This window comes from Myxocyprinus asiaticus, chromosome 22 (genome assembly GCF_019703515.2).
Source record: "Myxocyprinus asiaticus isolate MX2 ecotype Aquarium Trade chromosome 22, UBuf_Myxa_2, whole genome shotgun sequence".
Lineage (NCBI taxonomy): Eukaryota > Metazoa > Chordata > Actinopteri > Cypriniformes > Catostomidae > Myxocyprinus > Myxocyprinus asiaticus.
Window position 1 is genome coordinate 5,063,342 of NC_059365.1, and position 144,179 is coordinate 5,207,520.

The window sequence follows — 144,179 nt, forward strand, 5'->3', positions numbered from 1 at the left end:
CCTCAAATAATGCAAAGAAAACAAGTTCATATTCATTTTTAAACAACACAATCCTAATGTTTTAACTTCAGTTCAGAAATCAATATTTGGTGGAATAACCCTGATTTTCAATCATAGCTTTCATGCATCTTGGCATGCTCTCCACCAGTCTTTCACGTTGCTGTTGGGTGACTTTATGGCACTCCTGCTGCATAAATTCAAGCAGCTCGGCTTTGTTTGATGGCTTGTGGCCATCCATCTTCCTCTTGATCACATTCCAGAGGTTTTCAATGGGGTTCAGGTTTGGAGATAGGGCTGGTCATGACAGGGTCTTGATTGACCTGGCTGTGTGGCATGGAGCATTGTCCTGCAGGAAAAACCAATCCTCAGAGTTGGGGAACATTGTCAGAGCAGAAGCAAGCAAGTGTTCTTCCAGGATAACCTTGTACGTGGCTTGATTCATGCATCCTTCAGAAAGACGAATCTGACCGATTCCAGCCTTGCTGAAGCACCCTCAGATCATCACAGATTCTCCACCTGGTCGTCTTAGTGTCTCGCACCCACTGTGAACCTTGGTGGAGGATCGGTGACGATCTGGGGGTGCTGAACAAGGTTGGGGATAAGCCAAAAAACATCCCCGTGATGCAAGACAAAGAAACATACACTTAAAAATAAAGATACATTCAGAAAAAAAGCCTACTGTATAATGACACAGTAAAAGCTGGTGTCAGATATTCAATTTTATTTACACCTGTGATGGGCAAAAATGCTGCATGTGTCTATGATTCGCTGAGCATTGACCATCCGTCAATCAATCAATCTGCTGTCAAGCAGTGTGTGTTTGTGTGTTGCATGCAGATAAACTCTGTTCATTTGGAAAATTCCCACCTTATGGGAATGTGTAATAGAAACGTCACTTGAAAGTTACGAACAAATGTGTTCTAATGCTTCATTTGTCAGTTTCGGTTGTCATCGCTTTTCTTTCATATTGCAATTGCATGCAAGTGCAAGACATAACTTGCATGCATAACTTGGGCAGAATTCATAGGTGATTATCGCACAGGGATGTAGATCTGAATGAGTGGGGCACAACAAACTTTCTTCGCAATATTGACAATTTTATGTTTTCCTGAAATTGGGGCCCCTGCACTACGTACGGTGACCCCAAAAATAGGTTATTAGATTTTAATCATTTTGAAAACTAGAAGTATTTGGACACTTTGTGTTTGCCCAACGTTAGTGGAACATGGTTAATGTGCTGAACTACACCTGTGTGAAGCTGAGATAAACTGACTTCATACATCCACTAAAAATCATCTTGAAACCAGTTGTCGAAAAGTCATGCCAAAATGGCTCAGAAAAATGAAGTTAGTTCTGAGAAAAGCTCTTGCAGCATTTGTTTGCAGATGCCACTTGCTTTGATATTTTATCGTCCATTGTGATGACATTCAGACATTTTTAGTGTGGCTTAAGTGTCCAAAGTGTGCTTTTTGTGGCAGTAGTAACAGATCTCTCAGTCTCACACTTGAATTGCCCTCGGCAGGGTCACAGGTGCCCCTCTGCAGCAGAAAGCAAGCTCACAGCGTGAGGCTGTTTTTCTCTAAAAATGTGTTCAAAGGACCCCGACCGATGCAGGCACAGACACTACTAATTACAGCGCTAATAAATCAGTCAAGGAGTTCTTGGTATTACAATGATAAACAAATGATAGCAGAGCCCAGACATGAGCATTTTTTGCATGGCTCTGATCCGTAATCATTGTGCAGGTGCAGCCCTTGCTTTGGAGACAGGAATAGCTCTAAATTAAAGCATGACCACTGTGGAATCCAGCGGTAATGCTTGTTTTTAGGCCGAGACAAGCTGCTTTACTGGATTGGGTGGTCTGCGGTCATGTTTCTGGCATCCTCAAGGCAAATGCGAGGCGTTTGTCGGTAATGTTGCGAGTTGGCAGTGTCTTTGATTAAACGCATATGAAACATGCTTCTGCTTAACTGCATCAGAGAGATTGCAGTGTCGTCGTTTGGCATCCAAATCACAACATACTCAGTCCAGGTGGTGGTAGAAGACCACAAAGGTGTAGTTATTTGTCTTAGTCTTAATCAAAAGAGTGCGGACAGCTGGTTTCGGCCAAGATTGGGCTCATGTGCATCGTGATGCTGATACCTTAAAGGGACAATTCACTCAAAAATGAAAACCGTCATCATTTACTCACCATCCACTTTGACTGTACAGATGAAAAGATGCTATGAATGTGAATGGTGACTAAGACCAACATTCTGCCTAAAATCTCCTTTTGTTTTCCACAAAGGAAAGAAAGTCATACAGGTTAGGAACAACATGAGGGTGAGTAAATGCTCACAAAATGTAAATACTTTTGGGTAAACTAGCCCTTTACACATTATTAATATAAAATATTATTCCACAGTCAGCAAATTTTAGTGAGATGTCAACGTTTCAATGAATATCCTGGTCTGTCAATGCAATACACTAGGAGTGGATAGTACCATACGTTAAAGTGTAAAGGACCCAAAAGTATCATAAAAGTAGTCCATGTGACTTTTTTTACTATCAATCTCCACTTTCACTTTCTTTTGTTTTTGGCGATTCACATTATTTGTGCATATCGCCACCTACTGGGCAAAGAGTAGAATTTATAGTAAAAAAGGACTTGGATATTGATCTGTTTCTCACCCACACATATCATATCGCTTCAGAAGGCATGGATTAAACCTCTGGAGTCTTATGAATTACTTTTATGCTGCCTTTATGTGCTTTTGGAGCTTCAAAGTTTTGGTACCCATTGACTTGCATTATATGGACCTACAGAGCTGATATATAAAAGTAATGGAAATTTGGAAACTGACTCAAGTAAAAGTTGAAGTTGCACATGAGAAAAATACTCAAATGTCTAAAGTAACATATTAAATGTACTTAAGCATCAACATTACAAGTAAATGGCATAAATAATGGCACAGCTGTTCATTGTTGGTTCATACACACTGTACCTTTGTGTAGAAATGGTAACCACACTTTATTCACTTACGAACTGATAAATATTACATGTAACTTTATCAGTAGTAGTGGCTGACCGATATGGGTTTTTTAATGGTCGATGCCGATACCGATATCCAGAGAGCAGAATGGCCGATATAAATGCCGATAAACAAAATACAATTTAACAACAGCAAATCAGATGTACACAAAATTTCTAAAGTGAAACAAACACTTATTTTATGCAACATTTACTCATTTGCATAAAATTGAAAAGAAAAATGCAGAGTTCGGAATGGCATACTACCATACTACTCTAAAGTAGTTCTGCCACAGACAGATATGGCAGTAGTAGTAAGGGTAGTATGGGTAGGATGCCATTCCGAACTCAGCCAAAATATTGAAAACACAAAGTGTTGACTATCCTATTTTTTTTTTATGTAGTGAAGTAAAGGTTAATGTTATCAGAAATATTTATACTCTAGTAAAGTACATATATTAAAAAAATATTCTGAAGTACAGTGAAGTATTTGTACTTTGTTACTATAGGCCTCTGCTTGGAATGACATGAGGATGAGTAAATTATGAATTTTTTAAGGCTTGCTAACCCTGCTGGAAAAATAAAAACAGAACAGCTGGTCAACATCATATGTTGCGTTATGGATGCCGGTGTCCCAAACAGGCCCCTTAAGTAGCTTGTTCAACAAGTGACCAACCATCTTCAGCCGCTAAGTTTTTGCCACCAACCACTCTGGTCGAGCAAGAAACATTGTACCTAAGAGGCAGTGATATTTAAATCGACTGCTGGCTACATCTCCCTGACACTCATATACTCAGCTGACGCACAGCTGTGCTGCAGTTGTAAGGTGTCTGTACAATGTCTGACACATGTAATTCTGTGGCAGGTATTCTGGAGTTTATCAGTCTGGCCGTCGGACTGGTGAGCATACGAGGCGTGGATGCTGGCCTCTATCTGGGGATGAACGAGAAAGGTGAACTCTATGGGTCGGTAAGTCAAGCCTCTGTTGCGCTCGCACACACTCCAAACACATTGCACCAACACACGGTTCCGCTCTATGAAGTGTACCAATAGGAATGTAGTCGGTGCTGAAATGGGGAGCGGACGGCAACCCATCCACCAGCCCATAGTCTGTTTCCCATATGATGCAGATGTACAACATTAAACCAGACAAAACAAGCCATGTTTCCACTGCCGCGAGCCCTGACCTCTGATCAGTGGGGTCTGATCGCAGCTCTGTCCATCTGGCTCACCTTGTTTCTGTCTTCATACATTTTCACACAAGAAGGACCCCTAAGCAAGAGCATTCAATCTCAGCGAAGAAAAACTGCCTCTTCATTTCGCTCCATACTTAAAATATTTACATATCTTCCAGGGACACATGAAGTGTGTACAATATACACACCCACATATCGTGGATATACGAACTGAGAGCGTGCCTGGCTTTGTGCATATCTCCATACAGTCGCGTGAGGACTGAGCGGGAGTGTGCAAATTGTAAGCAAGAGACCTGGAGATAAAAGTGTGCTGCAGGATTGAACTTACTTTTTGTATTCTAGCAGAGAACCATATATAGGAAAATGCAGCTGGCCTCCCCCTCCGCAGACTTTGCCATGCTTGTGGGAAAAACATGCTATCAGATTTCGGCAGACAATAAGCGGGGGCCCCAGCAAGTTTCTGTGGATCTTGAGTTAAAACAAACCTATTTAAAGCAAGAAGAGAGATGACTTCACGTGTAACGTGATAGCATCCTATTAAAATCAAGACTGTAAGCGCTGGTCAGCATGCACTCTTACTACAAATCACCTGGAGGTTCAGGCCTGGGTTCAACACACACATTTGATTGCAGATGCATTTCTGTTGCGTAGAATTCAAGGAACCAGTAACCATTCAACCAAAAAAGAAAATTATGCCATCATTTACTCACACTCATGATGTTCCAAACAAGTATGACTGACTTTCTTGCATAGAACAAAAACGGAGAAAGAAGGTTAGACAGTCTCAGTCACCATTTACTTTAATTGTATGGAAAGAAGTTGCAAAGCAAAAATCTCCTTTAGTGTTCAACGGAAGAAAAAAAAGTCATACACGTTTTGAATGTCATAAGGTTGAGAAAATGAAATCGGATAAACTATCCATTTAAAGGAATGTTCTGAGTTCATTAAAGTTGAGCTGAATCAACAGCAGTTGTAGCATAATGTTATTTGCCACAGAAAATATTTTCAACTCGTTCCTCGTTAATTAAAAAGAGCAAAAGTTGTGGTTACAGTGAGGCACTTATAATGGAAGTGAATGGGGCCAGTCCATAAACGTTAAAATAATTACTGTTTCAAATGTATAGCTAAAAGATGTAAACATTATACATTAGTAACTTACTAACCTTTTCAGTGTAAAGTTGTGTCCCATATTACAACTTTGTTGTCATGATGACACAATGCCGGTAAACTTTATAACCCAGGGATTTTCAAACTTTGATGCCAAGGACCCCCAAATATGATGATACCCTTGCATTGGACCCCCGTTTCCAAGGCCTCCGCTCCCTGAGTAGGGCACCAACACCCTAGGGAGACACCAATACTTTGTGAGAAAAACAGTAAGTGCTATATATAAAGATAATACGTTAGCAAAATTAAATAATTGGCTTTTATAGTGGCATAGACAGAAAATAACTTTTAGATGGGCCACACTAAAAATGGTTGGGCAAATATACATTTTTATATGGCATTTCTGGAGGAGTTGATTGACAGCGATGCAACCAATTGGGTCACATTGTCATTTATTTAGTCGTTTATTTATTTATTCTCAGTTTCACAAATTTGTTATGATTCGTTTGAGAACAGAATAAAAAAAAAACGTAGAATTTACAGCTATTTTTTACATTATATACACTCACCGGCCACTTTATTAGGTTCACCTGTACATCTGCTTATTCATGTGATTATCTAATCAGCCAGTCGTGTGGCAGCAGTGTAATGTATAAAATCATGCAGATATGGGTCAGGAGCTTCAGTTAATGTTCACATCAACCATCAGAATGGGGAAAAATGTGATCTCAGTGATTTCGACCGTGGCATGATTGTTGGTGCCAGACGGGCTGGTTTGAGTATTTCTGTAACTGCTGAACTCCTGGGATTTTCACACACAACAGTCTCTAGAGTGTAAAGAGAATGGTGCGAAAAACAAAAAACATCCAGCGAGCAGCAGTTCTGTGGTTCGAGTTGGCAGAAAGGCTACGGTAACTCAGATAACCACTCTGTACAATTGTAGTGAGCAGAATAGCATCTCAGAAGGCACAGCATGTTGAACCTTGAGGCAGATGGGCTACAACAGCAGAAGACCACGTTGGGCTCCACTTCTGTCAGCCAAGAACAGAAAACTGAGGCCGCAGTGGGCCTACCATTTGTGTACCTCAGCAGAAATCCAGATTTGTCAGACCAGGCGATGTTTTCCAATCATCTACTGTCCAGTTTTGGTGAGCCTGTGCCCACTGCAGCCTCAGTTTCCTGTTCTAAGCTGACAGTAGTGGTACCCGGAGGGGTCTTCTGCTGCTGTAGCCCATCAGCCTTAATGTTCGACATGTTGTGTGTTCAGAAATGCTTTTCTGCTTAGCACTGTTCTAACATGCGTTTATTTGGGTTACTGTCACCTTCCTGTCAGCTTGGATCAGTCTGGCCATTCTCCTCTGACCTCTGTCATTAACAAGCCGTTTTTGTCCACAGAACTGCTGCTCACTAGAGACTGTTGTGTGTGAAAATCCCAGGAGATTAGCAGTTACAGAAATACTCAAACCAGACCGTCTGGCACCAACAATCATGCCACGGTCTAAATCACTGAGATCACATTTTTGATGTGAACATTAACTGAAGCTCCTGACCCATATCTGCATGATTTTATACATTACAAAGCTGCTAAACGATTAGCTTATTAGATAATCACATAAATGAGTAGATGTACAGGTGTACCTAATAAAGTGGCCGGTGAGTGTATACAGTTGATTTGAAGTCAAAGAATGATCTCTAACTGTGGCTACGCCCTTGCTTTAATTTTGACATTGTACTAAAACCAAATGCTTAAAACATTCCAAAAGTATTTTGTATTACATTTAGCACATTTTTTCTTATGTTATTTTCACTATTATCATATGTTTGTATATAAACCTAAAGAGAAACATTTTCAATTACATGCATATGTACTTGTATAGCAATTTCACAATATTGTTCCATAGCAGATTTTCTGAGAATATGGCGCAGTGAGCAAGCAAATGACAGGTAAAGGTTCAAGAAATATACCTAACATTTATATTTCCTATTGGCACACTAAAGTAGCAGATATAAATAACCATCTTAAGACAAATGCTTTTGTGAAACATCTTATGTGACATACTAACATATTAAGACTTTTGCACAGTACTGTGTAATATATATATATATATATATATATATATATATTCCTAAAGGTATTTTGTACTAAGTCATACTGCAATACTTTACTACAAGGCTATAGAAACTATTAGTTCATGGACAGATGGGATGCCCCTGGGTAGATACTCCAAATGTTTGAGTAAACAGATGAGCTCAAATCTTTTAGTGATTGCTAGATCTAATTAAACAGCCATATATTAATTATTTGCACCTTTAACATTATTTTTCCTGGCTTATTTTTGGTAAAACTGTTTAAAACATTTCTTAACAGAACTTTCAAGGCTGACTTTATCTTAAACACTCATTTTATTTGTACTGCCTTGACCCCAAGACTTGAGCCTGGCCCATTGCACGACTGTTTTTTGGCAGGAAACATGATGTAGCCCCAGTGTCCTCCATTGTTCTCAGCGGTGTAGTCAGCCAGCGAAAGTTCACCTGCTTAACCCGAAGCCATTGCTCATGGAGTTCTGTCAGCGCTGTAGTAGTAGCAGCCCACACAGACTCTCTCAGGCTGCCGTGTTTGTGTGAGACTGCCTCGTTGCATCATGGGGGAAGCAGACAAAAAAGGTTAACAGATTTAAAGAATGATTTTGGGTGTAAACTGCAACGCTTGCCCGTAATGACTTTCCCTTCTCTGGTGCAGCGAGCACCTGCTGTCTGGCCCGAGATAGTTTCCACTCTACTCATTTTGCAGTGGTGACAAGGGTAAACTGTGCGCTGTGAGAACGAAACAGCAACACGTCTTCACACCCATATGCTTTCCAATGCATCTGGAGCTCTGTAAATGGGAGGCGCATGCTAGCACTAAAACATGCAGTCACACGCTTACACAAGCTGGGTGCTCTTGATACACAGAGCATGGATCATCAACTGAAGACATCACTCTACAGGATGTTTGGCTTAGGATGTTTCTGATTGGGTTAGGGCAGGAACAGTGTCACACTTTGATTTATCATCTTAGACCTTTAATGGTTTGTCTTGGTGAGGGAGTATATTGTGGCAGGATACAAGATGTTTCCAGTTTCGCTACTGTAATTAAAAATAATAATGCAGTGCACATTAAATCTCCAAATCAGAAGCTGCATCTAAAATCACATACTTATCTACTTTTCTACACCGTTCTTTAGTGTATTGCTGCATTCACATCTTGCTGGAATTACAGGCTGACAATTCAGAGCTTCTAACTGGAGTGGTTCTTGGACTGAGAAATGATTTGTTTCATTGGCAACATTTGTAACGCCAAAACAAATCCTTACGTGCCTTTGTTGTTGATGACAGCAACACTTAATTACTACATTAATTCATCTCTAAATGCTCTTGCTAAATGTTGAAGAACAAAGAAAGTGCTCCAGGTAACACTTGCTATTATATAGAGGCAGCAGCCACATTGTATCCTTTTACAGGTTTCATAATAATTACAAGTTGTAAACTCCGAATTCGAGTTCTACGAATACATGAGTCTTGTAATTATGGTAATTCCAACATGATGTGAAAGCACCATTAGTAGCGCTAGTAGAGTGTTCACACTGAAAATGCATGAAAAGAAGAGTACTACGAGTACAGAGATGACAAAACAATTGTAATTAATGGTGAATGGGGCAAATAGCAAAACTTCTGTGAAGACAGCATCTTGCAAATGAGTGAATAAACAGTACATCATTTGGGACACAGTTAGAATGTAAATTTAAACAGTAGTGGAGTCCCAAATCGTATACTTCTGCACTATTCAACAGCATTTTTGGCATAATGTTGATTACAGATTTATTTCGACTCGTCCCTCCTTAAAAAAAGGAAAAATTGAGGTAACAGTGAGGCACTTACAGTGGAAGTGAATGGGGCCAATTTTGAATGGTTTAAGGCAGATATTTGAGGCTTATATTTTTTATAAAAGAGCTGAGATTAATTCGTTTGTTAAAACTTGTGTATAATGTGAGCTGCTAAATTGTTTAAATCAGCATTTTGCAGGATTACAGGGTTTATGGGCATTACTTCGTCATGGCAATGAACACACATATTGTTTACGTCTTGTGGCTATACTTTTAAAACTGTATCTTAACGTTTACAGATTGGCCCTATTCACTTCCAATGCAAGTGCCTCACTGTAACACAGATTTTGTTTGCCTTTTTTCAAAGGAGAGACAAGTCAAAATACATTTTTGTGGTAATCATCATTATGCCACAAATGCTTCCGATTGAGCTTAACATGTATTAAACCTTGAGTAGTACTTTAATGGTGAATGTGGCTACTAGAGAAACTTTTATGAAGACAGCACGTTCTAAATGTGAGCTGAACACTATCATCACACCACGCTGTGTAAATATGTACGTTATTTGCGATAAGCCTTGAACTGAGGTTGGCTAACATTTTAAGCTAATGGCAACACATGTGCACTTGAAACATCACCTCTGTATGCTAAAAAAAACAGCGAATACTTGTGTACAAAAAAAAAAAAAAAAAAAAAACTTAGGCCGAAACATACTCTACGCAAATACGTGAACTCGGGCACTTCTAGCTATGCAAGCTCAATTTTGTGCATAGTAGCATTTTAAAATGTGTCACTGCAATTCATAACACAACGCAAGTATGCGTTGCATTCTCAACGTTGCCACAAGGGGTGTTATAGCAAACCTTAATGTGAACTGTCCGCTTCTACAGTGAGTTTTCTCTTTCAAATCAACTATACTGAAAAAATGCGTTGAATTTACATGATTTAATCATGTACATCGGTTTCACATACAGTGCATCCGGAAAGTATTCACAGCGCTTCACTTTTTCCACATTTTGTTATGTTACAGCCTTATTCCAAAATGGATTAAATTCATTATTTTCCTCAAAATTCTACAAACAATACCCCATAATGACAACGTGAAAGAAGTTTGTTTGAAATATTTGCAAATTTATTAAAAAAAAAAATTACAAAATTAAAAAAAATCACGTACATAAGTGTTCACAGCCTTTGCCATGACACTCAAAATTGAGCTCAGGTGCATCCTGTTTCCACTGATCATCCTTGAGATGTTTCTACAACTTGATTGGAGTCCACCTGTGGTAAATTCAGTTGATTGGACATGATTTGGAAAGGCACACACCTGTCTATATAAGGTCCCACAGTTAACAGTGCATGTCAGAGCACAAACCAAGCCATGAAGTCCAAGGAATTGTCTGTTGACCTCCGAGACAGGATTGTATCGAGGCACAGATCTGGGGAAGGGTACAGAAAAACTTCTGCAGCATTGAAGGTCCCAATGAGCACAGTGGCCTCCATCAACCGTAAATGGAAGAAGTTTGGAACCACCAGGACTCTTCCTAGAGCTGGCCGCCTGGCCAAAGTGAGCGATCGGGGGAGAAGGGCCTTAGTCAGGGAGGTGACCAAGAACCCGTTGGTCACTCTGACAGAGCTCCAGCATTTCTCTGTGGAGAGAGGAGAACCTTCCAGAAGAACAACCATCTCTGCAGCACTCCACCAATCAGGCCTGTATGGTAGAGTGGCCAGACGGAAGCCACTCCTCAGTAAAAGGCACATGACAGCCCACCTGGAGTTTGCCAAAAGGCACCTGAAGGACTCTCAGACCATGAGAAACAATGATTGAACTCTTTGCCTGAATGGCAAGCATCATGTCTAGAGGAAACCAGGCACCGCTCATCACCTGGCCAATACCATCCCTACAGTGAAGCATGGTGGTGGCAGCATCATGCTGTGGGGATGTTTTTCAGTGGCAGGAACTGGGAGACTAGTCAGGGTCGAGGGAAAGATGAATGCAGCAATGTACAGAGACATCCTTGATGAAAACCTGCTCCAGAGTGCGCTGGACCTCAGACTGGGGCAAAGGTTCATCTTCCAACAGGACAACGACCCTAAGCACACAGCCAAGATAACAAAGGAGTGGCTCCGGGACAACTCTGTGAATGTCCTTGAGTGGTCCAGCCAGAGCCCAGACTTGAACCCGATTGAACATCTCTGGAGAGATCTGAAAATGGCTGTGCACCGACGCTCCCCATCCAACCTGATGGAGCTTGAGAGGTCTTGCAAAGAAGAATGGGAGAAACTGCCCAAAAATAGGTGGGCCAAGCTTGTAGCATCATACTCAAAAAGACTTGAGACTGTAATTGGTGCCAAAGGTGCTTCAACAAAGTATTGAGCAAAGGCTGTGAATACTTATGTACGTGTAATTTCTTTCGTTTTTTATTTTTAATAAATTTGCAAAGATTTCAAACAAACTTCTTTCACATTGTCATTATGGGGTATTGTTTGTAGAATTTTGAGGAAAATTATGAATTTAATCCATTTTGGAATAAGGCTGTAACATAACAAAATGTGGAAAAAGTGAAGCGCTGTGAATACTTTCCGGATGCACTGTAAATCAATTAAGCTGCATCAACATATCTTGTCCTCTTGATTTAGCTAATTAATTATTTGTCAGGAAACAAATTGTTCAAGTAATTTCTACAATGAAAATAAGTTCTTTTTATATTACCTATTGTCACAAATATTTGTCACATTTATGTTGAAAGGTTATGCTTTTTAGCTAACTTTTTGCTAGCAATGCTTAACATTAACATGCTAATGCTAAATAGTAATTGCTCCTGGAGTAAAGCAACATCCAGCATTTTGTGTGCCCATCCTCAACCTAAGCAAAAGCTCCACTCTTCAGCACAATGGTAACTCAGCATAACAGAATCGGTTCTAAATCCCAAAAATAAACACTATTAAGTCTCCCCTCTCTCATCTCTCTCATTTGTTGTGTAGATCACAAATAATATGATTAAGTAAATCAGACAACCTTTCTTTTTTTTGTGTGTGTACTGTAAAGGCACAGAAACAGTTAGATAATATAGCTGAGCAAGTTAGGTGAAGTCTATATATTTATAGAAACTTACCTGAATCATAAATCCAGTTTAATGGCACAGACTTTACTATAACTATAGTACATTAATGCAATAAGTTGTGTGTTCAACCGGGCCATGTGTTGGCAAAGCGCTCGCATCGGCGTACGCGTACTTTCATAAAGTACGTTTCTGGCTTTAGTGTTTCATTTGAGATGATACTACACTTTGAAAATTCGTACACTAGATGGCCGAGTGCATAGAGTATAGTGCAAGTGCACAGTGTATAGTGTGTTTTTTGAGACAGTTAGAATCTACACCTAAACAATGATCTCTTTCTGGTTCTCTTGCAGAAGAAGTTGACAGCAGAATGCGTTTTCCGTGAGCAATTCGAAGAGAACTGGTACAACACATACGCATCCACGCTCTACAAGCACGCAGACACTGAGAGATACTATTACGTGGCCCTAAACAAAGATGGCTCGCCTCGAGAAGGCGGTAGGACTAAAAAGCATCAGAAGTTGACTCACTTCCTTCCCAGGCCAGTTGAGATTGAGAAGATACCCCAGGCCTACAGAGACTTGTTCCAGCATAGGTGACCAGAACATCACCCAGAGTTGCTGGGTTGGAGGCTCAGATGGGGAAGACGGACTCTGAGGAACATTAAGAAACACAAGACCTTCCTTCTCTCGCCTCGCAACTGTTTATATTTGGGTTCTGATCCAAAATGAGGAGCCCCTCTCCAACGGTGACTGAGATAAACAGTACGTGTGTGTCCTGGATGGATCTGTTTCCTCTCCTTAATGGGTTTCAAACCACAGAGGAGAGGGAACATTCCTGCATCCAAAGCTGGTGCCAAAAGATGTCTTGAAAAAGAGGTGTTGACTTCAGAGTCACATGACATGCATGTCATGCAAACACCCTTTCTTCTGACAGTCATTTGTTGGATTCACACATCTCTGCAAAGTGGACCACATTGTCTCTCTGGAAACAACTAGTGTCAAAACTAAATAAGCACATAAATGTCTTAATGTCAAAAAGATGCCTTTGCCCAACAACTGCCTTAAAGGGTCATGTTGAAAGGTCATAAAAGGTGGACACGGCACTTACCAAGAAGATGGACATGGGAATATACCCCAACCTTCCTGTAGGATGTATGCAAAGCAAAAGCTTTTCAGATAAACATAACTTTAAGGACACTTGGTGTGAAGAAAAATGACCAGCTTCTACTGGAAAAAAACATATATATATCTATTTTGAACGAAAAAGCAGCACTTGTAAGTTGGGGAAAAAGACTTACATTGTTCCCCACTTAAAATGTTACAGAATCAGATTATCTTTGATATATTGGCGTCTACTACTTTTAAAAGGTTTAATCTGATAATTACAAAAGGCAACACATTCCAATTGGTAGAAAAAGCGAATATAGCTAAGGATATCACTTTTTATTTAAGATGTAAAAATGTATGGTGCTTGCAGAAGGGTTTGGTAGAGGCTTCGGTCATTTGACTAAGAGTGACTTATAATGTTCAGGCTGTCAGGAACATTATTAAAAATGTAAGTGAAAGACATGTAAATATGGATGAACCTATTTATAAGATGTACAATATATTTATTTTCTACATATGAAGTATAATTATAAATCTCTATATAAATATATTTATTTATTTCAAAGACTCTATTTTGTAATGAACTTGAAGTTATCGGAACTGTAGATTCTACTGAGATTGTACGGAAGGGCTAAACCATTTGACCTGAATGATCGACAATAAAATTGTCCTGCTATCAAGTATTTGTCAGTGACCATATTTGCAAGAATTTCCTGTACAAATGAAAGGAAACACTGAATTAGGTTTGATTGCAAACACAATTTATATCACAGTGTAGACATTAGCATTATTAATCGAGTACTTTTTAGCATGGTAAGCTATAGGCAGGCCCATATGGAATCTGCTGGAATTATTTATTTATTTTTTGCATTTCCTTAACTGATTTTCTGGAAAATCTGTGGAAATCTAGCCAATTGATTTAAACAGTAAAATGTTTTAAATTGTGTTGAGAGTACTACACTTAAAGGAATATTTTGGGTTCAATACGAGTTAAACTCAATAGACAGCATTTGTGGCATAATGTTGATTACCATAACATTTATTTCTACTTGTCCCTCCTTTTTAAAAAAAAGCACAAATCTGGGTTACAGTGAGGCACTTGCAATCAGGGTTATGGAGTAACTGAATACATGTAATGGGATTACGTATTTAAAATACAAAATATAAGTAACTGTATTCCACTACAGTTACAATTTAAATCATTCGAAAAGTATTTAGATTACTGAAGAGATTACTTTGCATTTTATTGTCATTTGTTTCATTTAATATTTAGTCCTTTCAGATGGAAAACATTTATACATATAAATGATGTGATCCAAAGTGCATTTGAACAGCGGTGAAACACTTTCTTATGATGTGTTACATTCATATGAGCAGACAGAGAAGTACGTTTGAAGTAAGTTTGAAGTAAGTTTGGAGCAGAAGAAATAAATATAAACCTTGTGTAAATTGTCAGCTTTACGCTAAGATAAAATGCTATTTCTAGCCATTTTATATGCACATGTTACCAGGCATGATCATACTTTATCAAAAAATCCACATTAGAAAATTAATTATTTTTTCTCTAGTAAGACCTTTGATATTAGGGCAAAAATCATATTCTTCATCAGATTTGTTTTTTTTTTTTTTTCTGTAAAAATATCTAAAAATCCTTAAAACAAGATCAGTTTGCTTTAGCTTGTTTTAGAAACAACACTGCATAAGATATTTAGGTTTTTCAGAGAATGTATTTTTAACGTGTATTCTGTCTTACTGTACTGGCAGAGTTTTTATAGTCAAAACAAGTGAAAAAATCTACCGGTGCTGAAGAAGTAATCCAAAGTATTTAGAATACGTTACAAATTACATTTTACAGCATGTATTCTGTAATCTGTAGTGGAATACATTTCAAAAGTAACCGTCCCAACCCTGCTTACAATGGAAGTGAATAGAGCAAATACGTAAACGTTAAAATACTCACTGTTTCAAAGCGACAAGATGTAAACAATACTTCCAAACATGATTTAAGTGCAATAAAATCTTTACTTAAAGTTTACTGCTCATATAATACAGACGTTTTAACAGAAGAATTAATGTAAGTGCTTTTATAAAATTTCTAATTTTATTAGAAATTTCTAAAAGTGCCTTTAAACCCCACATATAAATGACCCTATTCAACTAAATTGTAAGTACCTCACTGTAACCTCTATTTTCTTTTTCTTTACGAGTTTAAAGTATTTAATTTGTGGTTACCAATATTATGCCACAAATGCTGTCAAATGAGCTTTACTTGTATTGAACCCGGAATATTCCTTTAAACATACTCCAATTAGCTAAAATATTTACCAAACATGCGTATTTAACAAACGAACATGCATGTGTAGAACTTAAAAAGCCCTTCAAATTCTGCAGGCAGATTCTATGTGAGCCTGGCTATATAGGTTGAGGCATTGTCCACTAAGTTCTCATTTGAAAACAGCGTTTTCCTCCACCAAACATTTCGAAAACGCTCGATTCACGTATAATTTGGAAAACAATGTCACTGGGAAACTGAAAACAAAGTTTTCAAATGAAAATGGATTAGTGTGTAAGTGGCCTAATGGTGCATTCAGGTCGAGTCGAAATATACCGTAATTACGAGATTCTGACTTGTAAAAAAAAGTGTTCATGCCTTCGTAATTATAAGTTGTAAACTCTGAAATTCTTGGAAAAATTCTGACTTGAGAGTCATGACGTCATGTGGAACCAATATGTAAGCAGCCTCAAAAGTTAACGGTAGTGAACAATTTGGTTTGATATGCAATTTTATTATGCCATTACTTAGAGCACTTTTTGTTCTTACACATTTTGCAAGAACATATAGAGGTGAATTAATGAAGTGACAAATGTTTTGCTGTTATCAACATCAAAGCTGTTTTGCCACGGAAACAAATAACTTTCAAGGTCGTTAATAGCTCCAGTTGCCATTTCATAGTTACAGTAATTCCGACAAGACACGAACGCAGCATAAGTCTTTTTGCAGTTAGGTTTGCCTTAAAACACAAACACTAATACATAGTCATTTTAAGATTCACAAGGTGGTCTGTCAAAACGCTGGTCATTAATCTAAAATGAAACGTATCCAAGACTCCAAGACCCTCTTCCAGAGAAAAGAGGGTGGTCGGCACCCAAACTGGACTCAAGTCAATCTGTGAAATGTTGTTTCTCAAAAACATCTTAAAGTCCAGAACATCACAGCAACATTCACAGAATAATCCAGCTCCCGAGAGATGTGGATGTTAGCTGATGATGTAAAAAGACAGCTCTTGGCTCAGGGAACCTGTGGGAAAGTTCTTCCTAAACAGCATGTAGAGGCATAAATCAACGGCCCACAGAAGGCGAAACAATAAAAGGGAATGTGGTGCGCTGGTGGGCGTCAAACCTGTTGAAAAGTCGGCAGCACAACAATATTATCTATATAGTATTGATAACATGTAGAGTTTCTCAGAAATCCAATGTATAGTAAATCATAGCAACACAAAACTCCCATGTGAAGATTAGGACCAGCATTGACTTTGCCCACGGACCCTATAGGTTTTCAGTCTGCTTACATCATCAGACGAACAATTTGGCTTCATAGAACAATCCAGATTTATAAACATTAGCAACCCCACCCATCGCCAACGCCTGACAACTTCCTTGGCTCGGCTGCGCTCAGATGATCAATTGTTAGAGTCGCAGCCAACAGGCTTGAATTCTTTCAGAGCGTAAACACATATAATGTGTATTATAAAGTGTAACGCATATTCTTGGGGCATGTGAACGGAAGCAGGTTTAACATTGGGGGGATAGATGAGGGAACAGCTGTCTTGTGGCCTGCAGGGATGTGCTGCAAAGTTAGCTGATGGTAATCTGGGCATACGAAGGATGGGATCAACATTTCAACATCTGCAATAGTTGTAATGTTTCTCTTTTGGCAGCTTTATGCAAGCTGTGAATGCCTCGGGAGGGGGACGCAGGATGGGGCGAATGGAAAAGAGGGGGAGAAACCCTGGCAGCTAAAGAAATGAAAATAATAGCAAGGACAAGAAAACATAGTGGATGAAAGATTGAAGGGGTAGAGTGGGGTGTGAAGATGGCGATGAGACTCTCAGGGTGTGACAGTTGAGAGCTGTCCCAACAAGTCGCTTCTTTGTGTCCTATCCGACGATGTTGGTCTCATTCATTTATTCAAAGAATTGTATTAAAAAATCATTTTGTGCAAGAACGGGTAAGATCCAGTAACAGAAGTCATTATACTAGTACTCCACCTCTAGAACTGTTAAAGTCAACATGAAACATCATCCGCAACCGATTTTACCTCCGTAATGTGATGCATTTCTGAGCGAAAAAACTAAAATGTAGAGTGGAACTTGACTGCACCGTGAAGAGTGCCCCCATACTGCTGACCCCCATTTTTGAGGTTGCTTTTTGACCAGATATGGGGGTATAGGTCAAGTTAACCCTCAAGAGCATCTTACTGTCCCAGTGGAACTTATTCAGAGTAGTGCCATCTTTAATTTTTGACGGAATGAAAACGAGGCTGTGACGGAAAGACTTGTGGTCTCTTTAATGGGTTGCACTGTTGTTTGAAGTGTTTTGGATCATTCTGAAAAAACCTTTCCCAAAAATTTCAATGGACAAAAGAACTCCAGAAAACACAGGTTTTGTAAAATGAGATGTGATCTAGGAGCTTAATTCAGTGCATACCACTGTATAGACTTCGTCAATCCGTCATACTCGTTTTCATTAAGGTCATAAAACAAATATGGAGCTACTGTGAATAAGGTCTAAGGTAAGGCTTCCCCCTGCCCAAAATGCATCGCTATTTGCTTTTATATTGCTGTAGACTTTATTACATAAACCTGCATTAAATTACTGTGAATTAACAGAATTTTAGAAAGGCTGCATTAACTACAACAGTAGTCTGTTGGACAGGGTATCTGCAGATACAAAGGAATTAAATGTAAGACTTTTTAAGGCCAAATAAAAGAAAAATGTATGACCACTTTCGCAATAATAATAATAATAATAATAAAAAATTTTTTAAAAAAATTAAAAAAACAAATAATTCGCACAAAACCACTGAGGCTACTTGGATGTCTCTGGACATGTGTTTTTTTTTTTATATATATATTTTATTGTGCATTTATGTACTTTCTTTTTTAAATAATATTATACAACATTAAAACTCTAAATAAATTATGAATGCATGTAGCCTAAAGTATGTAGCCTACATTGTGACCGTTCTCTTTAGTCACTTGTTTTCCAGCAAGACGTGACGCAATAGACCTTATTCATAGTAGCGCCATGTTTGATTTTTAATGGGAATGAAGCTGTGAGGGATAGACTTACAGTCTCTTCAATGGCACGCATGGTATAAATCTGTAAAATCTCCAAGATCACATCACTCATGTTGTCTGGAGTTTTTTTTGTCTACCGAATGTGCTTGAAAATATATTTTTTCAATGTTTTGTCTGAGGAACGATCCAAAAACACTATAAACTGCAGTGCAACCCATTGAAGAGACTGTACGTCTGTCCCTCAGAGCCTCGTTGTCATTCTCATCAAAAATGTAATATAGCGCTGCTGTGAATAAGGTCTAGCATGTGCTGAATAACATTTATATATTTTGGTCTTGGCAGATACATTTAACAAATACGTTAACATGTAGTTAAAGGGCAGTTCATTTAAAAATGAAATTTCTGTCATCACTGGTCACCCTGGAGTCTGTATGAATTTTTCTCTGCCGTGCAACAGGAGATGTTAAGCAAAACGTTTAGTCTCAGTCACCATTCACTGTCACTGCATATTTTTTTCATTCAATGAAAGTGAATGGTGACTGGAACTCCCTAATATCTCCTCTTGATATCCACTGAAATAAGAAAGTCATACAGGAGTGATGACAACTTTCATTTTTGTGTGAAATATCTCAAGTAAAAATCAAAACTCGTCAGTTACCTTAAAAATGGCTGTTTAAAGTTGACAAGCTGTATTGTAAAAGTTAACAGATTAAATTATGAAAGAAGTGTGCTGCATAATTAGTTATGATGTATATTTGTGACGAGGAGGAGGAAGTTTACAATTTTAGTACAATCCCTTCTCTCATTTAGATAGTGGCAGAACGGACCCAGGCCTTAGCAACATCGTCGGATGTTGTAAGCAACTTTTTGACAGATAAAAACCATCTTTATGTGGCTTCACACCTTCTGCTGTATGCGTTGCATGTACGAGAGAGAGGGAGAGCTCTGTGACCAAACAGGCACTTTTCAATGGAGAAATAATGCAAAAGAAACTAATGATGGATAAAAATAACAAAGACATAATTTTTAATTTTACAACTCCATCCGAGTGACAGATGTTTATTTGCCGCGCCACCTCTAACTTGAATGTACATTCTGTACTATGTGCCAACGTTTTGCATAACTGACATAAACGATACCCAAACATTTGTACAGGCTGACAAATTTTTACAGGTGTATCATTTTAACAGGTATATTGATGTATGAGTTACACAAACATTCTGACCAATGAGTGAACAGTTTGCTCATATGTGACTTTTATTTACAAAAATTTGGTCCTTTTGAAATGTTGCCCTGTGAAAGTGAACCAAACCAAGAAAGTGCAACATTGTTACAATTTTAACCCCTGTTTCGGAACAAATAAAACAAATCTACAGGTCTGAAAACGCTTAAAAATAATGCCTAAATAGCTATTTGGCTATTGGTTAAAGCCGAAGTGCGTAACTTTTACTGTGCTAAAATGCTCTCTCTTTACCCAGCTTAATATAAACAACTGTAAGCCATTTGTAGGTCAGTTTTCTTGAAAATTGTAACCACTGTCTCTGTGGTGCTATAAAAATTTCTGTTTGAGCGACACGTCCATACGGACACAATAACATTGACTCAACCAATGGTGTGAGTTGGGGGCGGAACTATCTGTTCAATCAACAGCAGACGGGTGTGTATTCAGGAAGCTGGGTTTTTTTTTTCTCTCCTTTTCTCCCCAATTTGGAATGCCCAATTCCCAATGCGCTCTTAGTCCTCATGGTGGTGTAGTGACTCGCCTCAATCCGGGTGGCGGATGGCAAATCTCTGTTGCCTCCGCAACTTATCACGTGGCTTATTGAGCGCATTACCGTGGAGACGTAGCACATGCGAAGGCTTCACACTATTCTATTCGGCATTCACACACAACTCAACACGCGCCCCACCGAGAGCGAGAACCACATTATAGTGACCACAAGGAGGTTAACCCAACGTGACTCTACCCACCCTAGCAACTGGGCTGATTTGGTTGCTTAGGAGACCTGGCTGGAGTCACTCAGCACGCCCTGGATTCGAACTCACGACTCCAGGTGTGGTAGTCAACATCAATACTCGCTGAGCTACCCAGGCCCCCAAGGAAGATGTTTGTAAACAAAAGTTTAGTTTTTCAGAAATTACACTTCAGCTTTAAATGTTTTACATTTTAAACTATTAAAAAGAGTTCAGCGATCTGATTGAAATGAGACTGAGGCTGAACAGCTGTAAACTGGGCCTAAAATGGTTTGAGATTTGTCCACTTCAACCACATTCGGAGGTGGTCAAAAAAAAGCATGCGACCACATTGGGATCAAAATGTAAATTGCTTAAACGTTTGAACAAGAGCTTCAAAAATAATAAATCACACACCCTCCCCTCAAATCACAAGTGGTCAAAAGTGACATATTATGACCAGGTTTAAAAGGTGAAGTCTCTCGCCTTTCTACTTGAGATCGGATCACCCACGCATCTTAACAGGGCCTAGGTGACTGTCATTTTAGAGGTTACCAAGACAAGCATTTTCCTTCTTAGGAATAACATGCACTAATGAGTTGCGGAACATGGGACCTGAAACATTTATTAAAAGCAAGAAGTATACAATATGATTTCTAACTGAATTAACTTACTAGTATCAGTATTTGAATCAAGTCAGCATAGGAGAAATTAATAATTTTGGTTCATTCGGAGACCTCAGAGTGTACACTGCACTGCTGCATCATGGGATGGGTGTGGCACATCTTAACATGTACAAGAAAAGATCCAAATATCCTAATACAAAGCCAAAAAGTAGCTTTTTCCCCCATGAAATACAAAAACCAAAAAAAAAACAACAAAAAAAAACATACTTGGATACCTTGAGAAAACACCAACAAACAAGTACTGCATGTAGCTGATCTTTTGGTCACTTTATTTAAATGTAATATTAAATACTAAGTAGCAGAATTTATTAATGGCAGAAGTTTATATACTAACTTAAGAACATTTTCAGAAGGGAAAAAAGTTCCTATACATTTCCGAATGACCTCCTGTGTATATCAAAGAGCTTATGGCTGCCAATGAAAAACATCAAGTTTAGCATTCGAAGCGGAGATGTGCCCAAAAAAAAAAAAAAAAAAAAAAAAAAAAAAAGATACAACCCGAGCACCAACCTGATAGGGAAAGGTGAGCACTATCAGATTAGAACAGGCTGAACCCCAGTTAAACTGCACAAACATGTACCAAACTCCCGTTGCCAGACACCGGCTCAGGCGTGAACCCAACGTGAGTGGGGAAACGAACCAAAGCAAAAAGAACAGGAAAAAAAAAAAAAAACAGTACTCACAACAATATGCTAGGCAACAATACAACGAGAAATTTGATGTTACAAAAGTCCAGAGGAATTCAGCAAGCAGTTTAAACAACACAGACATTCCATAGCATGAAAAGCAACGACGAGTTTAAATACCTAAAAGAAGAATAGAAAAGGGGTTTTAAAACGTCAGAGGAGATCTAGCTGCATGATATAAGGCCATTTAACTTGACGTTACGTTTTTAAGGTGTCTGTCGCAGTGTCTCTGGAGCACTGGCTAATCACAACACCGATGACAATCCACTACTATTAACACAGAGAGTGTTTACTGGGGCGAAATCTTCTCGACAGTTATAGAACAGAAATCTCTACGGTGTAACACTATGGTCCCTCTTCAATCACGCTGTTTTCCTTGCAATATAATTATTTATATATGCACAGCCCTTATTCAAGGGGAAAAAAACCTGCAATGCCTAAAAGCATTTGGGGATTCATCTTCTTTAATCTTAAATAAAATACGTCAGAAAAAAGAAGAATTAAACTTGAATAACATTAAGGCTATATACATAAACTGCACTGCTAAAAACCCCTTTTCACAAAGTCCCAGGATCCCCTCTTGCAGGTGTTCTGGCCATCTCAGTCCAGCCTTGGGAACACCGAGGGGCAGTAGGTCAAACAGAGGCATCTAAAGGCCCTTAGATGGGCCGGGGTTCTTGCCCATCTGAGAGGAGGGAAGGCCTTGGAGTGCCCCGAGCTGCTGGTACAACCCGAGCAGATCCATTTGATTCATGGGACCTCCGAGGCTGTTCTGCATGGCCAGCTGGTTCAACAGTAGACCCTGTCTAGCCATGGCCATCTGCTGCTCCTGGACCTTACGGTTGGTGATCACCTTCTGCACGTACATCATCAGCTGGAGTAAAGATAGAGATGAGACAATATTTTTCAGTTTTTAGATCTCACACACTTTTTGTCCAAAGAATTTCCATGACTTTTACAATTGTTTGCGATAACTAGATCAGTATTTGTAAAAATTATTCAAAATTCAAATCCATTTGTGATCCAGTTCAACCATTTCATTAAAAAGAACTGACTCAAAGAATGATTCGCTCCATGAATTGGACATCACTATAGATGAGGTTATGGTTTACAATCAAACGCTGCCAGAAAAGAAAGGTTTTCAATGGGTGCTTCATTCAAATTATGCCCAAAAAGTGCTGGTTTTGAGGGGTTGAAACACCCAGTTTCTTTAAAAGATTACTGGAGCTTTGAGCTTTAAATTTCCATTAGGATCAGTGAATCAGAACAACCTCAGGATTAGTCTTTAATTGTGATATTTCACAGATTACTGTCATTGTTATTATTGCTTCTCTCTTATAAAGACTCATTTTCCCCGTAGCTGCTTTTGGTAGATTCAAACTTTTCATGTAGCAATCGCACAAATTACTATTGTGAATCTACATTTTTCTGTAACTTTTCTAGGCCTGGAAAAACCAGAAAGAAAAAAATACTTGATCCAGAAAAAAAAAAAAAAGCGTGGTTAGTACACAATATAGTCTATTTAAAAAAAAATATATTAAACAGAAAATACAGATATCTTAAGAACTTCTAAACAGTGGAATTCACCAATATACTTTCTAGGGTTGGGTACTGATACAGATTTCCCAACTCTATTCGATTCCAATTCACAAGCTCTCTTTTCGATTCCGATATAGGAATATCACAAGGGTATATTTCAGCTATAATGTCCATTTTGCTTACATATGATGGTAATTCTCTCCCAGCTAATGCTGTTAATTATACAGCAGACCTTCCAACTAGGTACAGTATGAAAATATTAATTTTACATCATTTTGGTCACATTTTAGCTTTTTAAAAATGAACAAATCCATGTATTCTCTAAATAAATGTTTATTACTTACATGCATCATTTGTACTATTTACAAGTATTTATATTGATTTGTTGAACATGTGGTAAAAACTGTCTCACAAGTTCTGTAAAGAGCATCAGTAAATGTTGTGTGTGCTTAGAATTATGTTTATTTTTTGTTGTTTTTGACAAATGCATTGTGTGGATCTCGCTGGACACTCGTTGGAATGAATCAAACCAAACATTTACTCTCAACACACACTGAAAGGATCTCTGTGCTGAACTTCTTCCCCTCTATACTACACAATCACTGGTGAGTGAAATCATAATCATAGACATTTTTAGTCGTATAGTGCAAAATTTGGATGCAAATGCGAGTGATTTCCTTTCATTGTAGTGGACGGTTGCGCATAAGAGTAAAAGATCAATCTTGGGATTAGAATCGAGATCATTCAAATGAAGATTGTGATGCAGCAGAAAATCAATATTTTTACCCAGTCCTAATTCTTTTACATTCTTTCATCATTTCCTTACCCTCATGTTGTTCCAAACCCTGACTTTCTTAAATGGAACACAAATGTACTTTTATTGCATCTTTCTACAATAAAAGTGAATGGTGACTGAAGCTGTCATTCTGCGTAACATCTCCCCTTTGTGTTCCCCAAACACAAGAGTCATACAGGGTTTGGAATGACATGAAGGTGAGTAAATGATGACAGTATTTTCACAACACAGAGAGAAAGTGAGTGATGAGCAAACGTACAGTTTGTTGTTTGCTGAGGACATCACGGTAAATGGCCTCCCTGCGACTGATTTCCATCTCTTGGCCGGCCTGCCTCCCAAGAGCCATGGACTGAATCTGCGCCTCCAGTAGACTCGGGTTCTCCTTCCACTGCCAAAAACAACACACCTGTTACACCAGGTAGACCTCAACAAACAAATGCTTAAACACTCATTACACGCACACATATTTCGTAGTCAAGGACTCAGTCCAATATCTCAAGCTTAATACTGCTGAAACGGCAAACTATACATTCCCAGAACAAATGTATACTAATAAGTGTGAGCTTAAATACATTACACTAGAACTTTACATTTTCTGAAGAAAATGTGAGTGGTGCTTGCAGATGCCAAAATCAGCACCACAATGCAAGGGTGTTCTAGGTGGTTGTCGGGGTGTTCTGAGTGATTGCTTAAGTTAAAAGAGCCTATCCTCAAGTCTCTATGATCTTCTGTACAAGTCTATGGGAATTGTAAGGCAAAAAAGGCATAGTGCATCACTCCTCAACCACTTGCATGATTTGAGATATCATTTATTTCTGCCACATAAATGCTGTGGGCCAAGGTTTAATACTTGGGGTTAGGGATTTGAACAAACTCCAAGTATTAGCAACAGTAATAGTGATACTTGTCACTAGAGCTGCAACTAATGATTACTTTGATAATCAATTAATCGGCTAAAAAAAGAAGCTTATTTCCTATATTTTATCAATTAACAATTAATCAAAAAATAAATGTTTGTATGCTATACACTGTGTACATAAAATGTTTAAAATATAATTGTTACAATATACATTTGCAAGACTTCAGGTGCTTAACATGTAGGCTATAGTATGTGAAACTGTATATTTCATATCTTGTAATTTGTCACATTTTAGCTTTTTAAAAACTTACAAAATTCTGTTCTATTTTACCAAACTTCTGCATAGATGCTGTAGGAACCTATTTGTTAAGGTGTTTACATTGATACGTATAACAGACGCTTAAACTGTACTGTCTCTTTAAGAGCATCTCACAGAAGTGCTGGAGAGGAGTTGCACGGTTTCTTCAACCCATCCATGCTTTGTGTGATTAGAATTAATTTCTTTTTACTCTGCGCTAAACTACTTTGCCACACACAGCAGACAGCCCACATTAAACTGAATGCTTATGATCTTTGAATTGGGCTCTCGTTCTGTGCGTTAGACAAATTAGGTCGTTTTTTTTCCAGCTTCAGCTCGTCCCAAACAAGTTTAATCACGCAAACCCATTTTTCACTACTGTTAAATGATGTCACCGACAGAATTTCTCAGTGCATGCCAAACGTATCTGACTAATCGATAATAAAATTTGCTGTTGATTACTTTCATTACCGATTAGTTGTTACAGCACTACTTGTCACTATAAAAAATAAACAAAAAAGTTCTGTGAACATCGGCTATTCATGACGGCTCACGCAAGCAACACTAAATCTGTAACAGTACAGTCCTTAGCCTGAACAATGGAACAGTGCATGTTCAGTCATTCTGGTTAAGTGCCTCACTGTAGGGATCACCGTGACCCCTCACGCCCCCTTCTCTCCCATCACTCACCACCTGCCCGAGGATGTCCTCCAGAGACTCCCTGGGCACCGACTTCAGAGCGCTCGTGGCCTCCAACACCTTCTGCCTGCCCTGATTGATCAAATCCTTGAACGGAGGAGGAAAGAAAATGTGTTAGGGGGGAAAGACACTAGGGCTCTATTATTGGCCGTTCACACAGAACGTGTTTTTGCAACCATCTGCACTGTTTTTAAGTTTAAACCCTTTATAAACAATTTTAATTTTTTTGTCACCGTCTCATGCGAGAGCGCAATGTTTTAGGATGCCATGTCAATTTTAAAAGGACTTCAAGTTTTGAAAATGCATCTCAAGACACGTGCATTTTATTACATTTGCTGCGCAGCTTCTAGCTTTTTTTAATGCAAGAATGTGTTCGGTCTGAACGACCTCTAAGGAACAGGGCTCCAGACTGCGACTAAAATGGTCGCAAATGTGACCGAAAATAATTGATTGCGACAATCATTTAAAATCTAGTCGCCATTGGCGACAGTCGGGTTGTGTGCGTTCATATGCGGTTTCATCAGATATCATCTTGTGAGTTATTGAATACATCTTCAGAGCGCACACCAGTGTGTCTCGTGCCGCTTTTCAGGGTGTGAACTCAGAAGCTCAGGTTAGCAGTTTGAATCAGAGTCACTTTCTCAGCGAATCATCCATCAGTGAGCTCATAACTGGGAGCGCAGACATTTCAAAATAGGAGTCCCATGTGTATTTCAGGCTTCTTTTTAATTAAAAGTCCCGCACACACACACACACACACACACACACACACACACACACTATATGTATGTGCGTATGTATATATGAATGCAAACTTACGAATCTCTAACTCTATATACTGTTTATTAAACCTCAGATTAATGGGTTCAGTCATCTTTTCTTCTGCTTTCTATCTGGTTTCTGAACAACAATCTAAATCGAGCAACTATATGATTTGGCGACTAAAATCAGCCATTTGGCTCCTTAATGTTTCAGTTAAGTCATTTTTTTGGTCTGGAGCCCTGAGAAATGATTTTTTCAGCATCACAGACTCAAAAGTTAGGCAGTATAGTTATGATGTCTTCTAATATACTTCATTTTGGCCAAAGGTAGCATCACATATATCCAGAATTAATTGCTAAGCTCAGTGAAACAATTACTACATGGCCAACAATACATATTTCATTCAATACTGATGGACAAACTCAATTAAAATAAATTGTGAGTTGCGCAGAGAGACTCCTATAGAGTGTTCCAAATCAGTCACTTATGAGGTTTGATTTCAGTTAAGATGTTGCCTATGTAGGTAGTAGACAGCGAGGCAGCTCACTTACTTGATTAATCAAATCCAAAAAGAAAACAACATCCCTGAATTTAATCTAACAGCATTCTGGGCACAAAAAGGATAGCTCAACTGCCTTGGAAAAGCGCCAAGCCAAATGTCGGTGCCTCAGGACACATGTCACAATTAGCTGATGGCTTGAGGAATGTGAAAATTGCATGTGGTGCTCATTACTGACCTCCAGCTGTTGGTTGGACATTGAGGCCAAGGCAGCCACGTTGAAGGGGAAGTAGTTGCTCGGTGCCATTCCCATGCCCATTTGAGAATACGACGGCTGGTTGACACGCATGGTCAGACCCTGAAACGACAGCACAGCAGGTATATCAGCCGGACAGAACCAAAGAAACTTAACGAGATGAGGTCAACAAGAAAGACTAAAAATTATGAATAATCTTCAAATCACAGTTAAGCTTTGACAGATGAGTCACTCTCCCATTGCACTTGCTGTAGGGTAATCAAAGCATTGCTTTCAGACTTCATTTTCCACTTGATTTGCAACTTTGACATGATTTGTCTACGTTTTGGTAAAGACCTATGGTGAACGATTTATTCCCAGCCAACAAATCACTTGCGTATCCAAAAAATCCTGATGTGCACCCATGTGAACCTTTGTTAGGGTCCTGCCCAAGCTGTGTTTGTCTTACTGATCTAAACAGAGCGTTCTCCTGCTGAAGGTCAGCAAGACGGCAGTGTTTGTGTGCAAATGAGCTACCGAGGCAGATGCGGTCATTCTTGCCCTCTAATTGGGTCCTTGGTGCACGCATCTCGTAAACACACTTCACGGCTGAGTGTCCGGTGTTCAGACCTGGCACGAGCAGGTGCGCGGCAGAGATTGTGGCATGGATCACAGCTGCACCACAGACCGTAGGACAATATAAACGGACACTCATTTAATCTCAGTGGGTGTTTTCAACTAAGTCAGGTTTCTCCAATCACTGAAAGTGGCATCTTAAAATCCACTTAAATGGGTCTGACAACGATAATGGTTTTAAGCAACCAAATTAGACAAAAGTCTTCAAATCTTAAAATACACAAATGATTGTTGCGATGATCAAAAGCAGGTGAATTCTTTATGCGCCAATAATAGCTACTGCCAAGTGATTCACTGATTTAATTACTCTGGCTTGAGCATTATATTTAAAGTGTCTTGCCAAAAACTAATACAAAGTTGAATTAAAAGAATATGGTATGAGTATATATATATATATATATATATATATATAAAGCCTGCATTATGTCTCAATGCTCAGTATTTCAATTGAGACCAAGCAGGTAATCAAACAGCAAGGTACCACCCAATATGTCATTGTCACCCGTTAAATATCAAATTTTTGGTCCCGTAAGTATCTTTCCTATTTGTTTTTTTTTTATATAGGGTTTTTATTTAAAATGTTCATATGAGGTCTAAGACATGAAACAAACCAACCAGCTCCAAAGTGAATCACAACATTACAAACTTTGATTTGAAGCAAAAAGGTTTTCAGATCAGACTAAAAGACATTAACGGGAATTAACTACAATCCCATGAAGCACTGCGAATAATGCAATCAAATTAAAAACGATGGAAAATCTAAAAATGTTGGTTGTATAGAAGCAGTACATTTTATTTTATTGCAAAATATTCAGATATATGCAAATACATAACTAGTTTGAGAGTGTAGGGAGACCGATTCGATTACGTCATACACAGTTATGGAAGCGAGTGGTCGTTGCAGAGCTCGTTTTGACTGCGATTCTCTGATTGGTGGATCTTTAATCAGCAGGATCATTGGTAGTGTATAGTTCTTCACCAGAATTTCCGCTATAGAGCTGTTCAGCCATGACGTCAATTTGTAGGTGAACCCGGAAGTCTAATTCACCATGGGTTCCCTTGGGATTTCCCTATGGGTTTTTTGAACTTATAAAGTAAAATAAGGTATGTGGTAAATATTACTTAACGATACGTTGACGTTTTGTTCTACAACATAAAATACACACAAATGTGAATTCTGACGCCGGCGTGTTTTTTTGAAAAAAGAATGCAATTCAAAACGCCTTCAAAATACACGTTTGAGGTTTGAAAGTGTGTAATTTATGTTGTAGAACGTCAACGTATCATCAAGTAATGTTTACCACTGTCCTTACTTTACTCATAAGTTCAAAATCACTCATTATAAAAACCCACAGGAAAATCCAGAGGGAAGCCATGACGAATTCTCTTCAGGGTTTTTGACAACAAGAACAGCTCAATTAAACAGGATTTTTAAATAATGAAGATGAAATAACGTGGACTGATGGCTTCAAAAGATGCAATTAACAACCCTGAAGCTCACGGTAGGTCTGTCTTTAAAGGTTTATAAGTTACTGTTAAAAAAATCAATTAGTGGAAAAAATAAATGGGATTTTTCACTTCGGGAATCTGACAGTTGCGCTCTATTGCTAGTTGACTGCAGCAATGTTTCCCAGAAAATCAGACAAGTGCAACTGAAAAATTAATAATGGTGAATTTGCAAGAGCCAGGGTCCCACTCTCTAACTAGGCATTTCTCTCCCAATATACTCCATTAATGAGCTGCTGACCTGCACGACTGAGGTTGAGGAGTCTCTAATCTGAAGACAAAGACTCTGATTGTTTGAGTACTACAAAGGGTTCCAGGACTGTGTATGGGTATAGACACAGGATCTTAGCCATCATTTGGACCCACAACACTGCTTGTAGATTTACATAAGGAAATTATTTTGATCCACTGTACTACATTTTTCATAAAATGTGTGCTGCAGTGGGTCTATGTATTAACCATTACCACCCTATTAGAAGCAACAAGGCTTCTTGGTAGCTCCCAGTGGTTTTATGTAGCTCTAAACAGAGCTTTATTATTTACGAGCAGCTATACTTTGAAGCTTTTGTGGAATTTTGTTCATGCAAGCACATATGCATGTAGTTTAGCCTCATTAAAAGACCTCTCTCGTGTTCATGTGTGTCAGTTTTATCATTTAACCTAATATTTGCTTGAATGGCAAGTGGAATGTATCGGGTTCTGTGATTTGAAAACTTGATTTGTTATCAAGATTAGAGCAAGATATTCTAATGCCTGTCATGGAACTTCATATGATATAAAGTACTTCTCCAAACACAATGCACATCTGTTGTCATATATAAAAGGTTTGTGTGGCTACAGACCTTCTTCTCCGCCTCGTATTCAGCCCAGGCTGCTTTGCGATCTTCCTCACTCAGCGCCTCTTCCTCCTTGTGGTCCAGCAAGGAGTCATGCTCGTGGTAGCCGACGATTTGATCTTTGAAACTATGTAGCAATTCGGCCAAGACAGGATCCTGGGACAGGAGAGAGATACAGGTCAAAAAAACAAAAAAAACAAATCACATCAATACACACATCTGTGACCTTCTAAATATCGCAGCCAAGAGACAAAATTACAGGTCAACTCAACATAATCAACAACAAGACAACAAGTCTTTCCGTGGCCTACCAAGGCACAGGAAGCAAAACACAAACCCTCATCCTCACACTGGTTTATTTAAATAACTAAAACATCAGATATAAAAAAAAAACACAATTAGCAGCTAGTTTGAGCCAAAAAGCTCAAAAGTGAAACAGCCTCAAAAGTTTGCGTTCACAAGGGACATATTTAAAATAATTTCAGAGGATTTCATGCAATGCTGGTCTCCATGACAACACTGTTATTGAAAACAATACCTGAGCACAATTCACATCCAGACCTCATACAAACATGGTTTAAATTACTCTGTATAGCAAATGTTTGCTTTTCTTTGTCTCGCCTGCGCTTTACATTAAAAAGGTCCTCGAGAACTGGAAACATCTCCAGTGTACTGCTGGAACCTGAAGACAGACGGGCGATGGTTACTTCACCACCTGAATGACAACAACGGCAATGTTTCAAACTAAATTAATCATGAATGTTGCAACATTCAAAAAGAAAACCCTCATATTTAAAGGAATTTTTTTCAGGTTCAAAACAAGTGATTATAATGTGTTAGATCAGAGCTGCCCAAAAAAGGACCAAAAATCAAACTCGATTGAGGGGCGTGGGCCAAAAGTAAATAATCCCCCTTTCACAGCTCATATGGAGGGCATTTTTTACCTTTACAAAGGTAATTTTTCCCTAACCTTTTAAAATTACTCTGTCATCCGTTTATGTCAAATACTTTAAATTAAACAATTACATTTTAAAATGGCATGTCTCAACATTACAAAATCGCATGATCTCTACACTGCATAATGTGCATTGTTACTGAAACATTTTTTTTTCCCTCATTCACCCATATTTCCAAATATTTTGGCTATTAAATTAACAGCCTACAAAACTAATGCACTGACACAGAGGAGTAGATGACAGCATTTCTCCAGATTTGGAATGAGGAGCTTATAAAAAAAACTTAGAAACTCCATGCCAATTTAATAAAACAATGCAAAAATAAACATTAAACAATGAACATTAGTCAGAGACATGATTCATACACCAAAAGTGGTTAATGTTCTGTAAAATTATTATTGTATCATTAATAACTTTTAACATCTAGGCTATTTAACACATCCAGACATTATTTTTGTTAATATTATTATTAACTAAATTGTAACATTTAGTAAATTTAGCGCAGGAGCACGACACCGAACTCATGCGGTGCGTGAGAAGCGGAGTGCCCGTCTGTGCGAATTTATGGCGCGAGCATCCGCCAACATCTGCACAGCGGACGACACGAAACAAATATTGTTTAGCGAAAATTCTTATGAAGATCGCAATGGATATATTTGGAACTATGTAAGATTGCAGGGGAATTTTTTTGCCCAGAGCCCCCGTTAATTTCCGACCCTGGATGGAACTCGCTTACGGAAATGCGGTATAAAGCCATTTGCATGTCGAATTAATAAGTTTAGAAAGGTTTATGCATCTGTAACATCTTAAGTTCAGTAACTATGTGACAAAGCGCTCCTCACTGCGTGAGCTTACACTAAATTCAACGAGTGCTCAAACGCACTGCTGACTGTCGCACGAGAAAGAAAGGGAGAGACCGAATGGATTTACTCATGCAGCTTCTGGAATTAGAGTCTGATACAAAAACAAGTTTATTGATTTGATCATCTGTTTCTAGTGGTTTACTAATTCACTGCTGCACTTTAAAGCGAATAAAAGTGTGTGGGAATTTTCCACATTATGAACGCTGAACTTGCGGGAATGATTGAAATTGTGCGCAATACCCACAATCCCATGCCCACAATTTTTCTCTATATTGACCATCCCTTTCTGGTAGCCTTGCATGGTTCACACAAAAGTCATTGCATTGTCATGACAGGAGTTAACATATTACAAATAACTTTGCACAGAAAAGATTATCAAATGATTTTATTACACTAGCCTCATGTTAAACAATGTGTTAAGTCATGTGGCTATACTTTTGATAATGTGTGTATTTTAATGTTTATTTGAGTGCAAATCCTTTGAAGAGATACTCAAGTAAATGCACACCTTAAATTTAGAGGTGCCGTTCCATCTCGAACGCAGTCGAGCACTCGGCATTTTAAGTGAACTCTTTTTGCGTGCAAACCTATATGGACATGTTTGTAGCACGTCTGCGCACTACGACTGCTTTGTGATATTCTTTTAGCACAGTCAACTCCAGGCACATTAGCTAATGGTGAACTCTGCACAATGCGCACTGTGCGCAAGACGTCCGGGAATACCAAAAACCAAAGTATACTTTGGCCTCGGGTGAGTTACTGTAAACGTAACTTGTATTGATTCTGAAATATTCCCTTAAAAATGGCCAAAGAAATAGCAGTGAACAAAGATCGGATAAAAAGAATATAAGGAACAAAATCAGCAAAACTTGATTACCCTCCAAAAAAGCTAGATAGGTAGCAGTAACAGAGCCATGCTTTCTGCATTACAGCAGAGTGTAATGAAGAGTGCTGCTACAGATCAGTCTATATCAAGACTTTTTAGTAAATGGCTTTGATAGCTGGAAAATAAAAACATGTGGTGAAAGCAAAGCACAATCACGCCAGGCCTGGCCCATCCCCTTGACAGGCCCAACTGGATGGGCGAAGGTCATTTCTGGCTTAAGTTGCTAAATTAAAACATGGCTGGAAGCTGCCATGTGAAGAACTCTCTACGTCTCACAGAACTCGTGCAGAAGATTCAATGGAAAACTTACAGGAGAGTGCCGAGATGTGATTAATTTACTCAATGTTTACAGGAAAATATGATCCCTTTTTGTTGAAAGTGTGCAGAAGACGAGGAGGGATTAAAGTGCGAGTCGAGTGTCTCTGGAGCGAAGGCAATTAGATGATGAAGCTGTTGTTTGAGTCTCAGGCAAGCACATTTCAAACATTCACTGCCATCAGAGGGGTGACCGGGGCTTGAGCTTATCTGAACATTGTCCAATATTGAACCGGGTAAATGGGTCACAGAGCCGCTGGGTCAAATGATGCCGCAGCCGTCCAGGGGAGCAGGGAATGCTGGGATTCCTGATTAATCTCCAGGCTGGAGCTTCGCGGGTGGTCTCGTCTGTCTCCGTAACCTGCCTTACATGTGCATCTCGACCAGAGGCACTAATGACGGTAACAAGAACTCCTGCATTGTCATACTGTGAGCTAACCCCACGCATAATAACGGCTTAGGGAAACGCTATCGTTTTACCCCTGGGATTGTGGGGGGGGGATGGGGGTCAGGTTGTGCAGACTCTTGAAAGTGGGGGGGAATGAGTAGACTGCAGATGTTTTTTTTTTTTTCTTCAAGGAAATGGGGAGTGGGGATCCCACAGGAACTCAAATAGGCGGAGGATGCGTTTTGCTTTTGATCAAAGCGTGGAGGTGCCCAAACCAGACTGTCACAGGGCTAAATACAGCCCCAGGTGAGGAACCGTCTACCTGACTGCAAGTGTCACAACACAGCACTTCCACTTGACTTCATATTACTTAGAGATAGTTCACAGAAAAATGAAAGTTATGTCATTATTTACTCATATCGTTTAAAACCTGTATGACTGACTTCCGTGGAAATCAGGAGATTTTAGGCAGAACGTTAGCCTCATTCACTTTTATTGTATCTTTTCTGCATGAATTTAGTGAATGGTGACTGAACTGAAACTGAACATTCATCATAAAATCTTGGTGGCCTATTCTACCCATGTTTTTGTATTTATAAAATATATCAACGCCAATACCCTTCTAGCAAAATGGTCTTAAATTTAGCCTGAACAGTCATTATGTTTACATGCAGTATGCTTTGCGCAATTAAAATCGAGCTACAGCAAGTTGTGTAGTCAAGCTACAGTCTTCATTTGTCTGTCCAATTATACGAGTGATTCTCACAAAAACCTGTCAAGAAAATGTCCTGGTCATTTTCATGACAGTCCAGATGTTTTACTTTTACTATTCCCATCTATCCATCCATCCATCCACACACACACACACACACACACACAGTTGAAGTCAGAAGTTAACATACATTATAGCCAAATACATTTAATCTAGTTTTTCATAATTCCTGACATTTAATCGTAGAAAACATTCCCTGTCTTAGGTCAGTTAGGATCACTACTTTATTTCAAGAATGTGAAATAGTAGAGATAATTATTTATTTCAGCATGTATTTCTTTAATCACATTCCCAGTGGGTCAGAAGCTTTGTTAGTATTTGGCAGCATTGCCTTTAAATTGTTTAACTTGGGTCAAACATTTTGGGTAGCCTTCACTTTATGAGCGCTAAACACTTTTCATGTGGGACAAGGATGTGCGCAGAGTCTGTGAAGCCAAATTGCGCTCTGCTGTCCGTGCGCATGCGTCAAACGGGCTTCCCGCAAAACGCAAGCTCCAGAGCAATGACAGGATCAGTGCGAGCACGTCAACCAGGCGCTCCTTAAAATGCGAGCTCTCATGACAAACGCAGAGCAGCTCACATGCATGATTAATTCGGGCTTCCATCGATATCGTTGCGCATGCGACCCATTCTGTGGAAGTTGTAGCCAAGAAAACAGTGGATAGCACAGATAGTTGGAAACAAGTCATGGGTATATAAATACTTTGAATTGGATTAAACTGAAAAATAAGCTGTAATCAAACGATTGATCAATTGTGTGTGACGTTATGTTTTATATTATTATCTGTATAATTTTTTTCAACATCTGAAATACCTTATTTTGTTGTGGATGTCCCAATGGGTATACTAAATTTGGACTTTTCAGAAAGCTTAGTAAAATATTGAAATTATATTTTGGTTGCATTTGAGGGCAAACATTTTTTATTGATTGTGTAAAATAGGCACATAATATCGGAATATCGATCGCAGGGCCCTGAATCGAATCAAATCGTATTGCGGCAGACTTTGAAGTGTCGGCAAATATCGGATCGCAGGCCAAGAGAATCGATATAAGATTGTTTTGTGATTAAACGTCCCATTTACACCCCTAATATATATATATATAAATATATGAGACAAAAAGGAATGCAAACTTATCTTCTCAACTACATATACTGTTTATTAAACCTTTGATGAATGGGTTATCGGCTGACTTCCTTTGCTTTGGCTTTCTATCTTGTTTCTGAACAGCAATCTAAATCGAGAAAATCTGTGATTTGGTGACTAAAAACAGTCGTTTGGCTCCTTAATGTTTCAGTTTAGGAGCCAATGGATCTTAAGTCATTTTTTTTAGTCTGGAGCCCTGGGTAATGAGAAATGGTGGTTAAAATTTGCAAAAGGGTCATGAAAACAACGTCACAATGTAAATAAATCTTAAATGGCCCTAAAATAGGTTTTATTTTCTATATGCAAAATTGGAATAAAATAGTATATGAAATAATATATGACACACTGGGTTAAATGCACGTTGCGCTACATTACCTGTCTTTCGGAGCACGCATGCTTAATGCACCAACCAGGATTACTCTTAAATTTAGATTAATTCAAGGTTTATCTGATACTTGTGTTGCACCAAACTTTAAGCCTTGTTATATAATCAGGGTTACATTTTAACCATCGATTTGATCCTGATCTAAATTTCACAGTAAATCTGAATTAACTTTAACGTTTTGGAGCAACAAGATTAAACACTTTTTTTTAAATCTCAGTTAGGGATTAACTTCTAATTTGCAGCTGGTTATAAAAAAAAAACAAAAAAAAAAAAAAACAACGGACCTATAATTAAACATGAATGGCTAGGTAAATGAACAGTGGATGTGCCATCAGCCCTCTGAGAGACATTTATCATATGGTTTACGTTTATTATGGTCTGAAATCTTGGGCCATTTGGTGTGATGCGTGCTTTCATATTTGGGGTGCGAGTGCGGTGGCTCGTCTCGGTGGCGGTGCGATTCCCAGTCCTTTACATGCGGAGACACAGGACAGAGACGGGTTTTGAGGAGAGTGTTATTCTGAATTTAACAAGAGTATTAACAAGCAATAGGTGATCGTTATTGCTCTTGAAAAGAGTAGCCTGTCGGTACAAGATCCAAGTGGTCCTTTTTTCTTAAATTATGATGCCATATTTTAAAGCTTGTGACACTGTACATGCTGCTGTGACATTTCTTAACAAAATTAATAGTGTATTTAAAATTAAGTGGTGCAACGCAACTCAACTTAAAATAAAATGTAGATCAACAAACCCTGGATTAGCTCTAAACTCTGCATAATTGAATCCTTATTGGTGCAACCCACCCTGAATTTAGTCTGAATTTAAACTTGTTCATGTAAACATACTGTAGCAATGGACACATTATTGGACGGTTGGTCGCTATCTACCTGACATGACATTTTTAAATTGCCCTGATTAGAGAGCAATTAAAAAGTGACAGCAACAAGTATTCTCTTTGCTATGACGACTAAAATAGAAAGCAGAAACAACGATATGACTCCCACATCATCGCTGGTGAAAAAGAACATTCAAATAAACTACTATAAGGGTCTTGTTCAACTACATATGTTTATGACTTGGCAAACAAAGACAATTTGCTTAAGACCAAGTGCCAGATTAGCTCTGCTGGTGTTAAAACACAATCCTGTGCTGTTTGGAATTCTACTGAATCATTTTAAGCACATGATCATGCCACCGCATATTAAATGCACACCATATTCACTAACTTTATTTTATTTCTCTCATTACCTTAACTATAAACCTCTGCCTTTCACACTTTAGCAGTGAGGTTGTAAAGAGTGGGAAAATGGAAGCATAACAGGCTGAAGTGAGATATGAACAAGAGCTAAAGCAACAGGTGCATTGGGAAACTGGGGCAGAATTTGTGTCCTTATCTTTTGAAACCTTGCCCTGTTTCAATAAATGACATTCTATATGCACATTTTTAATGTAGAGTATTTTGACCTCTGTGACCTAAAACGGTGCATCCCTGAACAAAAGAAAAACGGACTCTACCAGTTTTAAATGAAGAGCCCAAAGTTTGCCACAGATTGTGCAAGACCCTAGGTTTGACATGCAGGTGCACAAATGTTAAGAAACCAAGGGGTCCAGGGCAAGAGACTGCAGGAATGTGAGGGATTGAGATATTTGTAATACCTAACTTTAGCCAGGCAAAATTTACTCTACAGCTGCACGCAAATTATACACATAACCTCAGTGCCCTGATATAAATAGTCTGCATCTGCAGAGCTCTTGATGTTTGGCACATTTTGTGTGTCCATCATGGCAGCCTCAGCTATCATTGCTTGACACTAACATAGAGACCATCTGATCGAAAAACAAGCTGTTTTTACACTGCAAACACAACATAGAAAAGGTGTGTTCACTATTGAGGCACAGAGGTGCCAGAAATAGGGCTGGATATCGAAACAGATTTCAGATTTCCTGATTTATTCACAAGTTCTTTATTCGATTCTGATTCATTTGGGTATATTTCCTTAATAATGTCTATTTTGCTTACTAATGAAAGCAACTCACAGCCAATGCTGTCAAATATACAGGAAAATATTAATAAAAATTAAATTAACAACAGGGCCCAAAATACGCAGTTTAATCACCATTTATTTCACAGATATAATATTCAAAACAACCAAAACTAAGGTAAACTTTAAAGTAAAAGATAGATCTTGGGATATGAAGAATCAATATCAACAAAATCAACAATCAGGATTGTTCAAATGAAGATTGTCATTAATCGTATTAAAAAAAAAAATTAAAAATAAAATTAGGGCTGAAACGATTAGTCGGCGTTATCGACAACGTCAACACTAAATACAGAAGCACTCTTGTTGTGGAATAAGTGGAGCTGGAGCAAAACTTGCGTGTTGAGCATCTTTAAAGGAAACACCCCGGCGTCACATCTTTAATGCAGTTATATTTAATGTGTTATAGCTTTATTAAAGTTCAAATAATACGGAAGCAGATCATGTAAATAACTACAAACTCTGAAACTGGCATTTCTCTGTGCAGTCAGCGCCTCTACGAGTTGCGCGAATGTCCAGATCAAAGGGGGAGAGACTGAAACTGCACCTGGCTGATGAACACTGTCGCTCATCCTTCGAGCGTACCCGCTTAATACAGCTAGATTACAACGTGATGGCTCGTGACTTATTGAATCATAATGTGTTACTGTGCATTTCTTATCATGAAGAAAATTGGCAATATGCAGCTTTATTAATAAGAGAGAGTTTGTTTTTTTGTGAATTAAAGATTGATTGAAGTGAACAGAAAGATGAGAGAGGCAGTCTTCACCTCATTATACACTGCAACAAAATACATTTGTGATTTGTTTTGGCTTGTTTTATAATATAAATATCCAAAACTCCTTTAAAACAATGTACATTTTCTTTAGCAGCTATACTGCAGGAAAAAAAAATGTTAACTGAGAATGTTGAATATTAAAAAGCGAATATTTGAGTGTCTCACTTTGGTTGCGTCCCGTTATAAATGTACTGTTTTTAGGTTGCTGTGACAAGTTAAATGTAGTTTGAAACAGAGAAAAACACGTCTTGAGATCTCTGCATTCGGATTTGCGCTCCAAGTTTGTTTGATTGTTTATTAACTTTTAACGCACATGGCAAGCACAGGGTAAACTATAAATATATACAATTTACAAAGATATACAAGACATTTGAGATTAATACAAGATACAAATTCTAAAATACGGTCAGGTGATAAGTTTCTAAATATTTCCATTATGTCTCTGAATAAAATCGTTGTCTGATGATTTCAAAGGCGTTACAGTTCAGTAGGATCTGTTTGATAATCAAAGGGGTTTGACAGGGAAGGCATAATGGAGGTCTTCACCAATCAGAAAAAACCCCTGCTTGAGTCTTGAATGACCCACACGGCACCTGGTGAACACGATTTGGTCATGCCTAGACTTAAAGTTTGAAGAGAATCTCCTTATACTGGGGTTTATTTCATATATCTTATTGTTGCATTCATCCCATTCCGTCTGCCACTTGTTAGAGATATATGTGCTTATTAATGATCTATATTCAGAGGGTGGCATTTGACATTCAGAAATTTCCAGGTTGAGGGCCTCCTTATTGGCCATGTCTGCTCTCTCGTTGCCAGCCAGACCAATATGTCCCAGGACCCAGCAGAAGAGGATACTGAAGTTTCTCTTCTGTAAGAGCTTGCTCTAAGTGTTGGAACGCAAGAACGTGCTATGTTGTGCTGTCTGCTGTCGGTGAGTGCAGTTTATTCTCTGTATAATCAGGCTGGAGTTTCGCTTACTGCCCCCTGGAAAAAACTGGTGGTATTTCAAGCTTGAATTGCTCTGATGGTAGGGTTATTCCTCATCACGGTCCGGGGACATGGTTAATTGCATAATTTTTTTAACACATTATTTTTTACATAATTAATCGCACTGAATTAACATGTTAAAATGATAGCCTTAGAAAAAAATCTATATTTGTACTCAGCCATAGCCATAAAGTATTTACAAAGGAATCACTGTCATGGTAAACTATCCTCGTACTCAAAGGCTGATTGCTGATTCGCATACACAGCCAAACGATAACAAGATGTGCATTGACTGTCATGACAACGGTTCTGATCCCATTCACTTTTTGTCCATAGTTTGTTCCGTTATTAACATACACCACTCTTTAGGCTAACTTTATTTTCAAATTAGTGCAATTCCAGAAACAACTATCTGGAAAGGTTTAAAGGTGAAGCGTGTACTTTCTGTGCCACCAAACGGTATTTGCAAAAATATTGACTGCAAAATGTTTCAAAGAAGGTTTCCTGAACACTACTCCCCCTCGCCCCATCTGTCATTATTTGGGCAAACAGTCCCACCCCAAAACTCACGTCATTGATTAGACCAATGTTGCCATGTCAGGCTGCTCAGAACGCTCAAACAGAATGTTTTAATAGCGTCAGAGTTTTTACACTTTTCTGGATATCAACCTACGGATGGCTTACTTACAGCTGTCTCTGCATTTTAAGCTGAGACATAAGTATTTTAACATCCAAGAGATTGCAAACATCACTTTTAATTTTAAATTTGGCTATAATTCAATCCTTTCTATCATTTACCAAAGCCATAGAGTAAGTTAACAGAGAATGTCTGCTATGCACTCTAGTTTACACCTTCCGGTGTTTCATCCAAGTTGGGGAAAATATCTAAAAACTGAGGGTTGAAGGCAACCACTCGTTTAAGGAACATCTGGGAGACTTATTAAGAGCAGTTCCAGCACCTAATTACCCCGACTCAAGTCTGTTCCTTTGCTCAGTGAGACCCCATCAGCAGGGGAGCCAGAGCGAAAGCAAATTAACCCTTTTCCACTGATGGACCGCTGTCAGTAAGTGTACACACCGACCCGACTGTGTCAAGTCAAGCTGGCCCTGGGTCTCAGCTCTCTATAAAGGGCCGCCAGAAGAGCCACAGGCAGGGCCAGACCCCAAGCTGGGTGGCTCTCGTGTCTGGGCCGCGGCACTCTTCTTTGTCATTAGAGTGGAAGGTCGCTGGCTTCCTTTGTCTCCAATTAGTTTCTCTGAAGAGCGCATCCTAAAAGGGGTTTGGAATAATGACCGTTCATCAGGTCTGGGGATGTTTACAGTGTTCCTTTGAAAACTTCAGAGACAAAAGCAGTGAATCAGCAGAACAGATGGCCTTCGTGAGGGCAGGCGTGTTTGGGTGAACAGCTACGGGACTCGGGTTCAGAGCAGGATGTGTGTGTTAGACAAGAGATGGGGGGTGGGGGATTCCATCCCAGAAGGACTAGGGAAAAGTAACAGGGCAGTAAGGAGGGGATGGTGGGAATAGCTGCTATTGCTAGATCAGAGTAAGCTCAGAGTGTACCATTACAGAGGGAAAATCTTATACCCTATATCATGCCGGCTTTTAAGACGATCATAACTTAAGCTGTTCAATTAACAACCAGGTTTCATTTGAATTCTAATACATACTACTTATACAAACTAACAAACAAACAAATCTTATTAACAGCAGGCCTTTTCCAGGGATATGGAACAAAACAGGGCTTGAAACGTTTATGTTTCTACTAATGCCACCCACACACTACACGACTTTCAAAGTTTTCGGATTGCTGTTCTTTTCACACTACACAACTGTCTGTCTATAATGGGGTATCTTGAAGTTGCTGTGGTTTGCAGATTACATGAGGGATCGGTGACAGGGGGTCACACATTACAAAACATTTCACAAGGAAGAATCCCCAACAACTCTGTCTGGTCTCCAAAGTAGGTTTCACAACAAAATGCACACGAAAAGTGATACAGGAATTGACGCAAGATCACGCGTGAGACAGGAGTTCTCATGCAAAACTGGAGTTCTTCCCTCGAAAAAATGGTAGTTCGCAAGAAGCTTGCGATCCAAGCTGTTTGTGCGCCAATTTGCAGCGAAAAACCAAAAAAGAAAAAGAATATGGAGGAGAGAATGGTTAGGGTTATGCGGGCAACAAGAATTGTCTGTTCAGCAAAGAGAGTAGGAGGTAAATAATTTTGCAATGAACACTGCCTGCTGGTGTTGTGGCTCGACAAAGACATGTTTGTTCTTTGTTTTTGTTTCAAATAACTGAAAAGCTTGCATATGCAAATTTATTCTGATAGAAACTATATTATTGTGCTCACCATACAAACAGATGCATGATAAGTCTGGGTTCAGGGAGCTGCTGTGGATGACGCATCAAAACACATTTCACACTGCAGGACTTGGAGTCGCAGACAGGTCTATATATTTAACCAGCTAAATATCTCTCGGGCATCTGCGAGGCATCGGCGCATCTCTCAGATCGCGTCTTTGAAAATTCACACAGCGATCGTTGCTCCCGTGAGCAAGCACCGATTTGCGTCTAATTTCAGGCTTTTGTCGCCGATCTTAACTGTCGGCGAGTGGAAAATCAGGGCTAAAATCGTGTAGCGTACACTCTGCAAAAGTGTCAGTGGAAGGAGATGCTTAACCTTCAAGAAATGTTGTTCCTCCACCTCAAGGTCAATTTAAACATAGCACAAGATGTTTTATTTGATTAATTTTGGGATATGCCTGAATAGTTTAAAACCCTGATTTTTATACAACAAAAAAATTAAAAATCATTAAATAAATACAGTATATAAATGAAATTCCTGGATTTTAGGTTCCAATAAAATAAAATATGCCAGAATGAGTAACATGGATAAAGATTTAGACTAAATTATGGCATTATTCAGTAGGAGCTAGCAAGTTTGGGACCAACTTACACCGATCAGCCACAACATTAAAACCACCTGCCTAATATTGTGTAGGTCCCCCTCGTGCCGCCAAAACAGCACCAACCCGCATCTCAGAATAGCATTCTGATATGATGATATTCTTCTCACCACAATTGTACAGAGTGGTTATCTGAGTTACCGTAGACTTTGTCTGTTCGAACCAGTCTGGCCATTCTCTGCTGACCTCTCTCATCAACAAGATGTTTCCATCCTCAGAACTGCTGCTCACTGGATGTTTTTAAATTCTAGAGACTGTTGTGTGTGAAAATCCCAGGAGATCAGCAGTTACAGAAATACTCAAACCAGCCCATCTGGCACCAACAATCATGCCATGGTCCAAATCACTGAGATCAAATTTTTTTCCCCCAATTCTAACATTAACTGAAGCTCCTGACCCGTATCTGCTAGATTTTATGCACTGCTGCCACACGATTGGCTGATTACATAATCGCAGAGATGATTGTTGGTGCCAGACGGGCTGGTTTGAGTATTTCTGTAACTGCTGATGTCCTGGGATTTTCACACACAACTAGAATTCACTCCGAATCAAGTCTTTTGATGATTCTGTCTGCCACTGCTTGAATAAATATTTGCAATTAGAAAGATTAAACTGCTCGATGTCATGAACTAGTTGTGTGCATTCATCATTATCTTGCAGTTCTGCACTTCTGAATGCGCAACGAGGATCGCCCTGAGACTCCCAAGCTCTCTGTTTACATTGAAGCGCATCATTCTGTGTTCAGGATGCGTATAAGCTTTTTGTACCATTCTTTATTGGATCCTTTCTTATTTCTTACTTTGATAGTTTTGTGCATTAAAAACGTTATAGTTATTTTTCCTTTTCATTTGTTGAATATCCTTTAGTTACCATGTTGAAGTGCTGGGCATAGCTTTCGAATATCTCTCTGAAACGAGTCTAATCGGTGTCTCGTGCCCATAACGGAGCCTAATTATACATTCTCCTCAACACTGACTAGTCAACTAATCTTTCAAATAACCAACCAACTAGTCGATTAAAGTTTTGCACATCCCTAATTTGTATAGTGTTTGCCACTGAACATAATTTTAAAGCCTCTTCACAGAAAATAATGCCTCAAATCCCCCTGTGAGCAAGCCAAAGATGACCATAGAAAATGAACAAAAACTCATTTAAAAAAAAAATAATTACAAAAAAAAAAGTTCTGAAAGTGCCAATGCCATATTTTCTCAGCTTGTAAAAAAGATCAAGACACTGACATGCAGACACATTACACAAGGTAAGGAAAAGAGCAATGGGCACAAGTCTGCCAAGTTTAGAAATATTTCCTGAGTTCCATAAACTTGGCAAGGGCATAGTGAGAAATAGAGATATAACTACAGGCTTTGAGGGATGACTGACTCATTTTCAGACAATTACAGGCAGTAGATTCCATCCATAACAGCTGACTTGATCCACTCTGGTGCACATATGGCCAAATGTGGTCATCTGACAAACTGGGAAGATTGGGCCACATTTCCAATTAAAAGATTTATACAGAACAACAACTAAAGATCAACACTAACTCTACTATGGCTACTTTCACACAGTCAATGTTTGGGATTGACAACTGCATTTACTAACAGGTGTGACCATCCTGTTCATACAACAGCTTCTCCATCCCAATGTAAACCTCCTGTAGAACTCAAGAAAAATATCAGCTGTGCTGTTTGACACATTTTGGTGTATGTGCACTGGATGCCTTTGTCTCCAATTAGAGACTCCTGCATCTTCAGGTCTGCAATATAAATGCTCTTCAGTAAATAAGGGTAACCAGAGGTAGCTGTGCAGCTGCTTGCTGTTGTGTACTATTGGACGCACATTTGAAGGCCAATGGAATCTTGTAAAATCTCCAGGGGCTCTCTCCTGTGACCACGCACCTGTGCTTCGATGAAGGGACAGAGCTTTAAAGACAACAGCCGAAAACCATTCCTCAAACCAACCTTCACCCCTCAAAGAACAATAAATGCTTTGAAAGCCAATCTCTTGAGTAAGTAACACAGTTTATCACCCCCTGTGAAGTTCAAAGGTAACGTGCCCAGAACACAGGTCTGGAATTTTCAACATATGCAAATTGAATCAAAACAATGAAAAAAGATGTTATCTGTTAGGGGAAAGAAATAGTAACAGATGCTCTGATGTTCTAAGCGGAAATGTGTTCACCTTGGGCAGCATGGGAGTGGCCCTCTTGCTCTTCTTCTCAGAGGGATCGTCTAGCTGGTCAGGCTCAAACGTGTAGAGCTCTGTAAGTTCATTCATCGTAAAGTGACGTTCAATTTGCTGCTGATCTACAACTCGGAAAGACAGTGACTGTTTGGCGATCTGTCGGTCATAGATCTTCTCCTCCATGGTTCCCTGTAGAAATCAAAAAATATATTGAACATCAACATTACAACTTCATGAAATGTCCATCTAGACAACATTTTTACATGTCACAGAAATACTGCGTCACACAAAAGATGTTCTAGACCTCAGGCAAATTTAATGTATGCGAAAAATTGGAATAAAATTGGAAACAATTTGCGAATAAAACAGCATTTCCAACCCATGTTTAAGAGAACGGTCACTACTGGGGAAATTGGTGCAAAGTATAATTCAAAATGCAAGCTGAAGTCCCTGTGGCATCTATGTTCTGGTGTAAATTCTATAAGAATATATTCGGTAAATGTGTTTCCATAGTTGTTTGTTTTTTTGGTTTTCTTACCAAACAAAATTATCCACTTCAAGCAGGTGTATATGCTTTTTTATGCACATTTTTTAAACTTTATTTGCATCTTGGTGTTTCCATCAAGTATTTTTTGTGTGATATCCCAAAATTTTCATAAAAATACATAGATGGAAACCCTGCTAATGTTGGGTGAAATGTCATTTATAAATGTAGGTATATTTTATTCAATACTGAAAAATGCTAAAAACACAGATCCATATACACTTAACTATTTCACCAAGTATTTGAATGTGCTAATAAGTTTTGGGGCTTAGAGTTTTGTTAGCTTAGCAACATGCTAATGTCAGTGTTGGATTAAACGGAGCATTAGTCAGGTGGTCTTGTGCATTTCAGAAGGTCTATTTGTGCCTGGGTGAATGGCTTTATTAGTGGAGTTGCTGCCCAAGAGATGGTTAGGTAGCCGCCTCTGTAGACAGCAGCTTGTTTGATTTTCTATTAGACCTGATTATGAGACACATTTGCCATTTTGGGTTCACATGGAGTGTAAAATATTCTGACATGAAAACTAACATAAACTGAGCTAAATGTCTCACCTGAGCCAAAAACCTGTAGACAAACACAGTCTTTACTTGACCGAAGCGATAGACCCTGAAAATACTCTGAATGTCATAGGATGGGTTCCAAGAGGCATCGAAAATTATGACCCTGTTTGCAGCCACCAAGTTGATCCCGAGAGAACCAGCTCTGGTTGAAATGAGGAACAATCGACCCCTGTGGAGAGCAAGAAAACCACATGGAAATCTAATGGAAACAGAGTGGTTCCAATGTTTTCTAAGGTTTAAATGCCAAATGTTTGGTTTGAGGTTTGGAAATCTTAGACACAGTCATACTGAAATCACTAAACATTCTCAGCTTGAGATCACAGCATTAAGTGTCATTGATTATGGCAGTCCTGTAAAGTTACATTCAGAGAACAGGGTAAGTGGACTTGACAGCTGCTTGCTACTTCAAGAGGAATTGTATTTACCGAACATTACTGGTGTCATTGAACTCTTCAGCCCATTTCTTCCTGGTTATGGCATTGGTGGAACCATCCAGACGGTAGTAGTCAATATTTCTGAACCACTTGCCATCACCTTCAAGAAGAAAAGACAGCACAGCCAATCAAAAAAATATATATTTTAGCAGGCATACAGCAGTCATTGCAGGGGAAAGTATGCACCCTTGGTAGGTTGCAGAGTACAGGGTACTTGTGTTCAGCTTTTAATGCTGTGGCCTCCCACACTCGTGTTCATAACAAACATTTCAGTATGTTTCCAATTACTCCTCTGTGATCTTTTCATTACAAATTGCAAAGCCTTAAGCAACATTTTTGGCGAAATAAAAAGTCAAGGTCTAATCATTTTTTAAATGAAAGCAAAAACAGCTGCTAGGATTTAATTAGGAACATGACCTTATTCCAGAGGCTTTGTGTTTACATGCGCATGTTTGAAAGCTCTCAACCCAGATTTGAGTCAGATGTGTGTGCAAATATAAGATGAGCATCCATGTGCCACTGGGGTTTGCGCTCACTTGACAGACTGTTTTTAAAGTCAACATGAAACAACGGTCGCAACTGATTTTACTTCAATAATATGACACATTTGCGATTTAAATTAGGATATTCAAGAAGAAAAAATTGCAGCGGAACGTTTTTTTTTTTTTCCATCAGGAATAGATTGGATCATGAGAAGTGGTTGTTCCATTCCTGAATGTGAGTTTACAGTCGATTGTGGAGGACTACTCTCCTTCTGAAAAACAACCAACACTTACTTTCTAGGAGGCATTTTAAAAACCCTGTAAAATCAATATGAAAGTTTTGCTGCCTTTAGTCCATATCTATTAGCTTTAACCCTCATGTTGTCTTCCAGTCATTTTGACCCGAAGAGGATTTTCTTTTGCCTGAAAATGCTAGTTAAGGTTATCCTTTTGGATTAAAACTTTCTGACTTTGTTCACAGAGGGTATCAAAATGTCCCCCCAAAATATGTTTAAATTTTTTGTGGGGTCCCCCCTGTTACACTTTTGGCCTTCCCGGTCAAAATTGACCGGCCTTTAAAAATTGCTTAAAAATCTCTCATTATGCTATATTATTAACAAAAATTTGATATTTTTGTCAACTTGTTTTCTTTCAATTAGGACAGGTTTTGTATTTCTGTTTGAAACTTACTGATTGTAGGCCTCACTGACCTGAGCGTATGCACCTAATTTGAGTAAAAAAAAAAAATAAAATAAAAAAAAAAACATTATTTGTGGATAATTTTAGCAATATGAAATAAAATGTTAAAACATTTTTTAGTATTTATCACACTAGTGTGCTTTAATGTTTAACCTGGAAGTTTGCTTTGAAATGCTTTTATTTTGTACAAAATGGCAGTCACACTTGTGGTGTTCCCAAATGGGGGGAGATCAGAAATAAGAGAAAAAGTTAGCGTTCAGGAGCATGTTGAGCGCATTTGTGCACGTGTGCTTGCAAACATAAAGGCCTCAAACCTGTGCATGTGCACATACACACACAAACACACACACACACATGCACACGTACACGCACAAACTCTGATAATTACATGCTTTCTTTTTCACAGGATTTTTATCCTACCCTGAACTTCATCCAACATTCATTTATCCATCCAACATTATCACAAACACACACACCTGAACTTTCCTTGCCCCACAGTGACCCCTCTCCAATTGAATCTTTCTTTCATCACACCTTTCAGACAAAATATTATGACAATGTGTTTTGGAATCTTCATGCTCTCACAAAGCAGATCAATAGCCGCTTTTCCACTATCGGGCCAGTGCGAGCCAGGTCTATCAACTGTCCAGCCGGGGGCAATAGCTGGTGCCAAAAATCACACACCTCGCCCATTTCACAAGCAAAAGGGGAGGTCAAGCTGAGGTATCATGTAATCTAGAATGTTGAGTTTATATAAAAATGTAAACTTTAGCTAGATAGCTAGATAACTTAGCGATAACAACTCATCGACTGTAACTACCATGATGTCCCGAGTGGTCTCTCTACTAACAGCAGGACGATGTCCCAGCACACCGAACCAAGGAAAGTTATTTCTTTGGGCATTGCTTTGTCCATTGTGCTTTTTAACTAATTCGTACTGTGCTCGCATTTTCCACCCGAACCTGTACCATTGTGCGCTGGATACATATCCTGGCAAGTTCAATGAAACTCTGCCTTTGACATTATATAATACAAAACCTGTTCCAATTGAAAGAAAACAAGTTCACAAAAAGATCTAATCCAATGTTTGGTGATAATATAGCATAATGAGAGATTCATAAGCACTTTTTAATAGGCCGGTCACATTTTAACCAGGAATTACCAAATTAGGTAAACATTTTTAAGACAGCACAAGGGTAAAGGTCATCTATATGCTAGTGTACTTCTTAACGTTGACAAAATTTGTTTTCAGAAGATGTAAGCATTTCAAATCTGCATTCTCTCTTCCGGCTAAAAAGTCTCAGGAACATCCATGATGTCACAGAGGTCGAGAAACCTTAAATTCCAATCAAATGCTTTCTAGAATGAGAACGCACCCTCCTCCTACAACTGTTCAGTATATATGGCTGTGTTCTAATTGGTGCCTTTGCATGCTGTTGGGTCGTTCCAAACAGAAATTTCCAATAAGAATTGCTTAAAAAGTGAGTTCAGACTGACTGTTATCACCTTTCAGCCATCTGAAGCTCTCACAGTGGAGGGAAATTGTCATACAAGGGAAAAGGGCATAGAGATTTATAGGGCATAGGGATCAGTTGTGAAGAACCTAGGTGTACTGTTTGATAACACTCTTAAATTTGACAAACAGATTAACTCAGTTGTCAAATCTAGCTTTATTCATTTAAGATTACTGGCCAAAGTTAAGCCTTTTCTTACTTTTATTGATTTTGAGAAAGTGATTCACACCTTTGTTTCCACACGATTCATCATTGTCTCGTCTGCAAATGGTTCAGAATGCTGCTGCTAGGCTCTTGACGGGTACACGCAAGCGAGATCATATCTCCCCCATCTTGGTCTCTCTCCATTGGCTGCCGGTGCAATCGATTTAAATTCTTATTATTTGTTTTTAAATCGCTGAATGGTTTAGCCCCATTTTACCTTTCTAATCTACTGCAGCTATATAATCCCACAAGGTCTCTTAGGTCCTCTGAACAGAGAACTTTGATTGTTCCCAGGTCCAGGTTAAAGCAAAAGGGTGACGGGGCTTTTGCAGTAGCTGCCCCAAAACTCTGGAACAGCTTACCCTTGTACATAAGAAATGCCCCTTTTTTACACATTTTCAAATCACAGCTGAAAACTCACCTTTTTTCTGTGGCATTTGGTCCAACTGAGTTTAGTTAACTATTAATATTTTACATGTTTTAATGATGTATGTTCATTGGTATTATCCTTATACAGTGTTTTTTACTTCATTATTGTACAGCACATTGGTAAACAGTCTGTTGTTTTTAATCATGCTTTATAAATAAATCGGCACTGACATAGGGATGATCACTTCTGAATGGGATGCGCCAGTGCGAAGCTTTACACGAGGAAAATTGATGGAGTTTATGTATATTTTTTGTGCAGCCGGAGGTTTCTTGGTATGTACAGTTTGAGTAGGTGTTCTTTATTCTTTATGCTAAAGTACTGTTATTCAAAACATGGATATATTATCTCTTACTTGCTTGTTTCTCATTCATCTGCATTGGAATTATACAACGATTCCAGCCTCATCTTAAGAAAAGACCATGAAGTATTTGCATTTATGGGCTAGTTATGGATTAATGTTGTCAGTTAGTTCATCCATCGGTTCTCAAGTTTCTGAAAAAAGCTGGCCGGATTTGAGATCAAGTTTCCCCAATAAGCGGCTTTGTCATGAGCAGCATGGTGGAGAGGGATGTATGTGTGTGGCTGTAAACTAAAGCCTATTGGCTATTTTTTAAAATGAGCTCCAGAGATCACAACCATCACTGCAACATTCCACCGATCTGGGCTTTATGGCAGAGTGGTCAGATGGAAGCCTTTCCTCAGTGCAAGACACATAAAAAAAAGCACCTAAAGGACTCTAAAACTGCTTGATTGAACTGTTTTGCCTCAATTCCAAGTGTCATGTCTGAAGGAAACCAGGCACCACTCATCGCCTGTGCAAAACCATCCCAACGGTGAAGCATGGTGGTGGTAGCATCATGCTGTGGGGGTGTTTTTCATCAGCAGGGACTGGAGAACTGGTCAGGGTTGAAGGAAAGCTGAATGCAACAAAATACAGAGATTTCCTTCATGAAAATCTGGTCCAGAGCACTCAGGACCTCAGACTGGTCTGAAGGTTCACCTTCCAACAGGACAATGACCCTAAGCACACAGCCAAGACAACGCAAGAGTGGCTTAGGGACAACTCTGCGAATGTTCTTGAGTGGCCCAGCAAGAGCCCGGACTTGAACCCAATCGAACATCTCTGGAGAGACCTGAAAATGGCTGTCCACTGATGTCCCCCATCCAACCTGACAGAGCTTGAGAGGATCTGCAGAGAAGAATGCCAGAAAAATCCCCAAATCCAGGTGTGCAAAGCTTGTCGCATCATACCCCAAAAGACTTGAAGCTGTAATCGCTGCCAAAGCTGCTTCAACTAAGTAATGAGTTAAGGGTCTGAATATTTTTGTCAATGTGATCAGTTTTTTCTTTATAATAAATTTGCAAAGTTATCAAAAATCTGTTTTTTGCTTTGCCATTATGGGGTATGGAGTGTAGATTGATGTGGGGAAAAAAAATAATTTAAAGCATTTTAGAATAAAGCTGCAACGTAAAATGTGAAAGAAATGAAGGGGTCTGAAAACTTTCTGAATGCACTGTTTGTCAAAACACAAAATCAAACTGCACTCGTCACAGTATCCAATTTATTTTTAAATCTATTGTTATTTGCTATTATTGGCTTAACCTGTCTAAAATTAACTGACATTATATTCTTGTGTTTAATATTGGCAAGATTTTAGGCTGCATAAGCTTCAACATTAGGATACAACAATGTCTAAATAGATATTTGGGTTTTGGCTAACATTATGTTCCCCACCTGCGTGACATCAAAAGAAAATGAAAGTCTTTTCAGAGACGTAGCTATGTTTCAAATGAAAGATTACGAAGACAAACCTTTTTTTCTTTGGAATAACATGCACTGATTAATCACCAACAATTAGACCGGGAATGTATATTATGAAGTAAATATGGTTATTTTTGATTTCATGTTGACTTTAAGAATACGTGGAGTATGAAAACCCTGTAGACTTCTGTGGCTTATATTCTATGAAATTCAATCACATGCAAAGGCTGAAAGTCAATTTTTTATAAAGAAAACACAAGTGTTCATAGAGCAGCGAGAGTTTTGCAGGGTGATCTAGGGTAAGGTAAAACATTCCTAAAACTGCAATAATTAACTGAATACCAGCATGCCTCACTGGCTCACCTTTGTACGGCGAAGGTTTTCCTTCCTCTTTGGCTCGGCCTGCCAACTCCAGAAAATCTTCAATGAGGTCCAGAGAAATGAGAGACTGACTGAACACCAACCTGAAGACACAAATCGCATGATCCATCACATATATGACTAGAAGACATGAATGCCAACGAATTCTGCTTCACAGAACCATCAATGAGAAATATGTGCAGTAGACATAAAATACTTTCAGAGAGCAGTGAAATCCTATACTCCACCCAGAACCATTTTAAACAGCATTTTGGCAATTCTTTTATAATTATTACGCATGCAGCTTTTGTGATGCAGTATAACTTGAGACTACATTTGTCAAAACGCAGGACGATTTAATATGAGCTAGTAAAGGCAAAAAGGTGATTACAACTGGGCAAAGGCTTGGAATGGTGACCAGTTATGGGTCCCAAGATATAAGATTTTTCTTTAAACATTCATTTGAGTTTTAACCTAAAATGTTGATTAAAAAAAAAGAAAGTTTATGAACACTTAATGCTTCAACTACCCAGCTGCTGCAACAATAAAGTAAATCTGGACTCACACTTTTTCTTCCAAGTCCTCAGCCATGCGAAGAATCTCAAACAGAAGCGAAATTTTTGCAGAATGCTCCAGCACCTCAGAATCAGCCTCAGTCACAAACTCTTTATACCAGTCTGGTGACGGACTGCCAGGACCTGAGCTTGACGTGGCCCGAACTGAGGGAAACAAAGTCATATATACAGAAACCAAATCACTACAAATATATGCATATACAGCACACAAGTGGTAGCTCAGCGGTTAAGGCTCTGGGTTACTGATCAGAAGGTCGGGGGTTCAAGCCCCAGCACCGCCAAGATGCCACTGTTGGGCCCTTGAGCAAGGCCCTTGACCCTATCTGCTCCAGGGGCGCTGTATCATGGCTGACCCTGCACTCTGACCCCAGCCTAGCTGGGATATGTGAAAAAGAAGAATTTCACTGTATATGTGCAAATGTATAACATGTGATAAATAAAGAAAATTATTAATTATTATTATTAAGTTATCGAATAGCATTCTGTTTCACTTCTGTCCAGTACGGCACTTCAAAGAAGCAGCTGTAAACGCACATAGAAATGGGGGAATCAAGAATCTAAAAGTATCGAAGGAATACTGTGAGGAAACACTATCTTGATCACAACATATGACTGATCCAGCACAATCCTAATGACATAATATTTATGTTAAAAACAAGGCCAGAGTCCTACAGTAATTACATAGGCTCATCTGAGGAGATCATTTGGTCAGTATGCTCAGTCTTACCCTCCTCCACAGGTTCTGCTCGGTTCCTTCCCTCAGGGTTTCCTCCTCGAGAGCTGGTGTTCCACTCTTTGATCACTTCCAGGTCTTCACTGTCAGACTTGTCTGAACTCTGCTCTTTTCCTTTGCCTCTTTTCTTCTTCCTGTGCATGTGTTTAGGGATTTAGATCAGTCAAAGAGTTGGAAAACAGGCCAATTATAGAGCCAAAAAGAGCAAGAAATTCATCACCTTTTGGGCTTTTCATCTTCAGAGGTCAAACTCATAGAGGACTCCTCTGTTTCTGAGGCAATGAACTCCTCCATACTGTCCTCATCAAAGTAGCCCTGTTAGTATGCAGGAAACAGTAACAGATGTCAATGAAAAACACTGGATGCACCACAGAGTCCTAGGGGGTACAAGTGCTTGTATATCACAACAGAAATTTACTTCACAACAGTTATTTTTGCAGGAAAATCAACCCCACAAATTTATGATATAATAGCAATAATTGCTATTTTTAATAATCAAGTTAATTAAACATCCTCTTTAGCTCAGCCTCCAGAAAATCTTCCTTTAAATACCTCTGCGGACTGTGGTATAAACGGTATAGAAGAATCTCTACTGGCTGACACATTTGTCTCGTTGAACAATATACACCGTCATACCGCCCAACCCTACAGAGGCCAGCTCCTACAACATATACTGTAAAACCAATGGATTTTATGGTTTTCTAGGACTTAACATAATAAACATGGCTTAGATAACCTAAGTGGCTCTTTAAAAATGTTTCACATGTGCACTGAAAGCAATGACTTTAGTGAAAGTTGTAAATTCCCCATGGTTGTGTTTTCTAAGCAGTCTGCAGCACAGTCTTTATTCCTTCACCTTGTTTTCTTTACTGATATAGTCCAGCTGGAGGCACCACGGATGGGTCCAGATTCTGCTAAGCATCTGGAAATCCTGGAAGAGTTTGGTCCCCGCACGGCCTCTTCCACCTTCCAAGGCAGAACCCACACCTGTTTTGAGGGAGATGTTTTAGTGCCCGTTGCTGGCCTAGTTTCTGACCCAGCATGCCAGTGAATGGGGCACCACAGCACCCTAAATCCTGAATTCAGATTAGCTGCGAGGATTAACTGAGCAGATAAACAAGTTCTTAGGACTGTGAGAGGCTCTTATTGCCTGTTTTCACACTGAGACTTAGCAATGCAACAAAATCCTCCACTTGCAGATCACAAAAAAAAAAAAAAAAAAAAAAAAAGTGCATTTGTAACAAAGGGTCTGTTTGAAGGAATAGTTTACCCAAACATGAAAACTCTTATCATTTACTCATCTTCCTGTCATTCCAAGCCCATCTGACTCTCTTCCGTGAAACACAAAAGGAGTTATTTTAAAGAATGAAAAAAAAAATGTACATTTTAAAAAATTATTATTAGAGCGGACAGAAATAACATGTTAACTAGTGGTCAACCAATACGGGTTTTTTAATGGCCAATGCCGATATCCAGAGAGCAGGGTGGCCGATAGGCCTATACAATGCTGATATATTACACAATTAAATATAGTGAATAACAAACATAAAATTGCAAAAAAATATAAACTCTTATTTAGCACAATATTTACTCAATTTCACACAAAACTAAAAATAAAAATTTGTATTTTAAATGGTAGAGAGCAGTTTCTTCAGATTTCTGTTTAGTCATCACATTCTAACAATTTATTTGCACATGAAGAAATTGTTAATATATTAGAAAGGAAATAACAGTACACACAGTAGTCCAGCAACCAAGGATGGCATGTCCACATTAGCAATCGCATTTACTCAAATATTGAATCAAACCAATTGTACATATAATGCATAGTGAATAAGACATTTACTTATAGCACACATAACGCGCTTTTACCTTGGGCTGCATCCGAAAACATAGGCAGCTGACTTGCTACCTTGCTTCCTAATCAGTTAATGGCTTAACTGACAGCTGTTTTGAATGAATGGAACTCTTAAGGAAACTGGTCTCCGAGCATTTTAAAAGCACCATATTTTCATCCTACCTCCGTATACAGCCTCTGGAGGCACCATTTTACAGTTTTCGGACGCAGCCTTGAAGTTGCACTCGCGCGCTCGTGCGGATCCAGAGCGAGCAGCAATCTCCTGACAGTTTAAATGGCCTGGATCGCCTGCTTGGATTGTCACAGGTCAGACTGTCATGATTTGTGAATGAAAGGAACTTTTGATGCTGATCCTGAAGTTTTTGATTCTGGCTGATAGAATACACGCTTCAGGAGGAAGATATTAGATGAGGCTCTGATATGCAGACCGTTTAGATGAAACTGTGTTGCGCACCGGTCTATTATTATAGTAACACGATGGCAAGTAACAACAAAATGAACCGTGATTGGTCGTTTACATGTCTCTGTCGCTTCACATGCAAGCAGGTTATTCTCAGAGCCCTAAAGAAACAAATCGGCCAAACAGGAAAAAGTATTAGCCGATGCCAATCATGAAAAAAAAAAAAAAAGTCAGAATATCGGCCGATTTATCAGCCTCAGCGATATATCGGTCGACCACTCGTGTTAACGCATGCGTTTAATTTAAAAACGTTTAACGTGTTAATTTTTCTTAATTGCGATTTAACATATTTACAGTTAATACAGAATAAACACCTGTTGGAAGGGCAGAACTTTTGTGATGTTCCACCCGGAGCAATTACACTGACAGACACACTACAAACACACAGCAATAATTAAGTGTCAGTGAAAAAGTGACGGGAAAAAGACCTCTTAATGCTATTTTTTTTTTTTTACAAAACAAGCCCAGGAATTAAGTATTTTTCAGCCTATTTAAGGGCCATTTTAAATCACCACAGAAGCATGACAAGTCTTAACTATTACCAAAACACATAATGAGACGTATTTGTCAACAAGCACTTTTCATGTGGAGTTAAAAGCGGCACTGAACACAGCTTCACAATTGCTGTAGCAAAGCAGTTAGCCCCAGTCTACAGGCAGATTAATATTGTAGAGGATGATAGTTTAAGAAGTTTAAATGCCCACTGCAATGAAAACTCAACTTATGGGGAGACAAGTTCTTTCAAAAAGTCAACCTCCCAATCAGACTTTGAGATATTTTGTTACTTGAATTGGTGATATTTTAGTGAATTTATATCTTTATACTGTGGAAGGCTTATTGGAAAATGTTAATAAAGCATTATAATGTTACATACAAATGTTACAGAGATTAAAAAACATTATACATCATTTAGACTGATGTGTGAACGATTTAAACTTATTTGGTGAAAATAACAATCAAAAGAACAATTAACTGACAAATCAGACATGACACTGGCTTGCAAATGTATTTAAAACAAGAGCAATTTCTAGCTCAGTTCAGAACAGAACTACAAAAACTATATAGTGTATATTCACTATTGGTGTTTTCCAGGACTGGAAATTTCTTTTTAAACATCCCAGATATTTCCAGGTTTTTATTTATAGAACGACATACATTTTGGCCTGTCCCTCACGCAAAGCTATTGAAGGTCTTCAGAAGATTTGGAAAACATCACACAATTTGTACAGACCACTTTTATGGTGTTTGTTTTTTATTGTTTGTTTTGTCTTTTTCCGATCCTGACATTAGGATTGGGTAAAACAGATTTTCCAATGCATCGTGCTTTTCATTTGAAAGATCTCGATTCTTAATTCCCAAAATTGATTTTTTACTTTATGCTACGATGCAAGTAAATCACTTTCCAAATTTTGAGCTATGCACCTAAAAATGTCTGTGATTAGCCACTGGCCGGTAAATGTTCAGATTCACTGGCTAGTGATTGGGTAATACAATGGTGAAGATGTTCAGCACCGAGATCCTTTTATTGTGTGTTGAGAGTAAAAGTTTGGTTTGACTCGTTAAAATAAGTGTACAAAGATGAGATCAACACAATCCATGTCAATGAATAATGTCTCTTAATATACTTTTTGTACTTTAGTCAGTTGTTGATTAAAAACACCACCAAAAAGAAACATTTAATTCTAATCACACATAGCAAGGATGCGCTAAAGAAACCGTGCACATCTTCTCTCCTTAATATGTGCTCAATGGCTGATGCCGGTAGTCTTAAAGAGACAGTTCTGATTTAGCACGTATTTACACAATGTAAATTCTTATAAATATAAAAAATTGTGCACAAACAATAAACATGTAACAACAACAAAAATATATACTCACCAGCCACATTTTTAGGTTCACCTGTACATCTACTTATTCATGCGATTATCTAATTAGCCAAACGTGGGCAGCAAAATAATGTAAAAAATCATGCAAGTACGGGTCACGAGCTTCAGTTAATATTCACATCAATCTTCAGAATGGGGAAAAAAATGTGATCTCAGTGATTTCGACCGTGGCATGATTGTTGGTACCAGACGGGCTGGTTTGAATATTTCTGTAACTGCCGATCTCCTGGGATTTTCACACACAACAGTCACTAGGGTGTATAGAGAATGGTGTGAAAAACAAAAAACATCCAGTGAGCGGCAGTTCTGTGGACAAAAATGCCTTGTTGATGAGAGAGGTCAACGGAGAATGGCCAGACTGGTTCGAGCTGACAGAAAGGCTACGGTAACTCAGATAACCACTCTGTACAATTGTAGTGAGCAGAATAGCATCTCAGAAGGCACAGCATGTTGAACCATGAGATGAATGGGCTACAACAGCAGAAGACCACGAAGGGTTCCACTTCTGTCAGCCAAGAACAGAAAACTGAGGCTGCAGTGGGCCTACCATACCAAATCCAGATTTGTCAGACCTGGCAATGTTTTCCAATCGTCTACTGTCCAGTTCTGGTGAGCCTGTGCCCACTGCAGCCAGTTTCCTGTTCTAAGCTGACAGTAGTGGTACCCAGAAGGGTCTTCTGCTGCTGTAGCCCATCCGCCTCAATGTTCGACGTGTCGTGTGTTCAGAAATGCTTTTCTGCTTAGCACTGTTGTAACATGTTTGAGTTACTGTCACCTTCCTGTCAGTGGATCAGTCTGGCCATTCTCCTCTGACCTCTGTCATTAACAAGCCATTTTTGCCCACAGAATTGCCGTTCACTGGATGTTTTTTGTTTTTCGCATAATTCTCTATACACTCTAGAGACTGTTGTGTGTGAAAATCCCAGGAGTTCAGCAGTTACAGAAATACTCAAACCAGCCCATCTGGCACCAACAATCATGCCACGGTTCAAATCACTGAGATCACATTTTTTCCCCATTCTGATGGTTGATGTGAACATTAACTGAAGCTCCTGACCCATATCTGCAAGATTTTATTTACACTGCTGCCACACGACTGGCTGATTAGATAATCACATGAATAAGCAGATGTACAGGTGAACCTAATAAAGTGGCCGGTGAGTGTATATGCAATTTCAAGATATTTATTGATGGAATACAGTGACTTTGAACATTTTTCAAACGCTAAAATGTGACCAATATGATGATTTTATATGGACATTGTAACAGAAATGTAACTGTACGAATAGATTTGGAATCTTAATCGGATCGAGAGCTTTGGAATCAGAACTGAATCAAAACGGGAAATCTGTATCAATACCCAGCCCTACCTGACATTCATGGTCACTATGAATGTTGAATGCCAAAGAGCAGCATGAACATTCTGCCTAATGTCTCCTTTTGTGTTCCACATAAGCAACTCATACAGATTTGAGATAACATGAGGGCAAGTAAAAGTCAGAATTTTCATTTTTGAAATCGTAGTATTCTCTTAAATGTTGAATGTAGTTGGTGGTCCCTGGGGATCTGAACCCACAGTCACAACAGCAGTGCAGTAGCATAGTAACAGCTCATAGAAAAGCTGCCCTAATGAGCCTCTGGACTGGAGAATTCTCCCAAAGCTCTTCATTAGATAAGGACATGGGAATTTGTTCAGATCGCCGTGTGGCCTGGTGCCAGCTGCCTGTCTCTCTGTCCCAGCTGTAGTGCTGCTTTAGAACAAGCATGGTCTGAGCTGTTACACCACTAAACCACTTAACTGAAAAAAGGAGAGCTGGGGACTGAAGACTTAAACTGCAAACTCTTATTTCAGGATGTAAGCCCAATGCAAGTTCTTGTACAAAGCTGACAGACTATACTACATGCAACACAAATTTAACAATTAAAAAATGAAATGGCATTTGCAACACATTGAACTTCTGTAATGTATCCCTCAGATTTGATTGTAAAGTGAAAAGTAGGCAATGCCAATTACATTATTTTTTAGTATTAAGTTAGAATTAAGAGAATAAGTTGTTTCAGAGATAGTGAAAGTTACTAATGAAGCTAATGAAATCAATGCTGATATTCTCTTTAGAATAACATGCACTGTGAGCATGCATCATTCACAATAAGATTAAAAACATTTAAGAAATTACGTAGGATAAATTTTTATTTCGTGTTGATTTTAACGAGAAAGAGAGAAGGCAGGAGATACAAGATGTAGACAATGTAGAGTCATACCTGTAAAGTGCTCTAGATAGTATCGATAAAGCTTGCACTGGATGGGTGTTAACCGTACTGCTAACACATACTCGTGTTTGGGAGGCAGGAATTTTGTGAGTGCAGTGTAGTCCCTTCTCTGTCAAGGAAAAAGAAAGCAATGTGTCAACATTATTTACTACAACTCAAAGAAAGATTGAATTGGTATCAAGTCAAATGGCTGTGGCCTTTAACTTACTTGGACACATCCTGCCAGCATCTCGTAGAGGATGTGTGCACGTTTCTTCATGACACGGACATCAGTGAGCGTCGAGTCAGCACACTGGCCGTTCTGAATGGGGTTGATGAAGCGGTTTCTGAACTCCTTCACTGAACCCAGAAGATTCTCCTTGATGAAGTTCACCATACAGTGATCTGAATAGAGAACATTTCACCTTCACTATCATTTTTAATTACTGGCTGACACGTAATTTCCAGGAGTCACAGTGCACACCTTTTATATCAATCTGTGGTTACCATCAAGTCATATTAGCAACGACCCAGGCTGTTCAAAGGAGGAAAAACTAATACCTGACCAATATTTGACCAAGTTCATGACTTTCATGGCATCAGAATGTTCACAATATTAACATTTTTGTTTGATGTAGTCAGTAGCAAATTAAAAATAAATGTAGTTTTCAATAATAAAATTATGTTCTCAGAGTTACATCCAATTTCAGATTTTTACACACCTAAATGCTATGTACAAACGGTGGCTGGTCACTTGTCAGGTTGATCAGTCATGAACGTAACATATGATGATGGTCACTTCCTATCTAAGTGGGCTGTTCTTGTACAGAATGAGTTGCAAAATGAAAAGTCTGTCTAGTCAAGACCAAGAATAATATGAAAACTTATCGAAACTTATGCATACACCTCAGTGTATAGCTATCTATATTTGTTTAAATGTTGCAACCACTTTTGAAAAGGTGTCAAAAAAATAAATACAAATTGTTGCTTTGCATAAAGCTGGAAATTGTTTCAAAGTTATCTCGAAGAGTTTCGATATTCATCTGTCCACATTTAGACAAATTGTCTATAAATGGAGATGATTTAGTACTGTGGCTACTCTCCCTAGAAGTGGCCGTCAAGCCAAGATGAATCAAGATATCCTACAGGATAATGTCAGGATGACTGTGCACCAGCTGAAGCTCAGTAGAAGTTGAGTGATGCAGCAGGACAATGACCCTATACACTGAAGTAAATCCACTACAGAATGGCTTCAAAAAATATATAATCCACCTTTTGGAGTGGCCCAGTCAGAGCCCAGACCTTAACCCAATACAGATGCTGCTGAACGACCTCAAGAGAGACACAAGATATCCAAAGAATATGGCTGAGCTGAAGCAGTTCTGTAAGGAAGAATGGTCCAAAATTCCTTCTGAACGTTGTGCAGATCTAAACCGCAGCTACCAGAAATGCTAGGTTGAGGTTATTGCTGCCAAAGGAAGATCGACCAGCTATTAAATCCAAGGGTTCACTTTTTCCACAGCACTGTGAATGTTTAACGATATGTGTTCAATAAAGATTACAACTGTTTGTGTGTTGTTAGCTTAAGCACATTGTGTTTGTCTATACTTGTGACTTTGATGAAAATTAGATCACATTTTATGACCAATTAATGCAGAAAACCAGCTAATTCCAAAGGGTTCACATACTTTTTATAGCCACTGTATCTTGTAAACTTGACACCTTGCAACTGCTTTAGACTTTTTTTTTTTCTATAGCAACAATGTCACTGATGATACTCACACTCTATGAGGTTGTTCTGCAGTGGAGTTCCTGTCAGCACCACTCGCCGTCGCGTCCTGATGGAGTTCATGGCTTTGGAAACAGCAGACGCTTCGTTCTTCAACACGTGACCCTCATCACAAATCACAAAATCTGGACCTGTGCATTAAAGCATTACCATCAGTTCATGTCCATTATCTGAATGTGTCTTGAGCTCACATGGCATGTGAAGTGAGTGGTAGCACTTTGCTAATACAGTTGCATGTAAGCACTGGTAGCAGGTAAGGCTCATGGTAAACTTCACCTGGATCCACTAAAGTTTTCTGAAAGGTTTCTTTCAGCTTCTTGCTCTTGATGTTTCGGCCTTGCGTGAGGTTTCGGTACATCTCATAGCCTATGATCATGACGCCACCATCTTCCTGCCAGCGCTGCAAAGCGTACGCTCTCTCTTGAGGTCTCTTTACTGTGGCCAGCTCTGTCACCTGAAACACAAACAATCAGCCACATCCATGACAGCGTGTCCACCGTAATGTCCACCAAAATTAGAAGAATACAGGCAATGAAGACAACATGGAAACATGATAAGATTACTTACCAATAATGGAAAATGAACACATTGGGCTTAGTGAAAGGGCTCTGTGACTTAAATGCGACAATATAACCATGAGCTATGACTAGGCCCACATGTAATCTGATTCAGTGAGTAAACTCAATTATAAAACATTTAAAGTGAAATAAATTATTTGTATTATTTGCAGTATTCTGACATACCCAAAATGTATAGTCACTCATTTTCATTTCAAATAATTATTAGGCTATATAAAATTATTATTTTTTTAATGTTGTTTTTGGTCCATTTTATGCAAGTGAAATTTTTTTTAAACAATGATTTCATTATGCGTGCAATGGAGGGTTAAATATTTCAGCAAATTTGAGATCAAGACTGTAGTACACTCAGCTCAATTTAACACAGGTTTAAAACTATTCTACAGAAATTCTGGAAATTTTCACCCAAAATTAGCACAGAAAATCCGTCAAGAAGTATGAACCCACATATTTACATATCAACTCCTATTAAATTTCCAGCAACTTGGCCTGCCTTAGTGATCGTCAGTGTAAAGTGTGTCGTTATGTGGAGGTTGGCCAATCATAACGGTGTTCATTTACATACATAGTTCTTGAAGTAGCTAAAAGAGCCTGTTTTATTGCAAGGCTCATTAGTTTTGATGCAAGAAACATTACAGGTGGACTTCAGGGGGGCGAAAATGTATAGAATATGGATCCTTTAAAATGAAGAACCCATAATGTAAAAGTAATGCTGTGACATTGCACTTTGTCAAGTGTAACAAACCCACAAAACAGAATAACGGGAATAACTCTGCATGATACAATACCAAATCTCTACCTCTAAACTCTCCTCGTCCTTCAGGCCCTCCTGCCACTTTTCAAACTCATTAAGCCAGTTGAGTACAGTGTTCAGCGGACAAACCACTAAAGCTGTGCAGAAGTTCAGCTTCTCACACAGCAGCACAGTGTGGAGAAACGTCACCACCTGCAGGATGACAAAAGAACAGCAACTGAATCAAATAAACAGACCAAAACCAATTCTAACCCTTCATAAGTGGAAATATGATGCAAGACCACTTAAGGGCAAATCTGAAGCAGAGTTACCTGGAGGGTTTTGCCCAGACCCATGCAATGGGCCAGAATGCAGCCGGAGCCAGATGACTTCTCTACCTTCGCCACTGACTCACAGCAGCAGTCCCACATGAACTGCACACCTGCAGACCACAAGGCATCGTTAAAGCATAATTTGGTGTCCTTTTGTCAACCTAATACTATTATACAGCTTTATACATTTCTGTAATGTGACATTTCCCAAGTGAATTTTCAGAAGAAAATCATGATTTTCACATCTTAATTGATTGGATCTTGAAAAAAATGAGGGTGGTAATATTGGTAAATATAAAATTTTCCAACCTGCAAAGCAGAAAAAATGTTTAGGAGGCAGGGCAAGTCCAAATATTTTGACTCAAACGAATTTAATAAATATATCTATTTTTTCCTCTTTCGAATAACGGTGCACTGATGAAATATGCACAATAATACCACAGATATTTATTACGAAGCTTATAAGAAATAAGGTCAATTTGATCTTCAGTCCTTGTCTTTAAACAACTGAGTTACTTTAGCTAACCCTTGTGAAGGATATTCAAGTACTTTATCAGCAAGAAACTTTAAACTGTCAATATTTTTCAAGCAAAAGATATATAAGATTTGTAACATCATCACAGTATACTTTGGTTTTAGAAATTGACAGTTATCATAATGTTGAAATTCTTTTATTCATAGTATTGCATAAATATAAAGTCAGGTTTTATTTCTAAATTATTCAGCAATCCAACTAAAGGAATAAATGTTTCCATTTTAAACATAAAATTAAGAGAAAACGTGCGACACACATTTAAAGTTTTCTTTATTTTTCAGAACGTATAGTTTAGAATAAAGCTAAATTACAAGCGCAATCAATTACTGAATCAAATGCATTTCTGAACCGTTAACCTGGTCAGTAATCATTAAATATTATTAGGGCTAGATATTTAACACGTTAGATTCTGAGATTAATAATTTACTGTTTAGCGTGTTAGAAAAATTAACGTGATTAATACAGTATCCGGTTTTTACTTTCTGAAACTACACTAACGTTTTACCCCCACTTCGGTGTCTAAAATTGGCATATAAATTTCCAGGAGGTACATGCTCGACTTGACTGCACATCCGAGCACAAAAACTGATTGTGTAAAGAAGTGCACACGCAACGCAGGTCCCGGTCATAATAAACACGGGAGCTGGATTTACTGTACAGATCATGGAAACTTCACGGCAACGGTAAGCCAGGTGTGGGAGAGATACGGGCAAGCTGCCATACACCGATCAGCCACAACATTAAAACCACCTGCCTAAAATTGTGTAGGTCCAGGACTCAACGCCAAGGATTTTTTCTACTGGGCCAGTGCTTCAGATTTTTACTGGCCCTACCAAAATTTTCACTGGCCCCAACACAAAAATGACAAATAGCTGTTTTTACCATCATGGCTTTAAAAATGTGTCCGAAGATAATTCTTTTTTACATATCTTATGTTTTTAAGACAATGTCCCCCCCAAACTGAATCACTTTTAGAATTTGCAAGATATGATTTATGCCTTATGTAATCCCATATAAGTGCTTTACAGATATCAATTCATAAATGCATCATATTAACCTCAGCCATACTGCCATTTACACATGAGTTTTTAAGCAAAGAGTTCTGTGGAGGAGATGATGGGTTTTCGGTCACCCGTTTAGTTATGCTGTCATGCAACTTTTGGCTGTGTGTATTGTTTTCACACACAGGATCAAAGATTTAATCACTGAGTTAAAGATGTGATTATTGGCTAAATGTAATAAACATATGAATCCCTGAGAAGAGACTTGCTACCAAATCGGTTGTGATGTGTAATATACATTAGGGAGATATTAGGCCTAATCTGTGAATTAACAATGTATATATAACATGAAATCAGATCAACACAGACTGATGCACAAAGCACAAAAACAAAAATACCTGTGCGGTCCAGAAATGAGACATGTAACTGGTGCATCATGAGGATGATATGAAGTACACCGTTTCAAATATTCATCTTCACCCTGCAGCTGAACAGCTCTGATAATAATAGCCTAATAGCCATAGTGATCTTGCTTCTTTGCATACCAAACGCCATTATCATGTCGAATTAATGTTTACGTTTTGGATATTGAGCAGCTCATGATTTCCAGGCGTGTGTATAATCAGGGTTTAACAAAGTTTATTACGTTTCATTCGGCGCTTCAATAAAGGCGAATTAACGAGAGAAAATGTGTTTGTTTTTTTACAGTGGGAATAAATATAGCGCTCTGTCCCTTTACGAGAGTGCATGCATGTTAAACATTCTAAGCTGCACGGAGAGAAATGATAAGACATATGCACAGAGAGACATGGATTTTCAGTCCTATAGAAAGAAACTGTTGATTTCTTGTGTTCCAATGTGTGGATTATTGCTTTTCACCAACATGTAAAAACAAAAAATGTGGGCATTTCACGCACTGTGAACACGCAATGTGCGGGGATACTTAAAATGTTGCACAAGAAATGCAATCCCGCTACGAAATTCATTAAGTGTTTTTTTTTCTGCTATTTTCTACACATTGGTAATAGCTGCTGCTAAGACACTTGGAAAGGAGCGAGGACAGGGCTAGGAGAGTGCGCTCAGTGTCTGCACGATCTTGCGCGTGCATGCGACTGTACCTTGGCGCGTCCAGTATATTATGCATTTGTGCGTCTTTGCGAGATAAATATACTCGCACTCGCTCCTCGCGTTAGAATATTTGGTTCGCTCAGTGTAATTGTTGTGCTCTCTCACTTGTTGTTTGCTTGCACTTATGTTATAAATGCAGCACTTGCCCGATCGGGCAAGTGAAAGTTCTGGCAACTGACCCAAATCTCTCTCACACTGGCCCCGGCCCATCGGGCAGTCCTTATTGTCGAGCCCTGAGGTTTCCCTTGTGCCGCCAAAAAGGGCCTGCCAGAAGGGCTGGTTTGAGTATTTCTGTAACTGCTGATCTCATGGGAGTTTCACGCACAACAATCTCTAGAAACTACTCAGAATGGTGCCAAAAACATCCAGTGAGCGGCAGTTCTGTGGATGGAAACGCCTTGTTGATGAGAGAGGTCAACAGAGAATGGCCAGACTGGTTTGAACTGAAAAAGTCTACGGTAACTCAGATAACCACTCTGTACAATTGTGGTGAGAAGAATATCATCATATCAGAATGTTATTCTGAGATGTGGGTTGGTGCTGTTTTGGCAGCACGAGGGGGATCTACACAATATTAGGCAGGAGGTTTTAATGTTGTGGCTGATCGGTGTATCTCTTTGCAAAGCGCTCACTCACTGTCATCTGAACCGGTTCAAAAACGAAACCGCGCAAGAGTGACCCACTGTGTGCGCGATAGAGACTGAACGGCAGCCAGAGAAAATAACAGTTTTGAGATTTAAAACTTCAGCTTTCCTTGTCTTATACTCACATTTATCTTGCCAATTAAACTTAACATAAATCGAATCTGCCCATTTGATCCTATTATGAAAAAAAGTCCACTGTAAAACGGCAGAATATTTTTCCCAACTTTAAATTACAGCATGTCCACTGATTTAAATAATTGAAAAAAAAAAATAATGACTAACCAATTTATTTCAAGTTCTTTGAAACAAAGTATAAAGTAAATATAATTGATTATTTTTAAATGGTTGTTTTAATGTACCATGATTGATCGAGATAAAAATCACAAAATGTGCAATTATTTGGTTACAACATTTTTATTCGATTCACAGTCCTAAAAATGATATTATTAAAGCAAAACACTAATAATTTAATTTAACAAAAAATGTAATTATATAATATTAATATAAGCAATGCACCTGAATATCGCTGTTTTTGTGATGGTTATCATACTGTGAAAAACTCATACTGTTACACCTCTATATATGATGCATATTTTTTCCCCAGTGCTGTAAACATATAAAGACTGCTGGCTCACCATCCACCTGGTGGGGTTTGAGTTTGGTTACCAGGTTCCTGTGAACCTGCACCAGTGGCTCTTTGGTCTCCTCATCTTCATCGAGCACCAGCTTTGTAGTGATGGGACAGGTAACTTGTGAGGACTCCTCCACCACAATGGTCTAAAGCCAAGAAGAGAACCAGAGCTTTCTATCATCAAGATGCCTCCTTGCAAATATTTATGAGCAAGTAGCAATGACTGACTAATACGGTTTCACATCTGCAACAGATTATAACATTAGGTATCACAAGTTTACAAACCTCTCGTAGTTTCTCTCTTAACCGCTCCCTCTCAGCGATACGTTTCCTCCTCTCCTCCTCTTCCTTCAGTGCATCTCTGGTCTCTGTCCGCAGATTGTCATCTTTAATGATCCTGCGTATCTTCTTGCGATTTTTGGGCGTTCCTTTTTCATCATCGTCTTCCCCATCTCCATCCCCTTCTTCTCCACTCTTTAAAAACAGAAAGCAAACATTCACATAAAGATGACACAAACAGCCTCGGCTATCATTGTGCTGACAGAGATCTACAATATACCGTACCTTGCCACTGGACGATGAGTCCTGAATCTTAATACGCCGTCGTTTTTTCTTTTCTTTCCGGTAACTTCTCTCTTTGTCCTTGCTGGCTTTTTTGGACGATCTATATGTATTACCAGAAGTATCACCAGTTACATGCTTTCTGCCTTTTTTTATTAAATATGAAACTACAGAGAATCAAGAAATTAGTCACCATCTCCATCTTTCCTTACCGTGTTTTGCGTTTATTGCTCTTTTCTTCATCCTCATCTGCACTCACAGACTCACTGAGCGCTGAAGCATCACTCGAGGCCGAGTCAGACTGCTTGAAGTCAGAGTCTGCCGAGTCGTCACTGTCCACTACACAAACCATTAAAAAAACACTTCAGCTGTGGTGACATGTCAATTTGAGTGTTTTGTTTACAAGGATTATCATTGAAAATGGCCTGAAGCCAGCGACACAGAGTTTTAGGCCTGCTGATGCAACCGTCACTTGCCCATCTTGTGTTAGTTGATCATGTACTTTCATGTCTTGCAAACTTCAATACTGAACTTCTATGTGAGGTATTGAACATTGCTGATGCAAATTCTGATGATTTAAATAAGACACATTTATCTGGCAGTCATATCTAGCATGTTAACAAAGATGTTTTCGATTGGTTTTGTTGAAATTGCGAAAATGATTTGTGATAGTCATGGAAACGAAACGATTGAAAATGATAAACAAATCAATTGTTTTCCAACAAAAATATGCTTATGAATCAGAAGCTGGGTTTCCATCCAACTACTTTTATGCGCATTTTAAAATTGCAATTTATAAGTAAAAGCAACACGAAATACAATATTTACAGCAATCACATCATTGAGAGATTGATGCTTTCAATATCTTGAGCTGCAGTTGCGGTCATTGTTGCGCATGTGCTACATTCTGTACTGCACAAATCGCAAAAGCTTTTAGCTTGCCACATACCGTGTAAAACACCATTACTCATCTGGAAATTCAGTTTTTTCTTAAGCAAACACTGTTAATAATTTCACATGCAGAGACTAGCCATTACTCCCTCAGGTAAGCCAAAGTTTTATATTGGGTCTGCGGGGCGCGAGACACGCAGCTGTGCGATTTTAATTGTTCAAGATGAGCTTTGACTGACAGCATACAGATCTGCGGCTTTATTCAGTAAATAAAGTTCTCTAGGATGCTACGGATAATAGCGTGAAGTCTCCGCAGTAACGCCCTCAAACCACGTGACAAAATGCGCAGATTGACGGTCACAGACGCAGAGGCAACTGAGATTCGTCCTCCGCCACCTGGATTGAAAATCAATAGAATATTAATAAGGATTAACATTGACGGGGCACCACCCTGGAATCAGGGACTAATAACCGAATATTAAAACAGTCTCAATATTAGATCGTTTTCTTAGGAAAATCGACATCCGAAGAATATCGATTTTCGGGGAAAAAAAAACAATGAATGAAGGCTTGAATCCGAGCACTGACATCCTGTCAGCATGACACAGGCGTATGCAAAACAAACCAAAACACTTCTCTTTGTAATATAAACAAAGTTTATTTATGCAGTAATATCAATTAATAATGAATACAATGCAGTCAATAAACTTCCGAGTTACAACTATAAACTAAACAGTGATATGATTAGATATGGAAATAAAATAATCCTATAACACATAAGGTGTGTGTGTGTGTGACAGTGTGTGTGTGTGTGTGTCAGTGTGGTTAGTGAGAGAGAGAGAGAGAGATTATTAAGTGAAAGCTGATTTCGCGATAGCTGGAGATAAAGCAGCCGTGTTCATCACTCAGAGACGCGGTTTTACGAGCGGGGCTCGTAAAAGTCCTGCGTTATTTGACTCTAATGGATGAACTCAGTTGCTGTCTCACCCGCAATGGCGAAAATGCACAACAATCCAATTTGGTTGGACCACAATACAGCAAAACAAATTTGTGATAATTAATACCCTGAGTATTAATAATGAGCGGACATGGCGGTCCGTAAACTGTACAAGCAAAACCTTGAAACACAAGAATAACACGCTATAATATTCTATCTCTGCCCAGACGTAACCTCTTACTTGAATCGCATGAGGACACAGGTAGAATGTGTTTTCCTCCGTCCTTTAACATTGACCCGGTTCCTTGAGGCTCGTATGATGACGGGAGGCCGTTTCCTCGCGCTGTCGGCGGGCGGTACGGCTGTTGATTCTCGGCGGCCTGGCGGAGAACTCAGAAATGTCGACTTGATTGAAGATGGAAGAGAAATCTTTAATCTCTTCACTTCTGTAGGCCAACGGATGAAGATGCGAATTGCTCAGCTGTCTCCTTCGGATCCGTTAGAGTGTTCGGTTGAACACAGAGTAATCTCAACTCGTCCAGCTAGATGGAGATTGTATGGCTACAGTTTCAAGTCGGACATTACTTCCTTATGCCACGAGGCTGCACCAGAGAGCAGCAAAAAGCTACGTCCGTATTCGGTGAACTAAGTCGCTGGAAGCAACTCTGGAAGCATTTCAGAATTATTTGAAGTCCTGATGATGTCATGTTTGAGGGACGTTCTGTGGTGTGCCTCATCCAATAGGAGTTGAGAGCTCGATCCTTTAAAGGGCAAGGCTTCATGGATCTGTAGTCTGTTCTGGACTCCCTTTGTTTGATTTTGGCGCGATTTTTATCAGTACAATTTACGACTTAGAAGGTGGGGGCATGAGTTATGTTTTTATGACTGTTAGGCCTGCCTTTGTCTTCTATCTGAACAAATGAGGCCCAACAACTGCGTCACTTCCGCCCTATTTTTGATTTGTCGATTCGGAAGTTTTGTAAATGTAGGATTTTTTTGAATCGAGTAATCGAATTAAACGTAATGGAAACCCAGCTTAAAGCTCTTATTGCAAATTTGTTGTATCTTGCTTTTTTGTGAAGAAAACAATTTAACAAAATAGATTTCTATGACACACATATTTTGTGGTAGGGCCAGTGAAAATATCAGCAGGCCAAGTATAGGTCTAAACTGAGATCTGAATTGACACATACCTTTCCGTCTCCCTTTCTTCTTAGTTTCTTTCTTGCTCTTGACCGGTGTCTCATCATCAGAGTCACCCTCACTTAGTGTCAGCTTCTTACGCAACAAACGGTGACTACGTCTACCCTTCTTCACATCTACATCCGAGCCGGAGTCTGACGTTTCCTCGTCTTCCTCTGCGGGTACATCAGCACATTACACATGTTAAAAACAACACGTATTAAGTTAAATGCAAGTCTATAATTGTCAACTCACCACTTTCGTCTTGCTCCTTAGAATCGTCCTTTCCTTTCTTTGGCTTTTCCTCTTTGTCAGCATTTTCATCTTCTGATGAACTCTCAGCTCCAGATGAATAGTTGGCTTTAATCTGAGCAAGCAGCATCCTTTTGGCAATTCTTTTAGAGACAGAAACATGATTAGTCCAGACTTGTAAAAAAAAAAAATATATATATATATATATATATATATATATATATATATATATATTTTACCTTTAAATGCCAAGCAAGTCTAGTTTGATTATGCTAAATTTAATACGTTTTGTTGTAAAAATAGGCCACTTTTAAAGGAAGAACACAGGAAAATCCCCATCCCTCAAACAATTCCTGTAAATCACTAGGTTATAAATAATAAAGTAATAAACAATGAATTTCTTGATCAATTATTTGGATGTGCAGTACACTTGTTTGCCCCCAGCATGTAAATTAAATTTTAGATGATGTACATGTATATGTTATATTAATACTATGCTATTAATCATAGTTTCAAAAATCAGTCATGTTTGTCATGAAGTGAAGAAGCATCACCACGTTATCCAAAGTCCTTCAGTAAAAAAAAAAAAAAAATCATTTTTTAAAAAATTTTTTATTTTGTTTTAAACAAGCATTCTTTTCGTTTAGAAATGTTTCTTGTCAACTAATTTCAATGATTGTACCTATGATACAAATGGAAATCCTACAGGAAATTATGTTTAAAAAAAGTATTTTTGCAGTAATCACAAATAACTGTGACTGGTGCATCCTGAACAGCGCTGAGAAAAGTAACAGGTGCCAACTGACAACGTCGTTTATGCACTGCTTCAGTAGAGGTCGCACAATAATTAAAGTGATAGTTCACCCAAAAATGAAAATTCTCTCATTTACTCACCCTCATGCCACCCCAGATGTGTATGACTTTCTTCTGCTGAACAAAAAGATTTTTAGAAGAATATCTCAGCTCTGTAAGTCAGTACAATGCAAGTGAACGATGATCAGAACTTTGAAGCTCCAAAAAGCACATAAAGGTAGCATAAAAGTATTCTGCATGACTTCAGTGGTTTAATCCATGTCTTCTGAAGCGATCCAGTTGGTTTTGGGTGAGAACAGACCAAAATATAACTCCTTTTTCACTGTTCATCTTGACAGCTGTCTCCTTGGCGATTATGATTTCAATATCATTTACACTTCCTATAGCGCCATATAGCGATCTGCGCATGCGTCAAGCACTAGGAAATGTAATCGAGCTTGAAATCATGATTGTGCCTAGAGACTGCAATGACAAGATATGAAGTGAAAAAGCTGTTACATTTTGGTCTGTTCTCACCCAAAACCAAGTGGATCGCATCAGGAGACATGGATTAAACCACTGGAGTCATGCAGATTTCATTTATGCTGCCTTTATGTGCTTTTTGGAGCTTTCGGGGTTCTGGTCACCATTCATTTTCATTGCATGGACTTACAGAGCTGAGAAATTCTAAAAATCTTCATTTGTGTTCTGCAGCAGAAAGTCATACACATCTGGGATGGCATGAGGGTGAGTAAATGATGAGAGAATTTTCATTTTTGGGTGAACTATTCCTTTAACACATGAATAATGATACTGAGAATCATTAATAGTCATTAAAATTAAATTAAAAACATAGTATAAATATATTCTGTGTGGAAAAATCCCCCAAATGTTGGTCGGGACAACTCTCTAAAATTATACTGATTAATAACTACATATTTGAAGATGATATATTGATGATATATTTACAACTGTTATGGGATTACAACAAAGAGTACCTTACATTTATAAAATCAAGACATGATAGTAACCCGTTACTATTGCTGTCCTCAAGCGGACCTGGGAATCTTCTACCTCCGAGTCGGGCATTTGTAACTATGGGTAAAAACATTGATTTTTCGATGCATCGTGATCTTCATTTGGACGCTCTCGCATCGATTCACAAGATCAATCTTTTACTATATCTCTATAATGCGAGTAAAACTCTTGCAAATGAGACCAGATTTCACACCATGCAAATAAAAATGTCTGTGATTAGCCACTGGCTGGTAAATGTTCAGACTTGACTCACCAATGATTGAGCAGTATATTGGCGAAGAAGTTCAGCATCCTTTCACTGCGTGTTAAGAGTTTAAGTTTAATTTGACTCGTTCTGTGTAGTGTGTCCAAAGACTGAATGATGCCTCTCTTAATATCCTTTCTGTTCTTTAGTCAATTGTTGATCAAAAAGAACAAAAATATGCATGTAATTCTAATCACGAATAGCACGGATGAGATAAAACCATTCGTGTCCTCTCTCATTAATATGCGCTTATTTACGGAGGCTCTCTACAGAACTGCAGGTTTTCTTAAAGAGACAATACAGATTTTTAGCATGTTCTACAAATAAAAGGTAAACACTTGTTAGTGCAAATTATGCATTAAACAAACATGTAACAATATATACTGAATATAAGATCATATTTATTGATGGAATACATGGATTTGTACATTTTTAAAAAGCTAAAATGTGACAAATGATGAAAAACAAAAAAAATATATAATTTTTTTTAATTAATATTTTTGTTATGTACCTAGTTAGATGTTCCCCTGTATAAATAACAGCATTAGCTGGGAGAGAATTTCATTTTATATGTAAGCAAAATTGACATGAATTAATGAATATACCCATATTGATTGATACTGAATCGTGAGCTTGTGAATCGGAATCAAATCGAATTTGCAAATCTGTATCAATGCTCAGCCCTACGTGTCACGCGTTCAAATGGGAAACAAAACACTGAATGATGCCAGACTCAAACAAATAAGCAATGAATGCTGGCAAAATCTTTTTTTCTGTTGTATCAGTGGATAAGCATAATTGAACACACCTGCCTCACTTTTACATTATGATGTATTAATGCATGGTATCTAACAAATTAATTAATTTCCTTAAATCGAACAATGAAGGGTGAGTCATTAGTTGACTGGAATATATAGTAAATGAAGCATGCTTTCAATTATCTTTAATGCAGACACGCCCCTTCCAACGTCACAAATCGGCAACTCTGGTATCATCTAGGAATTCAGAGTTTCCCCACTCGTAAATAGGACTTTCGATGTCATTCACTCTTACCTCCTTAGCAATTAGTTTGTGCTTATATTTTTCTTTTGTTTCTATTATCATTAATAATTCACTATCTAGCTGCTTCCAAACAGTGGACAGTTCATGCAATTTATATAGCAACATTTATTTTTCAAAACTTTTTGCACACAATAAATAAAATACAATCATATTTAAACAAAAACAACAAATAAAACAACTTACATATACAAAAATAGGCTAACTGAAAGCATTCAAGACCCAAACATTTAATGAACTCATTCAACGTAGGCATTCATTTTGTGGTGTCAAGACAACCCTAGTTTACTGTGGCATCTTCATGGGTAGCAACCATCATCATTACAAGGGTTCAAAAAGCAAAATGCTTTGCATCTTATTTTTTCTCATGCACTCAATGACTGGATTGGCACAACAACAAAAAAAACTACTTGAATAACAAACATTACTGACACACTTTAATTCCAGACTTCCTTTAACTGTAAACAAATTGGAAAAAGACTGACTAGAACAAAAGTTTTGTTGCATAGTTGCTGAAAAATCCTACCTATTCTCAGGGTCATCATCATCATCCACCATCTGTGAGGACACAGCCTTTAATTCAACCTCATCACCTTGACAAGTACAGATAAGGAAAAGACACTTAGATCAGCCTTAAATTTAATAAACAGAGGCCCAAAATTTGTGTCAATTCCCACATGGAACACACAAGTGGTGATTTATTTAACGAATCCCACCATCTAACTTTGTGGGCTTTGTAAAAATCATCATTTGAAGACTCTTAAGAATTGAACAGGCTGTTGGACTCAATATACAAGATACTCAAAGTGAATATTCAGTATATCAATATATATATATATATATTTAACTTTCTTCACCCTTACAAGACAAACATCCTATTTAAAAAACTCAAAGATAGTACTAGGGCTTTGCCATGTAATTTAAAATATTTTTCAGCCTTCTAACAAAGTATGTCTCATTACCTATGTCCTCGGTTTCAATTATTTGCTGTGAAATGGGTTAAACATTCACATATAGCATTAAAGGAACAGTTCACCCAAAAATGAAAATTCTCTCATCATTTACTCTCCCTCATGCCATTTCTTCTGCTGAACACAAATGAAGAGTTTTAGAAGAAAACCTCAGCTCTCTATGTCCATTCAATGCAAGTCAACAGGGTCTAAAACTTTGAAGCTCAAAAGCACATAAAGGCAGCATAAAAGTAATTCATGCAACTCCAGTGGTTAAATCCATGTCTTCAGAAGTGATATGATAGGTCTGGGTGAGAAACAAATGTCTTTTTTTTTTTTTTTTTACTATAAATTTCCAGTTTCAAAGAGCCCTCCTACGCACTCTTCTCTCCTAAGAGCTTTTCTTTTGTTTTTGGCGATTCACATTTTGTGCATATCACCACCTACTGGGCAGGTAGGGAAATTTATATCTGTTTCTCACCCGCACCTATCATATCACTTCTGAAGACATGGATTTAACTACTGGAGTCATATGGATTATTTTCACGCTGCCTTTATGAGATTATTGAGCTTCAAAATTCTGGACACCATTCATTGCATTGTATGGACCTACAGAGCTGAAATATTCTTCTAAAAATCTTAATTTGTGTTATCTGAAGAAAGTCATACACATCTGAGATGGTATGAGGGTGACTAAATGAGAGAATTTTCATTTTTGGATGAACTATCCCTTTAATTATACCTTAAGGTAACAGGTGATACAATGTATTTTAATCATTTTATAGACTGACCTGATGACTGATGGAAACCATCAATGCTAGCCATAACTGACTCAAGTATAGGTTTAATCTTCTGCTGATCACTGTCTTCTCCAGAGTTGGCAGCCTGTTCCACCTCCTCTTCTTCACTGGAGGAAGACTCATCCTTGGTTTTTGCCTTTTCTTTTTGTGACTTGCGTACCCGTTCAAATGACTTTTTAGGGCCTTTCTTGGCCATTTTACTGCATTCATTCGCTTCCTTTTTGACGCCTTTGGTCATTTTTTTCCCACTACCAAGCTTGCTCAGGTTCTTTATCTGCTTCTCAAGATCGGAGTCATGGTTTGAGGAGTCCGACTCCCTCCCCTTCTTTTTTTTGCAGTTCCTTTTCTTTGCTTTTGAGGACTGGTCACTCTGTTCTGAATCAGAGGACCCCTTGATGAGTTTACGCTTTGCTGGTTTATCAGTAGAGCAGGAAGCTAACCTCTTCTTCTTGCTACCTTTGCCTGAAGCATTCCCATTGTTTTCTGGCTCACTTTCAGCCGAGCTGGCCTTCAAAACAGTTGTCTGAAGGACCGCAGGGACTTCATCCGAGTCAGAATCGCACTGCTCCTCTACTGTGCTGGTGCGTTCTTCTTTTGCTGCTGACAACCTCGATTTACGCTTTCTCTTTGCCTCGGGCGATTTGCGTAAGGGAGTGGTCTTCATCCTGGGTGAGCGTCTACTGTCTGGACCCTCCTTTGGCGATACGTCCCCATCCACGTCTTCGGAAGGTGACTGTTCTTTGCTTTTATCTCGTTTTATGGTAATTTTAAGAGGAACCGGTGTCAGCTTGACTATAAGCTTTTTACCCAGTTTTGAAAGACTCCTACTAGACTCCACACACTTAGCATCGGATGTCAACTTTTCGTCGCTGGGCTCAGTAGAGTTGCTTTCGTCTTCTTTCTTGAAAGCAAGACTCTCGACCATCTCAAAGAGTTCCTCCGGGACAGAAGGTGGTACAGACACAATATCTTTATCAAGAGAAGCTTCACCAACTGGAATGGAGATATCCTCATTGTCAGGAATATCGGCTATATCCTGCTCTTTGGCTTCACTTTCTTCAGACTGGTCCTGAGCTTTTTCTGGTGAGAGAGGAAGGCTCTCCATTTCAATATCAGCTGAATTACTGTCTTCATGGGTATCCTCTTCTACCAGAGGATTTAAGTCATTAGTAGTGCAATCCAAACCATCTTCCCTTCCACTGTGAGTGTCAGTCTGGTGGGAGTTGACAGCTGTATTATCTGCAGTCTGACTGTCAGGTTGTCTTTGCTCCTCTCCATTCTGAAACTCGAGTCCTTTCGATTCAAATTCCATTTCCAGTGACTCCTCCAAAGCTGCGTGGGCCTTCTTCAGATCAGCCAAAACTGATTTGAAGGCCTTTAAATGTCTATAACTTACCGCACTAACTTCACGGCCTGGTGACATCTGCTGGAGGAACTGTACGAAAGTACGATTCAATCCGTTAGTGGTCTCGATAAGTTTTTTGGTCTTTTTGACTAGTTCCTTTGGAACAGTCATCGTCTTATATGAAAAGGCTAACATGCCTGCTCCATCAGAGGAATGATCCTGTCCATTTACAGCTGTTCGTTCTCGTTTGCCATGCTTGTGTTTGCGATCTTCACGTTTTGATTTGTCATTGTCTCCCCTGGGCTTTCTAGAAGATGATTCCAGACTAAGCAAAACTTTTTCACAGGTTTTTACCAAGCCTTGCAGGGGCTCTGGGCTGCACATGTAGCAATGCCATTTGCTTTCCTCATTCATAATTTCAGACAGTTCTTTTCGTCCAAGGTTGCGTAGAATGCATGTTTTGCAGAAGGCATTGCTGCAGTAGTCACAGCAAATCAGATTGCCTCCCTCTGCACACCACCTGAAAAAGAAAAACATACATTGCCACATCAAATACCGCACAATTATATGTGTATTTGTTCTATTTAGGAATGCAATTTTAAGGTTGCAGTGCATTTCAAGCCATAGGTATAAGGATAGATGAAATAACATATCAATTAACTTAATTTCAACAAAAACATTTTAGGTTAAATTTACATACACTCAACAGCCACTTTATTAGGTACACCTGTACATCTACTTATTCATGCGATTATCTAATCAGCCAGTCGTGTGGCAGCAGTATAATGTATAAAATCATGCAGATTGGATCAGGAGCTTCAGTTAATGTTCACATCAACCAACAGAATGGGGAAAAAATGTGATCTCGGTGATTTAGACTGTGGCATGAGTTTTGGAGCCAGATGGGCTGCTTTGAGTATTTCTGTTGAACTGGTGATCTCCTGGGAGTTTCAAGCACAACAGTCTCTAGAATTTACTCAGAATGGTGCCAAAAACAAAAAATCCAGTGAGCGGCAGATCTGTGGATGAAAACACCTTGTAGAGAGAGGTCAATGGAGAACGGCCAGACTGGTTCGAGCTGACAAAGTCTACGGTAACTCAGATAACCCCTCTGTACAATTATAGTGAGCAGAATAGCATCTCAGAACGCAAAACATGTCAAACCTTGAGGTGAATGAGCTACAACAGCAGAAGACCACGTTGGGCTCCACTTCTGTCAGCCAAGAACAGAAAACTGAGGCCGCAGTGGGCCTACCATTTGTGTCCCTCAGCAGAAATCCAGATTTGTCAGACCAGGCGATGTTTTCCAATCATCTACTGTCCAGTTTTGGTGAGCCTGTGCCCACTGCAGCCTCAGTTTCCTGTTCTAAGCTGACAGTAGTGGTACCCGGAGGGGTCTTCTGCTGCTGTAGCCCATCAGCCTCAATGTTCGACATGCTGTGTGTTCAGAAATGCTTTTTTGCATAGCACTGTTGTAACGTGTGTGTATTTGGGTTACCATCACCTTCCTGTCAGCTTGGACCAGTCTGGCCATTCTCCTCTGACCTCTGTCATTAACAAGCCGTTTTTGCCTACAGAACTGCCGATCACTGGATGTTTTTTGTTTTTCGCACCATTCTTTTTATACTCTTGAGCAGGGGTCAGCAACCTATGGCACATGTGCCAGCATTGGCACGTGGAAGAGTAATCATTGGTACGCCATCAACGGCGGGAGAGGAGTAGACTATTTTATTTATATGAAATTCCGCACCTGCATTCCAATCTACATCTTGATGTAATCCTTCCTCATGATCACGCAGCATGTTTTCATGAGCTGAATGGGATGCTAAACAAAAAGTTAAAATGTGATGAGACTGCAGTATACCCAACAGACTCGTGCAGCATGTGCAAGCCATTTACGCACGCTTTGCTTTGGTCGGGCTGCGCGGATAACAGCCTACATTTCATATTTCATTTGTTTCTTTTTAATTTCAGAACAACACGTGATGTAATAAGGAAAACACCACTATTAATACTTGAGATTTTCAACCCAGCATAAAAGAGAAAACAGTGCAGCGCAGTTTACATTTCTGTCCCAGAGAATCTAGTTGATTGCATAGATATAATACTATTAGGTTGGCCATGTCGTAGTTTTAGAAAACATACAACAGAAACTCTTATATGTTACTTGAGCATGTAACCAATACACGTCCTTTTTTCCCTCTGGACAAGTAACTTTTTTACTCGGACAAGTGAATGACCAATTCACAGCCCGAAAAGTCTTCTGTCATGAAACAAAGTGCGTTGCAAGATTAATTTACCAACTCATATGTGGCTTTGATTTACAACTGAACATTTAGTCCACTTTGTAGAAAAAAAGAGAGATATTTATCGTGTATTGCCATTAAGCCTAGACATATAGAGATATGATTTTTGGTCCATATCGCCCAGCCCTAATTGATGCTCAATCATAGAGATTAATGAAAGTGATGCAATAAATGCATATAACATGAATGCACACGACATGGATCATACGTTGCCTAAAGTTTTTTGGCTGGAAACTGAACAAATGCACAAAGAACATGATTAAAATGACGGGCATCAATATTTAACTACTCATAGACCTGTCTAAATATTAATAGATCATCTGATTAGAGTTTAAGGCACCGTGTACTTGTAGCCTCACTGCCTTTATGCATCATGCAATTTGTTACTGCCTTGTAAAAAGACTACAGGCAAGATGATTTGAACCAGCCATTGGAGGAAGAAGAGGAGGATGAAGAGAGAGAGAGAGGGAATCTCTCATTGCACACTCTTACTCAAATTTGTATTATTTATTAGGCATATTTAATTTTTAAACTGCATGGTCACATTACATTACTCATGTCTTATTTAATAAACTGTTTAATAAGAGCATGTTGTCTTTCTATTGCCATTACAATTATGCTTATCAAAGAAGGCTAATATAACATTATACTATATCACGTGTCTTGTAATTTAAACCTATCACGTCGCATGTGCAGACTGCGGAGACTGCCTATTGATTTCACAGCGATTTTTTTTTAAATACTTTTTTTAATCCTCTGAAATAGTTTACAATGGCTTTCCAATGATCAAAATATATTAATACAATTTATTTAATGTCCCATTGTCTTTGATAAACTGTGAAAGATGCCAGAAAGAAAAGTTTAAGTTGCACTTAATGGACTTAAGAATGGTTCAAAGCTCTTGTTAATTTACAAACATTTTAACGAACTACTTGGATAAGGATGCATTTGGGGAAACGTGCAATAGAGATTAAGTACTACTTAAGAGCTACTAACGCCCTACTTAGTGCTTGGGGAAACCCAGCCATTAACTGTGTTAATTCATATTGTACAAAAGGACAGGTTTTCTTTCATTAAAGCACTTTCACAAGATGCTCTGTGAAAATTCACATGCAGGATCATGATTATTTCATAATCATCGGGTTTTTCACTGAAACTTATGCTTATAATATAATTTGTAATAGAAAATAAACAATTAAATTAGAAAAATGCAAAATAGAAACATTTTCACAAGTGGACTCAAATGTTGCAACGCCATCGGCACATCCACTGACCAGGAAAATAAGAAATGGCACTCCAGGTCAAAAAGGTTGCCGACCCCTGCTCTAGAGAGTTGTGTGTGAAAATCCCAGGAGATCAGCAGTTACAGAAATACTCAAACCAGCCCGTCTGGTACCAACAATCATGCCACGGTCTAAATCACTGAGATCACATTTTTTCCCCATTCTGATGGTTGATGTGAACATTAACTGAAGCTCTTGACCCATATCTGCACGATTGTACACATTTCACTGCTGCCACTTGATTGGCTGATTTGATAATCACATGAATAAGTAGATGTACAGGTGAACCTAATAAAGTGGTCGGTGGGTGTACAGTATATGGGTGTTTCTTCAACTTCGGGCACTTTTAGCACTGTGATCTCCTAGAAAGTAAAGTCTCAATAAAACATTTTTTACACTCTCGCTAGTTTTTTTTTTTTTCTCAGAAATTAATACAAATCCACACCAGTGTTATTTCCGCCATATTTCAAATTCTGTTTAGTGTTTAATAGGATACTGTGGTGGAAATGATGTTGACAATATTAAATAAAATAACTAATTTCTTTGTATTGTTATGAGTATTTCAAAGCTAACATTTTATGTATCCTACATTAACACAATTTAAAAAAAAATAGCATTTTTGTTTGCATACTCTGGCAAAATTGCAGCTTGATTGGATATGACGTCCAGCAAAATAAAAAACAAATAAAAATAAAAAACTCTGATCAAGTTATATTTTCCTTGATTTTTCTCGGTTTTCTTCAAACATCACTTGTCCCATATTTCATCACAAGTATGCTCTGTTTGGTGTGGTGGAAATGACGCCACAACTGTGGAAGTTGATAAAACAATCTTTGCATAATAAATATTGAAATTGTCTATTTTACTCTGTTTAGATTATCATTGTTTAAACATGCAAGTTTAACATAAAAGGCATTTGAAAGAAGAAAAATAAAGTACCAAAAATAAATGATGACTGCCTGTTAAAAAGTTTCGGAGTCAGTTTTAATGTGACATTCATATAACAAATAGAAAAAAGTTTAAATCTGTTCATTCTAATAAAAATCAACCCCTGGGACATGTAATTTCCCGAAGATGAAGAAATCCATACGTTTGAGGGGAAGTTTATATTTCATATCATGTAATTGATCACCATTTAACATTTTTGTTTTCTTCACTTATTTTAATCATCTTTTGTCTTAGTTAATTCTAAAATGGTCCTGTAATGTGATATGAATTTTTGAAAGTACAAATATCTCATTTAGTTTATCAAATAATATAAGGTCATAAAAACTGCCTAAATAATAATTATCGATGAATTGGAGAATTTTGTTTGAAATATTTTCAGACAAATGATAGCACGTTTGAAAGAGTCAAAGAAAATCAATAAATCTATAGAAAGAGATTGTATTCAGTTAATAGTTCAAAGTTCACTTTATATAGGAAAAGTTCAAATAGCTACATTACACACTAAAGGAAAGGGAACATCCCAAAAAGCAAAATAGGGCCTCTTTAAAGTTCAAATTGATCTTTCAATTGATTTTTGGAAAAAAATTAAAATGCATTGTGACACTTGCAAATATTGAGGAAATAAAAATGTACTGCACCAACCTGCACTGTTCATCCATGCCATCTTCATCCTTGCCAATATCGTCACTCATATAATATCTGAAACATGACTGGAAGAAAAAGGCACATGTTAATAAAAGATACACATTCACTGATGTATAGTTTTAAGCTTTTGGTCAGATTTGTACCTTGCAGATCAGAACATGCAGTGCAGGATGCTGGAAGATGGAATCCTTCTGAAAATGATTTACTTGCTGTCCACATGCCGTGCAATTAAAAATCTCCTGGAGTTTTTCATCTGTGAGGGATTGAATAAAAAATAATGGTTAAAAATAAATGAAGATAAAACTAACATTATAAAAAATTAGATTCCATGTACAGTAGATATTGGAGATGTTCAGTACACTTTACATAGGACACGTATACAAATTCAACAAATTAACATCTGAAAATGTTTTGAAAGGTAGTGACAACCGTATTCAAGTCACTATTTTGGACATTGAAAACTCATCTAAGGAGTAGTGCTAGAAAAACATAGGTACCTGACTCAAATGATCTACAGTAGACAAGAGTTTACTCACCAGGACGTTTCCGTGTACATTCCTCTTTGTTTTTACTTGATCCTCTGTTACGGAATTCCGGACCTTTGAATTCATCTTTAGTTTCATTAGAAACCGGTTCTGGCTTAACCACCACTGTGCCTGCAAAAAGTGAAGCCAGGATGTTCAGAAAACTCTTTGGCTGAACTACATTCAATCATGGACAGAGGTTCCACATGTTTTAAGAGTTTTCTAACTTAAAATTACTGTGTAATCTCAACACAAACAACAAAATTAGGCATGTCAATGTAACACAAATAAATACATTTAATTTATTTACGTACTAACTAGCAAAAGTGAATGTAAGTATGCTAAATACATGCTGTTTGAAAGCACTACCAAGTGTAGCTTAGTAACTATGCTATGGGTAGCACAGCATTTGCACAATGAATCAAGCAATCAATTTCATGTGCAACATACACTATATGGCCAAAAGTTTGTGGACACCCCCTTCTAATTAACGAATTTGGTTACTCCATTAAATCCAGTAAAGAAAAATCTTAACGTTTCTTTATGTAATGGCTTGGGCTTTGTGTGCTTCCAAATTTGTGGCAACTGTTTGGCGATAGCCCTTTTCTGTTCCAGCATGACAATGCCCCTGGGAACAAAGTGAGGTCCATAAAGAAATGGTTTACTGTGTCTGGCGTGGAAGAAATTGACTATAGAGGGGTATAGAGGGGTAATAGACCTGTACCCCTCTGATCACTTTTGGGGTGAACTGGAACAGCAACTGTAAGTCAGGCCCCATCGACCAACGTCAGTTCCTGACCTCACTGATAGACTTGTGTCTGAATGAGAGCAAATCCCTGCAGCCATGTTACTACATACAGTATAGTGGAAAGCCTTCCCAGAAGAGTGGACGCTGTTATTACAGCAAAGGGGGAAATTGATGCCTAAGGTTTTGAAATCAAATGTTCATCAAGCACATATGGTGTCCACAAACTTTTGGCCACATAGTGTATATCTGTCCTCATTGTTAGCTCAAGCGCCACTCTTCAACATAACTGTAACCCCAAAACTCCAATATAACTGATACTCTTAAATCTCAACCTATCAAAACATTAAGTATCTCCCTTTATATTCATCTTGCATGAAAACACATAAAATAACACTTTATTTTAACATTTACCCTCCCTATCGAGTCCCAGCAAAGCATGCTGGGAAATGGAAATCCCCTGCCCAGTTTCATCAATGCTACATTACCACCACAAAAAGTATTCATGTAGTCCCAACTAAATGGCTTAAGTAAACTTCCATTTTACAAATGTAAATGGATAAAATTAAATGAAATCAAGTTGTGACAAAATGTTTTAGAATGGCTGCATAAGTTCATTTTAATTAAGTAAAATGAACAAGCAACACAAATCTTTTTTTGAGCGTGCGCTTCAAATGGCTTAATGCTGAAGTGTGCAATTTCTATGGCAGTAGCATCACCAAAAAGAATTGCAAAAATAATCATTGTTCTCAAACAGATTCCAAAAAAATCCCCATATCTTCCATGGGTTATACAAACAGATAGTCCCTCCCTAAACTCACACTATTGCAGTGGATCTCAAAGTGTGGGGGGCGCGGAAGACTGACCCGTTCTCAAATCACTTTCACACATTCAGCAAAAATAGTGACAATACACGCAAGAACCAATGTGCGCAATTTCTACACCTCTGCTTTTCCTCCTGCTTTGTTTAAACTTTTGGCAGGCACCGCAGCACGAACTGCAAAGCTAGTAATAATGTCACGTGCGCAAATTGTTTATGTAAACAATGATGTCTCGCATGCCAGTTTCAAATGGGGGAAACGATGAATTAACACTGATATTTCAGTCGGAGTTAAGGATGACTTGTATGGTGCTTTTGGAACTTGGACAGCCTATCACCATCCTCTCATCCCTCAGTCTTGTCGCTGACATGTAGTTACTGCCAGGATGGGCCAATCACAGTCGTTTATTTTTTAAAACTATCTAGTGTAAATGTCTCCATTGAGAGAAAATCAAGTTTTCATAGTATTTTTAAATAAAACTTTACATTATATGAATATGAAAGAAAATGCTATTAATCTTCTACATTTTGATCACTTCTGATTAGATTTTTTTAAGGGGGGGCGCTAAAGATTTTATTGTTTCAAAGGGGGGCGTGACCAAATAAATTTGAGAACCACTGCATTATTGGTAGATGAAATCTTACTGTGTCAGGCTGGACGAGCCATTCAAACAAACAGAGGAGTGTTTTGATATCACCATAATGTTACACTTTCAGACTGAATCAACCTACAAATGTCTTATAGTTAGGACTGGGCGATAAAATGATCACGATATTTATCACGATAAAAAAAAAAACTCCACGATATTGATAAGCTTTTGAGTAATTTTCGATATTTAGCATGTGTTCTACATCTAGACGATCAGGTGCGTGTTGCTAAAAACACAAGCAGTTCAGCTTTCTTATCGTACGTTTCCACTGGTGTGTGGTGAGCGAAGGCGAGCGAGCACTTTCAATTCTTTCATATGGAAGCCGAGTGCCACGCTCGCGAGGTGGATTGTAGAATTGACAGCAGCGCAGGGAAAGCTGTTCCCTAGCGTTGGGAGTGGCTTTGAGTGGATTTCTTCCACGTCAGTGGAAACGCAGCCTCAGACTGTATGAAGTTGCCAATGTCATTATCTCTGACAAGGATGAAAGACAATCAAATTACTAGTTTGTAGTCTAGTCTTTCTCACTTTAATGAATATATAAAAATGGCCCATTCAGACTTTTACACTTTTTACATTTTCTCTCAGGTGATTCCCCTGAACCCCCATACAGTATCATTCCTCAGTCACAAGGGCTTCTATGCCCCCATACTTGGTTATCTGAATGTTATGAAATATAAAAATAATTTTAATGTAAAAAAATATATGTATTCAAATGTACATAATCTTTTAACATTAATTTCCAACTGCACTCGATTGATAAACTCTATAATAACATTGTTATAGAGATAATTGGTAATTGTAGATTTATAATATATAGATAATTGTAATATTTTTGTAGAAGATCCCTCAGACACCACTGCTTTGGCTGTCTCTGGGCCCCCAATGCAGTTTTGAATAGACTATTTTGGCTGTTCAGGATTTTTTTTTCTGCCAACTTGGAAATTCAAAAAAATGTGCAATGTGCAAACGTGAATGCATATTGTGATAAATATCGATATCGAATGATATGAAAAAGAATATCGTGATAATATTTTTTGCCATATTGCCCAACCCTACTTATAGTTGATTCTGCCTATTACGTTGGGATTTATAAATTTACCATGAAAAAAACAAACAAAAAAACACATTAGCTTTAAAAAGAAGTCTAAACAGAGGAATTACCTTGTGGCAGCTTGCTAATATCCAAACCGCTCTGCATGCTGTCATCTCCCATGCAGTTTTCACCTCCTCTTTCATTAGCACACTCCGATTCATCGATGGCTGTATGTTTGGTCACAATAGAAGGTTTTCTGAAATTTAGATTAAAAAAAAAATTAAAATACCTAAAATTATTTTTTTAAATCTTTTTCCCAAATTATCCAATTTCCTCCCTCACACTTATCAACTCAACATTGCATCACAATAGTCCTAAAAAGTTAGCACTCTATCCTGACCAGGCATGGTAAAAGATCTCTTCCATGTAAATCTGGGTTACTGTCCTAACCACAACAAGCTCTAGTTTCTATGTCTGCTGCGTAACCCTGTTACAATGACTGAATCCCAACTCACCTTTTTGACCTTGAAGATGAGGGCTTGGTCATTTCTGAGGAGCAACCAGGCTGAAGAAAATATTAATATGTTTCAGCAATGCTGCTATTTACTGAGTGTAATGCAGGCAACATCAGCATTAGAAATAAAAGGCAACCGTTATGGTAATCTGCAAGCAAAAATTGGCTTTGAATTAAAGTAGCCTACCTCATTCATTTTGTCATCTGGGATGTTTAAGTCATTAGTGGCCATTTTACCTGCAAAATGGAACACAATATATAATTACACTATGGAAACTAACGAAAAAAACAAAATGCAAACTAGGGCTGAAGTGATTAGTTGACATTATAGACAACGTCGACAATAAAAAACATTGTCGACAAAAATGTGCGTTTGATGTCATTTAACGTAACATGAGATCATATAAAACTCTGATGATGATGCATGACAGCAGCACTGCATCTCGCGCCCGACTGAGGAGAGGAAGAATTACACAGCTCACAGTCCAGATGCACTCTAAATTTCCAAACAGCTTCAGGTGATGTAGATTGCAAAGTATGAGGGAATTACACACAAATACCAAATAAGTAAATACAGAAGCACACTCGTTGTGGAATAAGTGGAGCTGCTGCTATGCTGAAGCAAAACTTGCATTGAGCGTCTTTAAAGGAAACACCCTGATGTCACATCTTTAATGCAGTTATATTTAATACATTATACCGTTATTAAAGAGCCCATATCATGCTCATTTACAGGTTCATAGTTTTATTTTGGGGGTCTATTACAATAGGTTAACATGCTTTAAATGTTCAAAAAACACATTATTTTTCTCATACTGTACATTGCTGCAGCACCTCTGTCTGAAAAGCTCTGTTGTAGCTTCTGTCTCTTTAAAGACCCCCCTTTCCGAAAAGCCCAGTCTGCTCTGATTGGTCAGCTGGCCCAGTCTGATGTGATTGGTCAACCACTTAGAGCGTGTGTTGGAAACGGAACGGCCCTTACCATAAACGAGTTTCAGCTCGAGTGTTCCTGAGAAGCGCATTCCTGAGGCGGGCATTATGCAAATGTATCACATAGTGACATAGCTAAGTCACGGAAGTATTGTCTGGACTACAAACCAGGCGTTTCAGGCAGTTCAGGAGCAGTGCTTTCTGTGGGAGAGAGTAACTCCCTATGGCATGTAACTTTGCAGACGTTTTACATGCACAAATAGCTACATTACACACTAAAGGAAAGGGAACATCCCAAAAAGCAGAATAGGGCCTCTTTAAAGTTCAAATAATAAGGAAGCAGGTCATGTAAATAACTACAAACTCCGAAACGGTGATTTCTCTGTGTGGTCAGCGCCTCTTCTGAGTTATGTGAAGCGTCCCGATCTAAGGGGGAGAGATTGAAACGGCACCTGTCTGATGCACATTTTGTCATGGGGACACGCATCCCGAGCGCACGCTTGTTGCAGCTAGACTATAAAGTGATGGCTCGCGACTTACTGAATCATAATATATGTGTCACTATGCATTTCTGATCGTGAAGAAAATTGGCAATACACAACTTTATTAATAAGAGCTAGTTTGTTTGTTTTTTAGTTAAAGATGGATTGAAATGAACAGAAAGATGAGAGAGGCAGTCTTCACCTCATTATACACTGCAACAAAATACATTTTTGATTTGTTTTTGTTTTGGCTTGTTTTCCAATAATAATATCTAAAACTAATTTAAAACGTATACTGCAGAATAAAAATTGTTATCTGAGAATGTTGAATATAATATTAAGAAATACAAGCATTTTAAAATGTCTAAAAATCCTTTTTTTTAAAGATGCATTCACCACAGAACAGCATATAAGATATTTGCTTTTAGAGAATAGATCTTGAATATAAGTATATTTTGTCTTTACTGCACTCGCAGAAGAATAACCAAGGGAAAAAAAAAAAACACTTATACACAAAATACACTTCTCTGAAAGCAAGTCTAAATATCTTATATGTTCCTTAAGTAAATGTATCTTGTTTTAAGGATTTTTAGACAATTTTAAATTGAAAACAAGACAAAAACACTTGATAACAATATAATTTTTTGCAGTGAATTTTTTCCTGAATTAATTTTTTTCCTTAAATTCAGTGAATGTCATTTAGAGATATTTTTAAAAGATGATTTTGTCCTCTTTATTGTTAGTAAGCACATTTAATACAACCTTTTAAGTCGGGCACAAGCTGAATAATCGGTTAAGAGCTAATGATTAATCGTTGCTATAGTCGCTGAATAGTCGAATAATCGTTCCAACAACCGTTAGATTGGTCGATTAACAAAATAATCGTTAGTTGCAGCTCTAATGCAAACATTAACATAGAATAAATTGACTTAATTTAATCTAAAGTGGATCTACTAAACACAGTTTCCTCTGTAGATGATAAATGAACAAAAAAATTCCAAATAATCAAACATTATTTGTCTTAGGTAAGTATTATTTTTTACCACTGGAAGTCTCATCAACGTGTGATTCAAAGCTTTCGTCTTCTGGAGAATGTCCCAAGAACTCATGAAGTTTAGTCACCAGTGTGTTCAGCTTTCTGGACCTGAAAGAAACAGTTTAAATAAGACAACAGACTGACTCTTAATTGCTTAGGCCTATTTTACATTTTAAATCAAAATTTAGGCCAGTGGTGGGTCATAAGAAAAACATAGGGCACAAAAGTTGGGTTCCGGAAGTAAAAATCCCATTCAGTTTCTCTTTAGGGAAATTGATTTTTAACAATAACTTATAAACCTTTAAAAACAGACCTAACCTGACCTCAGAGGTTGTTAAACGATGGTGTATGCTTCTGTTGAAGCCATCACTCACTGTTATTTCGACTTCATTTTAAAAACATCATGTTTAATGGCAGAATTCCTGGTGAAGAACTACATGACCCATGATCCCAAGGGGGAAAAATCCACCACTCAGAGAATCGTGGCTAACAAAGTGTGCCAAAAGAGCTCTAGAGCGACCGGACACTCCCATAATGCACTGTGAATGATGCAATTCAGTCATTCTACCCACACTCTCAAACTACGTATTATATATATATATATATATATATATATATATATATATATATATATATATATATATATATATATATATATACACACACACATACATATATATATATATGAATATTTTGCAATATACGTAAAATATAGTTTCCGACCAACTTCAAATAAATTGATTTATATTTTCCCATCATTTCTAACTCGATTACATCATTCGCAATGCTTCTTGGGATTGTAGTTCATTCCCACATTAAGTACACAGTCTTGTACCTTGTCTTTTTGTTCAATTTTTAAATACTTTTTAGCTTCAAATCAAAGAGCTGGATAGTTTGGCTCATGGCTTACAACTCTTATGAAGGATTTTATGAAATCCATATGGGGAAAAATGCTTCCAGAACCAAGATAGCTAAATATTTTGACCAATGACCTTTCCAGTCATTTGTGACTAACCAATGACGATTTAAGAAAAAAAACATTTCATAAATATTGCACTCAACAAGAGCAATTTTAGCCAATAAAATATTACAAAGTTTAGGCTAGCATAATTAGAAAACTTTATATTTGCTAAAGAATTTTTAATGCCTTAAGATTTTCCCAGGCTTGGATATCACAATTTTAAAATTCCCTCATATTACCAGGTTTTCCATGACCGAGGGAAACCTGATAACAACAATAACATAAAAATGATAAAACTAGAATAAAAAAAAAATAAAAAAATGTATTTAAATTAAAAGTCCTGAAAATCACTATCAAAATCGGGGGGGGGAATCCTAAATATAAAGCACACAAACCAGCCTAAAATACATACATTTAAAAAAAAAAGATACAATATATATATATATATATATATATATATTCTTTTTATTTTTTTACGTGTGCAACAGTGGACGTTTGCCATTCATTGTCTCCAATAATCCTTAATAAAAGCCTGAACTACAAGGGCATGAACTACAATCCCATGAAGCATTGCGAATCACGCGATTGAAAAAAATAAAAATAAATAGTATTATATAAAACTATTGATTTTAGGTTGTTATTAGGTATAGCGACAATATATTTTGGGTTTACTGAAAACATTCTGATATACAAATATATATGTAGTTTGAGGGTTTAGGGAGACCGACTCGACTGTCCTTCACAGCGGCTGTGTCTGGTTTGGAAGGATGTGTCCTCCGGAAGTCGCGTTTGTCAGTCGCATACGTCATCGAGGCTGTCTCGTTTCAGAAATGCGAGTAGGACACTCCGAATGCAGCCTTCCAATGTGACCTTCTTTCACAGGAATTGGGAGGATGCATGAGATGTATCCTTCGTGGGCACTCATAACCCACAATACTTTGCTTCAACGGAAATGTCAAAAAAAATTACGCCAATTTGCCCGAAAATATGATGTTCAAACACAAGGAACGTTAATTCCTAAGTTGAAGTACCTCAGTAGATGGGTGCAGAGTATATAATATGTATAATTATAGTAATATATAAAGTATTAGACTAAAAGTACACCTGTAAAATCTATTTTCTTTTCTCTTTACATCATTATGTACCTCATACATTCCCTTCTAAAGGGACTTTGTTCCTTTCTCACTCAAAGCGCTCGCGCTTGTTAAAGAGTGACGTGCTGTCATAGCAACCATGTTACCTTCCGTTTCCGTTTGTCCTACAAAGGCCGTCTCGTTTAAACGAGGCTTGTTTAAAGGAGGACACTCGGTATACCGCTGCCTTCAAAGGACGCATCCTACCTAGCATGCAGTCTTCCAAAGAAGACACAGCCAGTGTCTCAAGGGAGTGGGTTGCTGCAAGACTTGTTTGGCAGGCTTTGTTGTCCGCGGTTCTGTGATTGGTGGATCTTTCTCTGCTGAACCATGGGTAATGTAGTCCTTAAACAGGAATTCCGTTATTAAACAATTAAGTTGAAATAACGCGGATGGATGGCTTCAACAAAGACCCACCATTGATGAACAACCTCGGAGCTCACGGTAGGTCCGTCTTTAAAGGTTTATGAGTTATCTTTGAAAATTAATACGTCTACACAAAAAAAAAAAAAAAATGAATGGGATTTTTACTTCCGGAACCAGACTGTTGCGCGGCCGTTGATTGGCAGGTGGCGTCATCGGTCTGCTATTAGCGCGCAGTTCACGCGACTGAAATATCTGTATCAGGAAGGCGCACGCTGACATGAGATGCTTTATAAACAAACCAATCAGTTCATGCCTGTTTCTGAGCAAACAAACTGAAAATAGGGCAAAGATTATTATAATAATACTAAGTACATAAATAAAACAACAAACATAGCTGCCTATTGATTGATTACTGTTCAAGGCTGTGTTAGACAAATGTTTTGTCAACAAACTTCTTTGACCCAGCTTGTTTCCTTTTCAGTGCATGCGTCCATTTTCAGAGGAAAACACAAAATCAGTGCATAAATCTCCATGCATACTTGTTCGCCCATTTTTATGAAGTACTGAAGATTTGAAGAAAAGGCCTAGTTGAAACATATGACCAATGGTTCATTTATGCTTTGGGTAAATAATGAAATTGCTTGTAAAAGAAACGCAAAACACTTCACCAGTATAACAACCGCAATCAAAAGAGCAGATGCTCTAAACTAGCAAGTTTTCTAACAAGCCACAGATCTGAAGTGCACAAATGTATGCATAACCCGGCTACATCCCTAAACACACACCTACCTTAAGATCTCTGTGCTCATTTCACGCGCAGATGCGTGAAATTTTGTGCCAGCTTGACGCCGCGTGCAAAGGTGTTTTATTCATCCGAACCGGTTCGTTTTATGTTTAATAAAGCAAAGTACTGTTTTTAAGACGATCAGAACAGACAAAGCGAAAGCGCCATCTTGCCGGATGGCTCGAGACGCGCTAAAATGGCGCACGCGATTCTCATATCGTGCGCGCGCGCGCTCTGAATGCACTGCACGCGTATATACAAACACACGATTTCCCGCATTTTCCAAAATGCATATTTTAGATGACATACCAAGATCCTATATAATGCACAAGAGAATGCATGCGTTAAAAGCAAAGAAAGTGAAGCAGAGGGGAAATTAGGGCATAAGTGCCATACCGGCGCATGCTATAATAAATGTGCATAAAATCACGCCTTTCCTTCGCCTCGTTGTCCAAAGAATCTCATGACCACACTTTAACCGGCGAACATGGCATTGCATTTTGCGCACTATCAATATCTCTGCAGATTCTGCACTTTAGACATACTCATTTTCACGCATGTCAGACTACATGCATGTGGATGAGATTATTCTGTTCTGCAGTACATGCAATCTCTGATAACACTGTGCAGTAACACTCGCATTCTCAACAGTACACATACCTGCAGATTTCGGCAGTCATTGCTTATCCTATAGATACCTGCAATCTCCTTTCAAATATAAAGGTTTCAATATATTGTTTTCCAGATGCAGAATAAATGAGCCTGATGATATTAAACAATGCCAGGATCCATGTTGCTGTAACGCTCCTTGCAGCGGATTGGCTCATTCTTTCCCAAAGGCGTAAACCAGAGGAGAAACTCGACTGACTTGCAGATGTTCACTGCACACCTTATACAGTTGAAGTCAGAAGTTTACATACACCTTAGCCAAATACATTTAAACTCTTTCTGAATCGTAGAAAACATTCCCTGTCTTAGGTCAGTTAGGATCACTACTTTATATTAAGAATGTGAAATGTCAGAATAACAGTAGAGAGAATGATTTATTTCAGCTTTTATTTCTTTCATCACATTCCCAGTGGGTCAGAAGTTTACATACACTTTGTTAGTATTTGGTAGCATTGCCTTTAAATTGTTTAACTTGGGTCAAACATTTTGGGTAGCCTTCCACAAGCTTCTCACAATAAGTTGCTGGAATTTTGGCCCATTCCTCCAGACAGAACTGGTGTAACTGAAGTAAGGTTTGTAGGCCTCCTTGCTCGCACACGCCTTTTCAGTTCTGCCCAAAAATGTTCTATCGGACTGATGTCAGGACTTTGTGATGGCCACTCCAGTACCTTGACTTTGTTGTCCTTAAGCCATTTTGCCACAACTTTGGGGGTATGCTTGGGGTCATTGTCCATTTGGAAATCCCATTTGCGACCGAGCTTTAACTTCCTGGATGATGTCTTGAGATGTTGCTTCAATATATCCACATAATTTTCCTTCCTCATGATGCCATCTATTTTGTGAAGTGCACCAGTCCCTCCTGCAGCAAAGTACCCCCACAAAATGATGCTGCCACCCCCATGCTTCACGGTCGGGATGGTGTACTTTGGCTTGCAAGCCTCAATCTTTTTCCTCCAAACATAATAATGGTCATTACGACCAAAAAGTTCCATTTTTATTCATCAGACCAGAGGACATTTCTCCAAAAAGATCTTTGTCCCCATGTGCACTTGCAAACTGTAGTCTGGCTTTTTTATGGCAGTTTTGGAGCAGTGGATTCTTCCTTGCTCAGCAGCCTTTCATGTTATGTCGATATAGGACTTGTTTTACTGTAGATATAGATACTTGTCTACCTGTTTCCTCCAGCATCTTCACAAGGTCCTTTGCTGTTGTTCTGGGATTGATTTGCACTTTTCACACCAAACTATGTTCATCTCTAGGAGACAAAATGCATTTCCTTCCTGAGTGGTATGATGGCTGTGTGGTCCCATGGTGTTTATACTTGCGTACTATTGTTTGTACAGATGAATGTGGTACCTTCAGGCGTTTGGAAATTGCTCCCAAGGATGAACCAGACTTGTGGAGGTCCACCATTTATTTTGAGGTCTTGGCTTATTTCTTTTGATTTTCCCATGTCAAGCAGAGGCACTGAATTTGAAGGCTGGCCTTAAAATACATCCACAGGTACACCTCCAATCAGAAGCTAATTGTCTAAAGGCTTGACATCATTTTATGCAATTTTCCAAGCTGCTTAAAGGCACAGTTAACTTGCTGTATGTATATTTCTGACCCACTGGAGTTGTGATATAATTAAAAGTGAAACAATCTGTCTGTAAACAATTGTTGGAAAAATTACTTGTGCCATGCACAAAGTAGATGTCCTAAACGACTTGCCAAAACTATCGGTTGCAAATATTAAATCTGTGGAGTGGTTACAAAATGAGTTTTAATGACTACAACCTAAGTGTATGTAAACTTCTGACTTCAACTGTACTTATAAAAAAATACTTTTTACATTTAAGTATTCACAAAGCTGTGTGATTGGGTTATTTTTTGCAAATTGCAATAAACATGCATGGAAAAATAATTATGATTGGAAACAGGTAAAAGTACGTATTTTATTTGAAGCAAATAGCAGAAATAATGACATTCATTTTACAACTGATGAAGCATTTATTATGCATTATCACTGGAAATTTAAACGGAAGCTCTTCTCTTGTTCCTTGCTGCGGTTTCCACACAACTTTGAAACCTCTTCCACTCGCCTCTGGAGTAAAACTGAAACATAAAAGTACATTTTTAAGCAACACCACATATAGCAATATTTCATAAAGCCCCTTGGCTGATAATTTAATGCATCTTTTGGTTACATCATCATAGTCATGAGCAATAATTTTAAAGGGATATTAAAGGAAGATATAGGGAGAGGGACACTGTCATTCTAGAGAGCATTTAATTGGATACGCTCCCAAGTGCAACACAAGTCATCACTGTTTATGGTTCTGTGCAGTATATCGTGAACACAAATTCAGGCAGTGGCAAGGGTGTTGAGCCACTGAGCACTGGAAACCTTGTGACTCAATTACCTGTGATGTGATTACGAGGTCACGATTTTAATTGCAGCTGGTATTAATCAGCAACATCACTGTATAAATGACACTATCCTGCATTTTCGGTGGAGATATTGAAACGTACAGTTATGAAAGATAAATTAAGAAATCAATATACAAAAGGAGTGTGTTTTTAAGATTTTCTAACAACTCTAATATTTAAAAGATAGTTTCCCTTTCATGAACATTATGGGTGAAAGAGAAAGAACATTTTAAAGAGAAAATAAGGCTTTGATGTAATTTATGCTTGCATTCGTCCTCTAATGACTTGAGACTTCAGAAGACATGTCTGGTAAGGGAACATAATGAGCAATGATGCTGGTTTTAACGGGGCATTCTGGGAATTCTTAGGGAGGGAACGTTTCAGTGCACTGGAACGATTTTGCGATTGGGACAGCCCTAGAAATGGCTGACTCACTGACCAGTGCCCCGACTACTGAACTAGGGAGCTGATTGAGATGCACCCTAGGAGAATACTAGCATATAGACAACCTTAAATCTAACAGACATTTAGTTAAAGCCACAAGTTAAAATTTCATTTGATTTCACAGAGTATTTAAAGCCAAAAATATACCAACCTGAGTTTTGTTCCACCCATTGGAGGGAGTCCATGTGTGCATTGAGGATTTTGCAGATTTGCTGAAGCTTTAATGGGGAAAAACAACAGAAGTCATTTTTGACAAACTAATTTTCAGTCAGGGCCTAACTTTTCTAGTCGTTACTGGTAATGTAACTTTAAAATTGGGACCATTTGGCTAATCAATCATTTAGGCCAATCTATGACCCGTTCTGACAAATTCTTTGAAAAGTCATTAACAAGAACTGACTCAAAAGAACAATATGCTCAAATAATTGGACATCACTTTGGCTAGCGAGTAAGTTTTACTCTACACAAGCGCAATATCTATTTGACTGAAAATATTTTAGAGCAGAGCAAAACTTGAAAAATTTATATTTACTATAAAAATGTTCAAGCCCGGAAAACACAATTGTAAAACTCCCTAATGTTTCCAGTTTTTCCATGACCATGGGAACCCTGATTCATGCATACTGTACATGCATAAATGTTTTTGTCACAGTTATTGATTGACTGTATTTAACACACCGGGTCAGCGATGTCAGCAGGTCCACTGGATGTGTTCAGGTGTTCAATAATCTCTTTCAGATCTTGGGACATTCTCTTGAGTTGGGCATCTACATTTTCTGCCAGTTTGTACCTGGATGAAAGAGATAAAGCAAACACTAAATGAAGTCCTGGAAGCACAGTGCATGTGGTAAATATGAACCACGTAGATGGTTTTTGTTCCTACGTTCTCTCTCGTTCTTCATCTGCGTTCTGCATGTAAATGGTTCCGCTCTGCTCTTTGACAGACTCCTCTAATGGGCCGAGCAGATCTTCCAGCTCTTTCTGTTGGGAGAGGATGAAGTCCAGCTCTTGATCCAGCCTGAGGTACAAACACCCAAATAGTAAATGTTACTATTTGACAATAAAAGATGACCGCTTTTAGCTTAAAAATATTTAATTCGTCAAAAAATTAAGATAGAATTTTAACTCACTCTCATTTTGTTCAAAACCCATGTGCCTGTCTAAACTAAGCTATCGTTTGGATTCAGAAGACTCGGAAAAGCACATATGGACTAGTTTTAAGGTATTTTTCATTGTTATGTGAACATCTTTCATTGTTTGGAGAAAAAAAAAAATGCAGTGAAAGTGAATGGTGACTGAGGATGATATTCCACAAAAAGTCATGCAGGTTTGGAACAACATGAGGTTGAATAAATGACAAGAACTTTCATTTTTGGGTAAACTATTCCCATAACTTTTACTTGTATGTGTTATTAATGCAATACAAACAACAACTTAAAGTTTTGTGAACAACACAACCCATTTAATCCCACTGGTTACAATTGTGGCCTAAATTTAGTTTGAAATTGGAAGGGTCTAAAAAGAGTTGTTGGTGTATTTTACAAAGAGTTGTCAATTGTAAATGAAAGTACAGACTTGATTTCATGTGAAAATATTTACGAGTGGTGCAAATAGTCACCCGAGCCATTTAATTCCACTGTGCTCCTCTAAAGGTTATGTGTCAAAACTACATATAAACGGAAGCAAATGAAACCTGTCATGATTCACTTAAAACTACCATATTTTGTACATATAATGATGAAAGGGTCTTTTATTAATTTATTAATAAGATTGCTCAGCCTCGTATGAATCATGCTCACTGGACAAGTAAACATGTAAGTGGTCACAATTGTGACTAGTGGGAAAATACAGAGCCCCTTTTTTGAATAGGCGACTGATTAACTTCAATTATAAAATTGGAGATTTCAAAGTATTATTACTATAAATAAAAGTATAAATTAATACGCAGTTATTCTTGGTTTGTCATCCCCCTTTCCCCCATAATTGCTTGATAGTAAAAATATTATATTGATTCTTTATTGTTTGCAATTTTGTATTGGGTCCTATTGAGCAACTGAACTGACTATCACACTTGCTCTGTATTTTCCCACAGGTTACAATTGTTACCAACAATAAATCTCATATTTTCACTAACTAACTTTAAGGCAGTTTCTTTCATTGGGCTATCCAAGGAGTAAAATACATGTGCCCACTCAGCTGGGAAAAAAGGGTTAAAATGTGTTTTCGCATATGCACAAAACAAAAAACATAATTACCTTCGTTGATCCAGTTTCACCTTTTCCATATCTTTATGTAAAGTCGTAATCTAACAAAGAAAGCATTTCAGAATTTAACCAAAGCTCCTCAAGTCTCCTCATCAATGTAATTCAAAATATGGCCAATCAGATGCTTAACCACAATCTTTTTTTTTTTTTGTGGATTTTTCTCCCCTTTTCTCCCCAATCTGGAACACCCAATTCCCAATGTGCTCCAAGTCCTCGTGGTGGCGTAGTGACTCGCCTCAATCCCGGTGGCGGAGGATGAATCTCAGTTGCCTCCGCATCTGAGATCGTCAATCCGTGCATCTTATCACGTGGCTTGTTGAGCGTGTTACCGCGGAGACCTAGCGCGTGTGGAGGCTTCACGCTATTCTCCACGGCATCCACGCACAATTCACCACGCGCCCCACCGAGAGCGAGTACCACTTTATAGCGACCACAAGGAGGTTAACCCAACGTGACTCTACCCACCCTAGCAACCGGGCCAATTGGTTGGATTCGAACTTGCGACTCCAGGTGTGGTAGTCAGCGTCTTTACTTGCTGAGCTACCCAGGCACCTCTTAACCACAGTTTTAGCAACATTAGCCCTAAGTTTACAGTAAGATAATCTAACTAGGAGCATCCTTATGACAATCACTTCTGTCTGTGGTTCTTTTAACAATGAGACATTACACATGTTCAGATGTGGCACCTGCAAGGTTTTGGTCTCGTAATAGTGTTGTAATTGTGCTGTTGCAAGACTTAATGATGTACGTAATAATAGGGAGAGAACAGTGTGCATTTCTCTACCTTCTCTCCATTCTCCACCAACATACGGTCCCAGGCGTTGACCTGAGTGGCCTGCTGCAGAAAGTGTCGTTCATGGTCTTCCAATTCAGAGCTCCACTTATTGATCAAAGCCTCAAGCTGGGCATATGACATCACTGGAGCCGTGCTGACAAAAGACAACACAAGAACCTTTGTACTGCACTTAAAAGAGAATACAAAACCAAAGCAATTCACATGTGAAAAATGTTATACCTCGTTGTGACAGCAGCAGTAGCGGTGCCAATAGTTGTGGCTGGTGCAATAGATGCAGCGGTCTTCAGTCCCAGAGAAAAGCCTGTGGTGGCTCCTGTACTAGCAGCAGCTGAAGAGACACCCACACTCAAATAAGACAAATAACTGACTGGAAAACAGCTGTAACAAGGCCTCATTGATAGGAATAGTTCACCCAAAAATAAAAAGTCTGTCAATGTTCACGGAGAAGTAAATATATATTTAAAAAAAACATTTTAACAATAAAAGTAAAGCAGTGCATTCGACTCGTTAGCTATATTATGAAATCAAATACGCAGCAGGTTGGACATCAATGACAACAAACGTTAATCCTGTGAGTCTCGTAACTAACCGTCGCCAACATCAACCTTGACGCAACATGTCTAACAAAGCCATATTAGATTTGAAAGCTGGAGGTTATGGGAAAATTATCAGTGATTAACGGTTGAAATTTCAGTCTGTTGTCCACACAAAGCTATTGCAGGGTTTTTCCAAGCATGACATTTTTTTCTTGAATGATCTCTCTCTCTCGTGTTTGACATTATACGCACTAAATATCTGCTTCTCATCTGACTGAAGCCTGGTTTTGGTGCTATATGCGACACGCATGAGCCATCACAGAACCAAGCGCGCAAGGGATCCATTCTTTTTTTTGTTTGTTTTTTCAAATACACATCACCCTTCTAAAATTGATCACGATTTTACAGCAGTTAGGCACACTGTAGGATTTTGGCCACGATTCTGCCATCTGAGACAAATTTTGGGAATCCTAATGCATTCCTGTCGTCATGGGGCAAAATCGGCAATCTTACAACGTTCAGTGTGACGTTCACCAATGGCCGATTAATAGCCTCTGACGAATTTCTGGCAGTGCCAGAAATGTTAGAGCTGTATAGTGTGACTGCTATTATGACGGCCAGATGAGACTGTCCACTCCTCTCTCGCACCACGATTCACTCTACTCAAGCTCTTTCAGTGTTTTTTCTTCTTTTCAATTTATATATATATATATTTTTTTATAAACAAATAAGCTGAAAACACTTGGAGAAAAGTGTAACACTTCTGCAATATGAAAGCATTATTCCCTGAAGAAGAAATTATTGCATTTTCTTAAAATGTTTTTTCTTAGGGGGCCTGGGTAGCTCAGTGGTAAAGACGCTGGCTACCACCCCTGGAGTTCGCTAGTTCGAATCCCAGGGCGTGCTGAGTGACTCCAGCCAGGTCTCCTAAGCAACCAAATTGGCCCGGTTGCTAGGGAGGGTAGAGTCACATGGGATAACCTCCTCGTGGTCGCTATAATGTGGTTCGTTCTCGGTGGGGTGCGTGGTGAGTTGAGCGTGGTTGCCGCGGTGGATGGTGTGAAGCCTCCACATGCGCTATGTCTCTGTGGCAACGTGCTCAACAAGCCACGTGATAAGATGCGTGGGTTGACGGTCTCAGATGCGGAGGCAACTGGGATTCGTCCTCCGCCACCTGGACTGAGGCGAATCACTACGCGACCACGAGGACTTAAAAGCACATTGGGAATTGGGCATTCCAAATTGGGAGAAAAAGGAAAAAATAATAAAAAAAAAATTATCTTTATCATGCATTTTCTTTACAACTTTATTTTAATTACTATTTAAAAAAAAAAAATCACTGTAAACTTCTTTAGTTAAGATTCACACCACTCCAATTTCATTAAAAAAAAAAATTTAATTGATATTGGTAAGTATTTATGGGCAGGGATTAAATTGGGATTTCGGAAGAGGGGGAACCCTACAATCGGGTGTCTAACACATTGGTGTCCAAATATGGATTTATTAATAGGCCTGTATGGTATGTAATTCATATATATATATATATATATTTTTTTTTTTTTTTTTTTTTCAAAATTAACCAGGATTCTGTTTTATGATTTGTCTGTCATTATTTATGCATATCATGATTCAACTTAATTGTGAGAATACATAACTGCATGGAATATTTGGTTTAGTGTTTTTACATTAGATGACAAAAACTTGATTAAGAATGATATCAAATGTATTTTATACATTTTATAAAAATCAGATCATAGCTGGGACAAGTTACCTTCTTCTTGCCCTAGGTTGGGGGTCATCTTATAGAACAGGCTAAACTTAAATCTAATTATGTTACAATTTACAAATAAATACACATTGTTCTTAATGGTGGAAACAAACACCTAACTTCTCAAATTGTTATTCTGATCATTTAATTTGTAATAAAAACAGTTGCATTATATTATAAAAGAGTTTAAAATTCTTTACTGTGGTGTGAAGCAGCATTTTCACTAGTGAATCCTACTGTATAGTTGCTAGTAAACTGTCACACAGACAATAAAAATAAATGCTGAATCAACAAAAATGGAGTACATACATAAATACACAAATAATAACAGTGAAACATTTTACAGTGTGTTGGTCAAGTGGTCTTTTGATCTCAAATTCAATTATATTTTTATCTTGATGTCGCTTTTGATGGGATTCAAAACACCTTCATGTATAGCCTACAACTTTTTAATAAACTAAGCAAAATCGCTACTGCACGAGTGGATCTAATAAAAGGGTAAGCATTTGATTCCATATGATGCAATTTCAATGAAACAGAGATCGTATCCACGGACCACGGCGCGATACAGAAACTGAACGCACGTCTTTATGTGGGGGCATCCAGTCTCGTGCCACTCTCGTATACTCTATCAGGGACCGCAACTGACTAGAGCAAAAAATAACAAACTTGAAATATTTTTGAACAAATACACTCACTAAATAGAGACAGAATGTGTCAAATGGATCAAACAAAAACCGCATGGGAGAATACAAGAAACTGAATGGATTGACAAACAAGAATTTATTTTTCTTTTTAGAATCGAAGGTGCCGGAACAACATTCCAGCCCAATTTAACCTGTTTATGGGACGTTTTAATCCAAATCAGAAGATACAATTGGATACAATTATAGAAATCTGTCATGTTTGTGCAGTATCCATAGGAAATGTACAAGCATGATATATTATCAGCCTATACAGAAGTGTGTCATTTTTCGGGCCACAAGTCTTTTTATTTCCACAATGAATCTTTGCTTGTGGCAGCTAATTATTATTGTAGGCAACCTCCCGCAACCACGTTCATTCTCAACATCTGTAATTTTTTGTATTTGTGATCAGGCTGTCTTATCAGTACCACCGCTCACTATACGCATATTACGCAGTCTGCTTAGGGCACCAACTCCCTAGGGGGGCGTTCATATCATACAGTCTGACAAGCAACAATCTTAAAGGACTGTAAAAATCCTACAGTGTATAGCGGGCTTTACTGTAACTGTGGTATGGCAAAACGTTGCAGTTTCATATTGAATATGGTAATCTATTAGGTGGAATCTATTAGACTTTTTATTGCAACTGTGGCAGTTGTAGTTAAAGTTTCTAAATGTGTTTAGGCTACTGTTTTTTATAAATATGTTTAATAAATTCAGCAATACAGATTATAATCTGCTGAATGTACACTACTAATTTAGGACTGTGCTATGAAAATGTTTGTTTCCTTCTCCATAACAGATAATGTTTTACTTTCATCAGATTCAGACTCTTGATAATGTAAGTAATCTTTATGAATATCTGAAGGCAAACAAGGCCAGTTTATTTCATAATATCAAACATAATTCGAACAGAACATATATTAGACAGGAGGAAAACTTTGTCCATAATTTGTCAAAAAGTCTTGGAGGTTCAGATGTTAAAGCATTTTACGTACTTGCTTTTATATTTACAGTTCAATGCCAAACGCATAGGTAAGACCATGGATGGCTCGCTCTTCATTTCTGTGGTTAGGTCAATGAAGCTAGTCTTTCTAAAAAAGTTTAGTTTGATTTCACATTGCACCTTTAAGTAATAAATCAAGGTTCCATACACTTGGGGGCCTGGGCAGCTCAACGTGTATTGACGCTGACTACCACCCCTAGAGTCGCAAGTTCGAATCCAGGGCGTGCTGAGTGACTCCAGCCAGGTCTCCTAAGCAACCAAATTGGCCCGGTTGCTACGGTGGGTAGAGTCACATGGGGTAACTTCCTCGTGGTCGCTATAATGTTGTTCTCGCTCTCAGTGGGGCACGTGGTGAGTTGTGCGTGGATGCCGCGGAGAATAGTGTGAAGCCTCCATACCCGCTATGTCTCCGTGGTAACGCGCTTAACAAGCCACGTGATAAGATGCGTGGATTGATGGTCTCGGATGCAGAGGCAAACTGAGATTCATCCTCCGCCACCCGGATTGAGGAAAGTCACTATGCCACCACGAGGACTTAAAGCGCATTGGGAATTGGGCATGCCAAATTGGGATAAAAAAAAAAAGGTTCCATATACTTAGATGGTGAAAAATAGCTAAAATCCAATATAAACATGAAATGCAATTAAGTAATTATGTTAGATTTTAATTAAATGCAATTATGAAATAATCCAACTTCGAGCATGTGGATGACCGTATACGTCAGTCACCACCAAAGACCATTTTTGAACCAGGAAAAACCCTGTACTTTATGTTTTCAAACTAATATTGTCCTGTAACATTCTACTTTAGTGTTCAACATAGAAAAAAAAGTCTTCTGGGTTTGGAATGACATGAGGGTGAGTAAATGATGGAAATGTTCATATTCCTTTAATACTTGTATTTTGGCCTAAAGAATTTCTTCAACATGCATTAATGAATAAATGTTGAATAAATGAGAATAAACATTGATGTAACCTGTGGTTGTAGCAGGAGCAGTTCCTAGAGGTTTGAGCGTCAGACTTGTGGGAGCGATGGAGGCTGAGGTCATTGCAGGGGTCACTGAGGCTATTGAGGAGCCCACTGACAGAGAAAATAAAAAGCCCATGTGATCTTGTTTGTTTTTTTAAATCCAGAACAACCCTAATTTATGGCAAGCAATTTGCAAGCTTTACATATTCAACAGATGTAAAGATATGATATGGAGGACTAAAGACCTATTCACACCAAGTCCAAATTTTTGGCACATAAATACAAGACATTGCTATGCGTTTCCTAAGGTGTTCTTGGGGGATGCTAGGATGATCTAGGTGGTTATTAGCATGTTGCAAGAGATTTAGCTTTTTTTTGTCTTTGTTTTAATGCTTTGCTGTAGGACCTCCGTGACATTTTTGGCAACAAGGTAAGCTGATAACAAGTTTTTTCCACCCCCGACAGACAGTATAAATACTTGGTTTCATGAAAAGATGTGTCAGATGAACCCACATGTGAATCCGGTGGCTGTTGTTGATGCTATCGGAAGAGCAAACAGCGATGAAACTGGAGCTGATGACATGGACTGACTGGAGGGTGCAGAGCTGGCAGGTGCTGGAGTAGCTAAACGACAAAAATACAATAGAACTTATTTCTAGCTGTATCTCACAAAGAAATGTCCAGGTCATGTTTGACCTCAAATCAAAAGAAAATGAAACTTAGAACATCTATTTTGCTTATGAAATGTTAGTTTTGTGTGTTGCAGTAATGGTAATTGGGGAGAAATGTGCTTAATTGTAATAAAAAATACTCACAATGCAAAAAAAAAATCGACTTTATTCAAAATATATAATTTCACCCCATTTGATTTTGGGTAGAAATATGACTCGGACACTTCTTGAAAATTTTCATGAGATTCATCCATTTCCATTTTTTTTTTTGCCAGTATTATGTATTATGGCTAATCTGACATTGAAGTTTACATACCTGAAGCTTTAATTCCAAAGTTAATAACAGTTGTTGAGGCTGTGGAGGCAGGAGCAGAGGCTCCTAGAGTCAAACCTTTGAACCAGAATGAAAAACAAACACATCATTTACTTCCTTTATTTAGACCAGTGTTGCAGTGTAACAAACAGCTGCACAAATAAAGCCAAAATACTGTTGTTTTGTCGGGCTGCTCAGAGACGATGAGAGGGTGCAACCATCATTATGATGTCTTGGGGTCCAGATGGAATAAATCCGGACCCGGACCGCGGTAACTGGCGTAGCCTAATCGTTAGCAAGGCAGCTAACATTAGCAACTTCACACAGTCTGAGAAAACCGAACCACTTGCGTTTTTAGCGACACGCACCTGATCGTCTAGATGTAGAATACATGCTAAATATCGAAAAATACTCAAAAGCTTATCATCAATATCGTGTATTTTTTTATCACAATAAATAGAGAATTTTATTTCCCAGCCCTACATTATCCTTAACACGACTAGTCGTTCAAACAACCAAGCAACTAGTCGATTATGAAAACTGGAAGTTTTGCACGTGCCTTGTTAACACTTTCCCTATTGAAACAGGAAGTTGAGGTGGGAAATATTGAAGGACTTGCCTTTTTTTTTTTTAGCCAACATTAGCCAATAACCTTTAGTTTGCGCCACAAAAAAAAGAAACATTATGTTCTCGAATGATAGGGTGTTAAATTGTTTGCGTACGTTTTTGCAATGCTGAGCTAATTTCTACTTACTTTTGTAGAATTAAACCGGTAGAGTGGGAGGCAAATTCTTACTCCAGAGAGCATTTTATTAAGACAAATTTGTATATGCCTCTGCGAACAAGATGATGTCCATCAAAATTTTTGGTCATTTTTTTCAGCAAGAGAAAGGCTGTAAATTTAAAATACATATATTAATTTGGTAACACTTTACAATAAGGTTTCATTAGTTAACAAAATTAGTTAACATGAACTAACAATGAACAATACTTAGTCAGCATTCATTAATCTTGTTTAATGTTAATTTAAACATATACCAATACATTTATAAAATCAGCAATAAGTTGTATACGGTAATATTAGTTAATACACTATGAACTAACAATGAACAATTGTATTTTTATTAACTAACATTAGTTTCAGTTTCAAGTTTATTTGTCAAGTGCACAAAATGTCAGAGACAACTGTACATTGAAATGCTTGTAGTGAGGCTCAGGTACACTACAGCTGTGCAATAAACAAATTACAATAAAAAACAAAACAATACAGAATATATTAGTATGTATGCCTAGTTGGTATGCAAGTGCAGATCCTAACTGTAAACACTGGAATATGTGCAGACCCAGTATGTGAACAAGAGTGCAAAAGGTAGTAAAATAAATAGCTGTAGTGTGTAATAAATATGATCGATATATCTGTATATTGCACAGAAACAGGACTTAGTCCTTTCCATTAACAAAGATTAATATATGCTGTAAAAATATATATTGTTCATAATTTGTTCATGACGCCTAATGATGTAACTAATGTTAACTAATGGAACCTTATTGTAAAGAGTTACCATTCATTTAGTAAACTTTTAGGAATATGCTAGTATATGCAGTAGTTTACCTCAAAGCTACAGTTGTGCTCAAAAGTTTGCATACCCTGGCAGAAATTGTGAAATTTTGGCATTGATTTTGAAAATACGACTGATCATGTCTTTTATTTAAGGATAGTGATCATATGAAGCTATTTATTATCACATAGTTGTTTGGCTCCTTTATAAATCATAATGAAAACAGAAATCACCCAAATGACCCTGATCAAAAGTTTACATACCCTTGAATCTTTGGCCTTGTTACAGGTGACACACACAGGTTTAAATGGCAATTAAAGGTTAATTTCCCACACCTGTGGCTTTTTAAATTGCAATTAGTGTCTGTGTATAAATAGTCAATGAGTTTGTTAGCTCTCACGTGAATGCACTGAGCAGGCTAGATACTGAGCCATGGGAAGCAGAAAAGAACTGTCAAAAGACCTGCATAACAAGGTAATGGAACTTTATAAAGATGGAAAAGGATATAAAAAGATATCCAAAGCCTTGAAAATGCCAGTCAGTACTGTTCAATCACTTATTAAGAAGTGGAAAATTCGGGGATCTCTTGATGCCAAGGTCAGGTAGACCAAGAAAGATTTCAGCCACAACTGTCAGAAGAATTGTTCGGGATACAAAGAAAAACCCACAGGTAACCTCAGGAGAAAGACAGGCTGCTCTGGAAAAAGATGGTGTGGTTGTTTCAAGGAGCACAATACGACGACACTTGAACAATGAGCTGCATGGTCGAGTTGCCAGAAAGAAGCCTTTACTACGCCAATGCCACAAAAAAGCACGGTTACAATATGCCTGACAACACCTTGACACGCCTCACAGCTTCTGGCACACTGTAATTTGGCGTGACAAGACCAAAATAGAGTTTTATGGTCACAACCATAAGCGCTATGTTTGGAGAGGGGTCAACAAGGCCTATAGTGAAAAGAACACCATCCCCACTGTGAAGCATGGTGGTGGCTCACTGATGTTTTGGGGGTGTGTGAGCTCTAAAGGCACGGGGAATCTTGTGAAAATTGATTGCAAGATGAATGCAGCATGTTATCAGAAAATACTGGCAGACAATTTGCATTCTTCTGCACGAAAGCTGCGCATGGGATGCTCCAGTGGTTACAGCAGAAAAAGGTGAAGGTTCTGGAGTGGCCATCACAGTCTCCTGACCTTAATATCATCAAGCCACTCTGGGGAGATCTCAAACATGCGGTTCATGCAAGACGACCAAAGACTTTGCATGACCTGGAGGCATTTTGCCAAGACAAATAGGCAGCTATACCACCTGCAAGAATTTGGGGCCTCATAGACAACTATTACAAAAGACTGCACGCTGTCATTGATGCTAAAGGGGGGCAATACACAATATGAAGAACTAAGGGTATTTAGACTTTCGAACAGGGGTCATTCCATTTTTTTCTTTGTTGGCATGTTTTGTTTTATGATTGTGCCATTCTGTTATAACCTACAGTTGAATATGAATCCCATAAGAAATAAAAGAAATGTGTTTTGATTGCTCACTCATGTTTTCTTTAAAAATGGTACATATATTACCAATTCTCCAAGGGTATGCAAACTTTTGAGCACAACCATAACAGACATGGACCAAAAGCAAGAAAACTCCATTTGAAGTGTAAAGAGGCTTGCAGAACTTTATTACCCGTGGACTGCGCCCCCAGTGAGAGGGCAGGGGTGGGCTGTGCAGGGGCAGCTGAGGTTGCCTGAATTTTGGGCGTCCCAAAGCTGAATCCTCCCATAGGCTGCTGGGCTGCTGTAGTCTGAGTGGAGAGACCTCCAAGAGTGAAGCCCGTCCCAGCAGATGGAGCCCCCAGAGTCACACCTGTGGCCGCAGGTTGAGATGCTGCAGGTGTGCTAAGCTTTGGTAGGGAGGCACTGCATGCAAAGAGAAAAACACACTTTGTCAACAATAAAATCAACAATGCAATAATTTCACATCCTGCTGTTCTATTGTCAATTTTATTTATAAAATAGATAGTTCAAACTGAAATCTGATTGGATGTGCCACATGCAAAGCCTATGTATTACATCCACACATAAAATGAGCATTCTCACCCAAAAGAGAAGCCTCCACCAGATGCGTTGTTCTGGGTCTGAGCACCAAAGCTGAAGCCACCTTGCGTGCTGCCATTGTTCTGCGTTGGCTGCGCGAGAAGTCCTGCGATCTGGGATGGGTGGTTTCCAAAAGTCTGGGTCGGAGGCTGAGTCTGAGGCTGGCTCGTTCCAAAGGAGAAGCCCCCTACTGCAGGAGTGCTGGTCTGCAGGCCGAAGCCTGTGGTGGCTGCAGCTGTAGTTTTGGGGGTACCAAAGGAGAAGCCTCCAGTGCCTGTTTGTCCAAAGTTAAATGCCATAGTGCTGCTACAAGACACTGCGAATGATGCCAAGAGAGAACAATGAGTGAAATAACTTATGTAGCTCAACTAGTAGAGCATGGTGCTAGCAACAGCATGGTCAGGGGTTCGATTCCCAGGGAACATACACCTTGAATGCCCTGTAAGTTTCTATGGATGAAAGTGTCAGCCTAATGCATAAATGTAAATGAAATACCAGCATGATTATCTTTTCCTTGACAATATATATTAATTTGTTATTTCCTTTTTGTGTAAATCTGTAATGGTTAGCCTTTTTGTGCCTAATTTAGTTGACAGCAGTCGACTTGTTAGGTAAGCAGCTAAGGTGCTTTAACATGATGTGACTATGATTCCTAAAAATGCTGTTTAGATCAGCATCTTATGTTTTTTTTGGACTACGATGCCTAAAATAGCTGGGTAGCTCAGTGAGTAAAGACGCTGACTACCACACCTGGAGTTGCGAGTTCGAATCCCAGAGCGTGCTGAGTGACTCCAGCCAGGTCTCCTAAGCAACCAAATTGGCCCGGTTGCTAGGGAGGGTAGAGTCACATGGGGTAACCTCCTCGTGGTTGTTATAATGTGGTTCGCTCTTGGTGGGGAGCGTGGCGAGTTGTACGTGGATGCCGCGGTGGATGGCGTGAAGCCTCCACACGCGCCATGTCTCCGCGGTAACACGTTCAACAAGCCACGTGATAAGATGCGAGAATTGACATCTTAGACACGGAGGCAACTGAGATCCGTCCTCTGCCACCCGGAGTGATGTGAGTCACTACGCCACCATGAGGACTTAGTGCGAACTGGGAATTCCAAATTGGGGATAAAATAAAAATAAATAAAATAAAATAAAAAAATGCCGTCTAGATAGGCAATTCACTAGGTTTTGTGATTATGATGCCCAAAATTGCAGACTACATAGATATCTTACTTGGTTTTTAGACTATGATGCCTAAAAATGCTAAGTAGGCAGCTCACTAGGTTTTGATATTATGACGCTCACAATTGCTGTCTAGATAGTATGCTCACTAGGCACTTGTTTTTTAGACTATAATGGATAAAAATGTTGTCTATGCAGGAAGGTCACTAGGTTTTGAGATTATGATTTATAAAATTGCTGTCTAGATCGGCATCTTACTGGGTTTAGTTTATGAAGCCTAAAAAAATGCTGTTTAGATAGGAAGCTCATTCGGTTTTTAAACTATGATGCTTTAAGAAATGCAGTCTAGGTAGGCAGCTCACTATGTTTTGAGCTGATGATGCCCAAAATTGCTGTCTAGACTGGCAACTCACCAAGGTTTTGTGATTATGATGCTCACAAATGCTGTCTAGAAAGGCAGTTTACTGGATTTACAGTTTATGATGCCTAAAAAAATGCTAATCTCAAAACATAGAGAGCTGCCTATCATAATCTCAAAACATAGGCAGCGCACTATGTTTTGAGATTATGATACTCACAAATGCTGTCTAGATAGTGCAGCTGCACTATCTAGACAGCATTTGTGAGCATCATAATCTCATAACCTGGTGAGTTGCTTATCTAAACAGCATTTTTTTTGGCATTATAGTCTAAACACCAAGTAAGATGTCTACCTAGACAGCATTTGTGAGCATCATAGTTTAAAAACCGAATGAGCTTCCTACCTAAACAGGACGCCCAAAACTACTGTCTAGATAGGGAGCTCACTATAGTTTGAGACACATCCAGTGTTTTGGTGTCAAACTAATTCGTTAATCCTCAATGATAAACACACGATCACAAAATCAACTGATAAAGACAGCGGCAAAGAGCAATTTATACGTTTCATTGAAGAGAAATATAAGATATGAACACCGGGTATTATTCCAAACTTTAAGGTGAATGACTGTTATTACACAGAAAATGTAATGTTTTAATGTCAATGTTTATAAAGCTAACTGACAGCTCTTCACATGTACGTATACCGAATGCGTATTTCTGCACATTTACATCATATTCTCATGCTGTTACAATAAAACTAAGAGATAATTACTATACATTGCTATAAATATAATAACAAAACATCTCGCACCCAAAGAAACATTGAGAATCTTACAGACTAGCAGATCCCGCTCAAACACAGTGCGTCACATGTGCTGGTGGGGACCTTCTTCTTCTTCTTCTTCTTCGTCTTCTTCTTCTTGCTGTTTTACGGCAGTTCGCAAACCCATTGGCGCATTACCGCCACCTATCGCCCATTTGGGTCATCGACACTCTATTTACAAATAAAATACCTACACCACCCTATCCACCTTCACACTTAATTTCCTAACTCCGTCGGGGCTACAGCTTTAGCTCCTCCAGCTTCCACAAAAAAAAAAAAAAAAAAAAAAAAAAAAAATATATATATATATATATATATATATATATATATATATATATATATATATATATATATATATATATATATATAAATCGAATTATATTCGATTAACTAGCCCAGAACTTTCCAGATATTTCATCACTATAGATCATTTATTACTATTTGTGGATTTAACAAATTCTTTCATGTATGCTGCTCTCCCTTTCTGCTTAACTCTTCTATTACACTCTTTCTTTCCACTCTTTATTGCCTATACTGAATAATTACATGCTCCATCGACTCACTGTTGGATGTTTGCCTATTAAGTACAATATACTGTTCAGCCCTGTATGACCCAACCTTAGTCTTGTTATTATATTCTCTCATCTCCTCCCTCCTGATCACCTACCCTTTCCTGCTGCTGGTTGAATTGCATACAAATGTCTGCCTTATATTTCATTATCCCATTGCTGTTGCCATATGTTATTAATATTCTTTTTGATTACTGATTTTTTATCTCTGATCTACTAAAAGACACTTGGATATCCACTGTTTCCCTCTCTAATGCCTTCTGAGCCAATGTATCCACCTCTTCATTTCCTTTCAACCCTACATGCGCCGGAACCCGCAAAAACTGAACATGTATATTATTCTGCAGTAATGAATATAAATCCTGAAGAATCTCTGTTAGCAAATCCTGTCTTGTATCTGATTGCTGAACATTCAGACTTAACAGAGCATGAGCTAGAGTCTGAACATATGTTTACACGTTGAGCTCTAACTTCACTTACCCACTTCACTGCCATCATTACAGCAATCACTTTTCTAGTAAACACCGATAAATAATCTGATATCCTACTTATCCTATACACTTTCAACTTTGGAATTGTGTATGCAACCCCAACGCAACCATTTTTTGGATCTTTTGAAGCATCTGTAAAAATGTGTGTGAAATCCCCATATCTCAATCCCTAACCTTATACACATTTGATTCACTATGTCCTTCATTTTGTCTTATTTCGAATAGAGTTAGATCAACATTGGGCTGTGACATGACCCATAACGGTACTGGCGGCATAGTTAATATTGATGCATATCTATACTCTTATCCCAGATCTTTTTTTTAAGTTTATTTTTATCCCCCTTTCTCCCAGTTTGGAATGCCCAATTCCCACTACTTAGTAGGTCCTCGTGGTGGCGCAGTTACTCACCTCAATCCAGGTGGCGGAGGACAAGTCTCAGTTGCCTCTGCTTCTGAGACCGTCAATCCGCGCATCTTATCACGTGGCTCGTTGTGCATGACACCGCGGAGACTCACAGCATGTGGAGGCTCATGCTACTCTCCGCGCTCCACACACAATTTACCACACGCCCCATTGAGAGCGAGAACCACTAATCGCGACCATGAGGAGGTTACCCCATGTGACTCTACCCTCCCTAGCAACTGGTCCAATTTGGCTGCTTAGGAGACCTGGCTGGACTAATCCCATATCTTTAAATAAATCTCCAACAACCCAACCAATGCTGGTGCATTTACTTTTCCCATGTTCCCAACTAGGACTCACTACCTTTTTTGTAGGGTGATTTTCACTCTGGCCTCCTAAATTTGCCCTATACGACACCATTAACTGGTGTCTTCTTAATTATAGAGGTATTTCACCCATTTTAACTTGAAGAGCTAAAACTGGAGATGTTAAATATGCTCTACAGCAGACTACAGTGCACATTTAAATGTTTGTGTTTCATCGGAGGATCAGCCAATTTGCATGTCCCCCATTTCATCACTATTATATTTTTATGGATTATATATAATATTAAAAAAATCTAATTATACCAACATTTAATTTAATTTTTATAAAAATACCATGCTTTCATTGTCTGTGTATTTTCTTATAAAATGCTTCATGCATTTTCTGAGAAAATAGATAACAGGCTTGCAGATTTAGACTATATTAATCTATAGTAGGCTACTAGCTGGTTATTTGAGGACCAAATGTGACAATAAATCATGAGACAATAAAACATATGGCTTTTATTGAAATCTTTTTTTAAGACATTTGTAAATAAAACAGTTAAAACATAAATAAAACAATAAGCATATGGCATATAAAACAATTTCACACATACGTGGCAGTTTTGTAACCTTTTATCTATTATTCTATTTAAAATATTAAAATATTATTGCTATTGATTGGTCATTAAGACTATAGTATACGGTTCTGTCTCAGAGATGAATGTTGACCTCACTGTGTGTACCATCACCATCAATAGTGCTGTCATTGCCATCTGAGAGGAATCCACTGCCTGAGTGATGCGTCTTACACTCCAGCGCTGTGACTCTTTGCTTCAGGCGCTGTTGAGTGGCCGTGTACTCACCCAGTAATCGCGCAAACCGTGTCTGTAGTATTTCAAGAGAAGCTTCCAACCGCTCCACTTTCTTCTCTACCTGTTCCTCTCCCATTCCACCAGCTCCCATCTCCTCCAAAAGACCTTCTTTCAGAAGAATCTGTCTTCCTCTCTCTTCCAAAACCTTCTTGGCATCTGGATACTCCATAACAGCTTCCATAAGATTGTCCTTTGACAAACAAAAGAGATCCGAGTAGCCAATACTTCGGATGTTAGCTGTGCGACGGTTGCCCGTTTTGCTCCCTTTGATGTTGAGGATGCTAATCTCGCCAAAGCAGCTGCCGGCTGTCAAGTGTGCGTACTGGGTCACCCCATCATCAGCCACAACAGCAAGACGTCCCTCTTTGATGATGTACATCTCTTTTCCAATGTCCCCTTTTCGGCAAATGTAGTCTCCAGGGCTGAAAACCTGTGGCCGTAGCTTCAAAACCAGTTCCACCAAAAGGCCCGCCTCACAGTCCTGGAATATACGGACCTTTTTCAATGTTTCCAAGTGCACGTTGATAGCGATCTCGGCCCGTAGTTTGTCGGGCAGGTTCTTCAGGACTTCTTGCTCATCGACTGCTTTCTTGTTGTTCCACAAGTAGTCAAACCATTTGATGACCCGAGCTTCTAGCTCTTTGCTGACCTTTCGAAACTGCATGTAGTGTTTGATTGCATCGATGCGAGATTGGAACTCGGCTCTTGTGGCATTCATGTTCGATATCATGGATCCTACGTTACCAACGATGGTGGCGAAAATGAGAACGCCAACGAGGAAATCGAAAACGACAAAAAGATACTCCTCATCGCGCACTGGAGCGGGCATTTCTCCAATGGTCGTCAATGTGAGGGTGGACCAATACAGGCAATAGACGTATCCTCTTGTGAGGGTCCCAAACTCAGGATCTGAGATGTTTGGGTAGACCCATTGGTCAGTTCCAAAGCCCAGAGACTTGGAGATGGCAAAGTAGATGCAGGCATTCCAGTGGATGATAACTAGGATGTAAAGCACCAAGTTGCAAATGCGGAACATGTTCGGGTAGTTTGTGCGAGTCTCGGTGCGGTCGAAGAACTCAAACAGGCGTGAGAAGCGTAGTAGACGATTGAAACGCAGCTCAGGAACATGGATGCCAATGGCAAAGTAGGCTAGATCTGTGGGTAGTATGGAGAGCAGGTCCAGTTTGAACTGTAATGTATGAAAGTAGCTCTCTCTTAACCTTGTGAGGTCCTTGACCAGAAGACCCTGCTCAAGGAAAGCTGTAATACAGAAATGAATTGTTAGTTTCTTTTTTTTATTATTATTATTATTTTCCTCCCCTTTTCTCCCCAATTTGGCATGCCGAATTACCAGTGCGCTCCAAGTCCTCGTGGTGGTATAGTGACTCGCCTCAAGCCGGGTGGCGGATGACGAATCTCAGTTGCCTCCGCGTCTGAGACCGTCAATCCGCGCATGTTATCACGTGGCTTGTTGAGCGCGTTACCGCAGAGACCTAGCGCGTGTGGAGGCCTGCGCTATTCTCCGTGGCATCCACCCACATCTCACCACATGCCCCACCGAGAGTGAGAACCACTAATCGTGACCACGAGGAGGTTATCTCAAGTGACTCTACCCTCCCTAGCAACCGGGCCAATTTGGTTGCTTAGGAGTTACTCAGCACGCCCTGGATTTGAACTAGTGACTCCAGGGGTGGTAGTCAGCGTCTTTACTCACTAAGCAACCCAGGCCCAGAATTGTTAGTTTCTAAATTATTATTTTTGCCAAAAGTTACTCAAGTATACTGCATTTTTGCATAGGTTTCATATATAGGCGTATATACTGGTCATACTCATATATCCCCTTAAAGGAATGTGCCGGTTCAACACAAGTTAAGCTCAATCGTCAGCATTTGTGGCATCATGTTGATTTCCACAAAAAATTATTTTGACTTGTTCCCAGTTTATTTAATAAAAATAAAAAGACAATACTTCAGTTCAGGCACTTAGAATGCAAGTGAATGGGGCCAGTCCATAAATGCTAAAATACACATTGTTTCAAAAGTATAGCCACAAGATGTAAACATTAGACGTGTTAACGTGATTTTAGTGTGATAAAATTGCTTACTAACCTTACTATTACTGGGCTTCAAGTTGTAAAATTGGATATAACTTTACACAGATAAGGTTAGTAAGTGTTATCACACTAAAATCATGTTAATCATGTCTTGTGAATAAACTTTTGAAACAGTGAGTATTTTATATAAACTGGCCCCATTTACTTCCATTGTAAGTGCCTGACTGTAATCGTGATTTTTGTTTGTCCACATACATTTGACCATGTAGAGGTGTATAAATGAGATGTTTCTAACCTGTTCTCAGTCTCACACAGGTATCCAATATATATATGACGTCAGAGATATAATCCAAAACCAGCCACAGAATGAAGTTTCTAGTTTGAAGCTCATCAAAGCAGGCCCTGTGTTTGAGATGTAAATAATGAATCACCATCAGCTTGAGAAAATACTACCCCTTTCACATATAACACAATGACACTTATTTACATAAATCATCATCAAAATGAGATCCTGAAACACACACAGTCGCTCATGAGGTTTAATTATACCACTTGGATTTAACGGAAGAACAGCTGCTAAAAATACCTTCCTTACATGCCCTGCATTTGATCAGCATTCAACCTTCAAAATTAGAGTAGGTTTATTTTTCTCCTTTCAGTTCTCAGGTTGATTTATTGCTAAATTTGCTTGCAAGTTTTTTTTTAGGAGGCATTTTAAGGCATTTCAGGATCTCTTGTCAATACAGACATGCAGTATTTCAGGTGTTTCTTCAACATCAGGCATTTTTAGCACTGTGAATTTCTAGAAAAGAAAGTCAGTAATTTATTTAATTTGCCCACTAACAATGTCCAACAGTGTTTCACAGGAGATTTATGTCGGTTTTCTTCTTCTTTTCTAAAATTCCCACCACATTGTCATTTCCAGCACATCTTCTATTGTGTTGAATAGAATGCTGTGATGGAAATGACTGATGAAAATTGAATTTTTTTATGTTTTCGAAATAAAATAGCTAACTCTTTTGTCTTTCTAAGGCTAATTTCATAGCTAACATTGTAGGTATCCTAAATACACACAAGTAGATAATATTTTCAAAGTTATAGCTTGATTGGAAGTGACACCTAAAAAATATTCTGATTACAAGTGATAGTTACCTTGATTTTCTTCAAACATCACATCATCTCAAGAACGCATACTTATGGAAGTACTTTAATGACAAATGTCTTTGAAAAAAGCACTATTTAAAAATAAATGCATTGCATTAACAGTGCCTGCATTTTTGGGGGTGCAATTTCATATGGTTGTATAATTAAGCTGTGAATATTTCAACTGAAAACATTTCGCAACATTTCATTAAAATTGAACAATAAATATTCACCTTGCATAGTTCACATCCAAAATATTCAGATGTCCTCTTTATTATTCGACAGGTAATATTCGTCCATAATATTTCGCTTTGCAAATTAGCTTCTGAAATTTCAGTGGTTCCAATTCGGTTGGAAATTCAACATTGTACATCCTGACATTGCAGGAAAAGCAGTAGAGTGCCGATGCACAATCTTCACTTGCTGCTACTAGGCTTCAACACTAGGTGGTGGTGATCAGGCACTCTACTGCTTTTCCTGCAATGTCAGGATGTACAATGTTGAATTTCCAACCGAACTGATCCACTGAAATTTTAGAGGCTAATTTGCAAAGTGAAATATTATGGACAAATATTAACTGTCGAATAATAAATATAATATTTTTAGAAAAACGTAATATTTTTTATGTGAACTTTGGATGGTGATTATTTTATAGAATTTTTTAATGATGAAATTTTATTTTAAATGTTTTCAACTGAAATATTCACAGCTTAATTATACAACCATATGAAATTGCATCCCCCCAAAATGCAAGCAATGCTAATTCAATGCATTTTTACTTTTTTCAAAGACATTAGTCATTAATATACTTCCATACATGCTCTTCACTGACTCTTTAGTTGATTCGGTTTACAAGTACACTTACTTTTGAATAAACCTTTTTAGGGGCAAAATAGTTTGGTGTGGTGGAAATGACACTACGATTCTCAAAAGTTTTGAAAAAATGATAGAAATCATTTTCACATAGTAAATATTGAAATGGTTCATGTTTTTTTTTTCACTCTTTGTTTAGATTATAATAGTTTTAAATATGTAAAAAAAAAAAAAAAAATATATATATATATATATATATATATATATATATATATATATATATATATATATATATATATATAATTTTTTTTTTTTTTTTTTATAATGGATTTTCTTAGTTTAATATTGAAAATCTGGGTCTGCGACAAGGCTAAAACATTCCAATCTATACATAAAAGGCATTTTTAAAAAGTACCAAAAATACCGTAAATGAAGAAGGCCTGGTAAACAGTTTCCGATTCATTTTTACTGAGACCATCATAAAACAAAAAGAAAAAAAGTTGAAATTTGTTTGAATAAAAACCAACCCCTTTGACATAAAAGTGGTGAGAGTTGAAGAAACTTTAAACTCAGTATTTTTAGCCAAAAGAGGAGAATAATGTGTGACAAATGTACATAATTCTTTGTTTTTACCTAGCCACCACAAAGCACCAGTTGTACAATACAGCAGTGGCTATAACAAACAGCCAGCGGTAGTACATGTCATCAGCAGGTGCCATTACGAAAACATCAGACTTCTTCCTGTTAAAACATTTTTATTCGGTAAGACATCTGTTAAAATTTCAGAGCAATAGAAATGTCTCGTCTAGATGATGGTTTGATATGACAAACTCACTTGGTTTTGGCACTGTTGTGCCCATCTTGGGCATCAGTTCTACTGATGCTGATTCGACTGGGAGCGATTTGAAGCTCAGGGCCCCGGAAACGCTCTAAGAAAGAATCGGGCCTCTCCTCCTCCTCCTGAAGGCCTTTATGGGCCCAGTCTCTGAGAGTGACCACCATACTCACCAGCCTTGGAAACAGAGGAAACAAATGAATCAATAACATCTTCAAGAGCTCACTTTCATGAGAAGTTATTTGCATGGCTTTAGCTTAGGCTTAGAGTTGTATGTCCTGATAAATACAGAAGGAAAGGACATGCAAATGTTTGCTTTTTCAAGCATTGTCTGTTTCTAGACTTTTTGCAAGTACTAATCTTGTGAAGTCCATCTGAGCAGGCAAGTTCTTCTCTACATGAACAGAATGGAGGTGATTTCGATTCATCCTTCAGTACCTGTTCGGTATGCGTAGTTTATCTTAAATATGTATCTCTGTATAATGTTCCTGCTTTTTTAGATCACATGCAGGTGAAAAGGCTGTGACTATAGATAAATCAGTTGCAGAAGCTCACCTTGACATGGCACCTCTGCCACGGAACGAGTTCTGTGAGTTCAGTCCACAGGGTTCGATGGTGGCCACTCGCTGCAATTCCGAAGAAGTGTCATCACATATGGACTGACCACTGCATTGACAACAGAGTCAAGTTGGGATTTATACAGATTGACAGACCGTATTTTACCATTAGATAACAGATGGGAATTGTAGAAGTGCAAAAAGAGTCGAAGTTGAGATCTCACCGGCTGAGAATGCTATCGGCTCGCTCTGACTCATCTTCAACTGAAGTCTTTACAGACAGTCTGTGAGCTGATAAATCCATGCTCTCCACCAACACTTGGCCTGTCATGCTGCTAAAAGAGTTTCTGTATGAATATCCTTCAATAAAAGCCATTTATTGGTCTCTCTTCACAACTGCATAATTTAAAATCACAGTTGCACAAGAAGAGGGCCACTATTACACAGTGAAACTGTATGTACACTGTAAACCCTAATGTTGTCGTTACCGTCTTAAAGGAACAGTTCACCCAAAAATGAAAATTCTCTCATCATTTACTCACCCTCATGCCATCCCAGATGTTTATGATTTTCTTTCTTCCGCAGAACACAAATTAAGATTTTTAGAAGAATATCTCAGCTCTGTAGGTCCATACAATGCAAGTGAATGGGTGCCAAAAATTTGAAGCTCCAAAAAGCACATAAATGCAGCATAAAAGTAATCAATGTCTTTAGAGGTGATTTGATAGGTGTGGGTGAGAAACTGATCAATATTTAAAGAAATGTTTTACAATAAATTCTCCTCCCTGCTCAGTCAGTCTCCACTTTAATTTTCACTTTCACATTCTTCTTCTTGTTTTTTTTTTTTTGTTTGTTTTGTTTTTTTTGGTCATTCACATTTTTTGTTCATATTGCCCACTACTGGGCAGGGAGGAGAATTTATAGCAAAAAAGGATTAAATATTGATCTGTTTCTCTCTCACACCCATCATATCACTTCTGAAGACATGGATTTAACCACTGGAGTCTTATGGATTACTTTTATGCTGCCTTTATGTGCTTTTTGGAACGTCAAAATCTTGGCACTTATTCACTTGCATTGTATGGACCTACAGAGCTGAAATATTCTTCTAAAACTCTTAATTTGTGTTCTGCGGAAGAAAGAAAGTCATACATCTGGGATGGCATGAGGGTGAGTAAATGATGAAATAATTAAAATTTTTGGGTGAACTATTCCTTTAACCCTCCTAATACTTTCAAAAAAGGCCCTACCTTGTACCTTACCAGTCAAAAATGACCGGAAAGATAAAAGGTGTATCTTTTTTTTTTTTTTTTTTTTTGGATGATAAAAAAAAAAAAAAAAAAAAAAGAAAACATTCTTCTCCAGAGTAATACCAACAAAATTATGCACTTTTTATAGGATTTTATGCTATTTGGATCTTTTTTACATGTAAATTTCTCAATTTGAAAAGATGGACGTCTGGACGAATCGTAAACTTTTCCACAGTGGAAAATGTAATTTTTCTTACCTTGGAGCCAGAATTTGTTCAATGATTTTGTGTGTGTGTGTGTGTGTGTGTGTGTGCGCGCATGCATGCATGAGTACATGAGTGAGTGTTCTGCATTCTCTTTTTTGGCTGTGCCAGTCTCACCCATTTATGTGTGTGTGCGTTTGTGTGTGTGTGTGTGTTTGCATGCGCATGCTGAGTGTGTATTGTGTATGTGCTGGGTTGTGTGTTCTGGTTTTAGTCTCACCCATTTATTTCCGTGTGTGTGTATGTGTGTGTGCGTAATGTGCATTGTGGGTCTCACCCCATCAGTTCTGTGTGTATATGTTCTGCATTGTGGCTAATTTATAAATTTTATTTGACAAATTTCAGAAAAAAATGCTCTGTGTTATAGTCTCACCACTTCATTTTTGTGTGTGTGATTGGGTTTTATAGAGTCTTTTCTATTTTATTGATTGTATTTCACAATTATTATTATTTTTTTTAATTGGTCTGCATTATGGTCTTTCCCATTCATTTCCTATGGCCGGTCAGTTTTGACCACAAAGGTAAAAAGGTGTTGCTTATTTAATGACAAATTTGACATATGGAATCAAGTCCATTTGTGTGTGTGTGTGTGTGTGTGTGTGTGTGTTCAGATAGCAAGTGGGAGCAAAGTCACCAAGTCTTGTACCTATCAGATTGAGGAAACCATTTTTTATTAAATCTGAATTATCGATTCTGGTCAAAAATAGGAGGGTTAAACATTACTGAAATGTCAAGTCAAAATGTTTGAGCTCATAACTCAAATATCTATGTTCCTTGAACTTATTTTTCTACCAGCATAGAAAAACATTTAAACTGATTTTACACTAGTAATACATTGATTGTTTTCCATTTTTCATGTAATTAAGTATGTGTTCAGGGCATATTTAAATGTAGTTTGTAAGCAGAGCAAGTTGTCATTCAGCCAGTGCTTTTATCCAAAGTGCATGACGTTTTACCTATTACAGGGACAGTTCCAATGTAGCAACCTGAATTTATATGCCTAGTTCAATGCAAGGGCACAATGGAAATAGCTCCTGGACCACTTCATAATGTGTTTGAATTTGCAACTTTTTCAGTACGTTGCTATTTCACATCTACATAAGAGTGCATAAGGTTCTTTTACTAGTTTCTAACTAAATTATTAGTAAGGAACACGTGATCGTAGTCCTTTGTACTTCTGTGTATGTGTTTGTGAAGGTAGGGTTGCTGAGATATTTCATCTGGTATCATCAGACATGGAAACAAGCCTGTATTACTGCGATACAGCTGTATTTTATTACCCAAAACTTCTACTCCATTTTGAACTAAATGAAAGACATACCAACCAATAATTTTCTTTTTAAATCAATATTATCATTGCAATAAATGTTCAATACAGAATAAACTTTACTCAGTTATCTATTTAAATTATAAATAAATAAATTCCAAAGTTACTTTGATGGGGTTGAAATTATGTACAGTAACACTTTGTGTATGAAGAGTAATGGCCAGTGGAAAACCCTTATTTATTCTCACCCACCATACATTTTTTTTAAAACATAAACAATTTAAATAAATAAATAAATAAATAAAAACCAATAAGAAAATCTGAAATTTTCAGGCATAAATGGCAACCTTTCTTTAAAGGTGCTGTAAGCGATTTAGCTGTTCTTCTTCCACTAGACTGAGCAGTTGGATTATCTACGCCCCCTCTTTCCAAAACCCTGCACTCCAAAGATACCAAATGAGCTTTATTGAGGCCAACATCGAGCAGAAACGGTTGTAAAAAACAACAGCAGCAAAATAGCACCCTCAACTGACAGCTGTTATGAGCAACATGGTATAAACACGGCATTAAGCCTCACTAATTTGCTGAAACTAAAATACGATGAGAACGGGCCAAATGATTGACATGTCGAAAGCGTCAGAGACTGCGGCACACGGACACATTTTTGTTGGCTGTTTACAGAGTCTAGAGCTATCACAGAGACAAGTGAGATATCTCAGGACACTTATTTCAGCAATATCTTTCAGGGAATAGGAACATTTTTTGCATAACTTTCCATGAAAAAATTTCTTGCAGCACTTTAAAATTAATGGCGTAAATTCGAATTAATTGACCTTACTTAGATTTTTCAAGGCATTCAGTTTGCATGCTTTTTCTAAGTAAACGTACTTATTTGACTCAAGTAATCTAAACTTCATTTTTTAAGCAACTTTAACTATAGTTACAAGAAAACTTAACTTATCTGTTATTAAAAGTTTTTACTGATTCCATATAACATATATATATATATATAACAGAATATTTGGAATCATATTATACTATTTACAACCCTTCCTCCCGAACATTAACCACCCCACCACCCAACACAAACAGATACCCCAGTGGTCAAATACAATTGACAAAGACACACAAACAGAAGAAAATATTTAGAAATACATTTAAAAAAAAGTATATGCTCAAAAACAAAAAGGCTACAACATACACATTTAAAACAACACATCTCCCTCCACTGCCCCTCCCCGGGAGCCCTCCAAAAAGGCCAAATAGCTTCCCCAACTCCTGATGAACATATCCATGTTGCCTAGCCTTCTATATGACAACTCCTCCCAAGCTGCCATCCTGCCCATCTCCTCACACCACTCAACGAGGGGGCTCCAGCTGACTTCCATCCTCTAAGGATAACCTGTCTGCCCACCATAACAGCAGCCAGGATCCAATTCTTCATATACTTATCTCCTACATCAAATACTGCCCCATCACCCAAAATACAGAGTCTGGGGCAAAGGGAGATCTGAGTACCCAATACGTCACCCATAAAATTCTGGACCCTCAACCAGAACTCCTGTATCTTACGACACCCCCAAAAAACATGGGTGGTGTCTCCATCTTCTGAATGGCATCGCCAGCAGGTGGGTGTGTCCTTAAGACCAAGCCTATACAATTTAGAGGGGGTCCAATAAAATCTATGTAGAATCTTAAATTGCATAAGGCACACCCTTGCATCTCCAGATGCAGACTTGACGTTTTTAAGAATCCTAGCCCACACTCCCTCCTTCAAAAACAAATTTAAATCTTCCTCCCATAATCTTTTGAGGGAATTTAAAGCTCTGTCCCCCAGACTCTGAATTAGCTGGGAGTAATACACTGATGCCTCATGACCTTTTCCAAAAGCAGTAATCACCACTTCCAAAATATCTGCCCCACTAGGGGGGTGCATACCACTCCCAAAAACAGTGCAGAGTAGGTGGTGCAGCTGTAAATACTTATAACATTGAGATCTGGGAATCCCAAAATTTTGAACCAAATTTTCAAAAGGTCTCAATACTCCACTCTCATATAGGTCACCCAGTGTATTAACCCCCCTCACAATCCAATCTGACCAACAGAAAGGGGACTTATTAATGCATAGTTTAGGGTTCAGCCATATGCTCGAGGCTACGTTTAAATAAATATCCGAATTAAACACTCTGGACACTTTTGTCCATATCGAGTGTAAATGCAAAATAATGGGGTGTGACTTAACTTCTCAGATTAATTTCATCGAAAGGCGTTGCAGAGGCGAGAGAGGGGCAAGAGCTTCCTTTTCAATACAAAGCCAGGGAGGGGCTCTCTCAGGTGGAAGCGATCAATGAGCCAAATGTCTGAGACCGAATACATAATAATAAAACAAAATCTTGGGTAGGCCTATCCCACCTTTGTCAGTCGGCCTATGTAACTTATTGAAATTTAACCTGGCACGCTTACCATTCCAAATGAAGGACTTCGCTATGCTATCAAATTGCTTGAAATAAGAGAGAGGGACATCTATAGGGAGAGACTGAAGCAGGTAGTTGAATTTTGGAATAGAATTCATTTTAATTACATTAACCTTCCCAATTTTCGATAAGTGTAATGAAGCCCACCTGTCCACATCATTCTGTGAGTTTGCTCGATTTCCAGTTTATGGCCTGTTATGTCGAGCAGACTCGGGAAAAGCTCATCTAGGAATTTCACCATATCTCTGCCCTCCTCATGCTCAGGAATTCCCACAATTCGAACGTTATTCCTGCGGCTTCTATTCTCAAAATCTTCAAGCTTTTCAAGAACATGTTCCAAATCAACTTTGGTCGCGGGCGGATTAGCGGCTAATTCCCTCTCTGATGACTCCAAATAATTAATTCGTCTCTCAACATCTGTCACTCTTGTGACTAACTCAGAGATTTTTTTTCATCGCCATAATCAATCGACGTATTACAGCGAGATCCTCCAAGTCCGCAAGTACCTTCGTCAACATCACCAACATGTTGGACAGTTGACACTGGATTCCTTCTCCCGCCGCACCATCCAAATCGAGTCCCCGGTCCACAGGCCTGTCTGGGCTTTCATTTTGAACCCGTAAGTGTCTTTTAATGTCTCCAGAGCCCGATGATTTTGAATTCTTTGCCATGTTTACCTCAAACAGCAACTGTGTAACTGGGTGTATTGAATTTCACCGGATTATATCATGAAAATATAAAAAAAATTAACAAAGTGTGCAGAGCTGTCTCTCACACGTCTGCCCGTCGCATGCTGCCACCAACTTAACTCATCGGTGATTAAAGTCAGTGGTGCCTGCAGCTGTACGGCTGTATGCACTGTACGTGCCATGAGCACTCCGACTGACCTGAGAAATATTTACTCTCAAAATATTTCACCAATCATGAAGTGTGTCCCGTATATCTGTTGGCTGTTTAAAAGAACTAGCGATGACCAATTTGCGAATGAATAATTCTTTTGAGTCGGTTCTTTTCAGTGAATTGACCAAATGGGCTTGCAAAACGTTCTGAATTGATTCGTGATTCAGAACAATTTGTTCGGACCGCTCTCTCACTGAATCATTTGGAGCGGTTTATCGTACAGTAAAACAGTATTGGGATATTTGCGAACACAGAGAACAAACAGTGCTGGATACAGTGGAAATTTACCTACAATCAACTGAGACAAGATGCTGTCTTTTTGAGAGGTAACTTCAGCTAGATATGTGTCATGTGAACAAGGGGCTGTACAAACTGAACGTGTGTTTTTGCGTCCGCTCGCTGTTTTTCAATTGTTTTCCATGTAAACATTTGCTAGATGGATGTCTTTTGACAACTGCGTCACATTTTGCTGTGTTTTTAGGATCTCTCATGGGAACGCTGCATTTTTAGAAGCCATGTCAAGTTAAAAAGAACTTCCTCAACTGATAAAAACACGTCTCGAGACACCTGTGTTCTGCTCTTTTCGTTGTGGTGCATTTTGCTTTTTTAGCGCGAGAACGCGTCTTTTCTAAACGGTTACTGGAAGAAATGGTTTTAGCCAATAGTTACATGACTGCTACTCATACACGAGAAAAAAAAATGCTTCTCTCAAAGTCATCAGAACTGAACACTTTGGTGTTTAAGAAAATACAAAATAATAAATCCCCCCCCCAGATATTAGGCAGAATTATGTGTGTACCCTTAGATTAAATTTTGCAGGCGCCCATGATTAAAGTATCATTTTTTTTTAATTATTTAAATTAGGTTAAAGCACGTCTTATACAGTATAAGGGAATTATGACTGGACTCTAGATTAGAGTCATATGGCACATTAGATTCTCCTCAGTACTTCTTAGTGCACATAAATCTGCTCTTTTGTAAAGTACAATTGAGTAGAGAAGGATGGCTTGAAAACAACAAGCTCTAATTTCACCAAAGGTAACACTAATCACCCTCATGGTGAATTCAGACAAATCACAACTATCAACCAGCTACAGCAATACAACAACAATTGTCATAAGAATTAAAACTATATATAAATTTAAATAACAATAATTAATTTTCTACATAGGTTCCCTTGTTTCGGCCAAACATACATAACTTATTCAAGCACAAGGGCTTATTGGTACTCCACACAGCTGCAGATACTTGATGATTTTGAGTAGTTTTACTCTAAGCCAAAGTTTAAAGAACATTTATATTTGAGTTATGATTCCAAAATGTGACATTTCAAGTACTGTTTAATTAGGACCACTTAAATGTTATTATTAATGACAAGTTTAGGATTTATAGAGTAACGGTAACTTAATTCAAGCTAGTAAGAATAGTAAAAACTTAAGCTTAAGTTGAGTAAACCTTTTTTTTATTTTTTTTTTTTTTTACAAATTGAGATTAACTATTAGTATAGGAGCCAGTAATTCATTCAGTCTCTCACAAAGATCACATTGGGCAAATATCTCTAAATATTACTTAGAACATCCCCATCTATTTTTTGGAATTATGCACATAATGCAACATTTTCTGAAACACTATAAAAAGTTCTATTGACACTTTATTCACTCACCTGCCAGTTTCGTCTTCTGTCCTTTTTGGTTCCCTGAAATGATGCTACGTTTTATTTTTTCATAACTTTGAATCCTCTGGACGGTTCAAACACTGTGAGAAAAGTAATCCATGTCCATTTTTGCTGAACCCCACCATATTTCTCTGATTTCAGTGTTTTACTTGTACAGCTCATGGATGTGCTTGTACTCCTGCTGAAGCCTCATGTAAATGACTGTGGTCCGCCAGACCCCTGAACACAGTGATTGAAATGAGGATGAGAGGGGAGATAAGTGTCTAGGGGCAGGGAGGGGGACAGACAGCAAAGACATGAGATGAACATGGAGAGATATTAGCATATGGCACTTGAGACATCACACAGCTCTCCCACCTCCTCATATCTCACTCCATTTCTCTCAAAAGGCTTTAACATGAATCAAAATGTCTCATTTTGTCTTTTACATGTAACATTTGTTTATCTTTAGATTGGAGCCTCTGGTGAAAACGGCCTTAAATGCATGGCACAGTAGGTACCGATCGAGACCGAAATGCCACGGTAGATTTGTAAATTGTCACGCGTGAGACGCGTTTGCAAAATCACCGCCAGGTCGAGCAAATGGATACTTTTTTTGCACTCTTGTTGAGTGAAAAGTGAGTTGATACTTTTATTATTAAAGGTGCACTCAGTAACTTTTGTCTTTAGGGTTAGGTTAGGGTTAGGGTTAGGTTACTAGGGTTACTGAGATTAAGCGAGTAGTATTCGGGTGGTCATGTGATTCTAACATGGCAGCCCCCATGTGCGGACCGTCTCCATGTAGAATAAAACAGCTTTTATAAGGTTACTGATATGACTGGAGTCTTCATTTAAATGTGAGTGCTCATGATTTTATACATATATCACAAAATTACAATTCATGTCTATAGGAGTTAAACTTTTTTAATGAGACAAAATTACTGAGTTCACCTTTTACATTGTTAATATTATTCTTTTTTTACATTTTGATTTGTGAATGGAAGTGAACAATACAATTAATTAATGACAGCATTAAAGTTAGCTCATGAATTTAACATTGTCATAGTATTACTGAGGGGGAAAAAATGGAACGCTGAACTTTTTCAATAAATGTAAACTGTTGCTTCCTATGTACTGGTTAATCCCAGTGTTGGGGAGTATTTAACTAAAAGTAGCAATGCTACTATGGCACATAAGACTCCAGTGGTTACATCCATGTCTTCTGACGTGATATGGTAAGTGTGGGTGAAAGACAGATCAATATTTAAGTCCTTTTTTACTATAAATCTCCACTTTCACTTTCAGATGTGAAAGTAATACTAAACATGCACCACATTTGAATTTCCAATGTAAAAGTTAAAGTGGAGATTTATAGTAAAAAAGGACTTAAATATTGATACGTTTCTTACCCACACCCGTCATTTCTTTTCTAAAGATACAGATATAGATTTAACCACCGGAGTTTTATGGATTACTTTTATGCTGCCTTTATGCGCTTTTTGGACCCTCAGATTTCTGTCCACCATTCACTTGCACTGAAAGGACCAACAGAGCTGAGATTTTCTTCTAAAAATCTTCATTTATGTTCAGGAGAAGAAAGAAAGTCATACACATCTGGGATGCAAAGAAGTTTCATTTTTGGGTGAACTATTCCTTTAAACCGTCCTCTCTCAAATAATTTAAGTGAATCTGTTCTTTCAGACAGTTCAGGTATTAGTTGATTCACTTAAATGATTCACTGATTCACTGGAGCACACTCAGGCTTAAATGGACTTTGCCTAATTTCTTTTTTTGAAGCGAAAGTGGTGTATTGCTGCTGTTTATCACTATATTTCAATTCAATTACATAAAATAAGGTGTTTTTTTAATTTTTTTATTTTTTTTAGCTTATTTGTGTATATTTAGCGTCATTTTATGTTACATTTAATGTTGTCACCCTATTTGTTCAACCCTTACAAAAGTTACAATTGAATCGACAGGTCGGTATTTGTACGCTAATATCAGTCAGCCTCAAGCACAGTGAAGCAAGGTGTGCTCGAGATGGCACATTACTATACTGCTCTTTTAGTGGTTGACCGATGTGGTTTTTTCATGGCAGATGCTGGTACATGGTAGCTGCTGCCTGATAAAATTCCACTGTTTACATAATACTATTTTTATGTGAAATTGATAAAAGGACATTTATTTTTAAACACTATTTACTCAAAATTAATAGATTTGAGACCAACATGGGGTAAGCAGCACTAAAAATCCTGCCTGTTATATTAACTGCTGATGACATGAGTCAGTAATAAAGCAGCAAATGGTCTTTGTATGTAATCAAGTATTGGCCAGAGCAAAGGCTGCATCAAACACACGCCGCTGTGTGCAATCAGTGCACTTCAAAGACACAAGCATCTGCTGGAATAACAATAAGCCTCAGTGTATGAAAGCCCTCTCGGCTCTCTGAACACCACAGGACTGTTTTATTTGCTCTAAATGACACAACTACAGAAACGTCATGCCCATTTAAAAATTCAGATTTTGTGGATTCTGAATAAAAATGATTTCCCTGCTGAAAACAAAAAAACCAAAAAAAAAACATTATACCAGCCTAATCTGGCTGGCTAGTCTTAGTTTGTATTCTAGTCTGGTCAGGATGTTCAGTCGCTGGTTTTCGAGAGGTTTTGATAACATTCCAGCTATTCAGACCAGCTAAAACCAGCTAAGACCAGCAAAAGGCTGGTTTAAGTGTTTTTGTTTTTTCCAGCAATTTTTCATGAGTTTAGAAGCGCAGAGGGCAGAGAAAAGGATATTTAGATTCAGTTTAAGCTCAAAGTCAATACGAAATGGCATTCACAACCCATTCAAAAGGGTCATGACATGAGGAATCAAATTTTACTTTGAGTTTGAGAACTCAAAACTTCCTACTCAATACAAAAAGAGCATTTATTTAAACCAAGCTGCAAAAATGGCTCGTTTGGAATTTGTGGATTTTGTGACGTCACAAGGACCAAATACATCTGCATATAACTGCCTCTTCAGCAAGACATCAACGGCCACTTTTTTAGATCATCGCACCCTTAGCCCTGCACTCAGTCAGACAGGTGAAGAGGAGAGAGATGGGCCTCATCTGTCATGTAAGATTAATTTACACCAAAGGGGACTCCCACAGGACACCTTCCTAAAGGTTTTTCTAAATTAACATGCACTAGACAAACTGCTCTGACCGTTATCATGCATCTCGCGCCTCTTTTAAAAGACGCAATGTCAAGTTATAACTCTTAAACCAGACCCCCATTCTGTGTCTTGCTGTTTTGAGTATAAACGCGTCTAGGACGTGTTTTTGCTCCCATCTGCGCTATTTATAATTGCTGGTCTAAGTAAACATGCACCAGGTGGACATCTTTGATCGTTTTGATGATTTTCTGGCGATGTGCTTCACATTTTAAGAGCAGTACAAGCGCAACTTTTAAAAATGCGTCTGTTCTGGTCCTTTCCACTTCTGCTTTCGGCTCATATTAGCTTGTAAACCAGTCACAATATGATTCAAGCTTGGCAAAGGAACTGCTATTGAAGGATGAGGCAGTTAACAACAATATTTGACCCGATCGCAAAACTGTAAGTAAACAGTTTTGTTCATGAATATTTCAAATGTCATGACTGTTTGATAGTTTATGGTGCTGCTGTGCTTGAGTAAACAGTTTAATATTTTTGGATGCATTGTTTTGGATGTGTGTTGTGTGTAAACCCTGAAATGTAGTTTTATAATGTTGTGGAACTTGTTCATTCTCTTCCGATTGAGATTCAAATATGGCTTTATTTGAAGGGCTGCAAGATGTTAGCCAATCAGAACAGTGGGCATTTACGTTGAAGTTTTAAGATAGCGCTTAGGCCAAAACCAAGTGTTTTAGACAGAGGGCCAGAGACAGGGTGGAAAATGATCATATATTACTAAGTTATGACTGTTTTGGTAAAAACAAAAGAAAACAAAACTTAACTAACATTATCAGTGTAACTAATAAATGGATAATAACATTATATATACAGTGTACATATATATATATATATATACACACACACACACAGTTGCAATCTAAATTATTCAACCCCCCTGACCAGCAATACATTCTGGTGATGTGACTTAAAACACATCAACTAAAACCTCAGTAAACAGAGTAATTTTTAATACACATTTGAGTGATTTTGAGAACAAAGAGTTCAGTTTACCCAAATTTTAAAATAGAAAAATAACTAATTCTCTCCAAAAATGTCATGTCAAAAATATTTAACCTCCAAAGTCAATCATTTGTGGAGCATACTTTATCCTTAATAACAGCAAATACATGTTTCAGGTAAGTGTTCTCAGGCTTCGGACACCTCTCTATTAGAATTTTTACACATTTCTCATGAGCAAAAGCTTCCAGCTCATTGACATTCTTTGGTTTCTGTGCTGCCACTGCTTCCTTGAAATCCCAACAAAGGTTTGCAATGGGATTTTAATGATAGACTGAAAAGGCCATTTAAGGACATTCCACGACCTATCCCTGAACCAGATTTTGGACAACTTGGATGTATCCTTGCTTGCTGGAAAGTCTAGTGATCACCGAGCTTCAATTTACACACTGAAGGCATCACATTTTTCATGCCAAAATGGTCTGATACCTGAAAGAATCCATGGTGTCAGTCACATAGTCAGGATAGCCATTTCCTGCAGCCGCAAAACACCCCCATTACAGGACTGACCCACCTTCATGTTTGACTGCGGGGATGGTGTCGTTCTTGTCATCACCTTGTCATCTTATTCCAGACGTACTGCTGACCCATGGGTCTAAAACTCATTTTCTGTTTAGTGTCATACGTCTATAAAACCTTCTTCCAGGACTCTACAGGTCTTTCACAATTACTTCTTGAATATTCAGTCAACTGGAGTCAACATTTCCCTTGGTGAAGTTTTGCTTTCTTCCACACCCCAAGAAGGTTGCTGTTGTACCATACTGAAAAAATGTATGAATGGTGCTGCCAACTTCGTCTATTGGAAATTGAAGTGCCTTGGTAATGTACTTTTAGCCATAACCTTTCTTGTGTAATGAAATAATCTCCTCTGTTAGCTTTTGAGACAGCTTATTTTTAATTGCATTTTTTTTGCATAGAAATACATGTTTGCTTACAACGCTAAACTTAAATTTTAAAACTTAAATAATGGCCATTGGAGAATGATGACTTAATTTTGTTTTAAAACAATTACTTGTGTAGCCTTACATATTTAAGAAACCGCTACATGCAAAAGGGGTTGAATAATTATGACATGGCTGTATTTTTTAAAAATCCTGCTCTTTAGAAATATTAGGTTATATAGTCACACTATGACTTTGAATGTGTCACTCAACTGATATAGATGTAAAGTTTACAAATTCTGGGTCATCAGAAAAGCTTACCTTTGTAAATCCTTACTGTTTTGGGGGGGTTGAATAATTTCGATTGCAACTGTGTATATATATATATATATATATATATATATATATATATATATGATATATATATATATATATATAGATATATAAAGAGTATGTCATGACCCCTTTAAAACAGCCTAATCTGTTAAATATTTCTGAGGGAAACAGAATATTCAAGAAGAAAAAGTTCTTACTTATAGTTACTTATAGTCATCTATGCACATTAAGCTGGGACACTTTTTTAGCTTTGAAAAGATTCCATCAGCAATTCAGAAAAATTAAATATATATGCTGAAGCTGAAATACTATGAACAGTTTTATTTTCTGCTTTATTTGCAATGTTTTTCAGTTACAGACATTTGGTGTGAGCTGCTTCGGTCCAAAAGTAACATGCTGCAGTAAGACCAGCCACTTCCAGTTTCGTTCCCCGGCAACTAGTCGGTTATCATCAACCGATGGTAACAGGTTTGACATTGAACACATGTGATGACCTTCCTCTGCAAATCTAAGTTGCACCTCTATTTTTAATCTTCGTACTGAACAAACAACATGAATCGGTTAATGCTTAAAGCTTTTTTAAGACATATTCTGAGGAGTGTATTGCTTTAAATATAAAATATAGATCATGCATAGTTCATCCGGTCAGATCTCTGTTGTACGTAAAAAGCATTGTTTCGTATACATATACATAAGACAAATTGTACAATGAGATTTTAACAATGGAATGTGTAAAAGCATCTCACCGAAAATGATGTATACATATTTTTCTTTCCTGGTAAATTCCGTAACGTATAAAACATAAGGAAAATAAGCGGTCTATGACTTAAAAACAGAAAACTAAAACACAATTGTGTGCTGCATAGAGGCAATACTGCATCTAGTAAGGCCAGTTGTGATGCTACCGTTCAAAGCTGTCAAATTGAGATGGCCATTTAAAACTAACCCGAACTTATTTGATCAATTATGTAAATAGAGTATTTCAAAGCAGAGTCTAGCTTGGCTTGAATCCAACGCAGATATGCTTTAGTCATTTGATTGAAGATATAATTTGACATAAGATTGTCCCTTTCACAGAGCTGCTATCTGTGTGGAATCATAATTGCTTTGGTCTTAAAGAACCAATCCTCCCTTTCCAAAAACTTCCCCCCAACTTTGTAGTCCTGCCAAACTTAAAAATGATTCTTTAACATCTGTTGGCAATGTTTTTTTTTTTTTTTTTTTTCCTTAAATTGTGGTTGTAATAAATTTACTGAGCCAGAAGCATTTCAACCAGCAAAATGGCTTTTGGGTAAGACATCAGCGTTTGATTGGCAGGATCCCGTTTTACGCCCTCTTCATGCCTCTGCCCATTAGACACGCAAACACAGTCATCACCATCTTGGGTTTCACCTCCACAAGATCATCGGGTAGAGCGTACACACGAGCGCCAATCTTCCTGGCCATGGATACAGCATACCTGCACATATGAGATTCACAATGAAATATTGTATTGATCCAATTTTTACTGCTCTTTAAATTCATGGCAATGTTTTACCCTTATTCTTTCATAAATATCTGTATATTTTTTTTTTAATAATTAACCCACAGACAGTTCTACGGTAACAACAATGACATCAACATCAGAAACTTCAAAAAGACCACATTTTACTTGACACTTGTTAGAGAACATGTAAAAATTATATATATATTTTTTTTAATTGTTTTTTATTATTATTATTTTTTTGTTGTTGAAAAAGACATCTTTAAGTGTGACATATTTAACAACAACAACATAAAAAACAACAAATGTTAGACCCACAAAGTTTCCTGACTATTTGTAAAATAATAATAATAATAGCAAACAGAAAATAAATAAATAAATAACAAAATAAATCATTAAAATAGACATAGAATCTTTGGCAAAAATATTATATTATTTAATAATAATAAAAAATTATTATTATTATAATTAATAATAATAATAATTATTATTATTAAAAATACGATAATGAGAAAATAATGCCTCCCGTGTTTTCGGCCAAAATAATTCGAAAGACATGTAAAAAAAAAACGCAATTGCAGAGATGCATTTTTCATGATCTGTTGACTTGATAAAGCTTTTTTAAAATTTAATATATTTTTTTTCTATTCCCTAATCTGAAAGAAGTAATCAAAAACTTCATCACTGTTTTGGCAATAATTAATCCACAGTATTATTAATTTCTATATATTTTTAAAATATTAAATATTTTATTTTTATTTATGAAATGTGGAATTTATTGGCTTGCAACAATTACTGTAGAATGACCCCAATATTGCTCCATCTAAAATAAAAAATATAGTTAAAAATATGTATGCAGAATTTCATACCTTATACAAACACAATATAAATATTCCATATAATATTCAAGTGCAGTTGCAGAGATACATTTTTCACGATCTGTTAACTTGATAAAGCTTTGTTTTTTAAATGTAATATAATTTTAATTTTTTTCTATTCCCTAATATTAAAAGTAATCTCCATCACTGTTCTGACTATAATTTATTATTAATTTCTATATATTTATTTTTAAACATTAACAATACAGATTTCCCAATTTGATTAGATTTCGATTCATTCACAAGCTCTCGATTTGATTTCGAGTTCAATATGATTTGATTTGATTCTGATTGCACATTATGTAAAGAACACTCTAAAGTAAGCTTACTTTGCATTGTCCAGTTTGTCCGCATCACTGAGGCTTCCTCTCTTGACGAGGTCATAGTTGATGGAGTTGGGCTGGATGGCATCAATCAGGTCCAGTACTGCCAGACTGGAGCTGATCTCTTTGTCCTACATCACAGAACACTACACTCACAACTGATATTCAACCAAAACATGCAAGTATATTGAATACTGGACATTGTATGAAGCATGTGACAATTATGAGGAATTCCAGTTGGATACATGAAGTATAAAAACATTCAAGTTCACCTTGAAACTTGATATTTTGGTTGATTTTCCCGCATTTGACAGTGTTTTATTAACCCAGTTGACGATGATGTCATCGTTGACTTTCTGGCCGTCTCCCAGATCCTCAAGGACATTTAGAGTGTATCTACAGGAGAAGACAGCAAAAACATCAGCACATGAGAACTACTGTTCACGTAAGCAACCTTAAAAAAAAAGTGCACTTCTTATTTTAGCCAACAGGTTATGTCTAAATGTGGTTTGTGTTTTACCTCCTCATGAGTTGCCAGACGAGGGCAAGAGTTAGTGTGGGGTTCCCATCATTCAAGTCTTGCCCCCCGATGCCCACCAGTGAGAAATTGGCTTTGGTCTTCCCTAGCTCCACAGCGTAGTTACAGTTCTCCAGCTGAAAGTGCACAAACAGACAAACAAGCTATTCAAACTTTCCCTTTGGAGTAATGACGCTGACTACCACCCCTGGAGTCGCAAGTTCGAATCCAGTGTGTGCTGAGTGACTCCAGCCAGGTCTCCTAAGCAACCAAATTGGCCCGGTTGCTAGGGAGGGTAGAGTCACATGGGGTAACCTCCTCGTGGTCACTATAATGTGGTTCTTGCTCTCGGTGGGGCGCATGGTGAGTTGTGCGTGGTAACGCGCTCAACAAGCTACGTGATATGATGTGCAGATTGACTGTATCAGACGCGGAAGCAACTGAGATTCGTCCTCCGCCACCTGGATTGAGGCGAGTCACTACGCCACCACGAGGACTTAGAGCGCATTGGGAACTGGGCATTCCAAATTGGGGAGAAAAGGGGAGAAAAAAAATAAATATAAAATTACAAACTTTCCTTAAAGGAAATGATTCTGTGATCATTTACAGCGTTTCGCTTGTTCATGCAAGAACTTGCAACATTTTGCGCTAAAAACAATGCAAGTTTTCACTTGAACACTCAAGCTACTATGAGCTAGCTTCTCTCATAGCACTCATGAACATGCAACGGACACCAACAAAAGGAAAAGTTCACAAAAGAAAAAAAAAAACGAAAATTGAGTCATAATTTACACCATTTTGCATGTTCACGCGAGACTTGCACAGTTTGCGCCACAAAACGACAAAAGTACTTGCGTGAACGTGTGTCACTGGATGCGAGCTTCTCTCAATAGAGCTCCTGAATGTACACGAAGTCAAGAAAAGTAATAGTTTACCCAAAAATGAACATTTTGTCATAATTTACGTTTCGCATGTTCACGCGAGAACTTGAATAGTTTAGTGCTAAAAAAAACAAGTTCTCGCTTGAACACGTAAGCCACTACTAGAAAGCTTCTCTCCTAGTGCTCATGAACGTGCATGAAGTCAAGAAAAAAGGAATCGTTTACCCAAAAATTAAAATTCTGTCATAATTTACAGTGTTTCGCATGTTCACGCGAGACCCTGCGTAGTTTAGTGCTAAAAACAATGCAAGTTCTCACTTGAACACGCAAGGCACTACTAGCAATCTTCTCTCATAGTGCTCAAGAACACACAACGCACGTACAGAAAAGAAACAGTTCACTCTAAAATAAAAATGTTATTATAATTTACAGTGTTTCCTATGTTCACGTGAGGACTTGCGTAGTTTTACGCTAAAAACAACGAAGTTCTCGATTGAACGGTCATTACTGGGAACAAACACGAAGTCAAGAAAATAAATAGTTTACCCAAAAATGAAAATGCAGTCATAATTTACAGCGTTTCGCATGTTCACGTGAGACCTTGCGTAGTTTCGGGCTAAAATCAATGCAAGTTCTCACGTGAACGTGCGTTACTGTGAGCAAGCTTCTTTCGTAGCATTCATGAATGTTCAATGGACATCAAAAAAAGGAATAGTAAAAAAAAGACTGAAAACGTTTTCATAAGTTACGTTTCGCATGTTCACACGAGAACTTGTGTAGTTTAGTGCTAAAACAACTCAAATTCATGCTTGAACGTGCAAGTCACCAGGAGTGAGCTTCTTTTATAGCACTCATGAGCGCGCAACAGATGTCAAAATTGTCACTGAAAAATTACCTAAGTTTCAAAACAAAACTTATTGTATGCCTTCAGAAGACTAGGCATGAGTCATATGGATACTTTTGGGTGCTTTTGACAGTAATACTCATTAGAATATCTTCTGTGTTCGACAGAAGAAAGAAAGTCATACAGGTTTTGAACGACATGAGGGTGAGTAAATGATGACAGAATTTTCATTTTTGGGGTGAACTATCCCTTTAAGAGATATATCACATACATAGGACTCCCAAACTTTACAGAAGTCCACTATCATGTTAATTTCACACTGAATTGTGTGTGTTGGTCATGAAATTGGTATAAATAAACTGGAATAAACCGTCAGTAAAAAGCATCTACAATCTACATGTAATGAATTAAGCTGCATAATAATGTCATAAAGCAATACCTTTTTCATGTTTGCCCCAAGTTTTGGATATGGTGGCTTGTTGACTTTGTTGTTCCAGTCGACAGGAACCTTGATCTTCTCATACAGCTGCAGGATGACCAGAGCATCTTGAAGATCACTGAGAAGACCAAAACAGATTCATCACTCTCTCAGGAATAACATTAGATAACACATAGATCTTTGCTTGCAGTAAAAGGTTAAACATTTTTAAAAACTTTTATTTTACATTTAAGTTTTTGGGCTTTACAAAACCCAACGATCAGAAAGGTAAGAATGTTTGCGATTTACCCATATAAGTGATGGACATGAGGACTGACACCCAGAGAATTCATCCAGTTCCTGAATGTTCTTTCTTCTCTGGTTTCTCCTACAGAGATCAAAACAAGCAAAATGCATCTTTTTGATTTTCTACCACATCCTTTTCATCTACTAGGCAGAAATCGGATATGAATTATCTCTACAAATACATTTTTACTAGTTAAAATGCTAATGGTTGAGATCAGCAATGGAAGAACTAATAAGACTGCTAACTATTGATATCAGTGATTAGGTCTGCACTAGTAAAAACATTCATTCTTGATATAAAAACTAACGTCATTATTCACAGAAATACCCATTCTTGATATCAAAAACTAATAAAAAACTATTATTAATATCTGTAACAGCATTTTCACTAGTAGCATTCATAATGATCCGTCATTCACTCCTGTTCAAAACACAATTACAGATATCTATAATGAATTACTTGTTGAAATTCCATATACACATATCAGCTATGTACTGTTTACTTGTAAAAATAATTGCTGATATAAATAAATTACATCGTTACTAATACAAATTCCTGATATCAGCAATTGAATTACAACTTGTATAAATTTTAATTTCAGATATCTGTATTGTGATTGCAACAAGAAAGCCTTTTAAGATATCTTTAATTACTTTTCAGATGACTAATATCTGAAATCAATTGTTCAGATATCTGAAACACCAAATCTAAAATGTTGAAATGCATTTACAGAGATCAAAATAAGCATTTTTACTAGTTGTAATTCAATTGTTGATATCAGAAATGGATATTTGTACTAGTTACAATGTACGTATTGATATAATTTTTTTTTTTTTTTACTAAGTACATTTTATTATTTCAATCGAATTTTGACTAGTAAAAATACAAAAATTCATTATAGATATCTGTAATTGCGCTTTGAATAGGAGTGAAAAACAGATATTTGTGAAATTCTACTAGTGAAAAATGCAGTTACAGATATCAATAATGATATTTTTACTAGTGTACTAGAAATTACATTTTTGATATCAAGAATGGGTTATTTTTGCAAGTCATGACATAATTTTTGATGGGAAAATTTTGTATTCATATTTTTGTAGTTAGCACTGTCGCCTCACAGCCAGAAGGTCCCGGGTTCGAGTCCCAGCTCAACTGGGCCTTTCTGTATAGAGTTTGCATGTTCTCCACATGTTTGCGTGGGTTTCCTTCGGGTGCTACGGTTTCCCCCACACTAACATGCAGGCTAAGTGAATTGGAGACTCTAAATTGCCCCGTAGTTGTGAGTGAGAGTCCCCCAGCCACTGGGGGTTGCGTCAGGAAGGTCATCTGGCGTAAAACCTGTGCCAAGTCAAATATGCTGATCACGGATGGTCTGCTGTGGCGACCCCTAATGGGTGCAGCCGAAAGACGACGACGACTAGTGCAAACCTAAATACTGATATCAACAATTAATATTTTCACTATTATTCCAATGCTGATATTAAGAATTAGCATTTAAACTAGTGAAAACTGAATTATATAGATCTATAAATAATATCCTGCATGTGCTTAAATTTGAAAAGGGCTTGATCTAAGACTGCAGCTCGATTCTAGATGCAACTTCAGACTTATTAATATGATGTCTACCACAAGGGGGCACAGTTTTATACCACTAGGGCGTAAACTGTTGAAACCTCAGGAAATTACCCAACAGCCCCTCCCTTTGAATGTCTGGCTGACATGCCACACACAATACCATTAAGTATATTTTTGGAAGCAAATGTTTGGTGGCAACGTCACCGACTCTCCAGAGTCATTACGTGGCACAAGCATTTAGTAAATGCTAAAATGCACAAAACGACAGGAAAGAACAACAATCATAATAACACCCACCCTCCAGAAGTCCCCAGTTGATGTCTTGATTCTCGGGTTTGGTCAGCGCTGGGTACTTGTTGAAGAGATTGGCGACAAACGCCAAGTTGAGTTTAGGGTTGCCAGACACAACGTCAGTGGACGTGACAAACTGCCTGCAGCCGAGTCTGTCTGCCTGCTGCAACATACAATCTGCTCGCTTCAGGTCATCTTTCTCCTGCAGAACGCAGATGAACAGAAATCACTGTACTTGGAGTCTGACAAACTTGGTTAATCTTCTCCTCTCTGCTTCAGTGGGCCGAATTTGCTTAAGCCACATATGCACATAACAAAATATTCTCCAATTCTGCATCATGGGTCAGTGAGAGAATAAATCGCTCAAATCAAAATTAAACAGAATTAAGGGTGATTACAAAAGTGAATGTGCCAAGTTCATAGGGTGTACAACATAATAAACATATCAAACCTTGCTCGAAAAAAAAACAAAGCAGGTTTGCTGGTCTTAGCTGGTTATAGATGGTCTCCAAGCCTGGCCAAGCTGGTCTTCAGTTGGTTTAAATGGTCAGCCAGCTGGTCTGGTCCAGCCTGACCAGCTGATAAGTACCCCAAACCCCTTTAAAACCAGCAAACAGACCAACTGACCAGGTTAGGCTGGTTTTAGCCATTATTTTTCAGCAGGGAATTCATACAATATAAGGCTGTTCCAAAGTGTTCCAAAACCTATTAAACAAATTTTCAAAACAAAAAAAAAAAATCACCAATTCCTTCTTGAAGGGCCCGTCTACAAGGCTGTTAGCGAAGGGTGCATGTGATGACATTTACTGGCATTACTTTTGCATTCATTTAGTGAAAAGCATGCCTTGATTATTTCATTAATTCAACATTAAATCTATTTATGGTTCGTCTGAATGATTTATTCGTTTTTAAAATAAAAAAGGCTTTAAAAGAATATTCCGGGTTCAATACATTCGACAGAATTTGTGGTATGATATTGATTACGACTCTCGCAGGGTTAGAAATCAACTTTTTTTATTATAGGGAAAAATTTGCCCCTGGGATCTGATTTTTAGGGCCATTTTTTGACCTTGTGTTGCCTTTTTATGTCAAATAATTTAATCAATTTATTAAAATACATTAATGAATTCAGTAAGGCTGTTACCTACACATTTACATCAGCACCAACTCATATTCTGTGATATGTATTATGCTTAGAACAAAATATTAGGATGTATATGAAAATATAAAAAAAGAGGGCATTTTTTTTGCCACTGCATTTTGACTTTTGCCGTACTTTTGTCACTTTCAGTGCCCCAAGGCCCCTTAATTTCTGACCCTGGTCTCTTATTTATTTTTAGAAAAGCAAAACTCCTGGTTACAGTAATGCACTGCAAAGGAAGTGAATGAGGTCAGTCCATAAACATTAAAATACACACTTTATAAAAAGTATAGACTGATTTTAGAGTGATAAAATTAGGGGTGTGCCAGCTTTAGTGTTTACTTGATTACAGGGTTTGCCAGCTTTGTTGTCATGACAACAAAGTTGCACTATTCGATATAACTTTACACAGATAAGGTTAGTAAGCAATTTTTAATCACACTAAAGTCACGTTAACACTACGTCTTGTGGCTATACTTTTGAAACAGTGTGTGTAATTTAATGTTTACGGACTGGCCCCATTCACTTCCATTGTAAGTGCCTCACTGTAACCACAGTTTCTGTTTTTTTTGTTTTTTTAATAAACGAGGGCCAAGTTGAAAATCTTTTTGTGTTAATCAACATTATGCCACAAATGTTGCCGATTGAGCTTAACTTGTATTGAACCCGTAATATTCCTTTAACACTGGGTCATGTTCAGCTGTCGGCCTGACCGCAGCCACCTCATTCAGCACACAGTCCACAACTGCTCTGAGCATCATGTGGGGTTAAATACACTAACATGGCACAGTCTACACTGACTCACAGGGCATTCAAACATTCAGGCCTCAGTGTGTTTAGAGGCTGCTGGGAAATGGGTGACATTATTATGGTCCTCCAGCAGTGAATGATTTGAATCATAGTATATTGGGGGTGGAAATTGGCATCTGCAGTGAGTGTTGTGACTGTAGCTGCAGATGGATAAACATGTGGTTTTTAGCTCATTTTTAAATTGTGCCTACTGGAAGTCATTATCATAAAAGTTATTTTGAGGATAAAAATGCTTCCTTAGAATCTGCAGTTGCTTTTGTCAATGTAATTTACAGTATAAGGAATAATTTAAAGGGATAGTTCACCCAAAAATGAAAATTATTATATATAATAATTTTTTCACCCTCATGTAGTTCCAAACCTGTATGACTTTCTCTTTTTTCTGTGGAACTCAAAAGGAAATGTTAAACAGAATGTTAGTCTCAGTCTCAGAGATACTCCCTTACATCTCCATGTTGCATGGAAGTAGGTCATATGGGTTTGGAACAACATGAGAGTGAATAAATGATGACAGGAATCATTTTACAGAATTTTTTTTTTTTTTACAGTAATGCACTTACAATGGAAGTCTACGGGGCAAGTGTACCGGAGGGTTTAAAGGCAGTAATGTTAAGCTTGTATTTTTGTTCAAGAGCTTATACTAATTGCTCATTACAAAAATGTGTGTTATTTAAGCTGTAGAGCTGACTAAATCAGCCTTTTAGCGGGACTACTTTTCCAGGCAGATGAACTCCTGCTTGAGTTACAGATGTAATTCTTTTATATTCAATATGGCATTTCTAGGTTTATTTATAGGCTTGTATGATATCATCGTAAATCCCTACTATTTAACAAGTGTAAGAGAAGTTGTTGAGAACGCACATGACACTCTTCACTTGAAATGTTCATAATTCACAAAGAAAATACAATATTATGTACACGTTAAGCCATCCCACCACTGATGCATACTTAAATAAAAACTATTGGTTTTTGGCAACTAAAAAGTAGGAAGACTTCCAGAAAGTTCCTGTAGTGTGTCACCTAAAATAGGCCAGCTCGGTCCTGACTTACTATGAGCTGCTGATGTAAATTAAGCTTTGATATTCTGAAATGAGCCACACTCCTCTAAGAGCAGCATACTGCTGGATGCACTTACAGTACATTAGAACTTATAAAAGACCTCAATTAATGTCACATTATGTTCTCTTAGTCTCGGTGCATGATGCAGAAATGTCGAATGAGAGATGTGCAATGTATAACAGTAAAGAACTCACGCTGAAGCCTGACATGTTGATGTCAATATGATCTTCGCCATCCTTCTGGCCTTTAGGTGCGATCTGGTTGAGCAGGTGGAAATAAGCCCTGGAGTCCTTCAGATTTGAGAGAGAGAACAGAAAAAAAATCAATAAAATAAATCTAAAATACATGGAGGATGATGCTGCCTTCAAGTCATGTTGGAATGATTGTATTTACAACATGAGCACGCATGAATGCCACTACGTCAATTAAAAAGTCACGGTGGAAGCTAATTGGTGTTGATCATAATGTTTAGTTTGTAAACATTCTTGTACTGTTGATGAAGAGTAATAATAAAGCTTGCAAGGAAATTGTACTGTATTAAGCCGGTTTATGCCAACAGGCTTGTGCACTGTAAAAAATAATTTTCTTTATCAACATTATGGTCTTGTTTTTCAGTAAAAATATCTAAACATTATTATTATATTATTTTTTTTTTCCTTTTCTCCCCAATTTTGGAATGCCCAATTCCCAATGTGCTTCTAAGTCCTCGTGGTGGCGTAGTGACTCGCCTCAATCCGGGTGGCGGTGGACGAATTTCAGTTGCCTCCACGTCCGAGACCGTCAATCCGCGCATCTTATCACGTGGCTTGTTGAGCGCGTTACCGCGGAGACGTAGCGTGTGTGGAGGCTTCACGCTATTCTCCGTGGCATCCACGCTCAACTCACCACGCGCCCCACCGAGAGCGAGAGCCACTTTATAGCAATCACGAGGAGGTTACCCCATGTGACTCTATCCTCCCTAGCAACTGGGCCAATTTGGTTGCTTGGGAGACCTGGCTGGAGTCACTCAGCATATCTAAAAATTCTTAAAACAAGATGCATTTACTTGAAAAGCAAAATTGTGCACGATAATAAGACTTGTTTTAAGTTTTGTATTCAGTTTTAAGATATTTGAATTCAACTTTAGATATTGAAAACAGGACAGAAATACTGATAATTTCAGTGTGCAGCCAAACATTCCCT

At 38.1% G+C, this 144,179-nt stretch overlaps 5 protein-coding genes across 10 annotated transcripts in view; 1 reads left to right on the top strand and 4 right to left on the bottom strand.

Moving 5' to 3' along the window:
• Positions 1-14,009, top strand: part of LOC127412816 (fibroblast growth factor 16-like) — a 14,884-nt gene extending 875 nt beyond the window's left edge. The window contains exons 2-3 of the mRNA XM_051649469.1: positions 3,876-3,979; positions 12,589-14,009. Of these exons, the coding sequence (XP_051505429.1) occupies positions 3,876-3,979; positions 12,589-12,834 (350 nt within the window). The 3' untranslated portion in view covers positions 12,835-14,009. The remainder of the gene's footprint in view (positions 1-3,875; positions 3,980-12,588) is intronic.
• A 5,658-nt stretch (positions 14,010-19,667) lies between these two features.
• Positions 19,668-93,338, bottom strand: atrx (ATRX chromatin remodeler). 2 transcript variants are annotated; one of them, XM_051649424.1, is made up of 35 exons: positions 93,304-93,338; positions 89,407-89,507; positions 87,139-87,188; positions 86,953-87,002; positions 86,566-86,693; positions 83,202-83,321; positions 82,809-82,918; positions 82,663-82,730; positions 76,130-78,003; positions 74,915-74,981; positions 71,259-71,398; positions 71,015-71,179; positions 68,206-68,332; positions 67,997-68,096; positions 67,718-67,906; positions 67,437-67,578; positions 63,494-63,603; positions 63,228-63,374; positions 62,127-62,304; positions 61,844-61,981; positions 60,291-60,466; positions 60,074-60,191; positions 54,464-54,594; positions 53,828-53,922; positions 53,602-53,741; positions 52,865-53,018; positions 52,303-52,403; positions 46,840-46,948; positions 46,406-46,583; positions 45,308-45,499; positions 30,641-30,790; positions 27,660-27,779; positions 26,152-26,247; positions 24,564-24,692; positions 19,668-22,843 (listed from the first exon to the last, which is right to left on the bottom strand). In XM_051649424.1, exons 1-35 carry the CDS (start codon positions 93,321-93,323, stop codon positions 22,619-22,621), a joined length of 6,138 nt encoding a protein of 2,045 aa, XP_051505384.1. In that variant the 5' UTR covers positions 93,324-93,338; the 3' UTR covers positions 19,668-22,618. The 2 variants fall into 2 exon arrangements, with proteins under 2 accessions (XP_051505384.1, XP_051505385.1); XM_051649425.1 differs by lacking the exon at positions 93,304-93,338 and adding an exon at positions 92,649-92,821.
• Positions 93,339-95,235: 1,897 nt separating this feature from the next.
• nup62l (nucleoporin 62 like) lies at positions 95,236-111,303 on the bottom strand. Of its 3 annotated transcripts, none has more exons than XM_051649456.1 (13): positions 111,199-111,303; positions 108,834-109,146; positions 108,421-108,653; positions 105,181-105,255; positions 104,707-104,817; positions 104,200-104,304; positions 99,448-99,556; positions 99,217-99,361; positions 98,424-98,473; positions 97,052-97,186; positions 96,847-96,958; positions 96,320-96,386; positions 95,236-95,409 (listed from the first exon to the last, which is right to left on the bottom strand). In XM_051649456.1, exons 2-13 carry the CDS (start codon positions 109,127-109,129, stop codon positions 95,318-95,320), a joined length of 1,530 nt encoding a protein of 509 aa, XP_051505416.1. In that variant the 5' UTR covers positions 109,130-109,146; positions 111,199-111,303; the 3' UTR covers positions 95,236-95,317. The 3 variants fall into 3 exon arrangements, with proteins under 3 accessions (XP_051505416.1, XP_051505417.1, XP_051505415.1); XM_051649457.1 differs by having other exon boundaries at positions 111,175-111,283; XM_051649455.1 differs by lacking the exon at positions 111,199-111,303 and adding an exon at positions 109,581-109,727.
• A 2,365-nt stretch (positions 111,304-113,668) lies between these two features.
• cnga2a (cyclic nucleotide gated channel subunit alpha 2a) lies at positions 113,669-119,561 on the bottom strand. Its single transcript, XM_051649445.1, has 6 exons — positions 119,455-119,561; positions 119,229-119,339; positions 118,674-118,850; positions 118,472-118,579; positions 116,178-116,284; positions 113,669-115,089 (listed from the first exon to the last, which is right to left on the bottom strand). Exons 1-6 carry the CDS (start codon positions 119,559-119,561, stop codon positions 113,669-113,671), a joined length of 2,031 nt encoding a protein of 676 aa, XP_051505405.1.
• Positions 119,562-132,776: 13,215 nt separating this feature from the next.
• The window catches only part of LOC127412800 (plastin-3-like), a 43,109-nt gene continuing 31,706 nt past the window's right edge, over positions 132,777-144,179 (bottom strand). For all 3 annotated transcript variants that reach the window (XM_051649447.1, XM_051649446.1, XM_051649448.1), the window contains exons 9-16: positions 143,192-143,287; positions 139,994-140,189; positions 138,124-138,202; positions 137,836-137,953; positions 135,675-135,808; positions 135,427-135,550; positions 135,161-135,285; positions 132,777-133,929 (exon numbers count right to left, since the gene is read on the bottom strand). In XM_051649447.1, coding sequence (XP_051505407.1) covers positions 133,797-133,929; positions 135,161-135,285; positions 135,427-135,550; positions 135,675-135,808; positions 137,836-137,953; positions 138,124-138,202; positions 139,994-140,189; positions 143,192-143,287 — 1,005 coding nt within the window. In that variant the 3' untranslated portion in view covers positions 132,777-133,796. The remainder of the gene's footprint in view (positions 133,930-135,160; positions 135,286-135,426; positions 135,551-135,674; positions 135,809-137,835; positions 137,954-138,123; positions 138,203-139,993; positions 140,190-143,191; positions 143,288-144,179) is intronic.

Coding starts and splice junctions, on each gene's coding strand:
- atrx (XM_051649424.1), bottom strand. CDS start 93,323: ATGACTGCCGAAATCTGCAG. Junction 89,508..93,303: donor ATGACTGCCGAAATCTGCAG/GTATGTGTACTG, acceptor TGTTTCTTTCAG/GTCCAGAAAGCTGAACACAC. Junction 87,189..89,406: donor CGTTGATGAGACTTCCAGTG/GTAAAAAATAAT, acceptor TCCATTTTGCAG/GTAAAATGGCCACTAATGAC.
- nup62l (XM_051649456.1), bottom strand. CDS start 109,129: ATGGCATTTAACTTTGGACAAACAGGCACTGGAGGCTTCTCCTTTGGT. Junction 108,654..108,833: donor GGTGGAGGCTTCTCTTTTGG/GTGAGAATGCTC, acceptor CTTTGCATGCAG/TGCCTCCCTACCAAAGCTTA. Junction 104,305..104,706: donor AACAGCCACCGGATTCACAT/GTGGGTTCATCT, acceptor TTTCTCTGTCAG/TGGGCTCCTCAATAGCCTCA.
- cnga2a (XM_051649445.1), bottom strand. CDS start 119,561: ATGACAGGCCAAGTGTTGGTGGAGAGCATGGATTTATCAGCTCACAGA. Junction 119,340..119,454: donor GCCGATAGCATTCTCAGCCG/GTGAGATCTCAA, acceptor TTGTCAATGCAG/TGGTCAGTCCATATGTGATG. Junction 118,580..118,673: donor CACAACAGTGCCAAAACCAA/GTGAGTTTGTCA, acceptor ATGTTTTAACAG/GAAGAAGTCTGATGTTTTCG.